The sequence below is a fragment of the Diadema antillarum genome, unplaced genomic scaffold (assembly GCF_040938485.1).
Source record: "Diadema antillarum isolate AM-2024a unplaced genomic scaffold, OU_Dant_1.0 seq00001421_RagTag, whole genome shotgun sequence".
In the NCBI taxonomy this organism is placed as follows: Eukaryota; Metazoa; Echinodermata; class Echinoidea; order Diadematoida; family Diadematidae; genus Diadema; species Diadema antillarum.
Genome location: NW_027272173.1, coordinates 325001 through 427500, shown reverse-complemented (window position 1 = coordinate 427500; position 102500 = coordinate 325001). Strand labels below are relative to the sequence as shown.

The window sequence follows — 102500 nt, the reverse complement described above, 5'->3', positions numbered from 1 at the left end:
GCACTCCGAACAAACGCCGAAAACACGTTAAGCCTGACCGCCGGATTAAACTTCCGATTTCATAGATTGGATATGTAGATTGGGAATTTTCGATGGTAAGGTTAAGTATCCTACCCCCCCCCCCCCTCCCGAATCATTTAGATCTGATGTTGGATTCGTAGTCATTTCACTATGTGCACCGAACACAGTCACGGGAAGTCGGACAGTATATAGACGAAAAGTTATGTATAATTTTAAAACTTGGAGCTTATTCTTTCAAATTATAAAAATAAGAATTCACTAGGCCTACATTTTGTGGGTTTTGAGCAGGGCGTCTTTTACATTTTATAATATAATATCGTATAATATAATATGATATAATATAATATAATATAATATAATATAATATAATATAACATAATATAATATAATATGATATAATATAACATAAAATAAAATAATATAGAATAAAATAATATAATATAATATAATATAATATAACATAATATAATATGATATAATATAATATAACATAATATAATATAATATAATATAATATAATATAATATCGTATAGATAATATATATATATATATATATATATATATATGTGTGTGTGTGTGTGTGTGTGTGTGTGTGTATGTTTACATAATGTGTATTTATTATTTATTCGATTGCCCAGACTTGTTACAAATCTTGAGCCTGGTGATTTCTTTGTTGTTTCTATTTTGCTGTCTTATTCTTGTTTAACGATGTTATAACTACAACACTAAGCAAAACAAGAGATCTTCGTCTGGCATTATGTTTTTGACCATGAGCCGACCCCTAAATTAAAGGGCATCACATTCATAGAATATGCGAAAGATGGAATAGCTCCATCATCGTCTGAATCCTTAAAGTTGAAGGGTTCACGCGAGGAGAAGCTATTACAACATGCATGCCTTGTACAGTCAGATACTGGTTTGTGATGTGGCTGGAACGCCATCACCTATCGTCAGGGTGAAGCCATGGAGATTCGACATTTTGAAAGGTATGCCTTCCGTTAAATAGTTGATGTATTTGCATATAAAATGTTAGATTATCATTGTTTGTGTCTTCCGCGTTCACTCTTCTCCTTTCCAGATCTACACGACTTGCGATTACCTGTGATACGTATGTGATTACAATCATTTTTATGTGCAATTGTGTGTTCATCATTTGTGGTCAGTTGCGCAGTGACGTCACATGACATCCATTTATTTGAAGTTGTTATAGTGCACGATCGTGCAACATAATATGTCCATAGTGCACTCTATTTCACTCCGATGCGCATGTCCCGTCATCCCATATTTTAGATTTATGTTTCAAATTAGCAATCGCCCATTGTAAAGCTCCCCTTGGTCCATTAAAGGGGTGGTATAGTTTTGGTTGAGACCTATAACTTCAGGTTTCTAACATTTTTGGTGAGAAGATAAGAAACTTTTTATGAAATGTGGATGAACAATTCATTCCAAGAGGAATTCAACGTTTATTTGATGAAAATTGATTTTGAAATGGCTGAGATATGCAAAACAGAGCGATTCTAATAAAAGGCAGGACCCACCCTTTATTACGAGCGCTTTGTTTTACTTTGTTTTTGGATGTCTCAGCCATTCCAAAACCGATTTTCATCAAATAAACTTTGAATTCCTCTTGAAATGGTATCGTCTGTACTATTTCATTGGTTTCTCAATATCTCGCAAAAAAAAATTAAAAGCTCAATTCTCATCTCCACCAACACTATATCAGCCCTTTAAGACATTTTTCGTACATATAATGTAGTATAGATCAGAATTTATGATAAGTGTATTGCACACGAGATCATCTTTTAAAAATAACAAGAAAAAAGAGATCATGCTCCATTTATAAAGCGAATCTCTTTCTTTCAATCAGGGCTCCTTGTTGACGAATGTATTCAAATTTCTCGTGTAGATTTTCAATTCAATCTAATAGTTTATTTCTATCATCAAAAAAGAAAAAGAGAACATGATTTAAAGCGGTAAAAGTTGTCGATTTGTTTTTCATTCGTCTGATAAGGACTTTTTTTGTCAAATACAATAAAGTGGATACTATGGCGTATTTTTCTGTTATGAAAAGTGATAATCCTTATCATTTTCAGTGACGATCCCCTCTCTAGTGTTACTTGGAAATCACTTTAGAACTTTTCCTCAAAGGCACACTCGAGAGAACATATCAACAAGTTTTAAAGTGGCTTTAGTTTGATCATCTTCACATCGACATTATTTTGTACTGAGAATGTTTTATCACTCTTATTATTTATCTGACTATGGTAGCAGCATCTATTACGACCCATTTCAAAACACTTTTTTTTGCCAAATTTCCCGATGACCCTTCTAAAACAACCGCGCTCTTCTACTCCAATCATGTCTTACGCCCCCTCCTCCCTCCCCACCCTATCTCTCTTCTTTTCCATCCCTTTCCTTCTACCTCACTCTATCCTTTGTTTACCGTGGTCCGGCATTGTCCGGTGAATCCGGCATTACACACTCCCGCACGATGCACACTACCAGCAGCCAAATCACGCGTTTATGATCTACATTTCAATTACAACAGTCGACCACACTCTAACCACAGAGCGAGCTGATTGAAAAAAAAAGGGAGAGCGAAGGACGAAGGATCGCGGAATCTCATATTCTTTCTATTTTATTCTTTTTTTCCTACAACGGTTTGGGGACTGATGTCCAATATTTGCAACTCAGCGGGACCAGATGGGGCTTTGGGCGGACATTCTCCCGCTCGCTCGCATCCCGCGATTCATACGGGTACATTAATTTTCGGAGAAAACGACAGACGACTTACGGGCGGGGAAAAAAAAAAGAACAATAAGGGAGGGAAAAACGAAACACTAAAAATGAAAAGGCGCACGCAGCGCATGTCTTTTGAAATGAAGTAGAAATGGACATCCCTGACAGAGGTGGAGAATCAGTTGTAAGCACAACTGTCAACAAAACAGTAATTATGTTTTTATTCTCGTAATTAAGCCCCCATGCCTACGAGAAATAACGACTTGGATATACATGGAGGTATTTCCCTTGGTATATCGCAGGAGTAGGCATGCGTATTTGTCTTTCTTTATCTTATCCAAGCCCGCCGAGCACTGGAGGCACTCAAGAGATATTTCATGCATTATAAACATTCAATGAACGAGACTGACTGTAGAGTGATATTGCAGCAGTGACATCCCTACGTCGGCCATTGTCCGTCTTCTGCACTCGGAGCTACAGGTGATGACGTCAGAATGGTGACAAACGCCTAGAACGCGCATGTACGGCGCACTGACGAATGGTTGTACAGGATAACTTTCTCCGAGGCGCCAGCGATTCAACAAGGGGATTATGAAAATGAATGTTGATCCTACATCTAAATATTTCACACACACACATACACACACACACACACACATACACACACAGGAGTAGGAGTTACATGTTTTTGTTTTTGTGTTGTTTTTTTCAAGTTTGAATATTCACCTGGTGAGAGGAAATGGTAATCCCACTTTTTTCTATGAGGTCCTAGTAGGACAGATCTAATATTGACGAAAAGAAAAAGTGAAAATAAAGGAAGGCATGAACAATGAAGGAAATACACAACTGATTTTAAAAAATATAAAATAAAAGAGAGAAAGAGAACCAGCAAGAATGAAGACGTTGTAGTTAAGTTTATCGGTAAGACGATGATGAGAAACAAACGTTCGTTTGTTAATGAATAGAAGAACGACACACACAAAGAAGGAACTGAAAGCGGAAAAAGAAAGAAAGAAAGAAGACACCGCAGTACAAGGTTTGTTGGTATAAAGTAATGATGATTTAAACGTTCCTCTGCGTTTTTTTCTTCTTACTGGAAAAGAGTGAGGTGAATGATTACCCCCCCCCCCCCCACATACACACACACACACACACACACACACACACTGATATACACACACACACACACACACACACACACACTGATATATACACACACACACTGACGCACAAAGGCTCATGATTCCTCAAGAAATAGAAACGTGAGACTTACTGATGACCTACCTTGGCTGGAGGAAAAACGGGGAAGTGGTTCAAAGTATGCAGTCTCGACGGGTGGTTTGACGACAGCATTCTCGCGCGCTAATTGTTGAAGAAGCGCGCCTGTCGCGTGGCACTCGACACATTTGAAACAAGGCGGGAAAAAAGAGGAGCATGAAGAAGAAAGCGCTTGCGAGGAAGAATCGTCTGCCCCATGCCTGTCGAGTGGCCGCGGGGTTATTTGCTCAGGGGGGAACTAAGAACCACGCTGCGAATAGTTGTTATCACTCTCTATTTCGAGCATGTTTTCACGTGCCTGGAGTGGAATACTTCGCAGTCAGATATTAGAGGGAACAATATTAAAGGTAGAGTTGGCCTTGAAATAAAGTTCCCGCAAACTTCTTTAGAGTTGCTGTTTCTAATGCTTTATTAGGCCTACCAACTCAAGGCGTCTATTGCATCATAAAACTGGTGCGCACGTACATTCATACATAAAAAGAATTGTGTTACTTTACATTGGAATCATATTATGGTCTCCATCATTGTATCGTAATAACATCAACATATTTAATCTTTGTGGTCCATATAAGCATATCCGGGTGTGTCTCAATCTACATGAATCGATATCTTGATAAAGAAAGAAAGAAACCTCTCTCTTTTTAAAATTATTTTTACAGACGAAATTTTCTTAGAAGTACTTCATGTCTGTCCTTACAATCCGGTAAAATCCACAGCTTCAAATTATTACAATTTCTGATTGTAATTTGTCATAGCTGATTGAGTTACATGAACGTTTCAATCACTTTTCTTTGCTTATTTTTAGAAATATTGCAATGGTCTGTCGAACACAAAATAAGATGAAATTGAATACGATCTAAATCGCCCTTATAATAAAAAAAAACCTCCACCTGTCAATTTGGGTTAATTTTGAAAATTCTTAATATTGAATGTCATTGTGCTCTCGTTCTGCATGTCACGGGGAAACTTTTGTTTTGTCTCATTCATTGACGGCAATTCATTGCTTACACCAACTTTAGGAAAAATTATCTAAATAATACCTCGTTTACATATATAAAATTATAAATATATATATATATATATATATATATATATTATTATTATTATTATTATTATTATTACTGTATCTTTCAACCAACATTTTTCGAACTCGTCGCTTATAGTGATGGTGTAACTTTAAAAATAATCACGCTGACCAGCCCTCCAGCCCGTTTTACCCTTCACTTATTTTTCGAACTAGTCTGCAATCCGTCATATTCCTGCTCCACGTGAAATCTCTTTTTTTTTTTTTTTTTTTTTTTTTTTTTTGCTCCTGCGCATCAGCATGAAGATTCTCGTTTTCCCAGCATCCCTCATTAAACTAGACGCCCACTGCGCTGCCAATTTGCGGAGTGCCATGTCCGACTGTGGACGTGTAAGTACTAGCAGACTCGGGGATGGCAAAAAATAAGAAATAAAAGGGAGAAAATGACGGTGGCAAGTAATTACACCGACAAGAAAAATCAAACATTCCAAAGAATGGAAAAGGAAGAGACAAAAACATTAGAAAGGATAAGGAAGGAAAATAATGAAGATAAAGCAAGAAGGAGTTAAAGTGATGCACTATCCCGATGTACTGGCTGCTGCGATGTTTATGGTCAGTGCACTGGCTCTTCAATGCTATTTTGGGTATTAAAACCAGGGCTGGTTGAAATTTCAAAAATAACGGGAGCAGCATCAAGTTTACGTTACATGCTATGAGAGATGACGTATTATCCAGGTAAGTAGATCATCAACAACAACGACAACAACAAATGACATCTCGTGTAATCACAACTGAATGTTTTTCAATCTATATTGTTGACCGTTAATGTGAGTATAATGCTCTGTGAGCTTGATTTTAATTAACAAAGAATGCACAACAAACACAGTCTGGAAATATCTTTCATAAATATGTATCATGTGCAGGGGCGGATCCAGGAATTCTGTAAAGGGGGGGGGTCGCAATTAATATTTCTGGTGCCACCTCCTGGTTTCATTTCATTTTTTTCACAAATAAAGGGGGTGTGCGCTGGTTGCGCCCCCCCCCCCCGATCCGCCACTGATGTGTGTGTGTCTATGTGAGTATCACTGTGTGCTTGTATCATGCTTGTAGACTGAAAATAACTTTAAAGAATGTCAGAGTAGAAATGTTGTGAGCAAAGATCCAGAATGCAAAGTACGAAAAAAAATCAAAGAATAATACAGAGATTGTGGAAGAGGAAGGCGAAATGGGAGAAGGAAGAGCAAAGCATGAGAAGTAGAAACAGAGAAAAATAAAGGAAGTAAGAAAAAACAGCAACAGAAAAAGAAAGCAGCCAGGGTCTGATGAGTCGGGGGAGAAACGTGAGTCAAAATTGCCCGAAAAGTCACCTGCCAGTATATCGCGGAACGAGACGCGGGGTGATTGCAGCTAGGTCGGACGAACTACATTTTTCCGTGTAGTGATGGCAGCTCGTGTGCAACATTAATCGCATCACGTGTAGTCCGATCCGGCGCGCCCGGAGCCCGCCGTAACCCAACACTTGGCGCTAAAAGTAAAACGCGCCGGGATGCGCATCCTAATTAAAATCGCGATATTGGATTAATTTGACCGCTGAAGTTCTAACGATTACGTATCGTCAGGGAGCGCGCGAGAAGACAGAGTTATCCGCCAGACAAGATAGGTCATTCCCGAGCGACAAACTGCCAACACCCGGGTAGCTTTATGATGCCGCTACACAAGCGCTTTGGATAAACTTATTTTCTGTCCACTTTTCTCCATCTTTCATGATTACATATCACTTACTTCGTTGATCGATAAGAGGGTGATAATCATGAATTATAAACACAATTAAAAAAACCACACAAATCAGTAAATACTTTCTGATCTCTGCTTGTGTGTGTGTGTGTTTTGCACAATGATACGTAGACGTTGTTCGCCATTATACTCTCATTGTTGTAAGTTGTGGTGTTCAATCAATTTCCCGTAACATTACACTTAGAATCCCAACATCATTTCTGTAGCCCTGCTGGACTCAATTGAAAACATTCGATACACCAATTCCCAGTGTATGCTGAATAGAAGGAGTGAGGCACTGAAAAAAGTAACAAACAAAATATAACAAAACGAAATAAAACAAAGAAAAAAAAGAATAGCAAAAGATACCGATACACAAGGTGTTCATACTTGGCGGGAGCATAAAGCATCAAAGCATTGCGTCGACAGAGAGCGCGTGGTAGATGACGTAAATTTGAACTTCATGACCATTTAAAAATTCAATTCAAAGATTATTACAAAAAAAGAACAATAATGATCATTATGACGACGTCAGTGTTGACGACTCTTTCTTGTCTTCCGAGTTTAATACATTGTATGTGCACTATCTCTATTTAGCGGCGGCGATGCACGCAATTCACACTTTCTACTCGACGAATGTTACTTTCGACAGTGCTGTTGTTGGGTCCAGGTTAGGCTCAAGAGTGCGTGAAGACATGAGAAAGCGTTTAACAAAAGTATGCTAAAGCAACGAAGTAAAAGCCTGTAGAAGCAAGGAGTAGAAGAGTTATATAAAGTGGTAATACGAGTTAACCGCGTGCTGTGTATAAAAGCAAGGAGTATAGAAGAGTGACAAAGCTCTACGAGTAAAGGCGTGCTAAAATGACGAAGTAAAGGAGTGTAAAAGAAAGGAGTAGAAGAGTGACAAATCGATACGAGTAAGCGCGTGCTAAATCGATGAAGTAAAAGAAGGTAAAAGCAAGGAGTATAGAAGAGTGACAAAACGATAAAAGTAAATGCGTGTTAAAACAACGAGTTAAAAGTGTTTAAAAGCAAGCAGTAGAGTGACAAAGCGGCACGAGTCAATGCGTGCTAAAATGGAGAAGTAAAAGACTGTAAAGCCAAGGATCGAGTAGAAGAGTGACAAAACGATACGAGTAAATGCGTGTTAAAGTGACGAAGTAAAGGGTTGTAAAAGCAATGAGTATAGAAGAGTGACAAAACGATAAAATCAAATGCGTGTTAAAACTAGTATAGAAGAGTGACAAAGCGATATGAGTAAACTGTGTGCTAAAGCGGCGATGTAAAATAGTGTAAGTAAAGGCGAGTAATTAAAAGCAAGGAGTATAGAAGAGTGATAACGCGCTATAAAGCAAGGAGTAGAAGAGTAACAACGCGCTATACGAGTAAACGCGCTTTAAAGCGACGAAGTAAAGGCGTATAAAAGCAAGGAGTAAAGGAGTGACAACGCTCTACGAGTAAACGGGTGTTAAAGAGACAAAATTAATGTGTGTAAAAGCAAGGAGTAGAAAAGCGACAAAGCGTTATGAGAAAGCCGGTCTTAAAGAGACGAAGTAAAAGCGTGTAAAAGCAAGGAGTATAGAAGAGTGAGGAGGCATTATAGTAAACGAATAAAGCTATGAAATGAATGTGTGTAAAAGCATGGAGTAGTAAAGCGACAAAGCGTTATGAGTAAGCGGGTGTTAAAGAGACGAAGTAAAAGCGTGTAAAAGCAAAGAGTATAGAAGAGTGAGGAGGCATTATAGTAAACGACTAAAGCTATGAAATGAATGTGTGTAAAAGCATGTAGTAGTAAAGCGACAAAGCGTTATGAGTAAGCGGTTGTTAAAAAGACGAAGTAAAAGCGTGTAAAAGCAAGGAGTATATAAGAGTGAGGAGGCATTATAGTAAACGACTAAAGCTATGAAATGAATGTGTGTAAAAGCATGGAGTAGTATTATGAGTAAGCGGGTGTTAAAGAAACGAAGTAAAAGCGTGTAAAAGCAAGGAGTATAGAAGAGTGAGGAGGCATTATAGTAAACGAATAAAGCTATGAAATGAATGTGTGCAAAAGCATGGAGTAGTAAGCGTTATGAGTAAGCGGGTGTTAAAGAGACGAAGTAAAAGTGTGTAAAAGCATGGAGTATGAGAGTGGAAAAGCGATGAGTAAACGCATGGTGAAGACATGAATAATAATCTTTAAAAAAACTGTGACAGACGAAATCAGCAAATTTCCCTTCTTATGACTAATCGGCATTCCTCGATCATGCACCATCTCCTACCCATCTAATACCCGAATGTCTTGGATACAAGGTCATAGTATGGATTCAAAGGTCATAATAGTCATGAAGGTCATAGCTGCGAGTGAAAGGTCAGCATCTCCCCTTCCGGTTGAACCCTTACAGCTTGGCACACAATGTATACACACACATGTATAAATATGTTTGTAAGGATGATAATGATTACACACACACACACACATGTATATATATGTGTGTTATGTATACATTATATATATATATATATATATGATTATGTTTACTATATCGTACGTGAGTATTAGTTTGTCTGCCATTTTATGTTATGATCTTCCATCATTTGCAGGAGATTGACAGGTGTGAATTGTCATATTTTTCAAAGAATTGAAGTAACAACATTACGGACCTTGTCACTCGACGTTCCAATGAATTTCATTTACCTCTGTTACGAACGATTTTTGCTAAGAACACACCTATTTATACTGGCCCAACTTATTGGAATTTTCTGAATAATGACATTAAAAATGCCCCCTCCATATATTTATTTAAAATGAGATTAAAGTCCTCTTTTTTGCAATTTTATGATCCCACAGAATTGAATTAGCCTATTGGCTTATTTCAATTCCTTCTCGAAGAACTTGGATTGCAAATAACTGTCACGTATTTTCTCGTCCCTGTTGTCCTGATACACTTACAGAGTAGATTTAACTTTAATTATGTTACTTCTGCATCTATTTCTCTATTATTTCCGTATATCCTTTTCACGCATCCTATTATTTTTTCGATATAACTCTGTCGAGGATCGCTGGATCTGTTTTGCCTTTCTGTCCGTTGTATTGTCTTCCTGTTGTGTTAGTCTTGTCTCATTCTGTCTTGTCTCTTAGTCTCCCTTTATTAGTATCGTCGTCCAAGTCTCGTTTAATGTTATTTCGCATGTGTATGTATGTCTGTTTGTTACTCTGTCTTCTTAGTGGGCTTCCAGACTTATTTTAGACTTTTTTCCTGACTTTTTTCCCAGACTTTTTCCCCCTTTTTGCATGAGTTCATTTTTCTATTTGACATTCTGTACCTGAGGGGCCCACATTCTACAAGCTTTGCCTTTTTAGTGGGTCCCTCCATTTTTCGATGTTTTGCGTATTGTTTTATCGTCGATCTTTATCACTTCAGTCAGTCAATTTTCATGACAACGTATTTGTTACCCCAAGGTTCCACAATTACATTTTTCTCAATTTACTTTGTTTTGATTATGCAACCTCATTCTTTGTTACCGAAGAAAGTGAAATGTTTATGTTCTTTTCGATTCGGCTGGCATGATGATGATACGGCCATTAATTTTAATAGGCAACACATCGATTACCCATATCAAGTCGACAACAACAACAACAACAACAACAACAACTAGAAAGCAACAGAGAAGACACACTGTGATGATACGGTGGTAAAACACAAACGATGAAAGTTCAAATGTTTATTACACACAGACACACACAGACACAGATCATACACAAAGTATTGCATCGGTTTACAAAACGTTACTTTTTCCTTCGCTGGGCGTGAATCTGTTTCTTGTATTTATTGTCGATGACTTTCCCATTCTGGGCCCTGACGTGTTATTGGCCATGTCCTTTCTCTGTTGTTGTTTTCCCCTTTTTCCTTCTTTCATTCTCCTTAATTTCTCCGACTATTATGATAATAGTTCGTGGCATCGTGGATCCGGCCTTGGGCAGGCGCGCTCTCGACGCCGGCTCAAAACTTCGTGGGTCTGTCGCCACGCGCTGGCCATTCCGCCCGGCATCCGCTCCGACACGCGCTGCGGTCGGCCCCGCGGTATCTCGGCCGACGGTGGGGCGAGTACATAGCCTTCTACCATGAGTCTCTTCTGTCGCTTCCCGATCCCGTGAAACTCCCCAGCCATATGGCGCAGCTTTGCTCTGGCAGATGATTGGATTTTTATCTCGGTTTTTTTTCCTCCCTTCTTGTCTTTTTTACCCTTGTTTTCCGCAGCTTCGCCATAAATTAGGAGGCCAGATGTAGTGGCCAGTGGGTGCATAATTCTTCCATACAATGATGGAGAAAGGAAAATATCTGTCGTGAAGCGACTGCGTGTAATGCGTCCGTATGTTTGTGTGCGCGAGCGTGTTCCCATAATATGAGAAATTGGAGAGAGGAGCAGACAGACGAGAACAATAATGTGGGCAAATACGTATTATGTATGTTCGTGTGTGTTTGCGTGTGTGTGTGTGTGTGTGTGTGTGTGCGTGTGTGTGTGTGCGAAAGAAAGATGAACGGACAGACACGTGGAGAGAGAGATCTGAGACACACACACTCGCGCACACACGCAGAATGAAGTCTGCTTCATGAGCAGAGAAGCGAAGGAAAGAAAAGTGACTCCACATAAAAAGCAAAAGTTCAAAAACGACTGACGGGCTTCGACGGGAGCGAAAGACAGTCGAGAAATTCAGACACGAGACTTATTCATTACAATTTCAACGTCCGTCATTCAACTTTTATACAGCACGCTATAAAAGCTGTCGCAGAAGTCATCGCTTGTGCAAACGAGGATTTGAGCGCATGTGAAAAGTCAACAGTATTCTCTTTTCTCTCCTTATTAAACCTTAAAAAGGAACCTTTATTTGGTGTGGTACCAGTAATAATCTCCACAATAGGTTTAGGAGCATGCCTACAATAGGTACACATGTTACCCTCGTCATTGTTCGGAATGAGTCCCTACGCGGGGGGACATGGGGGGCAAATGTTTGCCTACCGGTGGTAAAGCACTGGTTGCGCGTGTAAACTTGGCAGTGATTTGCAAACATGAAAAGAAAAGAACCAGAGATGATTTTTCGTCACCATAGCCAAACTGGGACCTGTTCCATTCTCGATGTGTCCCAAAGCATTCCACCCTGCCCAAATTTTGTCCCATTTAACCTATATTCGACGGAAACTTATCTTCGCTATGCAGTTCCGTGAAAATAACGCAGTGCACGAAGGACCATAACCAAGTGAATACTTGAGAAAAAATACTGAAGACACTGTTTTGGCTCGATAAATGGTTAAAATAACATGATTTGACGAGGTATGATTTTCATTTGAATCTGTTTCCATGCAATGGTTATTGACAGTAACAATAGATACACTGCAAAAACATCGGTGTTAGATTTAACACCATGGGTGCTAAATCTAACACTGATCAAGTGTCAATAGAGGACCACATCCACAGGTGTATAGAAAGTATGTTGTGATGATGTTAAAAAGTGTTCACCTGGCACTTCATGGCGTAAATTTGACATTGTAGCTGCGATGGTGATATTTTTGACACTGCGCTGGTGTTAATTCAGCAATGACACCGCATGGTGTTGAAATGATATTGATGGTGTTAATGTCAATGGTATAACATCCGTCCAGCTTCAACAGGAGATCACACCAATCGGTGTCACTGTGGTGTAAATGTGTTCACACCTTTTTTTTCAAAAATCAAGTACTTTATCGGAAAATTCTTGATCGTCTTGTTGACGTTCAAAATCAACAAGAAAAATAGTAACTAGGAAATTATTAAAAAAAGAAACAATTTTATACTTTGAAATGACACGCGGAGGTGCTAATCTAACACCGTAAATGAGCACCAGTTCGGTATTTCATATCTAACACCGCACTTTTTGTAGTGTATGATCAAGATGAAATATAGATAACTTAATCAGATACAACATCGCAGCTACATCATGTTGCTCGTCAAAATGTGCAGAGAATGCATCATAATACTCGTGAAAAAAAAAACCCCAACATGAATAATGATGGATGATACAGGAAGAGAAGGCGGGTGACGATACAGGGACCTCAACGTCACAATAACATGACTGTGACGTCACTCTCCTGTAGCCCGAGTATACAAGCAATTGCAACGTATAGTACCTGCAGTTACAATGCATGATATAGCAACAGGGCAACAAGTGACCTAATGCACGGATTTCAGTTGTTACCATAATATTATGGTGTATAGTAAATGGTTTCATCTGCTCAGAGAAAAGGGAAGAAAACATTTTCCTTGATGTCTTTCTATTGTTCTAAAAGGATGATCATCACCCTATATTAGAGGAAGGTTATGAAAGAAGAATCCTTGAAATACCTATAAGCAATTTGAAGGTAAAAACATGCATCTCAAAAGAATTATTTGAAAAACAATATCAAAATTCTATATAGGCCCAGTCACCTAACTATTGAGCCCTGCTACACGGTAAGTATGGGGACGAGATATTGGATAGGCGTTTGATGGGGGGGGGGGGGGGGGGAGGGAGTTGGGGAATGGGATGGCTTAAGACTACATCATACCAGAAGATGATATGATGATGATGGTATGTTGACAGTATGATGATAAAGCCCCAGATGAGTTTTTGTAGCAATTAGCTTTGGCGAAATACAGTATATCTTTAAAAGAATAATAACAATTCTCTCTCGTTAAAGGAAAAAGATTAATAAGTTCTTCTGTAACACATCAAACATTCATAACAATCAAGCCAGCAATATAAGCCAGCAATAAAATGCATAAGCTCCGTTCAATACTGCCGTTACGTATTCTTTTTTACAGAAAAAAAAAAACCAATTCGAATATGTTCAAACGCCAACCCTCTTGACCACACCGCTTCATTTTTTTTTTAAATTGAATACTCTCACCCTGTCTGACAGTGTCTCAGTCAAACTTGGTCTTTTTATGTATAAATATTCGAATGCAATTTTACCTGATATTTTTGATGGTTGTTTTACACTGAATCGTACATTACACAACATTGAAACTCAAAATAAGGATAATATTGTGTTGCCATTTTGTCGCTTGAGTATAAAAAAAAAAAATCTATTTTATATAAAGGTGCTAAGTTCTGGAATGATTTAGATTCAATTTTTAAGAATGTATCCACTCAAAGTGCTTTTAAGTCTAGACATAAAAGATATCTTTAAAATGCCTTTTAAATTGTGTCAGTCCATATTTGTTAGTTTTGTTCTGTCTGTTATTTTTATTTGTGTAATGTAGTAGCATATGCTTTTTATTTCATTTTATTTGTCTATGTAATCTGTAACTGTCATTAAGTACTCTGAATGTAACTCTGAATCTGCATTGCATGTATATTCTTATGTATCCATCTCTACAAAGGGGATCACTTGTCTCAAGCATTTGTTTTTCTTTGTGAACTCCCCGACACACTTTACACTGTATATACATGTATTTCTATTTTTATGATTATCAATAAAGTGAATTGAATTGAATTGAATTGAATTGAATTGAATTGAATATTATTATAAATATAGGAAAAAGTACTGTAGTATAAGCAAAGAAAACCAAACGAGACATTACCATGAGCCGGGCATTCTACAACATAAAGTCAATGACAGTATTGTATATATCCACACTTTGATAGATATATTTGAATGTGTTCTAAAAACAGACAAAGAGAGTGACCACGTGTCCGGCAGTGATTGTCCAATTGAAAAAGGAAGAGTGATAATTGAAACTAAAAATAACGGAGGAGGAGGTTTGTCCTTTATCATTGTTTACGACAGAACTCAGGTGGAATACAGTGAATCAGCAAGAGGAATTATAATATAGGAGGAATGGGTGGGGGGGGGGGGGTCTTTGCAATTTTCGCTATTTAGAAATAGAATAGAAAGAGGGTACCACCAGTTGTGTTGCGGGTCAAGGGTGTTTGACGCGTGACCATCAGGGGCATTGGCCGAAGCTACCCTTGGTCCAATCTCTGTCCATTTGGCGGACTTGCACTACCAGCTGCAGCAAAGTGACGAATGAAGCAGCTCTGTTTGGAGGCATATGCCAACTATATAGTTAAGGACTCTAACTATCCAACATTGAAGACAATCAGCTGCTCAGATCTATATCAATAAAATGAATGCAATAATTTCAAAAATTAGGGAAATTATAAAATGGTATATCAGAAATCATGAGTGCTAATTCATCTCAATTAATCAATTCAATTATTTCCAACTAACAAAATGTATACATATAATTCAAGGTATAAATTTGACATGTGATGTTGTCTAACAATTTTTGCCTAGTGATGATATCCGTGATATATAATTATGTTTATTGGAGCCATTATGACAATGTTGAGCTGTAATAGTGGAATGATTATGCAAAATCATAAATCAAATAAAATAAAATGAGAAGTGTTAAGACCAGGTGACCGTTCAATTTATTTCATTTCGTTTCATTTCAACTTTATTTTCATATTTCTCACTGAAAAATGCATCAAATACAGCAAAACAAAACCATACATGATATCCGGCTACGACGCTCAATTGAATATTGCAAACAAGTCATGTAGAACATGGTGGTCAATCAAATTTGAATATAAGTATTGATTCAGTGACTTTATCGTCATATAACAACTACAAACATACAAAAAAAATATGATTCAACTTTCAAATTACACAAAACTCAAATAGCAATATGATAACAAATGTTTGCCCGAAACTTATTAGCAAAACACAAATCTGCCAGACATTCTGGTCCGAAAATATTTGATAATCATGCCGACAATATAAAGACTTCTTCTGTCATTTACTCCTTTAAAGCTGCACTATATGAATATGCTCCCCACTCGTTAAATCAAAGCAATAGCAATATCATTTTAATCATTCAAGTGCATTCTGCACCCACACCTGCAACTGCACTGCACCCATTCAATTTCCTCCAAGAGAGTTGTGTCCCCGGATAGTCTTTTTATTAGGCCCCATGCATTTCAAGCTTTAATCGCTCACGATGCCGATCTTCTGCGGTCCCCTTCTCTCATTTACTAGAGAGATACAAAATCTTATTAACATGTTTTGTACAATTATGTTTATTCCACAATACTATTGGTTACGTTTATCTATATCATTTTAATCATTGCATTTGCTAATCATTGTGTCTTTGAAATTTGTGCTGAATTTCTATTTGAGTGAATGTAGAAATAAACCAAACCAAACCACCCCCCCCCCAAAAAAAAAAAGAAGGAATTAACTACAGTTTGACCACGAAGTAACCTTTTTGTACTTGCTCATTGCACATACACATATCTATACATTTCTAACATTAGTAAAATTTATAGTTATTATGTCAATATCGTGCATCTATGCTTTGTAGCCTATTATATTGTCATCATACTTATTTTGACATATAGGCTACAATAATTATGTACATTGTTTTTCCAAGCTTGAACATTTTTTTTTTGAAAAAGAAAATGAATAACTGAATTGAAAGGATGATATGCGTGCCACCTACTATGATCAAATTGATTGATTTTATTTTATTTTATTTTATTTTATTTCTGAATTTCTTTTCATACATAAATGAAATACAAAGTCAATTGAACGAACTAAGTTTAAGCACAGTATAATTTGAATCTGACAGTTAAAACAGATTAATGATTAATTCCACTATCCAACATTTTTTCAAACACAAAGCAAAATGAAAACAAGCAGGCATTATTTTATGCATATCATGCAAGCATAATTATGATCCCGTGTATCTGTTGTTCGAAAGACAATTTAAATAACTCTGTACAAACCCTTGGATGTAATAGAAATACAGGAAACCATTACCATAAGCAAACGCTTGATGAGGATAATGGCATCAGGAACAATTGTCTCATGTTACTTGGTTCATTTTGGCTCAGATTGGCTCATCTTATTGTCACTTGTAGGATGTACACAGGCGTAATATCAGAGCTATAGTAAAGATTTTACATTTCGACAAATGAGAAATAAGTGAAATTCAACTATAAAACCAAATACTATAATATCTGACAGCACAAGTTAGTGACGTCATAGCAGGACGACTTTCTGGATGTACCCAGTAAACATATTGCTAAATGAACTACTTACATAATCACGATAATCATGAGTAGTTATCACCTCGATGGTCAATTTTTGTTCAGTTTGCCACTAGTATGTCGAACACCTTTCACCGCGGCCGCATTAAGGCACTCAAGCTCTTATATTTATATTATTTTAAGTTTTTACATTCATATTATTCTAATCTTACAACGTACAGAGCATGCAACGGGCGCCTTCGAGTGACCTCGCCAAATGCTGTATCTCGTGCAAACAGGACGCCTAGTTATATCAAGGTTGAGATAGTTGCTCGTTACCTCCATTATTTACAAGACAGTATTAGAGTATACGTCATACATATCCAGCAACAGATACTAAGGGTTCCACTTCGGGTCACAACATGCTGTCCGTTTGGAAAGTCAGCGAGTCATGATTATCTTCTTTGTATTTCTTTAAATAGAAAAACTCCCGACTCAAAAATGTATATAGCGCCCTCTAAGTGTGAGAGATTACCGTTACATTAAGAGACGGAGAGAGAAAGGGAGTCAAAGGAATAGAGGTAGCTCCTACTTTGTTCTTGTTTTTATTTCTTCAGGGGTTGAACGCCCTCAAGATGGCAGTTTCAAAGAGGTTATTGATATTGCCACAAAGATCTAATCGTTGTCATCGAAAACGTGGTTTTGATACTGATTTGAAGCGGCTGTGAGATTTTGAAGGAATTGTAAATGCAAAATAATTCATTGAAAGGATTGGATCATCGAAATGATCACTAACATAAGAATGGAATATGGAATGTCGTTTTTTATCATCCTTCGAAGGTATCAATTTAGTATTTAGTTTCTATTTTGAATTACAATTTATTTGATGAATTGAGAAATTCCTGTTTTAAAATGCGGATGAAAATGTGACATGTGAAAATCAGACATTCTATGGCCGATTCATCAGTTACTGTTTGTTATTTCGAAGTTACGCACCCACTTTTCACTTTTGGATTAACGAACCTTCGGAATAACGAATCTTATTACATTTCCAAATTGACGAACCTCACCAGATTTATCATTATGAAAGATGTTTAATGAGTCAGACATGATTCAATTTATCTGATCTGAATATACAACTGTATTAGCTGTTTAGAGCTTGTGAGAGCTGGTTCTTTCGAAGCTTAGAATATAGTTATCTAAAGTGTTCAGACACAATTAAAAAGAAAATGTAAAATGCAAGTCCTCACACTTTACTTCCACATTTGTTTTGCTGAAATGAGATTGACATCGGAATATTAGGTACCATCAGTGGCATGGCTTAAAAATCGCCGTATACCTGTAGAACATTATAGAGATAGAACAAAACACTTATTCTCTGACGTCATCTAATTCCCCCATTTATTGAGATATCCAGGCCCACTAACTAGCCTTTGGAGAAGACTAGTTTTGCTTGTTGTTTTGTCCATGGACCTACAACGAGGTCCATGGTTTGTCTCATTGATTGATATTTCTTCAACATAACGTGTCATAAATAGATCAAAATTTCTTTCTGTAACATCACTTAAAATATCAATATACAGATTACAAATATACATGATTCGAAGAAGGGTAATATGTAAACTAATTCCATTAACAAACTATATCGTATTACCAAATTTGCAAATAATTACCTGAGAAATCATGCAGAACAACTACTGCCACGTGCATTGGCAAGCGCATTGGCAAAACTGTGATACAATAACAAGGGCCTCGGTAGATAGTCTTCTTAAAATACAGTGATTCAGGTTCAGCCCCTCACATTCTGAGAACCCCATCCTCGGATCGCTTGCAATTGAGGGCTACCGTCACCAAGGCCACTACGAATCGATTCAGAAACGTCTTCTTTTCCCCCCATTAGACAGTTATGCTTCAGAGGTTTTTCGTCGTCCAGTCGGAAAGAATTGGACGCACTAAACGTTAAATGTCCGTCGAATCGAAAAGGACTCGCACGTATAGACTTACGGCTAAAAGAATCTTACTGACAGAATGCGATCTCACACTATACATCACATCTTTGCGATGGATTGTAACATTGGTTTGTAACATAACTCGATGAATAAAGAAGAGCGGAAGACACTATTCTTTCTAACTCTCTTTCTCTCTCTTCCATCATCATCCCCCATCTCCTCCTCCCACCCTCTTGTTTTTCTCACTCGCCTCCTCTCGAAGGAGGAGTAGCACCAAATTGCAATGTTTGCACAAGAACGCCAGTCAGTCTGTGTTTGAACAAGTCCCATGAATGGAGCCGTGAGACCTGCTTTACGGCAGGACCTGGTCCTATCCCCACTTTGCATTATTGGGCAAAAAAGAAAGAAAAAAAAAAGAGAAGAAACATGTATTCCCTAATACACAATTATGATTTTAATAGATATTAACATATCTTCATCTGTATGAAAATATCTAGTTAGTTGTCCATCGTCATATCTACACAGGGTTATACACATATTTTGCTCTTTTTTTATCCACTATTACCAATTCTTCAACCACTGCAAACCCTTCGTTCTTTTCGCTTCACCTATAGTGTAGGTGTATTGTTCTCCTGTGTAATTTTCATCTCGTATATTTTTCAGCATTAATTCAAATATCGCGAAATTCAAAGTTCAGACACATGACGTGTGAAAACTGGAGGAGGGTGAGCCAGAGGTTTGTGCTTCGCCTAGGCAACCAACAGCTCTCAGTCCGAGCCTCGATGTGAAATGAGTGATGAACGTGGTTAAAGTGACAGTGTTACACAGAGCAACTTCAAACAAATAGAATAAACAGAATAAACAGAAATTCCAGCAAAATCAGAACATGAACAAAGCATAAAATATAACTTATGAATTCTTTAAGTGTCTCACGTTTTCATGACGAGTGAAATTGGTCCCAAAGCACATAATGAGAAATGAAATGAGATGAATCATGACTTCCTCACTGTGTTTTACAAAATAAAAATAGCAACCATATTATCATTACCATTATTACTATTGTTATCTTTATCATGACATTTATTATTATCATCATTTATTCGTGTGTTTATTTAATTATTCATTTGGCATTTCAACAAAAAAAATACAAACAGAAATTCACATTACATGACACAAAGATTGTGGTGATTCTAGGTGCATACCGCTGGTTGCGAGGGGAAGAAAAAGCAAACTTAATCACTTAATCACACAAAAACAATATGCACTTCAAACACAAATGATAATCCAAATGGAACTATAAGATTGATCTGTTTCAGGTCATAACTTTTCAACCAAAATGATGCATAAGATACGATTTAAATTCTCTATTCCAGCATAAAGGCACCTGTCATTCATCACAATCACCCTTTACTTCCCTAAATCCAAACATCCATCCCATCCCAACACATACGTTGCACCTCCCACCTTTCCCTAGCAACCATCCACGAATTTTACTATTTTGTTTTCATAATTTAACGATTTAACGATTGCCAGAATGACAACGGCTCATCCGCTTGCAGCATGTGGCTTATCCGACCCCCGAATCTGCATTAAAGAAGAATTTGCTATATCCATGAATATTTTTATTCTCTTTTGTATTTTCCTTTTTCTCTATGTTTCTGTCGTTTGCTGTACTCGTGCTCCTCATCTTAATCTTTACGCTCGATTTTAACTGGGACCTACACTCGACAAGCTTTCTTCTAAGTAGGTTCCATCATATTTCTTTAGCATTCATTTTCAGATTCCAACTTTCATAGATCGACCACTATGTTCTATAATTATGTTTGCAATATTCTATAATGTCTCCTAGCTGGATATTATGTATTATTTGATTTTGTTATATTTGATGTACTTTTTCATCGAGGAATATGAAAATAAATTGAATTGAAAATTGAAATTGATATTAAATCACTAAACAGTTATCCCGAATGTATTCATTTATACAACTAATACTATAAAAGAATTCATAGAAACAAAGAGTAAACAACAAAGATATCACATTTCAAACAACCTGTACAACAAAATTCATTCTTACTGTTCCCTCCCTATAAAATTCCTTTTACTTTTTAATCGTGTTTACTCTTCAAGTGAATATGTAAAAATCTAAATCTCAACAGTAAACACTATGTACATTGCTAAAATCAACTTCTTCTTAAAATATTCCACTTTTGATAAATATTTCTCCTAATTTCCCCTCGCCTCTCCTAATTTTCTTTCTTTCTTTCTTTTTTCCACATACTCCAATACAATTTCATTTATACTATCAAACAATGGCAATGCCTTGATTTCTAAACTTAAATGTTACATATTTTACAGTGTAATTAACAGTCAAACAAATATATCTCTCTAATCCATATCTTTAATTTCTGTTACATCATAACAACCCCCAAATACTAGAAGTTGTATTTTGGTGTAAATGACGCTGTGCAATAATTTGACTTGAAATTGTTAGTGTTTATTTAGGAGAGTTGTACATCTCCACGTTATGGATCTTATGTATATCTCTAATTTCTTCATCACTATAACTAAAATTGCTTTGACCGTATTTTATCGGCAAATTACAGGAGTTTTGCAGATCATTAACCAAAAATGCGTACACATTTTTGGAATGAATATCTCTTAGATCAACTTTTTTGTCTTGAAATCTTTAATTCCATGTCAAAAGTTGCCATATCCACATTGTAAAAATGTTCTCTTTTCAAAATCCTCTAATATTACATTAAAGAAATTTCTTAATCATTAATGAACTATACCGGTCATACCGAGGTTTACAAAATGTTCTACACAGACTTATCACGACGATTGCCCCCACCCTCTCCCAAGAAAGAAGTTCTACAAACAAAATCACTTTTTACAAATAAACTACTATGAAAAATCATTTTAATCATTCATACATATATTCCTGTTATAAGACAAAATCGGACTTATAAATTTCTCCTCTATATTTCTACTTTCTGCAATATCTTCCAATACTTACTTGCAGGATTTCCACATGAAATTGTGACATTTGTAATTTCAGTTTAGAACCTTCATTATCGCACAAAAAAAAAACCGACATACACACACACAAAGCATGAAAACAAAATACACGTACCAACTCTTCTAATAACTAATGCTCTATACAACTGATATCGCTATTTCTCACTCCACGCCTCTTCCTCCCATCCCCCCCCCCACCTCCGCCCACCGTCCACCCCTCCGCAGCCCTCACTCACCATACTTCATCCCACACCTCGCTTTCCCTCTTATCCTTCTTCTGCTACCGAAAAAGTTTGATATACCTGTAAGTTAAGCCCGGTTAATCTCTGTGGACTGTTCTCTTCAACTAATTAGCGATCACGCCAGTTAGCATTTAATCACATAATCACGCATTGTGTGGGGCAGAACCTGTAATCGATGTAAGTGAAAAGCAAATGAAGGTCTTCTATAATAACTGTGACCACTTCCCGTTCAATATTGGATTACGCTTATTAATCCGCTACCCAAGGATTAATGTACTTGAACATTCCTCGCCTGGTGACGTGGATATTGGTCGTTCATACAGATAGAAGGGGGGAATATACCTCTTTGATTAACCCTTTCTGTATCAATGGTTCAAATGTGTACAAATTTCACATACATCCCTACGGAAAGGAAATTAATGTGGTGCACAGAGGGTTAGAATATTATACAGCGTCTGTGTTTGTGAAGCTCAAATGCATCAAGGCGAAATCATTTTTGGACAGATTTTTACTCCTCAAATGTGAATGTACATGATGTACGTGCACCGTCCGTTTTCGTGCTCGCAGAATACAAAACGAGCAAATTATGTCGGGTTTTATTTCTATGATTTGTTTTTCTTACAATGAAAACTAAAAAGAAGAGAATAAATGAAGTTTATCCCAAGGGACAACATCCCTTGTCTGTGCAAGGGCAAGTTCCGTTGAGCTGTTTTGGGCTACTTTAAATTTCATTTGACACAAGTCGGGAAGACGCTTAGACACATATAAAGGATACTTCAAGTTTGTTGTGCCGTTTAGGTGCCATTCAGATAAGACCTTCACTGATCACGCAAATTAATCAATATTCTTTATTGTTTCATTTTTCTGAATATTTCAAGGATTTTTGTGTATATATCATTTCTGTAAATCATAACCTTTTCCTATGATTATGACTGGTTTCTCCTTAAACATTCCGTACACCTGCTGCTTTTTATGGCATGAAAACGAAAATTAGTTTTAGTGATTACAACATCAACTTAACCATAAAGCTTTGGTTAAGCTTATGAAAGGATAATCAGTGCAGTGAGGAGTAAGGGAAGGAAAGGTTCCGTCTCAGTGTGTATTATTTTGAAGATAAAGCAAAACACTTTCACGAAGTCTTAATTTCAGCAACGGAAAGGAGAAATTGAAACGAAATCGTCAAAAAAATTCCTGCAGGCTGCAAACGCGAATCAAAAGAAATTATCATCTTTTCTGACAAATAAGAATGATGCTTCGGTATTCAGGGTTTAGAAAAGAAATGTGATATTATTAACTGTTGGAAATAGACACGACCCAGCTTTGTATCATCCACCCGTCCATTTCGGTTTCAATATCTAAGATACAAGTATCTTTCGTATATATATGTTTGACAGATTGACGTGATCTGTCCTTTTGTGTGTGTGTGTGTGACCTCTGTTGTTGTCTATCCTCAATCTGACGCTCTTAAATCATTGATCTTAACGAAAGAAGGAAGGAGAATGAACAAGAAGTCAGAAGGAAAATAGGAGAAAAATAGTGAAGAAAAAAAGTCTGAGAAGAAGTATGATAAGGAGGAGGAGCAGAGGAGAAGAAGAGGAGGAAGAAGAACAAATTACAGTGAAAGAACAAGAATGAAAGAACACCAATAAGATGCGAGCGAAAGACAGAAGAGGGGGAACGAGAACAGGAAGAATATGACTGCAATGATGAAGACGATGATGATGATGACGATGATGATGACGAAGAGTGATCAAACGAATACGCAGCGATTCTTTCCATTCTAGAGGAATACTAGTAGATGGTTCCAACCCAAATCTGCCATGGCTTGGATCGATATCTAGTGGCCTAATTCCATCAAACGCGAACCCCTCGGTGGTCAATGGCTGTTTTGAATCTATAACAAAACTCCTAATTACACAAAAAGTGAGGGGGAGTGGTCTTTATAGAGAGGGAGCGTTATAATCGTCTTGAGGGTAATGAGTGTCTTTTCACGTCTTTGTCGCGCTGCCCCGCCTGCCAAATACCCTCAAATCCATACCCATTGTTGTCGTCCCCCAAAACTGGCCTACCTTTATCCCTGCTTTACCCCCCTTCTCTTGTTGGCCCTTGTTATTTAAACTGTACAGCGTTGATTACCGGCTCGCTCTGTAAACCAAGTTCATAGTCTTCTTTCAGCGTGCTTCATCAGGCGAGAAACGAGGGAACAAAGCTCGATAATAGACTTTCCCCCGCTTAGTAAGTCCAAATTGTAAGTGTTATTTTTCACGGAGGCGAGAGGAACTATTGAACGCAGGTTCCGCGGAAAATGTTTGGCGCTGCGTAAATAATACGGGGCGAGTTTTGGCGGATTAAGCGGTAGTAGTAGACCGCGCCAGTCCTGCTTTGTAAGCAAGGTTTTGTCAAGCTTTTCTTTAGTTGGGAAGGGGGGAGGGGAACACGGAGATGTAAGTCAAAGGTTGTTTTGGTATTTCAATGCTTCTATGCGCGAAACTGGAATGGAATGGATTGGCTACCGTGGAGCAAAGTTTTGCATTCCATAGGCCTCTTTCTTTCCTCATGAAACTGGAGGTTGATAACTACATGTATTATTCATTCTCTCTCTCTCTCTCTCCATTTATATGTATAGGCAAAATCCTTCTATGTATTTATGTATGAATGCACACACATATTGTATATGTGTGTGTTATCATATATTATCTGATTATATATACAATATGCATATCGACATACATATATAAACAATATTGATATGATAATTCAAAACTACAACTATACCACCAGGTCAGGATAATCACACTCTCGTATCATTTTACCGTTGTAAGGTATACTCTGAAAATTTGTGAATACGCATTTTCAATTTCGATTTCGATTTCAAATCCCCATAAAGTTTGCAAATAGTAGGGAAGGTTGTTTATTTTGATGAGGGACTTTTTTTTCAGTCAGTGGCGATGGTGAGAATTTAAACATTCATCTACTAAAAAATTAGAAAAAAGTTGAGACAGCTTGACGTACAAAGAACAGGCGTAGATTACGTTATATGTTGATGATGTAATAAAACAGCATTCGAGCATCTTCTCTTGCCTATATAGTTGACTCTAAAACAATGTGCTGTAAAACATATAAACTCCGGTCATGGAGCGTGTTGACAGTTACATTTTTATTTGAACTGCTTGATTTTGTAAATAGAGTACAGTGAGTATACGAAATACCCAATTGAGATATACATGTTAGCATTTTTTATATTATGGTAAATGAAACTAACTGTTTCAAGATTAACATAATGATTATAATTCCTTCTGTGAAACCAGTCATTTAAAGGAGCACCTAGAAATTGGCCAATCTAAAACTTTATATTTCATTTAGAATAACACGGAGAAACACACATAATGCACACACACACACACAAACTCATGCATATTTTGAACATCGATTTTACCTTTAAGATCAACCGCTGGAGCATTCTTTAGCTGACGATTGTGGGCGCTCTTTATACAACCCCCGCGTCAATCCCGAGCGTGCAGAGAGACCACTGATAAACTCTATACTCCTGACACCGCCCTAACGATCCGGTGCGTTGGCCATCGACGATATACATGCATTGAGTCACCCAACACGGAGAAGTTACACAGTGGAAATTAGGATAGTCTGTCATTTGGCTGACACAAGCGAATAGACAGCTTTCATCCACTCTCTCCCTCACTCTTCCTCTCTCTTTCTCAATCAAATCAGCCTTTTGCTGGATCAAGCCAAAAGTTAAGACAAAAATCATGTGTTCTTTGCCATTGTTTTCATTTTACTAATGTACTTAGATCTCTATATACTACCTAATACCTTGTATCAGCGCTAAAATGTACATAACACTATTTAATTCTAAAAACAGACATAGTTTTTAATTGTATGTCATTCATCTTATTTTTCTTACGACTATGACATGGAAAATAAATAGAGAGATAGTCGTCTTTTTTTTTTGCTGTCATTATGTGTTTAATGTATTGCTTATACTACTCAATTGTCAGTCAATTTCTTATAGCTATGATTTGATACTAAATTAAACACGTGTACCCTGTTCGAGTTGAAACCTTCTATTTCGAGATAACAGTCATGAATATTGGTTCATGGTGTCCATTTTGTGTTCCTCATTTTCAGCAAAATAAAAAAGCAAAGTCCTCCTCACTATTCTGTCTCAGAAGGAGATGTCATGCTATTATTAATTAATGATAAATTTCATATCTCTGTAACTATTCAAAAAGTTGGTATCGGGTAGATACATGAAGAGAGAGAGAGAGAGGGGAGAGAGGAGAACCACCCATATAGCTGGTATACGACTTTGAAAAGAAGACCGTGCAGTTCAAAAGCAATAAATCCAAAAGGAGAACGGCGTTTTGTCCCACTGAATGACGAAGGCTCATAAATTGGGGGATTTGATTTAACCAAAAAAGAAACAAGAAGAGTATACAATGCTGTCCAGCGCCTCGTATAACAAACGCGTCCTTGCGATATCTTTTATAGTACGGTCACAACTGGGAACCAACAACTAGACATGCTTCGCAGACTTGATTGAAATAGATGAGAAATTTAAGAATCAGATTGTGGATCACTCCGAAGACGACGCTTTCTCGTTAGAATGAGATTAGCGAGTAAGAGGCCAATTATGGGATCTTATAACGGGCCTACAATCACCCTTCAATAGGGTGTGATTGAGGGGTGTGAATTTGTTTTCTTTCAGAGATAGACTTATGGTTGGAGCGATGTGCCTGTGTCATACCGTTGAGAAGGAGACAGACTGGTAACCTTTTGGTCTCAAATTCTTACCCTAATCAATCAAAACTCGTAAACTACAAATAAACACAAACTTCTACATCTATATGGACCTGTTTTCTTCGTGATGTAATTACATTGTTCTCTTGCTTTTGGTTAGATTGTGCGTCTTGAATAAGGTGAACCGTCTGCTTTTCTATTCTTTCTCATTTTGTGCTCGATTATGAATAATCCGCTCAGCGAGCTCATCATTTGGAATTTAGTATTTTATTATCATGCGACTGTTTATAAAAGATGACAAGGTTGTAGCATTTTGAACAGGGCATATTTTCAAATAATTGAATTCTAAAAAGACCAACCTGGACAGCGTGAGGACCTCACTTTCGGATCTGCGAACAAGGTTTTTCTTCGAAAAATTTTCCATGAAAACGAGCTGTGTGGATTGGGTGCCTCTGGGCAGTGGATAACTTAAAAGCGAGATCCACGAACGACATACACATCAAGGGACGAAGAAGCTACCAACGAGAAGCCATCGCCTGGTCACGTGCCGGAGAAATCGTCCAATAAGGACGCGAAATCGCGCAGGGGTTTTTTCTTTCAGTGTCAGTTTGCCAGTCAATTTTCTTCCCCTTCTGCGCCGTAGGTGTGTGGGTGAGCTTTCACTGGGCGCGCGCGACGTACGAGAGATGTAGCATACTGCCAGTGAGTATAGACCGACCCCCCTCCTCGCTTCCATCCGCCTTCCAACAGCGCTCCGGATTGTCCAGCGCTGCTCTCTACATAGCGTCGTGGCCGTATTGATGCGGAATGTGTGTATATTGTCTGGCCCGATGAGCTTGTTGTGTATGTGTTTTGCGGCGGAAAAGCAAGAAAACGTCGAGGCCCGTGCTCGCCTGCTGTCACTTTCGAGGGGGCTGCTTGAGGGTTGAGTAGGCCGACAGATGCCGGTCGGGCAGGGTACACAAAACCACCTGAGTCTCGCGTTGGAGAAGCGGCAGTTATCTTGCTTGCCACACACTCCACTCTCACACCATCTCACTCCTCCTCCTTTGCACCACCACTCCTCATGAGTCTGTCGTCCCTCTGGATCTAACGAAACTGGTGGATACCATCTCCCGACTACCAGTAATTTGTGGGCTGGTATCAGAGTGGTACCACTTCACTTCACTTCACGGAAACCATCCCTCCACTCTTAAGGGAAAGGGGATAGAACAAGAGTCCATGTCGATCACTTCTTCCCGATGATTATCTCATCGTAACTTCTTCTCTATATCGAAGTTAGTCAAGTTGCTCACTGGACGACTGGACATCTAGCGGACCACTCCCTAGAGTTCTTGACTGGTAGGAGGAGACAGGGGTAATATTTTGCCCCCAGTCGGTGCTGGTATCTCGTCGCTCTGCCCCTCCCCCTCCGCTCTGTTTGGAATCAGGAGCCAAATCACGTTTTGTGTTCGTGGATCTAAGGAGATATTTATTTTTCATTCCAAGCCGCTAAGATGATGGAAGAAATCACCAAACGTAAGTTATATCACCCACTTTTGATGTCATACTCACACTTCATTCTGAACATAAATCTTTTAAATAGATATGAATCAGTACTGTATTTGTGATACCTTGACCACTATGTTGCACAATATTATTAAGCAATTACACCAGTCTCTTACTTATATGTTTAATGTTCATAGTGTACACTTACGTGAAATTGAGAAACTTTCATAAACTTATCGCTCCCTAAGTTTACAACAAATAACGTAATGAATAACGAAGCGCCTCATCATTTCAACAATTGTCTCAATTTTCAGAGTTATTTTAGTAAATCTTTTTTTTTTTGGAAAGAGGATTGACTTTTTGAGCGAGTATTTTTTGAAGGTAATGATACCTAATTTTCTTGCTTTACTGTTCGATACCTAAAGCCTTGTACCAGAAGTTTATAATATGGTTGATTGCTTTTCCTTCAAGACTTGTGACGAACAATGATAAAAAGAATACTAGAGCTTTGAATTACTGAGGTAGTAATCATTGTATAAGTTGTTGTGACTGTGTCAGTGACCTAGTCATTGTTAATGTTGGTGGTGAGCAGTCGGAAAAGAAAAACAATCTTTGAAGAAAAGCTGCCAGTATTCACATTTCTCACAAAAGAAATAACACTATTACGCAACTATTTGTAAACAGCATACAAACGATATTGTAAGTATTTTGTGTGACCACACAGCTAAATTGGTTTATCCTGTAAAGTGGAATACCATTACGAATATGCGTCATATATAATCATGGACATCGCGCTCATGTAGCATAAAAGACGTCCGTGAAAATTTACCATGTCTTAGCACTAAAAGCCTAGGTATATACCATAATATCGTGGCATGCGTCAAAAAGGTTTGTTAATTAACACACACGTCTACGTCTAAAATATCGCTGACAGTTACGTGTAAGCGGCGAGCCTCCCTGTGCGTCGGCTGCGGTGGGAGCATACAGGATCAGTACATCCTGCGGGTGGCGCCCGACCTCGAGTGGCACGCCGCCTGCCTAAAGTGCGCCGACTGTGGCACGTACCTGGACGAGACGTGTACGTGCTTCGTGCGGGACGGAAAGCCGTACTGTAAACGCGATTATCTCAGGTGAGTACTGCTGGTATTCTCGTCTCTACCCACTTGCCCTCCACGACAAGATATTGAGTTTCATTGAGAAATTCCCTTCCATTCCCTCACCCTTCCCCACTAAACAGATTAAAAACGATGTAGATCTAGAGTTATTTCATTTTAGAACATCGAGAGCACGCTTCATATAAAACAAGTGTTGTAATGCAAAAATCAGACAAACTTCGTTCTCGTTATGAAGTTTTTCAACGTTACTCCTTCCTCCGCATACGGCCTGTCCAGTCATTTACATTTGAATAGCAGACGTCCCCACCGATCTCAATGATTTTTGCGTCCATGCACTATCTGTGGTCACACTTGGGATGTATACCACTTGCACAGAAATGACTGAGATAATTACGTACTACTCAAATGACTACTGCATGTGTGTAATGTTGTGGAGTTTTGGTTACGATCCGAGAAACCGAGCCTTGGAAACACACTTCACAATCTCGCTAAAGTTGTACAGCAGATAATTGGTTATGAATGATGATTATATCCAATCGTTCCTTTTACATCCATAATGGATGATACATTTGGATCGTGATTAATCATTTTCTCATTGACCTTACGATGAGCGTTCAATTTAGACTCTTTCGCCTATCACTGCCTGAGATAACATAACTATAGAAAATATTATAATTTAGCCTTTTGGGCTACTATTTTGCTTTTTTTTTCGATAAACTATCAACAATCAATCTGTCTATCAATCAATCAAACAAACGATCAATCCGTCAACCGCAGTTAACATGTACTCTCAGTTGTCTGTTATAGAAGGGGTATTTGATTCCAAAATATCTTTTACATCAAACCTTAATCAAGCTTTCTGAGACACAATGAAAAGCTCGTCAAAACTAAAGGGGACGATAATACCTTACTCTACTCTATGCGAATTAAGTTTTAAACTTTGAAAGATATTAGGAACCAGCCTTGAAAAAAAAACCACGTCCAATCTTGAGTCCACTACCTCAAAATGCGATGGTTTTGGCCACCCTCTCCTCCACTATACCAAATAACTTCTACCAGTGCCTACTGAATAAAGTGTCTCATTCCGCAAAATTTGTCATCTATCTGCGTTGAGTTCTTCTAAGTATAAAGTATTCATGATAGTGACATGTCCGCTTGGATACCAAGGATGGTATTTTATTACTTCAGATATCAATATGAGATCTTATATCGATGAGGTAAAGTGGGTGAAATATTCTGATCTTATAGTTTTGATTTTGACTGTCATCTAGGGTTTAGCTGAGGAAGCAAGATCAGAAAGCAAACTTTATTGAATGTCAGCTGGCGAATTCGTTGCCAAGTGAGAGGTGAATAATCTTAGTAAGATTTTGATTTCTTTTTATTTCAGTTCTGATTACTTCCCCGATAACCGCCACCCATAGCAGACCGTTGTTCGATGATTCTTGTTACCATACATATATTTCTTTCTTTAATTATCAAGAGATTTGCTCGTGCAAAGAAATTACTCGACCAAACTATATACCTTTTCTTCTGTTGAAAAGAGTGACATGATTGAAGTCCTTGTGTGCTGAGAGGTTTCAACAAACATATATAGCATATCACTCAATTTGTAACCCGTACAACATCTGCTAATCGATTTATGTTCACGATGTGATTTTGTTTTCGCACGAGGAAATTAGCATTTTAATCTTGGTGCGAATAGCAGGTGATTAGGCACTCCATACACGAGACCTACTTCCATGTATTGGGGACTTTAGCGGCTACTATGGCAACAGTGTAGAAATCCTTGAAGCTGATTGGTTGTTGCCATGTGGACTGATCTTATTGCAAGTTACGGCTTTCATGCATCAGGCAAATTATAATGGAATAAATCATGAAATATTCAAAATTGTATTACTTCATTTTCATGTACTAAGCCGTCGCATTCGACATTAACGACCACAAATTCATAGAATTCATAATTACGGATAGTAGCGGAGGCTGGGAATGCTTAAAACAAAACAATCTTTTTAATTCACCATCTTCGCGTCTAAACGCGAGAGGTAGAGTCTATTACATCTATGGATAACGTTTCCTAAAGCCATCAAATTACATAAATGAACTACGTCGTTGGCATACACCATACAAAAATAATTTTCTTGACGAACTGTCCCGTTACAGATTATAGAGGGAAATCGCTCGTAAACGCAGGGTAATGATTGCGGGTTGTTTGTGTATCGATTACGACTATCTCCATATATAGTGTGGCACCTACTCAAGACGACTGGTGTAATTTCGAGAGGGCGAAATCACCTGACATTTACGTTGTTATTCCCCTGCTCCTTAAAATCATTTGATTTCGATTGAATTTAAATACATTTTAAGAGAGTGAATTCGTATAAATATTTTAACGTTTCGCGGTAATTTAAACATGACAATGTCATCTTGCATCACATAGGAATTAGAGCTAAACTCTGCATGACGTGGATTTTTACTTTTATCAGGTTATTCAATCTATCATCATTGCTTTCAGTTTATTATATATAGGAAGTAAATTTTTTTATTTGGACGACACTCTAAAGGGTTATGCAATAAAACACTGCCGGAAAGAAAAAGCTGTGTGTAGTCAAGACTTTTCTATCTACTGGAGAAACTATACGGATGATTATGCTTCATTATTAGCGAACGTTTTTAAATGCTAGGCTAACGAAAACACACAATGGCTAAGTATGTGGTGCAGGTATGTCCCTCAATACGTTCTCAAACATAGTTATCCCTCCCCACCCCTCCCCAGTCAGATAATTTGACGCTTCTTGTTTAGCATTGACATTGGGCAAGAAGGGGGAGGGGCTCCCATTATAGAACTAAATATGATAATTATACGCCCCGCGCATTGTCTCTACCCTTGACTCATACCCCTCCCTTTCTCTCGATCTCCCCCCCCCCCTCCCCCATCCCTCCCACCCAAATCTAGATATCTGTTGTTCCTCGTCCGACAGATTGCACCATTGATTTATCATCATAATACTGCACGACCAAATTAGGCGTGCTGGCAGGCCCAGCATTGCCGCTGTTCATTAGCCGCTATACGGCGGCCCACGAAGCGAACTCCTGTACGTTATGTATGGCGCTTTCGCATGCATATGACTAGAAGAGCACGTTATACGGGGCAGAGGATAAATTAAGAGGAGGAAAAAAACAGAAGGTGAAGGGAATAGAGGTAAAGAAAGAAGGGCTATACTGCACTGAAAATCGAACAGATGTGTACCGTCTACACCGCCAGTCGTGTAATAGCTCCGCCGCTATTCCCCGGGCTAAACGGGCGCGAGGCCCCTGTCACGTTGGACGGACAGTGACAGTTGGCAAAATACGACCATGGGTAGAAAGTGAAAACACGTCGGACGCTCAGGGGCTCGGCCCGAACTGCGGCGACCCGACTTGCGTGGAAGACAATATTGGATATCGCAGTTCATGGGGGGAATTATTCTTAAAAACAGTAAGATCGTCTGCTCTTGCTAAGTCTCACACTCCTCTTCTCTCTTCTGTCTTCTCTCCCCCCCCCCAATTTTTCTTTTACCCAGCACTATCTACAACAAACTATACAACATCCTACTGTGATTGAGTTTAGCATTCTCACTGCGCGTATCTCTCTCATTGCCGTATCTACCTTGATGAAACAGGTGTGCGTAATCGCGTGCTACGTCTGAAGGTGTATAGGGTGTTCCCTTTTGTGAGGCTCCGAATTTCCACTGAATTTCATCTTATAGACATAATTTAGTCGAATGATGGGTTATATCTAATTTTAGTTTGCATATCAAACTGGTGAAGAGATGACAGAATTTTAGAAGTGCCCCTTTCATTTTCGACTTGCATACATTTTTAAGTCGTCCTGGATGCCAACGACATAATCAATTATTGTTAGATTTCTCGATATATCTTTTGCAACAGTATTACGACCATGAGGACAAATTACAACGTCTAACGTGGATTATCACTGAAGCTAAAATCAGTTCTCTATATATGATTCTCCTATACATTGAACTCTATATAATACAGACGACAGACTTAAAGGTTATATGAGAAATTGTATCTCCCCGAAATTACATTTTTCTTAACCTCACCATAATCACTAGTTGTGACCAAGAATTAATTATCTACGTTGGGGGGGGGGGGAGTGTGGTTCGAGCCTTTGGATCATAACCATGATAAGGTCTGATGATTAACTCTTTAAATGCCAGAAAAATTGCTGCCCTATAGAATTCGTGAACAGCATAGGTTGCAAAATTGCAACCTTGGCAAGCTAAGATTTAATAGTTAGATCTATATACCCTCTTCGTAACCTTTGCAAAGTAATATAGGCCTATAAAATAGAGTGATTTCATTTGAAAGCAGTCAAAGATATTTCCTGTTCATCAGCAATGCAAACAGCATGTGACGCTGATTGACCAGTGAGAGAGAAGAAAGCATCAAAATATGTCAGAGTACCTGAAAGCATACACAATACTATGGTGGAAGACACCACGTTTTGAGGAGAGAGTGCTCCATTCCTGTTTATTCTCTCATAAACACTGCGCGTTCAGGTTGTGAATACGGTCACTCGAACACCTCCTTACCCTGTGATAAAGGGGCAGTTCTTTGCTTCGTCTCGGGGCGAGCTGTATTCGGTTTCTTTGGAGGCGATTCAAGTGGCTGCGCTTCGCTCCGATTTCTGTGGCCAGCAAGCTTCTCAAAGGGCTCACGACCGCTTTATATCACCCTGGCGTGCACTATTGTACGCCACTCTCCCTGTCTCCCTTTCTCTTCATTCAACCCCCCCCCCCTCTCTCTCTCCTTTCTCGCTCTTAATCACCACCCCCCCCCCCCCACCTGCAAGGCAATACACACATTGGCAAACACACACAAACACACACACACACACACACACACACTCTTCCATGTTCTTGCATATCATTCCACTGACTCAGAGCTGCGACTATGGCATTTTGGATGTACATCTTGAAGAATACCTGTATGTGAGTGTAGAAGGAAGGCCGTTCTCCCGCAATTTTGCGAGAGGTTACCACACAAAAGGAGGTTTGATTTGACTGGCTGCTTTTGTATACAATGAGCGGCCGATTCGGAAGCATCCCCGTACCTAACCATTATCACAGACAAGTCTCGCGCAGAAATTCGTCTGAGGAAATAACATCTTAGAGGATTTACGAAAAAAAAAATATCGACTCGCAAGGCAGATAATTGATACGTCAAGACCTATACCAAAAAGGCAAACTCTTCGTATCATTACAAATCTAGATACGATGTATCCTAAAGTTTTGGACCGCACAGTGTGAATATCCTTCGTTTTATGTATTCTGCAAGCTCAAGGTCAATAAACATACATCCACGGTGGTCATGTTGTTATCAATACATTACAGTGCAGGAATGCAACATAACACGGGATCGACCCTTTATAACTGTCATTCACATGACGCTGTTTTCTCATGAAAAATTCTTACCACAATCTGACCTCGCTGTGTAATGAAATTTACGTATTATTGAATCCCATGTGAAATTGAATACCGTTGCAAGAAATACCAAATAGAGACGATTTGCTGTGTATTTTAACAGAACACAGGGAATCTTCACCAATTCACCAAATAGCTCCAAGTTTTGTTGGTATGCTTTTTTTTCCCCCTTATTTCAGAAATTACGCAATTCCCGTGCAAAATCGCAATACCAAAGCAATCCGTTGTAAAGCTCACAATTCGTCCAAGCGCTGGCAGAAAATGAAATGACGGTTTGTTAATTTGATTATCGGGATTAAACATTGATGAATTTCCACCAACAGCGAAAAAGTCAAGGTGAAACAAATCGCAGGATCCTTGTTTGTACTTGAAAATTGATTTGGTGAAAGGGTAATTACATAATGAAATACACTCGCAAGAGATTTTTATGTGTGTGTGTCTGCCTACTGGGCAGGGCTTTGGTTTATGCGAAATTATCGGACAGAAAGCTGGGGGAACCAACGTCAGCAGAGATGAAGACCAAATACAGTGGAGATCAAACCAGTCAACTGATTGTGCAGTCCGTTTTTGGATATAAATATTCACAACTGCGCTCGGTTTACAATAACATCTGATTAAACAATGATTATTATTACGCGTTTCCCATTCTTTATCGTCTGTATCATAAAACGGTTTGAAAGAAAATCGGCATGATGAGTGTGATATCTGCGAAACATGTCGCCTGAGCTCTCCGAATGGCAAAAAAAAAATGAAGGAAAATATTACTCTCGTGCAATAACATTGTTATAACTTACGCCATTAATGACATTTAAATTTGTATTTTCGTTGACATTATCATTATTTAAAAACAAATACTGTCAATTTCGGTTGCAGACAAAAAAACAAAGCCAATCTTGCCTGTTTGGTTTTCATGTATTATGTTCACCAAGAGTATCAGTACATGGAACATTTTAGCACTCTCTGTTGCCATGGTTACACTCTGTATTTTTTCCCTCCTCCACATCTCACCTACTAATCATCCCATCTGCTCGTCTGCTTACGTGATGGATGTCTTCCATTCAATTCGTCTCCAATTCGTTCCCATTCACAGTGCGATGCTTCTCCTCTGTAAGATACAACAATGTTCATGGTCATGACGATGAAGAAAAAAAAAGAGGGGAGTGTCAAATCTTTAAAGCTTGTATAAAAGGAAACTTCGCTTGACATAACAGAGTAATCATTTGATAAAGTTTAACTGAATAAAAAGCATGGGAGGCTGAACTTGGATTTAAAATTAATATAACGTTCCTTGCATAACACAATTCCAACCACGAAATAAACTGATTAAAAAACGCCAGAATCGTAACGAGTGAAACAGATGAACTATAGAGCGTTGGACTTTGTCTTTAACAAATTTTGAACGAATCGTTCTAATGTTGGTCTAATACGCTATTAACTTAAGCCTATCCCCCTTCTCATTCTTCGTCACTTTCTTATTCCCAAGTTGTCATTTTGACATACCGCGGAAATACTGACTTGTCCCTTTAATTCTACAAAACCACAGTGAACAATGCCATTGAGAAGTTTGGAGCGGGTGATCACTTCTCTTGGTTCTCATGGCAACTACAAACTTTTCTTAAACGAATTTGAATGGTATCAAAGATGTATGATACTGGTCATTTGTGGATATCATTGTCTTTTTATTAGTTCATATAAAGCTTGAGTTATCAAATTGTAATATCAAACTCATCATCAACATTGTAAGCCCGATTTTCACAATTATGATATCACCACCATCATCACCATCACCATCATCACCACTGTCATCATCACCATCAATATCATCATCACCACCACCATCATCATCATCACCATCATCATCACCATCATCATCACCATCATCATCACCATCACCATCACCATTATCATTATCATCATCATCATCATCATCACCACAATCACCATCATCACCATGACTAACACCACCACCATCACCACTATCATCAATATCATTATCATCGTCACCATTATTGTTTTCACCACCATCATCATCATTACCATCGCCATCATCAGCATCAGCATCACGATCGCCATTTTGATAATCTCATCACAATAATTATCATTATCACGTCACCCAAGACGTTCCGCCACCCACCCCCAAAAAGAAGAAAACATAGGTCTCTGAATTCAATTTCCTTTGACTCAGCTTCGACGTCCTACACCTTGTCGTTATTTTATAGCTCTAATAACGAAGGTACAGAAACGCATTACATCAACATTTCAAATGTATTGCCAATTATACCAGAGTTACACACATTGGTCTTTCATCGTGCCGTTATGATATCATGCTCATTTAGCAAATGAAAGATATGATAATGAGAATTACTCCGTGCTTCCCAGCTCTTCTAAATTAAAGGGTCATACATTCTTTAAGTCTGTAATTATCTCTAGTATAGTAATTGTATTACAAGAAATGCCAACAGTGTTTCGGAAGAGTGGTCCTGTGCGGCTTAATGGACCCAACGTAACTCATTACCATTCCCTCACTGTAGCGATCGACAACAGAACAATAGTGTGCCAGTCTTGTTTGGTCGAAAATGTCTCTATTTGCTATTCAGGTGCGTCATTTTCATCTCTTTAGTACTCACGCTAACGCAGAAACATTGGAACTCAATAATATAATGAAAAATATGAAAGCGCGTGACCTTTTATCAAAATGTCAGAAATTGTGTGCATTGGGCGTGTGCTTCAACCAGTCCTACGAACACGTCGAATGCTATCAGTCACGTGCTCGTTAGAAAGATGACTATAATGCCATTCTCCTCTAGCTCAAATTGGTTGACCCCTGACCTCTGACGACAGAAGGTCGACCATTCTTTCTCACAAACTCCGGGTTTTGTTTTGATTTTTTTTTTTCTCGCAGAGATGTGAAAAGATTCTCCTCTGAATAGCGGAGCAAGCGAATGTAACGATCTGATCAAGACGTCTACGGTGAACCCTTCCCATTTCGATCGGGAAAAAGACATGAACTAGTGGGACACATCGCTGACCTAAAAAAGTGAAGCCCCAACACGGGCCGTCGCTATGTGCATAAATAGCTCGAGTATTTGTTTAGCCGAATTGGCGTGAAAGACGAGCGGGCCAGAGTCCCGAGAGCGAGGGATTTGAACCTCGCTGGATCCATTGATACACGGAGTCCTTTGCGTGCGGGGGATACTACGAGAGGAGTGAGTTCGTGACTGAAGCACGGGCTTGCGGTATTACCTGCGAAGTCTGCGATAAGTCACGCAGATTTCGAGCCACAAAAAGAGGGGGCGAAAAAGATAGAAAGCCCCTATGATTTGACAGAAAGTAGAAGAAGAGAAGAATAGGCATGAATGCCAATGTTGACCAGATTTTCCTCAGACCTTAGACAGGAGAACCAGGCGTGAAAACAATTCATTTGATTTCCCCTCTTTTCACTTTCTTTTTTCTCCCTCACATCGTCTTCCCCTTTCTTCGTTTCTCCTCGTTTTATCCCGCCGAGATGGATTGATTAGCCCTGGTGGAACACCTCGGGAGCACCCGACATCCCGTTTTACCCGCTAAATACACACGAACAAATCGTCGCCTGGCCAGGCCGCGAGAACGCGAGCAGACGACGGAAAATTAAACTCCGCGCGCACATATCATCTGTGCACACAAAGACTAAAGCGCAGTGAAAGAAAGAAATGCGATGATCTCATACAATGCTGATAGCAACACCTCCTCAATTTACCTCTTTCATTTCACCCTTTCCTCTCTTTTTTTTTCCAGTTCTTCTTCTTTTTTTTCTCCCCTCAATCTCATCCATCGGCTTGAGGGAGTCCCAGGCTTGGCCGAGAACATGGCTTACCCCCTCATTACCAAGGTGATAAGTGGATATCCGCTGGTTGATTTCAATGCACGTCAGTGTAATTACGCCCGATAGTACGCAATCGTCCGCGGAACTCATCTCGCACCTACCTGACAATGCGAAGACCGTACTAATTAACTCACCTATGTGTATTCACCCAAACCCTGTAGTCTCATATCCCCAGACTTTTATAAATGTTAGGTCCTAAGAATTCCCATTCTTTTGCTTAAAACTAAAAGTACGACAGTTGTCGATAGTAGTATGTATTATGATCTAGGTGGTATGATCTAAACAAGAAATAACCGAAGACAATAACAACAAAAGAGTGCACAGAGTGAAGATATTAATAAAAAAACCTTCCATTTTCATTTTGTAAGTGACGATATTCAAAGCTTTTAATAGCATGGTTTGTGTCATTGAACGAAAGCAAATTAGCTTTCTGGTAATTGAATAACGTATGACATTCGATATGTTGAGGGACGCTTCTATTGATGTTTCAACGAATCCGCAAATCGGCTTAGAACTACATTAACATTTCATGTCTGTGTCCTTTCTTCAATGAAGCTGGCACACCTGTGTGCACAAGAATGACATAAATTATAAGATGGGAGAGAAAGGCAAAATGAGATCATTTTTCATTCCCGCCATTGTAAAGATGTATATATCAACAGCCTGTCGTATATGAAACGCAGTGTCTGTATTTGTCTCTCTCTCTCTCTCTCTCTCTCTCTCTTTCAATACATTAAATATGAGATATTTCTATCATCTGTTTCAGTTTCTTCTGTTTCCCTTGGTTTGTTTGTTTGTTTGTTTGTTTGTTTGTTGTTTGTCATGTTAGAAAAGAAGGTTTGGTGTTTGCCATTCACGTACGTGAAAAGAAACTAGCTATGCGTAGTCATTCACCAAAAAAAAAAGATAGATCATCACCAATTAATTTGACGTCCTCTTCGTCTTCTGAAATAGTCAGACTAAAACTCTTTGAGTTTAGTCTGGAGGGCGAGGAAAAGGTCTCCGTCGGTGTGATTAAGAACTTTTAATTGATGGTGAAAATGATCACGCCTCAGATCACTTCAGTTCAGTTTACATCAATTTGCTCCACACGATTGCTTACAAAGCACAAACGCAGGCAAGAATAGTGTATTCGCCTGCCCAGCACCAAATTAATCAAGCCACTTTGTCATCTATATTTCGTACAGAATGGAATAGAATAAGAAATGACGATAAATAAAGAACACCCGCCGCCACATAGATAAAGGATTATATCTTGCAAAGATCTCTCTACATGTCTATCTCGAAATCTATCTCTCACTCTCATACATAATCTTACTCTCATATCTCTCCCTTTATATATATGCTAATAAATGTATCTATACACGTTATAATATGTATCAAATATATCTATTTATTTATTCATGTATTTATGTACTTATTTATTTATTCATGTATTTATTCATTTATTCATGTATTCATTTATTTATTTATTCATTTATTTATTCATGAAAGGTATTGTTTACCATCCGTAGGGAGCAGTGTATAAAAAAATGTTTGAGTTATCACATTTGATGCATATGTGTATAGGTCTGTTGCATCACAAAATGTCCTACATATGATAATTTTGCATTAAAGCCTAAAATACAAGGAGATATCACTGCTTTTCACAATAAACTCTAACTGCAGACGGTTTAGTCTCGAAACAATTTTATTATAACTATTGTTCACATTTTGTATATTTAGCAATACTTACCATTGATTAATATTATTAAAATTTTTGCATTGGATGGTTCTATCCCTAACTCTAATTTTAGAAGTATTTTGAAGCATTAAAGTTGGGTTTTTTGTTTCATTATTTTTGTTATTATTATCATTATCATTATTATTTATTCGACCAGGTAAAGAATATAGGATACAACCCATAAACATTACAAACAAGAAACAAAAACAAAAATGAACATTACAAAGGGATACACTGTGATACATGTTACACAAAATGCAAATGAAATAAATGGAGACAACATGAGGATCAGGGCACACAACAGTAAAGATATTTCCTATTGCCCGTAGGCCTGTAAGCCCACACATGTTGCCCCTAAGAAACATTTAACAATCATTCAAAACTAAAAAAAAAAATGATCTGCAAATAGTAAAAAATGCCTTTACAGATGGGAAATTAATCATGAGAATTATAAAACATTTGACACTCGATTTCAACAGGTTGTTTGGCACTAAATGTGCGAAGTGTGCGCAGGGCTTCACCAAGAACGACTTCGTGATGAGGGCGCGAAATAAGATCTACCATATAGACTGCTTTCGGTGCGTGGCTTGTAGCAGGCAGCTGATTCCCGGTGACGAGTTCGCGCTACGGGACGACGGGCTCTTCTGCAAGGCCGACCACGAAGTCATGGAGAGATCGCCGGAAAGGAACTCGGGTCCCAGTCAGAATGTCGCCCATCGGAATTACATAAATGGTGAGCAGAACTGTTTTTTATATTCTCTTTTCTCCTCTTAGATTCTTTCATCTTCTCTTCTCTCGTTCTTTTCATCTCCTCTCCTCTCTCTCTGTATACTTTGATATATAGACTATATAAATTGTAATATAATATATATAAAATATATCTCTCTAATATATACATATATTATATACTATATTTTCTCTCTTCTTTCTCTCTCCCATGTGAGAGATGTTTAGCTGTTTTTTATTTGTTTCACATCACTAACAGACTAAGCCAAAATTTAATTGCCCTTCTTTTCACAAGTGCCTGAGATGATATTGTAATAAGGTTTTTAATTGCCTCGTTTTGGATAATCGCAATGACGTTATCCAGAATGTTTCCAAATATTCCATAAGTTTCCTACGAGGAGTTTAGGCACCTTTCCTCCATCTCACGATGTAGAGTATCTTACATTGTTTAAGTGATAGCTAAAGAACATCGAACCAGTTTTGAAAGTAAACGTTATTCCGTAATTTTATATACAACTGATCTTTATTCAGTTCACGAGTCCGTAGGTTCTTCAAGAGTACTGTCGTTTTCCTTTAAGCAGCCGTACCTCTCCTGTGAAGGATTTTTTCCCCTTGAAATTTCATATTCAATTAATCAACCAAGAATACAAAAGTGATATTTCCGGTCCGTCCACGCGACGTGAGATAGAATTCGTTATACCACAGAATGAACGCAGATCAAATTTCATAATATCCCAGCTCTCGATATTATATTTCGATGTTTCAGCAAAATATCATCATCAACGGTTGAAACTGAGCACCGTGAAACGAATTGAATATAAATGGGTCTTTCGACAAACTCTCAAACGTGTGTATGTGTGTGTTCATGTGTGGGTGTGGTTGTGAGTGTGTGATTAGAATAACAGTAGTATAGAAGACAGCAAAGCCGCAGACACCGGCCCACCACTTACATTAATGTCAAATAATTCTCAGAATACATTGTTGAGTGGATATACAGAGATGTGCGGTACGCCAGCCCAACGTATGTTGGGGAAATGATGTCTATGAGTTTAATGAATACATCAACCTTGAAATGAAATTGGCGCGCTCATTTACATCAAACCGTCTTTAATCTCAAAAGCTCCGCGTGAAAGGGCTGATAGAGTTAGTGTATGGATGCTGTTCCAAAATATTTTTGGGCATTCATTCATTTCAGCACGTTGTCAGAATCCACATCGTTCAAGGACAAATTTACGGAGAAGAATCCTAGCTGAGCATTCCTCTTGACTTCCGTTTCATCATTTTGTCTTTTTCCTAGTACATTTTAAAGAAGGGAGGTTCCCAATTTGCGACAAAAATACATATATTGAGATGTAATGATGGACAATGTTGGAGCCAAACGAGGGGACGAAAACAAGCGCAAATATGGCGTTGTGTATTTGTTGCACTCACAAGTCATTCAAAGATAGATCCAAAAGTGTCGGAGCACCCTGCCCAAATTGACACCTACAGCGCATGCAGGAATCATCAATTTTCTGGTCAATTTGGGCGCCAAGGATGAAAACTCCTAATTTTAGCCAATCCAAACACAAACGTGGTATCGTTCGCCAGCTGACGATGCGTCATATATCTTTTTCCGTGGCTCGTCTCATCTCCCGTTGGAAATGACACTGAAATGATTATAATTGACATTCGCATTATTTTTTCCCCCTGTTATTTTCCTTGTATCACAAAATTCAGAGTCATTGTCAGCTTTGTGACACATTACATCTTCCAGTCATGTTACTTAGTCGCTTTTTGTTTGCTATCTTAAGTATGCTTGTCGAAAGAGTCTTGTGTTGGTTTAGAATGATATCACATCTTTTTCCTTTCCTGTTTTTTCTAGAAACCTTTATTTAATTCCTTTCGAATGATACAACGAATCAATCTTAAAGCCAATAGTTACAATTGCATATCCCACAATATAATTTCATTTCATTGCATTTTTTAACAATGTAATTTAACACAGCCAATTATTACAGTTGTATTTTGTACAGTATAAATTCATAACACGAATACAGCATTAAAGAAATAAAAATATAAAACATAAAGTTCACTTAGGATTAACAAATAAAAATAGGAACAAAACAGGAAACCCGTAATTACTTAACATAGACGCTCCCCCATCCCCATGAAACACAAACACACACACCCACACACACCCTTAACTAAACATTCTCCAGTCTCACCCATCATGCCCATAATGCAACACACACACACACACACACACGCAAACGCACAAACATACATACAATCACGTTTGATGTACTTACACAATATGTTTGTTTCTTTGTTTGTTTGTTTGTTTGTTTGTTTTTTGCCTTTACGCAGGGAATATCATCTTTTCGTTCCCTTCATTTCGATAAGCCATTTCTGGAGTAGAATGACTTTCACATTGATTGCCTCCACACCGAGTCTCCAGAAGAGTTTGGGCTAGATGCTTCAGATCATCACAATCAAGAGAGTTTTCTCTTCTTTTATTCAAAGATTGCCTCGCCTGACAAGACTAAGCTCTGTTTAATCCTTTGTGTGTTTTGACTGCGAATTGGCACAGAAAACTCAATAGTCTTGTACACACTGTCCAAAGTCACTGGCACATGAAAGCTTAAGAAGTGTAGCCTTCAACCGAATAGCATCAGATAACACTAGCAGCGAATGTTCGTAGATAATTTGCTCCGAACACCGCTCTGCATCACGCTTGTATCAGTCCCGCTCAATGCATGCACCTGTTTCATTATTTTGGTACCCTGCCCCGTCATGCAACTATTGCTTTATGTTTAGTGGCAAAAGGAAGCAAGTGACACAATATTTTTGTTTTCAATGAGTAAAATGTATTATTTTACATCAGATTAATGTCGGTGTAATGTTATGACGGCTGAATGTCGGCAACTTTTCGTATACTAGTAATAGTGTTTCTGCTTGACTTTTGGCCCCAAAGTACAACGTGCATATTCCAATCTTATATCAATAAGAACTCAGGGTTGGTTGATTTGTCACTTGCGAGCTTTTGCCAAAGCTAATCAGTATTCTGCTCTCGTACGGTGGTAAACTCTTTCGTTACGTTTATATCTGCGACAATTCGATGCACGTATAAACGGAGCAAATTCATTTCGCGTTCAATTTTACCCTGGCTAAAGGCCATTGACACGGACCTTTAAATTCATCATTGGTGAGAAGTCTCCGTGGAGAAAGAGAGAGATGTTATTATTACAAAGTCGAGATCGGACCCCCTGTGGGCATGTGTCGTTCTCCGCGATGAATCGCGGGAAGCGTCGAGGGAAGACGTCCTCGACGTCTTCGTGCAATGCAAACGAGGAGAAGAAGCGAATTAAGGCTCGCGTTGCGATCCGGCGAAATCAGTCACGGCGTGGCGGACGATTATGCGCTCCGGGCGGGTTTAGTCGGGAATGCGGCGAGGGCGGACGCTCGCTCCGCTGTCCCGGGTCCTCGATGCAGCATCGGAATAGGATAAGTGAATGGGGGAAGTCTATCTATTCCCATTCTCAATTCTTGATTAAACGTACCGCTTCTCATGACTCGGGCTAGGGAAAAGGGGAGGATATATACGGAAGGGGGTTGTTTCTCAAAGCGGACTCCCGAGTGTGGACGTGCTGGGTGAGACGGAAGTCGATTCCCTTCGGGGTTAAGGGGCAAAACCGAAGAATTGAAGAGGCGTGTAATAAGGAGCATCAACTGGGACATGTGCTCGGGCTATTTAGAGCGAATGAGAATCGTGCGTGGGAAGGATCCTTGTGAATATCTTCTAATTATCGTGGAATAGAACTGGCATGTAGTATATGATGTGCAGTACGGTAGATGGATGAATACAGGGTTATCTTTGATTGGATGTGGCTGCACAAAAGGATCCAATGCACTCTAAATGAATAGATAAGTAAATGAAAAAACAGTGAATACTGATTATTCCTATGTATTGACGAAATGTGGAAGAATAGACACATAAAGTGATAGTACAAACAAACGAACAAACACGCAAGCAAATAAAGCAATAAAAGAAATCCAAACACAAAATAAAACCGATGAATTTCTCTGTTTGGAGAGGTTGTACAATTTAAATTGAGACTAGCGGCTTTGAAATCATAACTCCAAAAGTGCTTCTTTTTTAATTATAAGTTTCTTTAAAGATACCCACAGCTTATCTGGACCTACTAGTTTCTGGTTTCATGCAACAAGAAAAAAAAATGAATAGATACAAAATTTTCGTAGTCGACAGGTCGCTTAGCACCATGCCCCGTGACTGTCCTATGCCGAAGTTCTGGGCCAGGAACTACCCATAGCGCCAAGCTGCAATGCAGTATACGCACACGTACAAACAGATTCGCAAGAAAGTGTAATAAAGGAGCGAGATAGAGGGGAAAAGAATGAGAAAGAGAGAAGGAAACTAAACTAGTGAAGAAAATAATAAATATATACAGCACAATGTTCAAAAGAATCTGTATTTTGTTTATTGCGTTCATTGCATCAGCGTATACAAGAACGACAAGAAATAAGAAGGAGGACATAGAGCAACAAAAGGAAAGCTGGCAAAAAGAGAAACGCGACTGATCCTATACATACAAATTCAAATAACTCCTGAATTCAAGTGGACCATCCTAATCGTATTAGCTGTGTGTATTCTGAATGGGAATAACAATTCTACAACTCTTGTACAGTGATGCCCCGCGGGAAGAGAGTTTCAGTTACTAGTATCGCAGCGTTCATTGATTTTTTTTTCATCTTTGCGGATACCATATCGCTTACGTCCTTCGGAAACATAATGATGATTACAGAATTGGTGGTAGCATTTTTGTTCAGACAAATGATTTAAAAAAAGCCCACATGTGTATATGGTTTCATAACAGAAACAGCACGCTACAAGTATAGTGTTACAGCTTATGCAGCTTACCTCAAAATCATTCAGTGGGTATTTACATATTAGTTCCGTTTGGAGTCAATGTCCTTAGACATCAAGATTAGTCATTCGTTATTCCCAATAGACTAGATATCAGGTTGAAACGTGTTGATGTATAGCCCATTACATCCGACGCAACTCCCATTTTGCAAAGCCAGTTAAGCGTATGAGGACGTTATACGTCGGACCAAAAGATGCCAACAGCTTGTCGGTGAACATTTCGTATGTAACCTTTTATAGCCATATTTGACAGTAGCAAAATGTAAACAAGTTTAAAAACTTACCAACACAATACTTAATATCGATTGATCTGTGACATAGCCAAAGTAAGGATTACCAACTATAACTAGCCGCAATGACAGTTGGAGGAGAGATGAGAGACGAGAATCGTCTCATCACCTGCCTGGTTTGGGCAATGCATGGTCTTCTGAGGAAGAATCCCATGATAACACGTCAACCGAAAATGAGCCCCTATAAATCCGCTCTACACCATATCTAGCAATGGAAGTCCTATCAGCTATTTTTTTTTTTTTTTTTGTTACCGTAAAAGTAGAAACTGACTTGGTCCTTTGCAATTAACTCCTTTATGGAAAAAGCATACAGTTGTGACTTCATTCAACAAATCTTGTATTGAATTGATGCTTACAAGCCAAGAGAAATGTATGCTTCTGTCACAAGCTGGTACTCAGTTTAGATCGTTACTGTGCTCATTGTGCCAATGTGCTTTGTCCATCACCGCTTGCTTTTTTTTTTCAGATTCAAATTATTTGAAAGATAGAACAAAAATAACAAACATAAACACTCATGCACACACCAAAACACACGTGCGAACGCATGCTCATATGCACACACACAAAGTCACACACAAATACAATATGCAGAGAAAAAGATACCGTTTCCCATCCACCGTTCCCTCTGGTACGGGTGCGTCGCGTCTCAGCGCTAGGAACTTGGGATATTATGCAAATAGGCGACGATGCGTGCAGGGTGGCGGAAAAACCACCCAATTACGGCTGAAGTGCCCGCTAATCGCCGCTTTTTGATGAGTCGATGAGCGGGGCGATGAGGCGAGAGATGGGTACACCGTGCTGCATTTCGGAGGGAATATCAAGACGACGAATTTCACGCCAAGATTATCGCGTCCATTTGTACCTGCCACCTCAAATCTACCACCATCCTCCCGATGTGCAGCGGAGCGCTCGACATCAATTTTCGTGATGAAAAGAAAAGTAAAGTAGCTTTGAGTTTAGAACTTAAAACCTGTGGATTTTTTTCTTTCATTATTGAATAGTCGTTTGGACAATGTCCTCCACATCGACAATGTAACAATCATTGAGGAAATTGAGAAATGATGGAGGCAGTCCCTCGACTGACAAGATATCAACATAATATAGACGGAGCAAGCTCTATACGGGTTGTGTATGTATAATTGTCTTTTATAAAGATCCACAGTCATGACAGATGCGTTAAGAACAATTCTAATCTACCCCCGATGTATATAGCCGTCACAATACGTCACGAGCTGTGCGCTAGAAAGCGGACAGACAGCCACAAGACCGCCACGGTATGCCCACGATTCCATCATGGCGGCTTGCCCGTGTGCCCATCATGACGCAGCGTTACCTGCACCGATAATCTGACAGCAGCAGACAGTATTAGGTTTATCTATACAGAGCAGTATATAGAGATGTAACTTTTTAACTCTTGTCTTTTCAACGCCCTTGGCTTATACGGGTTAAATATACACACCGCTACTGCTCCCACCTCCTTAACACCAATGATGATTAATATCTATATGATCACTGCACAATCACCAGAAGGAACCAAACTTTTCCTAAGCACTATAGGTTCAAGACACACACGACACAACTTGTTACTATCTTTATACCGACACTCCTAAAAACACCACAAACAAAACTGGTAACACACCGACACCACTACCATTACAATAAGACCAATCCATCAGTCCCATCGTCACCATCATCATCGTCAGGTCTTCCAAACTTACTGTTGCCATGGTTTCTCGCTACTCTTTCCACCTTGTCACCTGCCAAGTCTTAAACATCGATGTTGCCGCTTATGTCCCCTTCTCTGGTTCTACTTTGTTCTTGCTTATAAATCAAGGAAAACGCCGTGTAAAATGCTAATTATTGCAAATGCAAAAAGCTATAAACTTAGATGAAGTTTAGTTAATAGAGCGAGCCAAAACCAGATTTAGTGATCTTTATCACAAACAATGCGCAAAACTTCGACTGAATGTCCTCGATGGAACCAGACGTCAGTCAAGTGTCAGTAAAGGAGAAAAGACATTAAACCTAAAATGCAGCTGAGAGTTGAAGGTTTTGACATTATAATCCTGTTTCTATGAATACCAAAAGACATATCATTGCATTTCATTTCATTTATTTCATTTTATTTATTTTCATTTTCAACATAGAATATAAGTATACAAAACATATCATGCAGTAACATATCATCCCCCGGCAGTGCCGGGGGGGGGGGGGGGGGCAATATCCTCCTGTTCACCCCATCTTCCTTTTATTACAGAGCAGAAAGATGTTGAATAGTTATGTCCTTGGTAGTATCATGTATAGTAATAAACGTTATGAGATAGTTGGAAACTCTTCCCCGGGAACTCTTCCCTCTTCTTCCTTTCTCCGTCTCTCTTTATCTTCTCTCATCCATTCCTCAGCCGTGCCCCAAACCCAAACCACGTCTCCTTCTTGGACATTCCTCGTCCTTATCACTCCGTGGATGCCTCTTAGCGGACAAGCCTAATGTAAATACACGTGTAAGATGCCCTCTTTAATGTCTCGCTCCGTCCTCTCATCACACGCCCGACTTGGGCCCGTAAACGGAAGGGGGTTCTGCCCGCGCGCGTCCCTTCACTTTAATAGTACGCACATAGACAACCCGATTGCATCTAACGTAAACAGCACAAAAGTCCTCGAGAATCCAACTCCCCACAGTGGAGCTGATTCGTTTACATGAATGTATACGTCTCAATCATAAATTTACCCGCCAAAATAATGTAGGCTGGTCGCGTGCTCTCGAGTCTTCGCCGATATCTTGCTTAATACTCGTCTGTTTCTGTTTGTTTGTCTTTCTGTCTGTTTCTTCCCCTCTCTCTTCCTCTTTCTATCTCTCTCTTTCACAATTATTTTGAAATAAAGTGCGGGACGAGCAGCCGGCTCGTCAGACGATGTGATCAGTATTCTGTGCGTTTCTCATGAATTTTGGATTTGCCGATCTTTCTAATTAAGAGAACTACAGAGAAAGTATTTCATTATGAGTGCTCTTCTCCCCCTGCCCCCTCCCCCTTCTGTATTTTCAACCTGTATTTTTGTACTATATTTGCTTCAGCATGTTACGTGACAAGGGTCTGTGCTTTCTCCTTTCGGTGTCTTCAGCTCAACTCGCAACCATCCAATTATGATTTGAGTCATTTCATTTCGTGTTCCTCCTGTTCATGTTAATCCCTCCCTTCTCCTATCCATCTTTCCTTTATAGTTTCTTCTTCTCTCCATCTCTTCCACTGTCTCCCTCTCAACTTTTTTATTTCTCCCGAGGAGGGGGAGGGGGCGAGGGGAGAGGAAGATGGGTATGCAGGGAGGCGTGAAATCATTTTTCAGCTTGAAATTTTCCAATTAATTCTGCTGGCGCGATCCGTGAAACCTGGTGCTTATAGGGTCATTAATGATTCATGCGCTCGTCTGAGAGAGATTGGGGTGTTTCTCCAGGCACAGACCCACTGCCGCTCCACCACCACGGCTGAAGGCACTACCAGTCCATCAAAGGCCCGGTCCCTTTCGCCCAACACTACTACCACCACCACCAACACCACTACCACTGCCGCTGACTTCTGACTATCCATACGTTGTTGGTCGTTTTACGGAGTAGCTTTACACCCTGCCGTATAGGCAATGGATTCGTGCCTTTCGATATCAGTACATATCGCTTGGTATCTGAAATCTAATCAATTCGACTTTTTTTGAAAGGAAAAGATAGCCAACAAAAAGAAGAACAACTAAACAAACAAAAAATCTTCTCTATGATCCTGCTCTTGTTACCTGCAGGGCACAATGGACTGCATAGAGAGGATAGTTTTGCATTGGAGGAAATAGTCACTTGATCGCGATGGATGAGGACATTGTAACGAAATAAGATAAATCTTGATTATCTAATTGACATTGTCAAATTTAAAAAAAAACACTTGAAGAATGAAATTTAAGCGGACTTGGGTAAAACGTTAGGACAAGCACTATCGCATGAACATCGACATGTCCTAAGTTAGACATTCACACATTTCAAAACTTCTTTTTCATCACATGAGTGTGATGTCACTTGCGAAATGCCTTTCATCCATCAAAGTTACCACCATCGTATGCCTAGATTTTAGCTTTTTATGCGAGGAAACATCTTTTTAAGGTATAGTTTAGGAAATTGGATTTATGCGATGCATAATAAGGTTGCATGACCCAGTCAAGTGGTCTTCCTCAAGCAGATACACACAACTGGACCCCGTGAAAGATCAACGAGTGCAGGTGAATATGGGTCATCTAGCGTCGTGTCGGATGGAAAATGACAACAAACAAACCAGCAAACAAACACACAAACTGAAAATATGTGTATCATTGCACATATTGTATGTGTATTGTGATAAATCTGTATGAGATGCTGGTTAATTCGGTCAGTTATCATTACGAGATGAAAGTCAAGAGTAAAGCAAACACAAACACGCACACAAACAGGCAGATGGATAAGCTAATAAACAAACAAACATCCATTGCATCGAAAAACAAGCCATACGGAAATATTAGCGATTTTTTTTTTTTTTGCATTCGAATACTACTACAGTGTAATACAGTAGTATTGTACAATGTATATAGATCTTTTGGACACTGAGCGCGCGTGCGAGGGGAATACATTATTAGCATCTCACATCGAGCTGCTCACCTCCCCCCATGCTGTTGTGTGTATAAATATGATATGGCGTGCGCGAAGAAGCGGAACGGCCACTACACAAGATGATACTCTTGATAATACAAGTCATCTTCGCGCTCTGCTTGCCACGCGGAAAAGAGACAACTGAGCCCTGTGGAGGTGTACCCCGCGTGAAGGTTCTGAGGAGGAGCGTGTGAGAGTGTAGGCTGCCGCATGGTCGGCGGTGCCAAGCTCATCTCAATTTGCGTGTGAAAGTACTTTTTTCCCAACCGTGCGCATGCGATGCGTGCCAGTGCTAAGTACTTTGATGAGCGTGGTGTAAAGGGGGATACCTGTTGATCGTGACTGGTGCTAGCATGTCGAGCAAGGCGCCATGCGAAGCGTGGCGGCTTTGGTAATAATAAATGGCGCCACTTGGCGGTAGCTATATAACATCTCACCCTGTGGTGACTCCTTGCCGTGCAAAACAAACGAGGTTTGAAGCAAAGAGTATTCCTTGTCAATTTATTATGTATATATAATTGAGGGAAAGCTTACACACACACACACACACACAACGCACACACACACACACAAACACACACACATATATACAAAGTATGTGTTTTTACACACAAACAGTGTAACACTAGTATTATAACATGTACAAAGCCCCCTTTTTTCGTCACCAGTTACAAAGAGCTGTAACACAACTATTATACATGTGCATATGATATTATACATAATGTTCTATTTTCATATACATGTATATATGTACACATATATAGGATATTATACAATAATTATGTATCCATATTCAAAAGTATCCCATCACGTATAGATTTAGTAATAAACGACACATTAAACTGAATTCAACGTTACAAAAACGCACTAGAGTTCACTCTCCTTACATGATTATATAACGGCAAAGAGGAGAGAAGATAGAAGCAAAAAACAAACAAACCAAGAGACAGACAAACAAACAAACAAATGCATGGAAATGGCGAAGAGAACAAAGAAAAGGATTGAGGAGAATATAGTCAAAAGGAAAGGGAACAGCGGCTGGAAATAGTAATGGGCTTTAAGTAGATACATATATGAAATACATACATACATACATACAAATATATATATATATATATATATATATATATATATATATATACATATATATATATATATATATATATATATATATATATATATACATATATATATATATATATATATATATATATATATATATATTCATCTTTCTCGTTTTGTAAGAACGGAAGCCCCGCCGTTTTCTTGATAAATAGGAATATCAGACCACTCTTTCGTCTGCCCTGGTTACAGGCACAATGGTGATGGGAGAAAAGAGTCGGTTTCTTCAGCTCTATACCGAGCTATCTGTTATACATCGTTGCTGTTTCGAAAGGACTTGCACGAAAAATCTACGAGCAGTGTGGAGCTTAAACTCGTCGCGCTGACTTTACTTTGCTTGGTATATGTTGAATCTTTTAATAGCATCATTACAGATGCTGGCGCCAGAAAATAGATAATATTAAAAATGCAGTCTTGTTACAATAAGAGATATAACGGCTAAAATAATGAGACTGTGCACCAATGAAATGAAATAGAGAATAGAATAGAATGGATATAGAATAGATATTTTCGCGTCCACTCGTTTGATGTTGACAAAAATGGTGGCCATACTGAAAACAATGGTGAAAATTAAAATGTAATGAGAACAATGACGGTCATAATAATGATAGCAATAACAACAACAATAAATTGAATATTTGGTTATCATTCTTGTTATTCTTGCCATTATTTTCATTTCTAAGTTACGTCATCAATCTTATTATTATTATCATTGTACTGTCAATAATAGTATTGTTGGCATCACATTCATCATTATCATTACAGTTATCATTATTATGGTAGTAGTAGCAATAGCAGTACTGCAAAAATAATTGTAACTTAATATGGTGCTTTACATAACTTTTGTCCCTCTTTCTCCCTCTATCCCTAATTTTTGCAACATCAGCTGCCCCTCATTTTTCCTTGTATCTCCTTATCACAGTCTCAATCCTTCACGTCATGTTATGCAATCTTTATCAGACAAAATATAATACGGAGCATCAACAAAAAAAATGAAATGAAATGAAACAAAATGAAAACTGATAAGGATACATTTTACTACATTTCTTCATCGTTATAAGATATAACGTGTCTGAACCCAAGGGGATAGCTATCTTGCATAGTGTAAAGAACGTCGATCATTCTGAAATGGCAGAGATAGGGGATCACTCTAAGAGGAAGCAGTAAAAAATGGTCTTTGAATCATACTCAATACAGCGATATGTATGTGTGTGATGAGAGAGAGAGAGAGAGAGATAGATTAGAACGAGATAGGTCACACACACACACATACACACACACACACAATATACATACCTCGCGGTAGTGAACGAAAATCACGTGACTCCGAGCAAGAGGTCGAAAGAACTATTGCTGAATAAACACAAGCTTCGTCTTCATCAGAGCCAGTTGATAAGGGAAAGGAAAGAGTATAGATGAAGACAGCTTGATGGAGGTATAGATTAGATAAGAGGTGGCCTAGCCATCCATTTCTAGAACCCCACATCCTGCCCCCCCCCCACCATCCTCTTTTCTCCTGATCCTCCCAACAATTCAATGGTATAATCAAAACTAGATCAGCCCTCCTCCTCGTTAGATTTTTCGACTGCTCCCATCCCCCTTCCCCCTGCTTTTTTCGTCTTTTTTCAAAACAGCGTATTATAATGCAAAATGCATACGTTGTATTCAATATTGGGTGGGGGAATGATAAGGTTGTAATGCTGTTTTCATTGACGACAAAGTCGGATCCAATTTTGAGTTAATTTGGATGAGAAATTGGATTATGGCAGACAGAGTTGCGGGAATTAGTCTATTGAGATAGGTCAAAGGGTGTCCCCGTACTGGCATCGACGCATCTCTGGAAAAAAAAAAAGGAAAAAGAAAAAAGCGGTCGTTGTCGACCTCGCGGTGTGCAGCGCAAGTTTCCGTTCTCTGATGGCTCTCCATCAGCTCACAGGGAACGATAGAAATACATGCGACTGTAAGCATAAGCACCGTCTTAGAAATGAAATTGAAAAAAAGGAGAAAGAGAGGAGAGAGATATATTTGCCTCTTTGACCGAGGGAGGGAAACCAATCTTAAAGCTGGCAAAATGTACACTGACTGGAATATACACATTGTGAATATCATCTGTAATATTTTTCCTTTCGCATTCACGCTCAAACTCTCAAACCCAATAATACGCGTACACACACACACACACACACACACACACACAATCATATACAAGCACATGTGTATATCAGAGTAGATGCATTTTTAAGTATCTTATTAAAGGGATCATATAGTTTTGGTTGAGACTTAATTTCAGGTTTCTTTTTGGTGAGATAATGAGAAACCTCTTGTGCAATATTTGAAAGAGCATGTAATTCCACAAGGATTTCAAGGTTTATTTGATGAAAATTGGTTTTGAAATGGCTGAGATATCCAAAACAGAGCGCTTCTAGTAAAGTGTGGGACCCACACTTTATTACAATCGCTTTGTTTTACTTTGTTTTTGGATGTTTCAGTCATTCCAAACCCGATATCAATCAAATAAACTTTGAATTCCTCCTAAAATGGTATGCACTGTACTATTTCATAAGTGCTTTTTTGGTATCTTGCAAAAAGTTAAAAGCCCAATTCTCATCTCCACCAATACTGTACCATCCCTTTAAAGCATCATATCAAAATACCCAGAACCGCAGAGAGAGAGAGAGAGAGAGAGAGGGAGGGAGGGAGACAGAGGAAAAGGAAAGTGCAATTTTTGACATTTTACCTGGATGCGTATCATTATTTTACTGTCGAGTTTAGAACAATTGCTTCTATGGTTTCAGGACAACTACTCAAATTGCTTCTTGAACAGACCAGCGCTCATAAGAAATTTCTGTTTCAAATGATTGGGTTGTGTTTCCCGCTTCTCATATAAAAAGGATGTCGGGGGGGGGGGAGGGGGAGGGGGCGAATATCCAAGCATTCTTGTGAAAAGGAGACCAAGAACCCTCCGTCTAATGAACATTTATTGAAACTTGATTGATACGAGGAGCGAAACTGACAGCAAAACGTAATTTTGTACACAAGAATTGGCACAAACTGCATAAAATACGTTAGTAGACCGGCGCCTCTCTTGGTCTTTTTTTTTCTCTCTCTCTCGCTGCCATTCTAAGTCTCTGTTCTCTCTTGGTCCTTTTTTTTTTTCGGGGATGGTGTTTCTGAAGGAAGTGCCTTAAATTACCTGTTTCTGTCAACAAGGATTTGATGAAAGTTTGATGTAATTCATTCCTGGCGCGTCTCAACCTATAGGAGTCAAAGGAAAGCAATATTATCAAACTGGGTATGGGGGTTGCGTTTAATCAGAACATTGTTGGCAGACACACAGGTTATTCACACAGCTAAATTACTTGATTTCCTCAAACACTGCAAGTCGGTACGTCAACAATGAGCCTGATTCTCAGGCAAAAGAGGATTCATATCTTGTGTGACATTCACTGTTTAGCTGCAAACACATCAAAGCATAACTCACATGAAAAGTTGAAATGTTCGTTGCAATCATTCGTATTGTGACTGCACAGCTGACCTAACTATGTTTAGATGCACTAAACGCTTGTCTTGTAGAGATCCATTGTTTTTGTCTTTGTTTTTATTGTTGTTGATGTTTTTCTGTATAATGTATTAAGGAAGTGTAATAACGATACATAACCACCGACATATATTTCTTTAATTTGTTGTTTGTTTGTTTTACACAGCAACTCGCGCCGAACCCATGCCTAACCGAACTTCGTCCGTGCGTTCGCACGTTCACAAGCAAGAAAAGCCGACGCGCGTACGTACAGTGCTGAATGAGAAGCAACTGCACACACTACGGACATGCTACGCGGCCAATCCGCGCCCGGACGCGCTCATGAAGGAACAGCTGGTGGAAATGACGTCACTGAGCCCGCGAGTGATTCGAGTGTGGTTCCAGAACAAGCGATGCAAAGACAAGAAGAAGAGTGTGCTAATGAAGCAAATGGCCGAGCAGCAGGCATCGAAGGTGAGTTGAGAAGTCCTCAGTCCCACTCATCTGATTACATGTTGTTGATATAAAACTGGCTGATTATGTTTCTTCGTACTATAGATCACAGCAGTGAAATCCACCTTGATGTTCTTGTGTAACTGTTTATTGTTTGGGTTGTGTGTGTGTGTGTGTGTGTGTGTGTGTGTTTTGTGTGTGTTTACAGCAGTCCCGTATATTTCTCCGACTGAGATCTTTAAAATACGGTATAATAATGTACCCATATTTGTTGGTATGACGGAAAAAACAACAAGGACAACCCAAGAATGACAAGGGATTACAACCTGCAGGCCTACTATGATACAAATCCAGGACGATTTTTCCCTCGTTTTCTGATGCACTTTCATGAAATGTATCTTTAAATCTCGCAGTAAATGAGTCATTCTTTCATTAATCTGTGAATTCATAGAGTTGAAGTCATCGCTACATTGTACGCCCATAAATGTCACATATTGATGACTAAATATCGTCAAATGTGAATAGTTACCCTGCCATCATGCCATGAAATACGTGCCCAAACTTCGCGCTCAAGCCTTCGTCAGCGCGTATAATATTGTTTTATTATTCTCAGTGATGATGGGATGAGACATTTTTTACACTTTGGCTACAATCGGGAATAACCCGGTTGTCGAATGTTTGAATGAAAGGGGGGGGGGGGGGAGAAGAAAACCTCACGCGGATTAAGAAACAGGATTATTGAGTGAACAGGAGTAAAGGTAAGGAGTAAAAAAGTGAAAGGAAATAGTAAAACTATTCTTTATTACTTCCTCACCACGGCGCAAAATTCCTTGCTCAAACCGATTACGAATGATAGTTATTCGATGTGCATTTAAAAAGTGTATATATGTTTATATATAATATATATGTATATAAATATTCAAGATTCAAGATTCCAAATTATATATGTATATATATATATATAATATACTATATAGATATTATATTATATTATATATATATATATATATATATATATATATATATATATATATATACATATATATATATATTATAATGTACTTATGTATGTATGCATGTATATCTAAATTTGTATGCTTTGACACCCACGCTTATAAACTAGCGATCTATCTGCAGGGTGGCCGTTTGAAATGAGAGCAAACATTTGTGTTCGATGACGAGAAGAAAATCATTCTTCTCGGAATCTCCCGCTCTCTCAACTCGCCCGCCTAATGAGCAAACGATGAGTCCGCTTAATATCACATTCCCTTCGCGTTTATGATATGATGACAAAAGTGACAGCGCACCAAATTTGTCCGTAAAAAATACACACACAACACACAACACATACAGAGAAACACAAATTCAGCCCCGATCTGCAACCGGGCGTTATTGGCATCTAGTGAGGCAATAAATCAGCGGAATATCAGTCATTTGCCGTGACAAGTGAAAATGCCTTATTAAAAGATTGATGAGGGTGTAGTTTGATCAGGAAATATGCAGCGGGAATTAATTTTGGCAGCTCTTCCGTCCAAACAGCGGGCTCTGCGAGATTGTCACTTTATCGTTTACCGCGTCGGTTAGTTTCATGCTCATTACCCGCATATACTTTGATACCGTGTCACTCCAATTCCACGGCTCGATATCGACGATTTGATCGATAGCTAATCTAGTCACATCTCACTTTTGAAGATGGCAATATTCATTATTGTTTGATTAGCAATTAAAAGACGAACACCTTTACGAGTGGAGGAAATGGACACGCGATATCTATTGTGGAGATTTGGAAAATTGAGGAAAACACTCCTTTAAAGAGAAAGGTATTAACTTCCCGCCAAAATTATTGTGGCGTCATCAGATAGCAGACGACAAATTTGATTTGACGCCAGCAAATATCACAAAGGACAAGATTGGCTCTCGTTCAATTAAATGTGAGTCTGTTTGTCTGCCTTGACCTCACATCGTCAGCAGATTTTTCTAATTTCTTAGTGTGATATTGGCAGTGGATTGGGGAAATTTTGGAGACTCTTGATCCTAAGATGTAGCAATGTGAATTGATATCCAGTTTTATGGATTTACAAGAAGGTAGCCAGGGATACGTGTATCATGAAGATATGATTTGAAGAAGTGATAAAGAGAACAATCTTTATTGACTGCCACTACTCCATTACAGTTTAATGAAAACAGTTCATTAATATACATGTCATCGAAGCAATCTAGACACAAATTTGTTCAGACATTTCATCTTACCAACCCACAACCTTAATGAATGCGTTAAAACTCGCACGAAATCTTTTGATTACGGAAATATGTAAGACCAATAGATATCGTGTTTTTCTTCCTTTCTTGCTTCTTTTGTATAAATTGCCACCAGCCCAAACTACGTCATACATATTTATACTGTCATCCTTCATTAATCCATCATTACACATGAGTACAAAACTGACTGGTCCCAACATTTTCTGAAACTTTTCATCGACTGATCTTAATATTTGAAGTAGACATGGTGTGACTTTCAAATGCCGTTCTGAGCTATAATGCGCGGTGAATGATGTTGTCTGGACCCCTGTAATCTCGTACTGGTATACTGGGTCGGGAGCGCAATAAACATATTATGCAAAATATGACTTACACACGCTTGCATGCTCGCCCAGCGGTTGTTCTAATCATGGTGAAAAATCAAAGCTGATGTCCATCGATATACCGATGGCTTCCCCACACGGTCAGAAAACACGTCATCCTTGTTTGTTGCGCTAATTCCATCGATTCATTTTTTTTTTCGTTTTTGCATACGTAATTCTACGCAAAGATCGCGCGGCGCGAACAAAAGCCGAGCGGTAGATGCTCGTTAAAGGTCTACCAAATGCAGCGGGAAGCGTGAGTATTTCGAGAAATCAATTGGTCTTTGGTTTGAACACTGCTCCGCCTATCCGCACTGTTCGATCTCAATGCTCTATATAAAAAGGCAGGAAGAGATTATATTTGGTGAGATGAATGCCAACAAAACGTTTCCTAAATACATCATTCTATTCAAGACATGATAGGATAGATTGTCAAACTGAGTGTAATATTCATCTATTACGTATAACGTGTACACGTAAGTTCCAATAAGGCTGCGAGTTTATTTTCGGGAACTTCTCTACAGCAGGATAATTGATTTTCGCTCCTACAATTTGCGTTTAATGACATCACCTTCATCAATAAATAAGACAGATGAATACCTGCTTTTCACTCTCATTTGAAATAATAGACTAAAAATTCCAAGTTACCTATAGTACGTTTTCTGAGATTTGATACTCTTATCGGTAGGTTTTGACATCATACAACCTGCTCCATTGAACATTCGTGTCATTACATAGTCACCCGCCTCCACATTCAAATTATAAAGAGCATGACACCGATTTCAAGTATAAAAAACCAACGATACTACTAAAATACCAATTTGAAATGCCTGAAACTTGATCAACAGAGGCGTCATTGAATGTAAAATGATAAACGAAGTGGTAACAGATCCATTTTTGATGAACTGACTGAAAGAAGAAGAGAGAAATAGAGAAGTGAAATTTCTAGGAATCCGTCTTTAACACCATCCATCTCCGAGAGGGTCTTACTGTAGTTAGAATGCTCCCTATCTTTCGGGAATGAATCAATTTTCGCCCCGAGCATTTCAGCATTGAATATTATTGACGATAAGTGTTGATGAAGCAACATTGATTTCCCTCCCTGGCTTTGTCGGCATCATCAGTATTCCATCTTTGCCACGAAGAGTGTGATCCACACGGCGCGAACAATCTGGACTTGTATTGAGCAGTCTCATTAGCGGTAGGCAATAATTAGTCCCGGTCTTCTTTTTCTTCTTTTTTTTTTCATCCTCCGGCCGCTTTCTCTTCCTTGGGTGTAATTAAGACAGACACTAACAAGGCCGACCAGGTAGTTGGACATTCAAGCAAATTTAGCGTATCTGGTTAGGCATGACAACACGGAGATGACAGAGTTGGGGGGGGGGGATAATTGGCACGATCGACGTAAACATCTTATCTGATCTTAACAGTAATGTATGTATATTGTATACGCATGTATAAGATAATTACATACGTACATGTAAACATATGCATACAATATACACATACATACCTATTACATACAACATACAAACGCACATGCATAGGCCTACATACCTACATGCAAATCTCGGTCGCTACAAAAATTATATCACCACACATAAATGCATATTAAAAAGTATTAGGCCTATACTTTAACGACAATTTTTGATGTAATGAAAACTTCACTAATTCAAATCCAATAAAGAACTTTCGATTCTTGATTCAGCCGTACTTAACACGTGACTAACTCGATGAAGTTCGAAGTAATTTGCATTTTGATACAGATAATCAAGTAATTCCAAGGTACAGCAAATTGCGCATTCTTTATGGACCTCGGATGTGAACCCAAGCAGAAAGAAATTGATTTTTGTGTCTTTTACTGCCACATCTCTTTCTCTATCACCTTTCAAAGTAGTTCACGTCAACTAGAAAAAGAGTAAATCTATAATTGGAACGGTGGTGCTACATATGCCAATTCCTTGCGCATTGTGCTGCGCTTCATATTTCATGATGGAAATGGTTACCAAAGTCAAATGTCCACTTCTAATTGTAGGTGGAAATCAGTGAGTCAGGAACATAGCTGAAGACAGACCGAGAGAGAGAAGGGGAGATGGAGAGATGTAGAATGAGAGAAAGAAAGACCGCGAGGAAGAGCGAGAAGACAAAGAAGGGGAAGAAGGGGAAGAAGGGAGAGGAAGAAAGGGAGAGCGGGAAGATAAGTGAAAAAGCGGTGATGAAAACACCCCACCACCTCGGGAAACGTTTAGTGACATTATGCGCTTCACTAGTAATTCCCTCAGCTCCGCGAAGGGCGAGAAAAACATGGCCGCCGAGACGGGGCGCATCATCGCTGGTAGAGGTTGCTCTTGAGCCCTCTAACCATCCATACATCCAGAGGTGACTCCAGCGTATACTCGCCCCTGTTGTCTCTTTTCAATCTTCCCGCATATCGACTGCCTGGGTCCATCGGCGATATCTTAGCTCCTTCTTAAAGGCGCACCCAATATCGTGACGGAGTGAGAGACATTGACAAAGAGGAGCGTTAAGTTTCTTTTGAAACTTATAAGGCGACGAAGAAAAGCACTGTACACATAGAGTTGGAAATATTTAGATATGAAGCATACATCACAAAAAAATAAAATGTTTACATAAAAACCTTTGACACATTTCGAGCGTAAGTAACGGGTTGTATGCATTTACGTTGGTTACCTTTGAATAATTACTGCACCATTGCATTCGTTGCACTTAGGTTTTGTGTGCTGTGTGTGTGTCATTTCAGATGTAATGTCGGCAATAATGGAAGATGTTATCCCCGTTGGAGGGAACGTCAAATATGAGGAAAGAAAAGTTTTTAAAAAAGTGCCAATGGCATTTGACCGCTGGTCGTTGATTTGTACTTTTCAATAGTGTGACTCAGTCAGAACGTGATCATCTCAAACACAGCTTAATTTCCTTGCATGAAATTCACGAGGTATCGGGAATCACACAATTAGCGAAGGGACATGGAAAAGGAGACCAAATATAGCGTGTGATCGAAACGAGTGAAATCCCTAACAGCTGGGCTGGATTGAAAATACGATGGGAAGAGTGACTTGGCGAAATGGCATCCACGCTTGGAAAAGTGGTGGAAAGGGGCGTAATTTCACCAGAATCTGTGCTCATTTGCTATCTTCTCTTACGGAGCTGCTCATCTCGGTCAAACGGGACTCGAGGGTGTCTCCCCCCTCCCCCCCCCCCTCACTCACATCATGCGATTTTCTTCTTGGAGACAATAAACGAAACAAAAAAGACAAAAGGTGGGATAGAGAAGAAGATGTTGGGGTGAAATCAACCGTGTTTGCCCTCACCACGCCTGACTAGAGTAAAAGCACTGACAGTCTTGTTTCGATGCATGCCCCTCGTTCCTTTCTCCTCCCCCCCCCCCCTCCTCCTCCTCCTCCTCCTCTTCCTCCTCCTCATCCTCCACCCTATCTCCCTCCTGGCAGCTATTTGTGTTTGCATGTGACCAGGTCACTTCCACTCTTCGAATCTATATCGTTATCTACATTCATATCTGTATTAAATCTCCATGGCTGTATGACTATTATGTCTATAGTTCAATGAAAGTACACAATACATTGTGAGTACGTACAATGTATGTAGATTCAATACATGTATTTATGGAAAAAATGTACAAATTCTGTTTATATGTTTATCTTCGTTATACGTTATTTCGGTCGCTCTCATTTGACACCTAATCTTAACGGAGCATAACATGTTGGTTTCCTCACCAGCAAACATGATATCGCATAAAAGAGATAAACTGTAAATACGATACAAAGTTTTGATGCATAATTCCTGTGTGAATGCGTGTGTCTTCGTGTATCTGGTCCTGAGACGATCTCGCTTTCTGCAAAATAAAACAATTATTGAATTCTGAATTTAACCATGTTAGATAATACCAGTCTCTCCGACTCTCATTCACAGCATTGTATCTTCAAGTGATGAAAAAGAACTTGGGTCAACTTTAAGGTCATATCTCTGGGTTTTGATGGAAGGTCAAGTCAAAGAAAACGAAACTGAAATACATTGATTGAAATCGTACATGGAGATATAAAGTGCGCTCTAGGAATACCACGATATACAGACTGATGGATGAATGTGAAATGGCAAGGGAGAAATACAGAAAAAACAAGGACAAAAGAGAGAGCGATAGAGACAAAGAATGACACAATGAGAGAGAGAGAGAGAAATAGAGTTATGGGAAGAGAACTATGTCCACAAGAAAAATATGAGAGAGAAATAGAGGGATAGAAAATATATAGACATGATATGAAATATAAAAACAAAAAGATTGAGAGAGAAATAAAAATATAGATTGAGTTAGAGAGAGAAATATATATTGACACATAAGAAAGTAAGAACATTTTTGAAAGAAAGATAGGAAAAGACACCGTAAAAGATATAGGTAGACACTTATATACAATGACATCGGGAGAATGACAGGAGAGAAAAAAGAGGATGATAATGTAATAGAGAAACAGAAAGGAACAAACACAGTAAAGTATTAATAAACATGAGGAGTGTGGAGAAATATATCGACCAAGATAATACGAAAGGCAGAAAAAAATAAAGACATTATTATATATAATGAAATGTAAGAAGGGTGAGAGAGAGGAAAATGGAAGGAGATAGAACTAGAGATAGTAAAGGAGGTATAGAATGAGAGATAAAGCGAGTGAGAGTTGAAACGGAGGAAATTTTCTAGCGCTCGCTTCGTGCGATGCATCGCGTCAACGACTAGCACTCCCCTGACGATATCATTCGGCCATTACACGCGCTGTGCAGACTGGCGCAGAGCGAAACATGTGTACCACTCACGATAAAGCCGGTACATCTATCTTCCTAACGTTCTGCATCCAGGCAACCCAGCATTACGCATTAACTTAAAGGTAGCATCAACCTGTGGAAAGTGATTTCGATTCCCACCTTACCTTGTGCGATGTGGGTATAGATGTGTGTTGCTTTCCATTCATCGTAACCATGCTAACATAAATTCACGTTTATATCAATACGAATATTCAACAGCCATTCCCCTTTGATCAAAACTGCAGACGGAAAATGTTGATGTGGCTTTTTATTGGAATAAGACACGAAAGACTTAATATGAAGCACCTAATTCCATTACAGTGGTATTACATGCCTTCATATCTCCTTTACATTATATTCGCATTCAGCATTACATCAACGTAAGAAAGGTCATCACAAACGCAGCATCCTTTCTGTGAAATGCCAGACTAGAGTTGAGCAACGTAAATAATTATGTTAAATTTAATCTTTAGCAATGATCGTCTTACTAGAAATTGTGAAAACACCCCCATTCTAAGGCATCACCGGTCAAAATTCTCTTCTGCTACACACTGCGTTATTGAGAGATGCAAAAATATCAAGTCAAACGCTATACCCTGTAGTCCTGTATACAGTTCTTACGAAATGTATCGCCCACGAGTCAATGCATTGTTAGGCAGAAGATACCAAGTCTTTGTATAAATACATAAACATTCATGTCAATGTGTTCGCAATACTGCCAAAGCCAATATATCAAATGAATCAATGAATACTTTTTTAATTAAAAAAAGGCTGACATTTGTTGACAATGACGACGGAATAATAAAAAAGACATAAACAGTCTCGAGTAAAGAAAGAAAAAGCGATATTTGACCTATCGAGCTGCCACGACAATATGACTCAACTCTTCGACCAAGGAATGATAACAATGATTACTGGTATATTTTTTTTTTCAGCATTGATGTCCATTGATGCCAATTGCTCTTTATGTCAATAATCACACATAATTTTCCTGAAATTATTCGTAAGTACAGTGTATGCCATAACATCTTCGTCACGATGGCAAAATACATCCATTGTACGCATGTTACATTATAATGTATCGACACAGCCAAAAAATGATACTCAGATAATGAGACCAACGCCCCCTCCCCTCTACAACAAACAAACAAACAAACAAACAAACAAACAAACACACACACACACACACACACACACACACACACATTCACACGCATTTGTTTTATTCCTCACTGATAGTATGGATTGTATACTACACAACTTTGATTTTTTTTCATCTCTATATACTAGTGGTTGTGCTAATCTGCATCATATCATGTCATACAACTGATTTTCTTTACAATTGGACGCATATGATTATGACTATTGAAGATATAAGAAAACTCGCAATTTTTAAAGAGAACAAACTGGAGAAGAAAAATGTTAAAAGAGACAGAGACTTGGAGATATTTTGCTGCATTTTTTGTCTTCCATATTTCCGCTGCTGAGAAACCCTATCTCCATCTCGCTGTACAAAGCGATGCTGCAGTCCGCGGCTTTCATCGCGACGTAATAGAATTTCGAGAAATCATCTCAGATCAAAACATGATCGCCAGTCGACAGAGATCAGACAGAAAAAAGAGTGAGTAGTCTCCAAGAACAGACGTTTGGTCTTACTGACTCCAAACATTGTTATCTAACGCACCTATGTTGATGCACATGCGATCCGCAATCAAGTGTCATGTGAAGTGACATTTTCAGTATTTTCTTTGTGTTAATTATTGAATGTTTTTACGTGCGTGCGAATGCGTTGCGAAACAGTGAAAGTGTGTACGGCAACGCGTAAAATGGAAAGGCCGGTGAGATTGTAAGTATAGACAATTCACCCCAAGACTTTCGTCGATCCCAGCCGAAAAATGAGTCCAGGTTTTGGATTACGACAAAATGGAGAGTTAAGCGAGGGGCCTATTTACAATCGGATGGGATAAGCGGTCGCATTCTGAATTGAGATTACGACAATTACATTGTGACATTTCATGCTTTCCATGCGAGTTCACGTTCGGTTCACGTACGTGGCCACGGGGGACGGAATTCTGTTTGACTTCTATTCTCGTTGTGCTGCTTCTGTTCTATACGCGTGCGTCGGGGACTCCCGTGAATAATACTCGGAGATGACCTAGGCCGAAATAGATACAGCGGCATGTACACATAGAGCGTTTTGATATAATCATTACACAACAGAAGTATACTCAATATATGGTATCGTTTTGTCCAGCAAAATGAAAACAATCACAAATTTCTAGTAAATATACTTATCATTCGCAATTAAACGGTCTGTTCAAGAAAAAAAAGAGGAAAATATCAAGGTACGCCTGAAAATGAAAATTCACAAAGGTCTAATTTGTGTGTTTCTTATCATTGTTTTTAATATCTTTATGTTCGCTTCTTGTACATTGGAATGAAATGGGACACATTTCTGGGCTTGTGTCCTATGCATATTATTGTTTCGACAAGATTGATGAAAACAGATAATTCTTGACAATTATGCTTCTCTCTCTTTCCAAATTATTTTTACAAACGTCTGTGCTACTGTATATAAGCAGGAATGAGCCCTAACAATTTTATCATTTCTCTCTAGTCAGTTATTGCAAGGATGCAACTGTATTATTAATATTATTTTTGCCGTTTATCAAAGAAAAATAAATGAGAGAAAACTAACGACATCACTTGTGTGTGTGTGTGCGTGTGTGTGTGTGTGTTTAGAAGAGTGATTCAGCAGCACAAGTGAGAAGAATGTAGCTGCTTATTTTTTTTTTCATACTGTATAGTTTCACCGAGAAAATGAGCCTGATATTGAATGAAATTCAAATAAAGAATATAGTAAGTGTATGTGTGTGTGTGTATGTGTGTGTGTGTGTGTGTGTTTTACCTTCATTGTGTGTGGGGGTTCTCGCAGCATGGAGAAAAATAATTGCAGATGATAACAGATAATAATCCCTTTAAATCATATTTTAATACTCAACACACAAAATGGAAAATGATAAACAACTTTTTTTGTGGGTCTTTTTGTGTTATGTTTTTGTTTTTATTCTAAGTTCTAGGATACCGCGAAAGATTGTGGTTGTAAATTGGCGACAATGAGTATGCGAACATCTTGATTTTCGTCAACTTTTCCCCTTTGTCCTGCTTTCTATCGCGTCAATTGACCCCGCAACGCTACACTCAATATCTGGCGTCATCCAAATCGAGGCGTATCCTCGCGCAACATTACCCTCCGCGTCAGAGCGGACGATAAGTATACCAAAGAGAGAGAGCAAAAAATCTCATTACTGGCTAGAACAACAAGTTTTTAACACCTCCGTGACACTCATCTGCTTCCACCTTCCCACCTCCGACCCATCATCCCATTCACAAAAAGCAGGAGAAGATGGAAATGGGTGAAACCAATCTGCGACCAATACCCCAACAACATGCCAGAGTCCTCTTTTTTGGCGCTTTTCTCTTCATCACACAATCTTCGGTTACGCCATGCGATCGCGATGAAAAGCGTTTGGCGGGAAATGAAACTCTTGCACACATACACACACACACACACACACACACGCACACACAAAGCCTTCTCCGCGGACACTCGCCCTCCCTTCACAAGCCACTCCCCAGCTGTATGTATACCGTGTTCGTCGGGTTGAGTGTGCGGCAGGGTTCATCGTATTGCCCCACGCTCAAAACCTCATTTACTCAATTGGAGTTTTCTTATAAACATGATCGGACTTGAAGTTGAATTACCGTCTTAATGGTGAAACGCAAGTCGTCGGATCGTGTCGTCTGGTCGAGAAATTCTCGTCGGGCGTGAGAAAATGCAATCTCGTGGAGGACAGTGAAAAGTAGGATTTCCTGAACCTCGGTTAACTGTCTGAGATGATTCACTTTATATCCATTTACAAAGTAGTGAAAGCTGAAAACGGATTGTAGAGCAGACGAGGACAAGGCAAAGCAGCTCATTTGGAGCTTCGATAACAATTTTAATACTATTGTGAACTATAAAAAAAAGACAATTGAGTAATTACATGAAAGAAAGAAGGGGTGTTAATGTCACGCTTATGTTGTTGTTGTTGTTTTTTAGAAAGAAAGAAGAGAGAGAAAAATGGGGCCCTATACAAATAATTTGCCCAACACGCTTATGTCTAGACAAAATTAATGCTCCTGTAGCTGAAGATAATGAGATACACGCTACCAAACTCATGTGTTCAATAATATTTTGATCGTTGCCCGACTGGTGAGGAATTTTGAGTTGCATAAAAACTTGCCTGAAATACGTAATAACTCCTGGCGACATGGAAACATTAACACAGGTAGGCCCTATTACACTCTCTTGCAACGTCTACAATAGTGTCACTGCTGTTTGTCCATCGCACTGTTTGTCATGATCAACTGGTCATCGGCTGGTCAAAGAAGATAAATTTATCCAAGATGGACGGAGGTGAACTTCAAATTCGTGTTACTTCAAACAATTCAGTTGAATAAGGAGTGGAAGGGAAACGAGCAATTTAGAGAAAGTTATAGCCTCGTTTATGCAGTTCATTTATCATGATCCTGTTTTCTTAAGAATATCATCTTATGTACCCAATAGTAATCTGATTTTCGTGCTTTCTTTTGCAAGTTAAAATATTTTTTTTTTAATCATTAATTTCAGGCATATCTATTCACAGTGGCCTGATCGTTTAATTTAGTATGACACGTTTTCGTATTCTAAAAACCACATTTTACGAAAATCCCTATTCAAGGAAAACCTGGAGACCGGTATCGGTGACAAACAAAAAAATTGCTGATGGCGTTTGAGAATTTATCACCATGTTACATATCAAAATGTGTCAAACATTGTTCCCGCCACACATCACAGAGTGACATACGTGACTACGTCCTTCCGGCTACCCAGCTCCCAACCATATTAACTCTCGGTGTCTCCTCCAGGAATCCCTACCCTTGTTACGAGGTGACTCACGGTTGGGCAGAGGTGTACGTATTCGGCTCATTGTTTATAACATCAAAACATTACATCCGAGCCGTTCTGCGGTGATTTTAGACTGTTAAGCGCGTGTCATCTCACCCCACCCCACACTACCTCACCTTCGCTCCATATGGTGTCTGTTTTCTACTCATTCACCTCCACTCTTACTCCTCATAATTTTCCCCTCTTCTTACCCGTATGAAATCGTATAGATCTCTGCCGTCGCTTTCCGCTGTACGCATTGTCATGTCGTTACGATGGCCTGCTATCTCTCGTGCGGCTATTTTCCTCTTTCTAAAACGCTTTTTTTTTTTCGTCTCTTCGTTCTGGGTTTTTTTTTCCACCGTCTTCCTGGAGTTGACGACGCCAAGATTTGCCCGGGTAAGCGAGTGTTTATATTGCAGTCGCCCGTGAGGCCGGGATGGCCTCGTAAATCAAGGTCGGCTAAAAGCAACCGCGGTTCACCCTCTCTCGTACCGCCATGAAAACGTAGAAACAAAAAAGCAAAGCCACTTTCATATAGTTGTCTCTTTTTGGGGGTTGGAAACATGGTTTCGTTTTAGTTCTATGATGTTACTGATTGATATACAGAGGGGTTTAATAGTAATCACATAGATTTTTATCTTTAGTCGATTCTCCTCGCATAGGGATCTTTGTGAGCTGCGATCTACAGTTTTTGTTTGTTTGTTTTTTTGTCTGCCCTCAGGTTAGCTTTCATGTATTTGAACATTAAACATGCAAGCTATGATGAAACCTATCAAACCTATTTGGCAAACAAGCCGTTTGTTCAAAATCTGGCTCCACCCAATGACAAAGAATGCGACGTTGGCCAGTTTGGATGTATTTATGCATATATGTCTGTGTGGGTGTGTATAATATTGTTATATGTATAATGTATAATAAGTATATAGATATACATTGTAGATTATAATGTATACGTATAAAAATTATATACAGTATGTAAATATATGTATGTATATGCTTGTATACGTATCTGTATGTTATCATGTATAATGTAATGTGCTACATGTGTGTGCGTGTGTCTGTGTGTGTGTGTGTGTGTGTGTGTGTGTGCATGTATTTTTTTTTATTCATGTTCCATATTCCACATTTCATACAAATTATATATTCCATTTGATTTTGAAAAAGAAATGTTTTTAACACAATGGTCAGTTTGAACCAAAATTGCACAAATGGATAAGGACGTATAATTGGCGTGTAATATGAGGAACCCACTAAAAAGCAAAGCTTGTAGGATGTGGGTTCCAAAAATGTAACAGGCTTTTAGTACAGTATATCAATTTCAAAAGTGACGTAACATGCAAAAATACAAGATATCGAGAATATTATAAAGTTTACGGAATGCACAAAGTATAGTATTATGTTTTTGACTAAACCTATGGTTTAAATGCTATAAAAGTAGCAAGTTAATCAAACTACTGAAGTCATCCGAGCGAGGCATCATTTGAGTATTTAAGGAAGCGTTGAATAGAAATCAATCCCTGGCATGTTTTTCATGCACGTTACGTGAGAATGAGATAATACTGTGAAATGATTGTTGTGTAATGTGATTGTGAATGACTAAAAGTGAGCGATGTGATTTGGGTCATTAGATTTTTATGTTTTACCCGGGGCAGCGATCAATACACGTGCAATTATTACAACTTGAACGAACGAGTCGGGAACGAAACCGAGGAGAGCACTTAAAATTTACCGATGCCCAATGAGAAAATGAAACAACGGAAAGCATGTACTACTGGAAATTCTCTCACAATACTAGTAAATATATACACTTGTATATGTATATGTATGTGTATATGTATATGCATATGCATATGTTTATGTTTATGTATATGTAATATGTATATGTATATGTATATGTATATGTATATGCATATGCATATGCTTATGTTTATGTATATGTATATGTATATGTATGTATATGTATATGTATATGTATATGTATAATATATGTATATCATACAGTACCCTGCGTTCTTATGAATAACGAGTGGTGTTATCATGTATATATACAACGCTGAATCTATAGTGGTTAATGAATACGCGTGCCTGTAATATATATTGTGTGGGAGATTGTGTGCTTGTATATCAATCCACTTTTTATTCCTTTAACTCATTTATGTATTCTTTATGTTTTCATCCACATATTCGTCTTTTATTTAGTCCCTATTCTCTCTGCAACCGTATGTTTCACTATTGTTAACATTCTCTGCCGTTTCATAATCAATCGCTGATCCCTTCTCACTAATTCTCACCCTTTCTACTTTCTATCAAAAGTGGCTGTAAAAGTATAACAAGGCATTCACTGCCCAAAGAAAATCATGCATCAAAATTTGGAAGGAATTTTCATTATCAGAAAGAGTAGTACTGGCGAGTTGTGTTGTCAGTTAAGACAGATTTTCTACGGGTATTTTATCTTGCGTAATTGCTACACGCTCACTAGGTCAATATCTCACTAAGATAAGGAAAGACAGGGCTCATATCTTGTGTACGCGAGTTTTGAAGTTGCCACAACTCTCATGGTCATTGCTTTCAGTGAGATTTGTGTACCAGTATCTTTGAGTGGCACTGGAGATGTGCAGCCTGACATTAAGTGCGTCTTCTGTGGTTGGATGATGTGAGATTGAAACTTTCTCCCTGCTCTGCAAGTTATCATAACAGCGCATAATTGGACCACGTGATATAAGGCTCTCTTTCGTACACAGTCGTGGCGGCCCTGTCAAAACAGAGCGAGATTACGTATCACACATAGGTTCATGGACGACCGTCGTATGGATGTATCGGGGAAAAGCTGAGAGAGGGGGGAAATACACAGCGTGAAAGAGAAAAGGGGGATGGCGGGTAGGGAGGGAATAGAGGGGAAAACAGGAGAAAAAGATGGAAAGTAAAGGAGGTGGCATTCACCATTTGCTGTATCGATGACAGTGCCGATTTGTATGAAAGGGAATTCCTGGGTATAGCGCCTCAACGTGCCTATTGAGCAGGGGACAGGTATACAAGTAGCCTTGGCAGGCCCGCTGGGAGGGAGCTGCGGGAGGGAGGGGGAGATAACTCGAAACGCAGCGAGTGCGCCATTTAAAGTGTTTCAGTATGGGAGGTCGATGGCGTAAGGAGATGAAATGGTGAGCGATAGAAACATATTCTATGCAGACGACAGAAGATTTTTTTTAATAATTAGCATGGTGAAAGTTGACTTTACAAACAGACAGGGTCTCATTGATGGACAGACAGACGGATAGACAGACAGACAGATAGACAGACAGAGTCGGAAAGGAATGAGCATGATGGTGACGAGTGGATGCAAACTGTCACCTGTGCCGAAACACAGCCACATTTATAAATAATAAATGATGATGATGGTGATGATAATGAGAATATAAAGAAAAAACCCGTGCAGATTATAAGGCATGGACCAATTAGATACATGTGTACATGTTTCTTTGTGGGTTTTCTCCTATTTTTGGATCTTATCGAGGTTAAAGCTGCACATAAGAAAGATCTAAAGGTCACTGGGGGAGTCTTCAGATATTCATTTCACCTGTCATCTACACAGCTCGCTGTTTTCATGGAATATATAGCCATCTATGGAAATCTTCCAGCTCTATCGTCTGCTAGTAAATGCCCATGCATTCACGTCGATCCCGTGTGACGAATGGGTCTTTGTTTGTGCTGCGTTGTGGGTAATCCCAAGCATTGCTGCCCGGTGGCGCCCTCATGCGACAGCGGCAAGGATGTGTGCGTGCGTGCATCGTGTGTGTGTTGTGTGTGTGTGTGGATTATTTTTTTTTTCTCTATGGTGCTTCGCAGCGGAAATACAAATGGCTTTCTAATAGCGCCCAAACGCTCGAAGCCGGCGAGAAGAGAATTGTAGAAGGTGAATATCGAAAATGTGAAGGAGGTGAAAAGCGAGACGCGAAGGGGACAAAGAAATTAAAGAGTGAGAGAGAAAGTCGAAGACGAGGGTAGAACGAGGGGATGGGGAGAAAAGGACGTGTGTGTTTTAGTCCCACTGTGTAATCAGCCTCGACAAACATTTGCGTAAGCTTGGGGAAGCCAAGATTAGCAATGTGTGTACATGCAAGCAGGGAGCTTCTGGATGCCTTGTTCACGGTGTTTCAAGAAAATGACTTTTGGGGCACATCTAGTTAATGAGAATAATGAGAATAAGTCCAAATAAACACTTTAATGAGAATAATGTCTGCAAAATGTATCATGAATTGCGATAAGAATTACCGAACAATGCTGAAGAGGACGAAAGAAAATACGATAATAATCCGTCAAGGAATGGACATACATTAAGTAGCTCCTACGAAAAGAGCACGATCATTACTTCGTTACCAGTCATATCATAATGACATTTATTCAATAGAAATGTAGTATCAAATTTCAAGCCGTCTGTATTTCAGATTAGCAAAACAACCACTTACAGTGGAACCATCTTCAAATTGCTGAAACCGTTCATGCCCTTTATTCATTGTAATGCCTTAAATACGCCTATACGTAATTTCTAACATTTTGCGATATCACTCCTTTTTTGCAGGTACTATCCCCTTTCAGGATCGTTTGACGAATTCAGAATCTATATAAGTGTTAGAATTGATTGTTCGAAATCACAGCCTTAGATTTCTTGGATATCCTGTAAACGGGGCGTTCGGTTATATCTCCAATTCTGTGGCAACTGAATCAAGCCGCGAGTTTACTCAGCCTTTCGTTGGTCGAACAATTCGCGCGCAGTGTGGTGAAAAAGATATGCCGACGATTTCATTTTGATCACCAAATTCAGCCTATTCAGCCAGGTCCCCCCCCCCCCCGACTTGCATCAATCCACGGTTTATTAAATAAATGGAATCCTTGCGTTACTCCACTCACTCTCTGGTTCTTCAATGACAGCATTATGATTGAAACAAACGGTTCTTTCGATGCTCATACCAGGGGTGGGGGCTGTGGAATTGGGTAGGTGTTAATATCCACTGAGGACGCGCCACACCTGAGTATTGGGCATAGGCTTGGCGCCAACTTGCGCATTACCTTAAAATCCCCTCGATGTCTGACAGTTCTACCAGTGTGCACGTTGATAGGGAAGTGTGATTGAGACCATGTTGTGGTTTTCACATCTCGTATTTTCGCTGCAACAATGGCCTCACCACACACGTGCTTAGTTCAAATGCACTTTTTGATATTTAACAATGACCATCTAGGCAACATTTCTGCGACGATCGTCCACGTTCCTGCGCTGCGCAGTTACGCGCTGACCCTACACTCCAAACAGACGACATTGACGCGGGGCAACACAGTTCTCTCCCGCGATCAACGACGTCTGGAATAGCACGGTATCATAACAATTACTGTGACAAACTCCCCTCTGTCTCCCTTAGATTGCAGAGATATGTTGAGGCTAAGGTTGACAGCCACACAGCCTGTTCTTCTTTCGCTTTTTTGTCATGTGTTGAGATGCCACATCAAAAGCGCGTATATGCATGTATGAGTACATGAGCAGAGGCGGATAAGTGATAACAACGTTCTTTTTAAGTCCTAAATAAGCGTCTTCAGTGGTAAATGCAATGGAGATTTTTTCCCCTCTCGTCGAATTGATGGGTGAAGTAAGCTGTGCACATTCGACATGTCGACTGGAGAAGTTGATAAGCGTTACACAACAAATATAGGGGACGATAATCAAGAGAAAAGATGATGTTGGCGCAGAGGTGACCTGCTGATACCGTAGGGCAAAGATGGGTAGGACGAACAGATACCGGAGCAGACGACATTATGCCTTTCGTGTTTCTTCATCTACTGTACCTTATCCAAGCTACGCATAATCGATTGGCTACCTTCCCCGCTTAGCTGTCATTCTTCTTTCATCGTGTTCATGGGTCATTACAGACGACAATGTAGAATTTTAGAAGTCTTCTCCTTTTTCTTTTTCAATACCTTTCATTACGACGATTCATCCTCCTTAGACGGGCCTCATGCTCCCTGTCGATATTACATTGAGCGTGGACGCTTGCCAAGGACAGATAGGCCCATTCGAAAGAAGGTAGACGAAGGTTTAGTCCGTTTGTTGGATAATGCTAACTTTATTCTTGTTTCGCATGAATCATACGCGTTCATTGTATATAAGTCTAGCGACTGGGTATCCTTTCGTAGCTTTTCACGACGCTGCCGAGAAGTGATGTGATTGTTATTCGTCACTTAGGCCTATTACCTCTATGCGAACGATGTTTTGGTTTTTTTTAAGCAGGAGAGAATAAACAAACAACAACTGTCAAAAAATGAGCTTCTTAGAAATTTGTTCGTCGGTGAGACAAGTTCCGAGGTAGAGAAAATAACGTACTCTCTATGAAGGATTGGACAGGGTAATTAATAGGACACGTTATCCGCAGAGACAATGAGCTTTAAATCGCAAGATATGAAAATTGATTGACGCAGCTCAGAAAAGAACTGGAATTGACGTAACGGCAAATCTGCGTGGTCGCTCTGAGTTAGAAAGTATGCGGCTCTAACCACCTCACGGACAAATTAATGACCAATTTCCAACATCCTTCAAATATTCAATGGATTTCCCGCTCATCCTATTATGTAACGGCCGTCAATTTATGTACTTTGATCCACACGACCGTATGTGACATACGGTTCAGGTGTTGGACAGGAACCAATTCAATCGATACGGCCCGGTGGAATGCTTTGTTACATGCGTCCACCTCGGATGTTTTTACCGAGACTTAAAAAGAAAAATATCGGCCAGAGAGAATGACCATAGCGGACAGGGCATAAGGAATGGGAAGGAGACAGATAGAAAGAGAAAGACAGAAAGAAATGGAGAGAGAGGGAGAGATAAGAAGAAAAGTTGGGGGAGGAGAGATGAATGGAGTTTAGAGGAGAAATATTAGGTGAATGATAGTGACGCGCACGTCGCTGCCCTATTAGCGAAGCCATCTTGATGGCGAAGCGGTATCTTTCCCGCCTCTCACCAGCCGAGCAGCACACTACACTCAGACACTTGAAAACGTACACCGTAGAATGCCCCTGAGCCTACATGTGTATTCGTCTTTGTCTTTAGCAACGAGAGGAGTTAGAGGGACAGAGAGGAGAGAGAGGGAAAAAAGCCATCAATTCCATCGTGATCGAAGTACCCCGAACAAACCAACGGTGATCGGGTTTCGCCGCCGCTGTTTTTACATATTTACGTGTTTTACTTCGACTCTCAGAGAGAAGATGCCCCGAGTTTAGGAAAATATTTGAGCAAGATGAGCCGCGAAAGCAATTCTAAAAGTTTTTTAATATCGCCGGGTGGTGTGGGTTGTCAGGCAGGCAGGGTCGAGAGAAAATGAGAAAGCCTATTCGATACTGCATTGCCTGTAGTGGAAAATGCGAAGAGCAGTAGTGAAGAAATCGTGCCTACTGTCAGCCGGTCGCCCAGCTCTGCATATCGCATGTGTCCACAGATCCGTAAGTGCATCTTGGAGCTAAACGTGACACACACATGCTAATAAACATCTTCACTTTTGAAGCCAAAGGCAGTAAAAGAGGCGGATGAAAAGATAACAAAGAATAAAAATTTATCATTGAAGATCTGGGTGTATTCTAGATTTAGGAACCAGCGTGGAGTTTGGAGGGTGTACAAGAGAGCACGATTTGCATAACACGGAATGAGCGACCACGCGCCAGGCGGATTGATGTCCTTAAACGAATTTTCTTTTCGTCCCCGACACACAGCCGCTTTCACGCTCTGCAGAAAACGATCGAAACGCACGCACCCATCCGCGTACAAAAGATATGGAAATTGGCAACCAACCTAATTTGTGTAATTGGATCCGCATTTAAGCGGAGACAAAACTAATCGGAGACATTCGGGAACCGTGCATTTAATCTACGGTGCAGCTCGCCGCATGACCGAAAACACAGGCCAAATTCGACGGCATTGTGACATGTCGAATTACGACACGAGAGTCGACTTCGGATGAAAAAAAGGACTACAAAACAAGTTCGCCATCATTTTTTCCGCATGCTCATTTACATTTGCAAAACTTGAAGGCGAGGACTATTCCCAAGGTACAGGCCTTTGTCAAGTTTCTATGGGCAGCCATCTATGGAGTTTGAGACGAAAGCGTGGCAATGAAGATGACGAGCAAGGGAAAAAGAAAAAAAAAAGATAAAATGCTTTCTACTCTTAAACACACAACACGCCGTCCCGTAATAAGGCGCCGTATCGCCTCTGAAGGCGCGACAGTGAGGCTGTGCTGTCCGTATCCGTCCGTCAAGCAGATGAGTTTTGAAAGGACGTAACGTACAGTAATCTAAAATTGTATATAGACCTGATGTTTCCTTCCTCGTGCTACTCCTCTAAAATACTTAAAGGGAGATAGATACTAAAAGATAAACTCTCGCACTATGAAGATGCCGCTTAAAACTCTCAATACTCCTAGAACGCCATTTTTGTTTTAATTCTCAGACCTTGCATCCGGGTTTATAAGACAAATGGTTGGGGTTGGATTTCTCTCGACAGAATTGGAAAATAAGGAAAGTAAGAAAGAAAGGATGGGCCCAGAATTGTAGAGCGTATTTCGATTGTTGTGTATTGAGTCAATAAACGCTGTCACGAACCCAGATGTAAAATACACAGACATGTACCCATGCACAGATTACTTTGAAAGTAATAATTCCACTAAACTGGGTTTGAGTCTTTACCTGAATGGCAGGTGGGATACGTTTTGATATTTCGTCAAAATTTTAAAATGCTGGTATGTTAGTAAATGTGTGTGTTTGGCAGTGCCCGTTTTGTCAAATGTGTTTGATTGTGTGCGTATGTTTGTATACTTGTGTGTGTGTGTGCGTGTGTGTGTGTGTGTGTGTGTGTGTGTGTACGTATATATATATATATATATATATATATATATATATATATATATATATACTTGTATGTTTATGTTTTGCTTGCCTGTGTATAGAAAAAATTATGATTGTGTGCGTATGTTTGCATGTGGGTTTTTGTGTGTGTATGGTGTTTGTCCTCGTTTGGTATCGAGAGAGTGTCTCTCATCTGTATCGTTCTCACAGATACCACCTCCATATGTCACGGCCGTCATCTCTCCATCATCGGGATGCCATCCTCTTTGGTCTGAAGAGTCAGGGAAAAGTAGGAGGAGGTACCAATAATAGGAGGTGTAACACATGGGAATGAGTCCAGGGGAGACAAGCTTCGCACGACCTATCCATCTCAATCGGGCATCCTTCGGCTTTTATTTTCATCAGCATCCGTCTGTCTCCTCCTCTCATTAGACCGCTGTCTCATTCTCATCATCTTAATTCCTCGAGCACTCCCCTTTACTCTGCTTGATTTGTGTTCTCCTTCGTTATTCCGGCTTCCATAATAATGCGACGTTGAATCAACGATGTAATCAACCTTGGCCCTCGCTTTCCCTATTTTCTTCATCTTACCCGTCATACCCCTCCCCTCCTCCCTTCTCTTCCCCTCCTACAACCTCCGAGGTATTCTCTCATACGTTCACCTTCCTCGCTCTCCAGTCCCCCCCCCCCTCCCTCTTAACCTTAACCCCATTTGTGTACGCGGCGGCGAGCAGAAAGAGTGGAGATAAAGGATGGGTCAGCGGACGGAACGTCACTGTCACTCAAAGTCGCGATTGTGTATGTTTGATCGATCCCAAGAAATCTTACACAGGCCAATTTTCGGAATAATTACATGTTGCACGATCAATCACAGAGCAGGGAAGGTCTGGGAGGCGGCGGATTGCTTTGTGCGTCTGTTCTCTTCTCCTTTTGAGTCCCGCTTTCTTCGCGTATATTCCTCTTAAGAAATCTTTCTTTTTTTTTTCTCTGTCTTCCTCTCTTTCTCTCTTTCTCTTCTTTTCTTTTTTTAATTTATCTTCCGTCTATCCTTCTTTCAGACACGTTGTATGTGTGTATGTGTGTCCTTTTGTATTTGTGTGGGTGTATGTGTGTGTTAGTAAAGATGGTTAAAGTCCACCTTCATATACATAAGGATTGAGAGAATGCAGCAATATTAGTAGAACACATCAGTGAAAGTTTGAGGAAAATCGGACAATCCGTTCAAAAGTTATGAATTTTTGAAGTAGGCCTATCTGCGCAGTCACTGCTGGATGACAAGACTACTACAGTGTATGATGTCACATGCGTACAACAATATAACGAAAATAAAAAGAGAAGTTCACAAAACTTTACTTTTTGAATAAAGTGCACATTTCTTTGACTTGTTACTGACGTATACTTAGGGTAATATTATTCCCCCTGCCTTCTGAAAGAGAGAAGTTGAGTGTTCTTTCGTTATGCGAGAAAAATGGAAATATGTTGTATTTTTTTAATCTTTCTTTATATCGTTGTACTCATGTGACATCACAAGCCATAGTAGTCTTCTAATCCAGTCGTGACTGAGCAGAAACTTCAAAAATTCATAACTTTTGAACGGATTGTCCGATTTTCCTCAAACTCTCACTGATGTGTTCTACTAATACTGCTGCATTCACTAAACCCCTTGTCTATGAAGGTGAACTTGTCCTTTAATTATGACCAAGTTCGCAGTCTGCAGACAAGACCTGAAAGTGTTATCAATTATTGGATGTTTTCGTGCAAAACATCAAGTACATATTTCCAAAGTAACACAGCTTGTTAGGTCGAAATTCATCGCTCGTCTTGACATCTTTCTTGGGATTTATACCAAAAAAAAGAAAAACTTTTTCTGGAAGGAGTCTCTGAATGATCACACGAAGGTGTTGTGCCTGTCACTCCATACATAGATCTTGAGTTGAAGGTTTGGGGCAATCTGACTCACCTTGTTGTTGTTGATGTTGTTTGTGTTTTGAGAAGTCTACATCTCTTCTTTTCCCCCCTTTTTGTGTGTCTTGCCCAGTACCGGGTCACTCCTATGCGATGGCAGCGGCAAAGTTGAACTATTCTTTCCCAAACGCCTGAAGAATTATATCTTTGGAATATTCGCGCCGATTTTTGTGTTCAATGTTTATTTACCCCCAGTCGTCTCCTGGGAACTGGGAACAGCAAAGAACTCCATCTCTTGTTCCACTTTCTCAACTCTGTTGCTCTCCCTTTCTTCCACTTTCATTACAAAATGCCCCCCCCCCTCTCTCTCTCTCTCTCTCTCTCTTCCTCTTCCTCTGTCTCTCTCTGTCTCTCTGCGTCTTTTGCGGACTCTGATCTTATTTCATTCTGTTGGTATTTTTGCTTTCGGCAGTTACCACACAACCTTCTTGTCAAACCGTTTGAATAATCATGTGTCGTCTAGTCGAGCGAAGTCCCCCGGTACATCTTTGTAATTTGTTGACTTCTTATAGCTTAAACTATACTCCACTTAAACACACGCACATGCACACACAGGGACACAAAGCCTCACACTTACAATGGATGCAAACTAAGTGATGACGATTACGATTAACAGTACACAGTACAGGTAGGCTACATTATATTGGATTGCATTCTGCGAAAGTTCATATTCCTCGTCTACGTTCTATATTCTAGTTATTTCCACTTTGAAAGTTCGTATCATTTTCTGTCTCTTAATTATGCAATATGTAAAACACTTCGTAATTATAAAGTTTAATTTGAGAAATGTGGGATATTGAAACGTTGACTCTCATACAATTACGAATTTTACCGCTTGCATTTTACTTGCATAGAAGAAGACTTGAAATAGAAAGAAATTAGAGAGCCGATTTTTTTCTAAGTCCAGATTGCGTTCCAAATCAGCATTACGAGATTTGTGAAAATCTAGCTTGTGTGCTTCCACGGTTGCCTTTAAACTTGTGTACAGCGTCATTCTCCAGGAGGTCGTGATTTGGGGTGATGTACAATTTGCCTTAATGCGTCGCTTTCGTTTCTGTTTTTCCTCGTCACCCCCACCCCACCCCTCCGTCCCCAACATCTTTGGTTCCTTTTAGGCGAGTGAGGTCAGGGGAGAGCAAGCCGCCGAACTTGCCCGAGGGGCTTGCTTACACTCGCCCTGTAGCCTTTGCTTACTTGCCCTTGGTGACAGCTTACCTGAGAGATGTGTCTTTAGACAAGCCGACGACATGAACAATTCTCTCTTTTTTTAACTCTTTTTTCCTCGTGCCCTCCGCTTTCTTTCTCCCATTTCAACCATGTCAAACATTTTTAACTCTCGACATGCGATCGTCTGTGAAATTTCGGGTTTTATAAATAATTGTTAACGTTGACAAATTATTCGCTAATTAATACTGGACACACAAGCACAGGCACACACAAACACACACACACACATACACGCATACACACACAGACCGACCCCATAGTAGTGACTTGGACAGCAAATCAGCGTTATCGAGAGAGGGCGGTCGTTGATATATGATTTTAAAAAATGCTGCAATGTAAGAACAGAAGGATGAAGTTTATGCATTAGCATTGTGTCCGTTCTCTAATGTCAGTGATTTCAAGTTCATGACACACTGCAATACCACCAAGAGACCTGTTTACCTCATTAATATATCAAACAACAAGCAATAAAAGGAAATTGAGACAGTATACTAGTAACCAAACTACACGTTTTACCAAGGAGATTAGATCATCCACCTCTGAGCTATCCGTTCAAACTAAGTCTCGTAGAAGCATCATTTTGGATTAACGTCCTTCATGCTCTACCGCGAGGTTTTCGAATAGATAATTTTCTGTCCGTTTTATGGACTAACACCATTGGGTACTGTGTAGATTATGTTAGGTATACTTACCTCAGGAGTTTGAGGTCAAGGGCATACATGAAAATTGATTTTCAACAGAAATTGAGTTTTCTCCAATCTCAAATAATTTCGGTCATCCGTAAAACTGAAGACATGCCATTCGATAACTATAACGTAACATAACTTTAGATTTTAGAGGAAAATGTGATGTCTGGGAGCTCCTATAAAATGAAAGGCAATGACTGGCACTTTTGTGGAAACACGCAGAACGGATCTAACGTCTAATGAAATCAAGCTCTTGACATGAAGTCGTATGTCTGTGTATGTGAGTCTGGAGAATGTGGTGCAGCAGGGGCTGTAAAGACGGGGAGGGGGGGGGGGGGGGGGGGGGGGGGGAGAAGGGGGTGTTGGGGATGAGTGGCCAAGAGAAGGAGCGTTCGGCGTACTCCTTCCCCACTGCCAAGCCGCGGCTGCCAATAGTGGGGGATGCCCACCTCATACACTGCGGGTCAACAGCCGAGTTCGTTCCGTGTCGTCAACGCCAGCTCCGACGCGCTAATCTCCGCCGCAGAAATCGTGTTACCCTTTCGTCACAAAAGAAAACATGCCCATGAAATTGCCGTCGGCCGTGCAAGAAGAACTATCCCTACATTTTTTCCTCTCCCTTTCTCTATTCCTCCCTCATTCTCTATGTCTCCCTCTCTTTCCGTCTTCCCCCTTTCATTCCCCTCCTTTCTTCAAGAAAAAAAAACTCTTGACAACATTAATCATCGTGCTTAGATAAATATTTCCAAGCCCCCTAGCTAGAGCTTAACGGATTATTGTTGAAAAACAACGGGGGAAAATATCCCATGTTTTCTCAAATCACCTTCGCATTTTGGAGTAGGGTTATTTTTCACACTTTTTAGTCTTCCTTTGTTGTTGTTGTTGTTGTTGTTGTTCTGTTTCTCTCATTTTCCAGTGTTCAGACTTGACTATGAGCCAGGGGTTAGTGGTGGAGGATAATAATATGAAGACATTGTCATGCAAGGAGCATTTTTACTATGTTTTCATAGTATAACAAAGAATGAAGTGGGCATACATCCTTCATGCTTCACAATGCATGTAGCAATATTCAGCAACCCGGTTTCAGACCACGCACCTTGTATGACGACGGGGTCAATGCAGTTAGTTTGTAAAACGCGATCACAATGTAACTGCCACAATCGTGACAGCAATCAGATTCAATACTGTTGCGGCGTCGAAAAAGCAGGGCCCTGCAAGATACCTGCCGACCATAGACATGTGAACACTAAGGGCAAAGCTTAGTGGGCAATCAGGCAGAAGATTTGCGTACACCGTAAGTTCTTTCTGCACCATAACAGGGTCACGAGAGAGGTGTGTTGGCGGACTGCTATCTGCGCCCAACTGGCGCACCGCGAAAGCACATCTCACGACGGCGTCCGTTTGTCAAGGTAGCGCCAGCGAGTGTGTGTCTGTCAAGTCTGTGTGTATGTACATGTGTGTGTTGACTTCACGTCTGTTCTTCCCAAATTGCCCAACCAACACATTCACCGTGTGCCTCTGGGCATCTTCCAGCGACAACATGTGAGTATCCCCTGAAAGGAATGAAAAACACAACAACAAAAACAATAGGGAAAGAAGAACCGGGAGCTCGCCTCCCTTGTATGTTATTTCATCTCGTCACCTCTCGGTAACCCCCTGTCTCCGTGAAACGCACATTTGTCATATTATTACGCGTCATCTTAGTCCGCAAAACAGTACCGTCAGTAATAGGGAGAACGAGTATAGGTATATGACTAATGCAGCATACCTTGTAGCGATACTGCAGCTTATAAATTAGACGGGTATTCCACCATGTTTACCGCAAGCTATTTGGTTTAAATGTTCTTGTACAGATTGAGATACCCATCTACTGTTCTCCGTAATCATCACTGAGACAAAATTAGTTCAGTGCGTCTTTCCCGTTGCCGAAATGCAAAACTCTTCTGGAATATGAAAGCCCCTCTTGTGTTTTCCCTCGCATTCCCCCCCCCCCCCCGACCCCATCAAAGAAAAAAAGAAGGACGCTTTGCTCCGCAAATTTGATGCATTTTCGTATCTCTCCTCTATCCTCGTTTTACTATGTTTACCGTCCTAGTTGCATTTGAAGGCACAATGCGACTCAAAACTCATTCATGTCCATCTGGCCCGCATAACAATTTTCCAATGGGTTGTTCTTTTCTTCCCCGTCGTACAAGAGCATCAGAAGATGGCGGGTGTAAAATGTTTATCAGGGTGTACCATGGAGCTATTGTAGCTCCATGGGTGTACATTGTATCCACCATGGGCAGTCATGGCGACGCGATGAAGAAGTCAGTCAATGCGACAAAGTCTTCGGAATTACCCGCCATACGTCGTCAAAACAAGACGAGTGAAAGCGATATGGATGACGGGTTTTAATACCCTTTCTTCCAATTACAAAACGCAGCCGGAGGAAGGAGGGAGATGGGGAGGGGGGGGGGGGAGGGGGAGACGGGGGATATTCTGCCTTCTTAAGATGAACCTATTAAAGATCAGAGATCAAAGATTAGATATAAAAGTGAATTATATCACGTTTTATAATCCAAGATACTCTAAATCTCTTACAGAGAGAAAGAAAGTGCATAAATAGAAGACGAAGATTATCTTAATAAGATGACCTTAATCACCCTTGTCTTTGTACTGTAAACTAAATAAAACATTTTAAAAATTACATTTTAACACGTGGTTTCCACTGTCGTCCAGTAATTTGTAATTAAACATTCTGTAAGTGACAATGCATACATTGTATTACTGAGCCAATGATTAAAAAAAAACAGTTCGAGAAAGACACTTAAATCTGGTAGTGTGTGAATTATAGTTGTTTTGTAACCCTTTAATTTCCCCGATCCTTATCAAGATAAACAACTGCGTATATCCTCATCCACTTTTTTTTCCCATGGCATGTTGTGTCCTCTCAGTTACATGTATGTATGAACTGTCCGCTCTGGCGTATTGGCTTTGCTCGGTACAAAAGGATGGGATGGAAAAGAAAAAAAATGCGGGAAAATAGGATTAAATTATGGTACGCCATCGTACGCATGCTCAGATTAAGGGCGACAGCGACGCCTGTTAGCATCTATTCGACTGTTGTAATTTGATTGTTGTATCTGGCTAATTTGACCCATCTCTCCCTCCTTCCTTCATTCTCTCACTCTCTCCCTCTCTCTCTCTCTCTCTCTCTCTCTCTCTCTCTCCCTCTCTCTTTCTCTCGGTCTTCTCCATTTATCTGACAGTAGTTTGTCTTAAAGGAGCCATTAACGTCTTCGGCTCGAGAATATAAATGTATAAATGTGACCGTAATGTTACGCGGTGGTATTATGTTATATTCATATGATTATGATTATTATATGTTAGTCAGAAATGCGAATCTATGTAAGTTTACAAAATGATACCTTATGAGTGATTCTTTCGTCTTGTCAAAATTGTTGTTTCAGTCAAAGTTAAAATGTTGATTAACTTTGATTAGACCCATACAGTCGTGTTCGTATACTGGGGATTTCTTTTTGTTTTGGGTTGTTCTTATTTCATCTTTTTTCTTTCTTTCGGGGTATAGCATTCTGAAAGAATAACGTTTCAAGCCTGTGATGATTCGAAATATGCAATAGTATGAGACACATGCGTTTCCAAAAATACCTGGTATATAAAATGGAATTAACTTGATGTGAGTTGGGTTTTCATAGCGATGCAGTATGCGGCGCCATAATGTAACGTACTTCACCGAATGATGACGTAGTGGAAGCCTTTATGTTGGGCTCTACTGAGATATCACGGTACACTGTTCACATTAAGATAATCGCCAGTTAGAATCGAAATGATATGCAAGAAATGTATCATGCTCAATGACAGCAAATTAGCAAGTGTGGCCAATTGAAAATGACTATGACAATTGAAGTCTGTTGAAAGTGACTATGTGCTACCAATCGTACTTTATTGGGATGTCATCCGCAAAGAAGCAACATACCTTTTACGAATTAGTGAAATGATTGCACGTTTGCACAGTTGCATTTTTTCTCTACAATTCACGACACTTTCGAGTCCCGAATTAGAACTGGGTCTCGATGATCGTAGATAATATTTTTGCCTCCACTGGCCATCACTCCTCAGTCTCCTTATGTAACATAATCATACTGTATTCCATACTGATATTTAATTTCTGCATCCTTTTCTTTTTCGATATTTTTGACCCGCTCAGGACCCGAATCGTCGAGTCCCGAATTTCAACGGAGTCCCGATGGTAGCCTCGAGTCCCGTCCGTCACGACTCACAGATGCCACAGGGTAGTCAGGTGGAGGTGCAGAGTTACCAGCAGCCTCCCTGGAAGGCACTCAGTGACTTCGCCCTGCAGAGTGATATCGAACAGCCTCCATTCCAACAGCTGGTGAGAATCATACAAACAAAAACCAAAAGAAAAAAAAAACATAAATTAATGTTATTTTGTGGTTAATTGGTTAGCTGGTTAGTCAGTCAGTTAGTTGAATTAGTTGAGTGGCTGGATCAGTCGATTGGTTGAGATGGGTCGCTTGCTCGCTTTCTTGGTGACTTGATTATCGTTGTACTCGATAATGATGATGGTGATGATAATGATGATGATGATAGTGATGATGAGGATTATTGTGATGGTGATGGCTATGATGATGATGATGATGATGATGATGGTGATGATAGTGATTATGATGATGGTAATATTGTCGTTGTTGATGCAGTTGTTTACCTTAATAGTGATGACGTTATTGTTGATGTTATGGTGGTAGTGGTCTTTGTTCATGTGACAACAGCGATGTTGACATGGTTGATGTCACCACTTGTATCATTGATGATGACAATGACAACAACAATCATAAAACATGTTGGTTGTTAAGATATTGCTTAGTGTGTTCATCCCACTTTGATTCTGTATTTGTCGCTCTTTTCATCTACTGGACAAATCTAGGAAAAATGTAAACTTTAAATCCGGAATTTTGTTTCGGTGTTGTTTGTTTTAGTGTATTAGAAACTGAAAAATCAAAACATTGAGGGAACGGCACGGTGAGAACTTGTCGGATGAGAAGGACTCTGATTAGATGATGTCCCCTGAATAAAAATTTTCTCCACATTTTGTATCATTCACTTCGCCAATCGTGAACGCAGCAGATACTAGATATGTCATCTAGGTGACTAAAGATGAGACATGCTCAAATCTTTTCAACAATATTATATGAAGACTTGTCTCGTCTTTTATAAGAATTCTTTTTTTGGGGGAGGGGGGGGGGGTAGGGGGAGATATGAGTCATGCTCACCCTGTGTTTCACTTGCTCCTCTTTCTCATTGCAAGGAATATACCGACTATATGTATATATCTTTAATCAGTTCAGTCACCTTTCAAAGCACAGCCATTGCATGAAGATAATAACGTCATGATTAACGAGTATTGACTAGAATTGCCCGATTTCATAATTTTGGAAACACAGAAATCGTAAATGCCTAACCAACCATCTGAGGGGACGCCGCGAAATTATATTGATGCAACTCCCAACATCTTCCCCTCTTGTTCGCGATACTCACAGAGTCCTGACACCACTATCACATGACACGCACGTCCCGATATCTGACCCATAGCTTCCACATCCTGCTGACGCTGTAAATAATGATATAAAAACAAATGTGAAAGGTAATGGTACCTACACTTTTCGAAGAACGAATGTTAATAAAAAGTTTAAATTCTTTATTTCAAAGAATACACCTTTCTGATATCAACCTTAGGTAGAGTTACTAATTTCTAGGGAGGTATTAGGAGCACTTCTGTCTCTGCGCTTAAGCCCAAGAGAGAAAGCGAGAGAAACAGACTCCTAAGGAAATAAACGGCCCTATAGAGAGGGGGGGGGGGGAGGGAGAGAGAGAGAGAGAGAGAGAGAGTAGGAAATACACAGGGAGAGATGGAGGGAGAAGGAGAGGAGAGAAAAGCAGAGTGAAAAATACGTGGAGGATTTAAGCACGAAACAACTTAGGTGAAAATATCGGTGTGAAAAATTGCTTGCATCATTTCCAGCGCGCAAACAGCGGTGACTTTGACGAGTCCATTTGTCGTCATGGCAACCGGCGCCGAACGCCAACGCCGATGAACTCACATCGCGGTACAGGCGATTCAGCGACACACATACATGCACACTTGTTCTCCCTTCTTTCACCTTAAATGCACAGCGTGTGCATACGTCTTCCGCGTTTAAAAGTGGCAACATGCAAGTTTCGTCCTCCCAATAATTGATGGCATTTCGTCGATAAAGATAATGTGACGCATGCCTCTTCACTTCAGTTATTTTCGCCCTTGTCAGGAGATGGGAGGGTAAAATGGCCACTGTTTGCGCTTAACGGGTGACCTCGAAGACCTTACGTATTTCCGAATATTTCACAGAATGTGCTTGCGAATACGTTTAATGCGTATTTTTGCATCGTAAAACAAAACAAACAACAGTTTCTTTTCTTTTTAAAGCGGAAGGCCAAAACGAGCATTACTTTACATTACACATGATATTTCGGCATGACGAAATACCACTCTAAGTGGTTCTTTATGGTCTTCTCACTAAGGGTTTTAGACTTATTCGTCTTCTTCTTTTACATCTCTTACGTAGTTAGCGTAAAATGATGCGCGTCAGAAGCTTTGGCGATCGATTTCCGCGATCAAGCCTGCATCCCTCCAACCTCACCCAGCATCACACTAGCCGTTTCGATAGCAACCGCTCTAAATGGAAGAGCGATTACGCCTGTCTACAAGATGCTCCTTTCTCAAAACGAAATATATAAATTATACTTCTCCTTGAAAATTTGCCTAATGCACAGCACCCCAGCATGGGTAGGAAAAAAAAAGAGTGGAGTCACTTGTGGTAACAGGAAATATTCTAAGTGGAAGGATTTACAGAAATAAAAAGGACATCGAATCCAGAGATGGATGGACCGGTGCGTAAGTGCTTAGGTTGAAGCAGGTTCATCGATTGTTGTTCGTGTTGTTTCTATGTCACCATCTATTTCGGGTCCATACAAGACTTACCTCTGTCTGGTGTCGGCTGCTTCGGCCATCCGTCAAGAGAATATGGCGCTTCCTTTCCGCCTCCTTTCTCTGCATGACGGAGCCAATATTAAGTTTTATAAATCTCACGACTTGGTCTGCATACGAAGAGCATCCTGATTCTACCTCACTGTTTCCCTCTTCCTTCCTCTCCCTCTCCTCATCACTCTCTTTTTCCCTCTCCTTCTTTCTCTTTATATATCTCTCTGAGAGTCCTCATCTATTCTTTAATCTCTCCCTCTCCCCTGCCACCTCTCTCCCTCTCTCTCTCTCTCTCTCTCTCCCTCCCTCTCTCTCCCTCTCTCCTTCTCTTTCTCATTCTCTCTCTTACGGCGCGTATCTATTTCTCTTCGGTGTATCTCCTATGTCCAATATTAATTTATTCATATATTTAGCAGTTTTAACGAACTAGCTCCTCTTTTATGTGAAATTTTCACATATGATTTTAAGGCCAAAGTAGAATATATCTTTGTGTGTGTGGTTGCGTGTGTGTACAATTGAGCAAAATCTATGAAAGATTTTACTAGACATTTTATCCTGGAGTTGTATAAATGTTTTTTTTTTTTATATAGGCCTATATTCCTTTATATAACTGCAATATGAGTTACATGTTAACACATTCAAGTGAAGTATGGTTTCACATGCTAATATAATCAAAATAATTCATAATGCATATCATAATATGTACTGTTACGTTAGTATTGTTAAGTTGGTTTGACTTTAGATGACTTATTATTGTTGTCAGTGTTAAAGTTAGAGATTATGGCAGTAAACGCTGTAAATTGATGTTGATTTCGTCTGAACTGTATTTGCACGTTTTATCTTGTATCCAGAATGGATTGTTTATTGCTGTGCGATTTGAGAGTGAAAATAATGAAGGTCTTTCTGCTAAGAATTAAAAGGACTATTCTAAACAAATAAAAGCAAGTAAGGCCTATTGTATGGCATGTTACTGTATAATTGTCGGTTGGTGCACGTCTGCCTTTTAAGTCCTTTTTCTGGAATGTCTTTTTGAAAAGAACGCGCGAAGTAAAACCTAGTAGTCTATAGACTCACCCATATCCTATTTCTATCTATCTATCTATCTATCTATCTATCTATCTATACATCTATCTATGTATCTATCTATTTATCTATCTATATATCTATCTATCTATTTATCTCTCTACATATATATATATCTATATCTATCTATCTATCTATCTATCTATATATTTATCTATCTATATATCTATCTATCTATCTATCTATCTATCTATCTATCTATGTATCTCTTTCATCTATCTATCTATCTATGTATCTGTATATCTCTCTTCTCTACTCTTCTCTTGCCATTCCTTTGTCATTTTTAAAAAATTATTTTTCTTCGCACACCATAAAAGTGTATCAGATGCTGTGACGTGTATCAATGCACGGGTTTAAGTGGTAGTAAAATCGTGAGTTGTGTTGCAGTTCCATGGTAAAATCAGGGAGGTGAGATGCACCTCCCCAGTAAAATGAAGGTGGTCGTCGGCCTGTCCATACTGGGTCGAAGCAGAGCCTGCGTGCTCGTTCGGGCCACTGCATACATGGGCTCATTAGATTATCCGCCTGGTTATGACTTTCGTTTGTGATAACGGCTAGTTTGACGGAGGACAGGTACATTATTTCGCTTGTCACTGTCCTTGCCTGCTCGGACATGGGAAAGAGGTCAGAATATAACGTTCATGGTTGACCAGGAAGAAGATTGCATCCCGTGGATGTTGATCTCCTAGTATAAACAAGCCTCCTAATTACCCGTATGTTTTACTGTATCGGGCTTCTTCATGTAACAAATCAGTTTTTCCCCCGTCTTTCATCCCATAAAACCCCCCTGACAGAGTTTATCACTCCGACGGTGGGCCAGCCAACTACATTCCCCGGGAATCGGTCAATAATTCATCCGGTCGCCGTGGCTTAGCTCTCTTCCACACGCAGGGGGGTTTTGACGAGCACGAGGATTCTATATAGCTCTACGAACCGACAATGACACTGCTAGCCAAAAATTATGGTTTGCCTGCGTGATATTTGACGGTGGCCGTTGTTTCGGAGGGACACTAGAAAGAGGAGGAGGAAAAAGAGGGAACAAAAGAGAAAAGAAAACTCTCCCACCGTTGCCTCGTGCCCTGTGTATCTTTCCCGGGATATTTGTTTTTTGGCACGGCGAGCGGAGAAAATATTCGAGCTGATGTAATTTATATGTTTACTGGCCGCGAACTTGTGGCTGACTCAAAGCGCCGTGTTTATCTTCGACAATGTTAATTTGTAACTCTTTGAAGGATGTTTCGACTCGAGTGGAGAGGGCAAATTTAGACACAAAACACACACACACACACACACACACACAAGCTTAAATAAGATATCCTGGTGGGGAATAACCCACATAAATACTCCTCTCTAACTCGCCTAGATATTCGCCTGTTGTGACAAACAAAGAGGAGAAAATGGTGTGTGTTTAGCAGAATTCGTGCTGCCCCAGATAAAACAGCCCCTCGAAAAACGTAAATTTATGTTACAGAGCGACGGCCATCCAGATCAACCCAGAAAACTAAGGAACAAATACATTCATACAGAGAGAAAGAGAGATGGAGAGAGAGAGCTGAAACCATGACTACACTGCAACGCTATCCAAACAAAAGTCAAACATCGCAGCCCAGTAAGAGAATTCACATCCAGTTTTACCGCGGTCAGCCTGTTATTGTAAATCTCATGTGGCCGATATAATGAAAAGACAATTCGGCTTACTGAGTATACCTGGCTTGACCCAGGAACGAAGATACACGGCCCCTACGTGTCGAAAGCTGTTTCTATCAGCGTCTAATTGACATAGAAACTGCCGAGAGCCGATGGCTTCACACTGACCGTCACCATTAGATGTGAAGTGCACCCGTTAATACAAAAGAAAATAGAATTCACTTCTTCGAAAAATGGACTGAGTGTATTGTCCAATTTCCACCTTTTTCTCCGTTGATAATGGATGTGTGTGTTTGTGTTTGTGTGTGTGTGTGTGTGCTTGTCCGTCGTGTTCAACCACTTGTTGTTTTCCCGCCATTCATGCGTATCTTTTCCTCCGCAACAAGCGATGATTACAACAAAAATAAGATTTGCCACAAAAAAAGTGTTTCCTTAGACGTATACGTTCATGTAAAGAAAGTCAGCATCATCAACAAAACCTAGGCGAAATGGGACGCAATTCTTTTTTTTTAATACAAAATATTTGATGGTTAAGATGATGCATGATGATGATGATGATGATAACAATGATAATGACAGTAATCATCGGCAGCAGCACCACCATAATCTTAATATACACTAATCAAAAGGAGAAAGGGTGTGGCAAAAGTTGACAGACCAAGCTATACATTAAAAGTCTTATTCAAAGCCAAGCTGAATTCTTTCGAAGATTATCGAATAAGGCTAGTACATGTACTACTTTATGGAGGCGTGTGGAGGCGTATAAAGGGCAATGCACCCACGTTCCATACATAGAACTTCACACGTGGGGCTATGGGATGTTCACTCGCAGAAACGCTAGTCCGTGTTTCCACGTCCCCTTCCCGTAACGCTCTACGCTGACAGACGCCTATCAGTGGAGCGAGAGCCGTTCTTCCTCTTTCAAACGCACCATCACAAAGTCACGTGGGCTTTAAAAAAAAACAGATTCAAGAGCCTCTCTCTCGAGATTCACATGAGAAAAGTAAAAACCACTCTATTGGACCCCTTCTCGTCTGCTTAGCTGCGCATGCGCTGTCCGTCTCTAGAGACGCGGCCATTTTGGATCCGCAGCGGAAAAGAGATGTGTCCTCGGCCGCCCGCGAATGGCGTAAAGGTGACAAAGATTATGTCGTCATTATCACAACACACAAGCGAATCAGCAATTGGTTATTTCCACTGATATGAAATCCAAGCCCGTCGCGTCTTTCCGCACCCGCAACGGATACGCGTTTATTACTAGATTGGAAAGGCCCTTGAGGAGGGTAATGCATGGGGGGGGGGGGGGGGAGGCGGCACTCAAACTTGATAGGTTAAGGATCTGACTGAAAATTTTGGGCGCTGTTGGCCAAAAGAGTCTCATTTCATATTTACGCTGTTGTACGTCGAGAGTGCTAATAGAAGTATATAAATAATATAGCAGGAAAGTTCAGTTTAGTTTTGTTCAATTCAACAACAACAACAACAAAAAAACGTAAAGGATCAACGACAATTTAACTATAATCCGACGAAATCAGTGATGACTAGATTTACTCCAGACACATTATGGACACGAACGGCGCATGAAAAATAAGGTATTATGCGTATATCGTCACCATTTTGTATGAACTTTATAACACTCAATAGGCCTACTTATTGTTGAATAATGATTATTCAGAGTGCTTGTAATAAGCATATATATATTCATGTTTTAATTTCATCATCTGTATCGAACCTGGAAAATACATTTATTACTACCACGACCGTATTTATATCGAACATTCCTACATTATAATTATATTATCATTATTGTAATTCTAAATCTAAACGATTGATATAGATATAATTATAATGTTATATATGGGCCTATTTAGTTAGATGAATAAATAGATAATTGGGGGAGAGACAGACAGACAGACAGACAGACAGGCAGACAGAGATAGAGATTTTCATGTTTCACAGTGGACGCATGGCTAGCGTCTAATAACAGATCATTTTAGCGCTATTAACAGAAAGGAATAATGCAATATTTCGAATTAAACCCTTTGAACGGTACGGTATCGAAACCTGTGACCACGCTTGATAAGTGCATATGAGAAAGACAGACCCTAGCTTCTTGTCAAGAGCATTGTCATTATATCTTATCCACTTTATGATTGCAGTCATTTTGACTACCCAAAGCGATGTCGAGTATCAGCTGAAACAGGCGAAAGGAGAACAAGGCTCTCACTTTTGAGCCGAAAAACGTGTGAATGATATGTTTTGTTCCTTGTGATTTTGAAGAATGTCAGCGGAAACGGCTCAATTTGGGGAAGCGAAATTCGTGTCACGCTTGCGAGTAAGCAAAAAGAAACAGAAAACAGAAAACAGACAAAAACGCTAAAAACCAGACTATAGATTCACTCTAAACACGAGCCGCGAGAAACCGGACGAAAAACGACTTTTCCAGTTTCTTTGTGTTCTGTCTTTCAATGATATTTACACGTACGATCCCATGAAATAAGAAAATAACTGTACGTTGTAGTCTTACTTTTCCACGATAGTCAACAAATTTCACAATATTTCTGTGACGCACGCTTTGTCAACTCCTTGTCGCGCGAGAAAGAAGTATTCTTCAAGTTTGATAAAAAGGCTTTTAAGACCAATTTCGACCTTCAAGGGTTTGACGATAGGTGCGTGTTTTTTTTTTTTTGTGCGTGTGTTTTTTTTTTCATATTATGTATTTCCCCGGCAAACTTTGTTTTTTTTTTCTTCACGATTTTCTCTCTTTTTTTGGCATTTTGCTTTTCGGACTGTTTTCTTGCCCATTTTGTGCTTCCCTTCGAGGAAAAAACAAAACAAAAATCGCCATCATTCTGTGGAATCACTACTCCTGATCTTTTTTCCCTACTCTATACGCTTGATGAAAGGAAAACTAGAAATAATCCTGTGACAATTTTAGTTGTTTTTACTTATTTTGTTTGCTCTTGCTTTTGTTTTCTGTTGTTCGTTTTGCTTTGTTTTCTTGCCTTTTCTTTGTATGAGTGTGTGTGTGTGTGTGTGTGTGTGTGTGTGAAAAATTACCCGGAAGATCTCCCTTTGTTGATCGATATGGATCAGGGATTTCATACAAGAGGATTTCTACACTGGTAATCCAGGATTCGAGCTTCATCGGGGAAGAAAAACAATTTCTTTAGCTTTTCAAAGTCGCATCTTTTCTACAATCCCTCCTCTCGTGTGAGTGCCCTCCGAGCAAATAGTTACGTCTAGTTTATCCTGGCGTATAACATGTTTACGCGCGCAGCATCAAAGTCTCTACGCCGAAATTGATTTTCTCTCATGTTATTTTGGATGGGATTTATCATCGTGTTTATTTTTTGTTTAGTGTTATGTCAGTTTTCTCGTGCGAATCGGCGCGCTGTCAGTTTGTGATCGCCCGGCTTCTATCAAATAATTTTCAGTCAATTCTCGCGCAATGGCTTCTCCTTCTTTGTCAGTGGGTATCAGTCGACTTAGAGCTTATCTAAATGCAAATTTCAGCGCGGCTGTCACTCAAAATAAATGGTTTCCATTGGAGACGGGATGAAAAGAAAATTAGAGATCAAAAACAGGCATAATGATAAAGGATGTTAAGGAAAGAAAAATTGCAAAAATGCAACAATAAAAAAAAATTACCATGGGTATTTTTCTCGCTTAAAAAAATAATAAAATGAGAAACAATTATTTGAAGACACTTTATCTTTATGTACGATTGATCTGCGTCCGCACGTTTCTTACGCATGCTTGATTAGATGGTGAAGGGGGTGGGGCAGGCACTTATGGAAAGGAAGAAGATCGAACTCACTGTGTACACAGAATACAATGAGCAAGTGATTCACCGTGTGTTTGGTATGAAGCACCGGTTGTATAATAAATCAGATCCTAAAATTGATACTAACTATATAATTTGTGGGGTTCAATGCGTAACACATCATCTAACCTTCTCCTATTCTTTTTTATTATTTTTCTTTTCTCTTGGAGAACGGTCCGGGAAGACTGGTGATCAATTCAGGGGAAAAGAGCGGGAGAGAAAGGACCCTGAAAAGAAGAAGAGAATGTCTGTGTTTGCTTAGGTTATCGATGCAAATATTTATTGTACTTTACGATCAGGTTTTGCGCCATAAATCATCTGGTTGCGGATCCTCGAGCAGTGTAAACAGTTTTGACAAAGTAACCCTTGGCGGTGCGGCGCTGTTCGGAGTCGCCGCGCCGTTTTACCGGGACTCCCCTCGCCATGTCACTGACAATTTAACGTATGACTGATAGACGCGGGACTCGGAAGGCACGAATGTTGCTGTTAAGTTCAATTGATACAATGATACGCCGTTGAAACAGTGGCCAATGCAAAAGAGAGGTTTGCCCCCTCTTCCATTTGTGCAGTCCTTGTGAGTTAAACTCCTAACATTATCATTTCACAAAGCGGGTTTTCCCCCGCGGTATATGACTCCCGTGTAAATGATCTGTAAGATCATGAAGATGGCAGATGATGTTGCAATGAAGCACTCTGTCGCCGATCAAGAAGGTCCAGGGTTCGAATTCCAAGCCAATCTAAAGAAAAGGAAATGATGAATATTATTGTTTACTGCTCTTTATGCGCGGCAGTAAACCTGAACTGCCGTTCCCATACATACGCAGTGATCCGGCAGTTTGACGAACGGGTACACTGCCCATAAATGTTCAATGGTGACATGATACATGCACATAAACTCTTAACGTATCATTTATGCTTCAGAAGCTCAGAAAATGGCTGTGTTACACTTTTATGGATAACAAGATTACTTTGAAACGCTTGATGTGGGTTTTCGTGGGGCTTTTTTTAACGCACCCCACCACTACCACCAAATTCATTCAGTTTGCTTGCATTCTGAAATTTGACTGTTAACCACTTTGTACATCATGGATCACAGTAGGCCATAATATTATGAAGTTTTAATCATTAAGAACAAATGAAAACAAGAGCCCATGCAGTCTGTTATTGTTGGTAATACTACACACGCTATTAGAGGCAGGGTGAGAGTTGTCGCTTCTTAGTTGTCATCGTCTTATTGTAACCATGATAACTCATTTAATAATAGCCGAGAAGGTTGTAACTGTGTGGGCTCTTGGTCAAAATATGATGAGTTTGTTGATGATGCCAATGCCCCCTTACCTTATGAAGACCAGCCGTTTGGATCACTGTGAGGCCAGTCTATAAGGGGTAATCTACCGATATATGAACATTTCGTCTTTTCGTCAATATGCGTTATCCCAGTAAAACACTGGCCAGACATCGGATTATCAGCGTTAATCCCAGTCCAGCCAAAGTTGTCCAGAAAGATTGCCCAACGAATTGACGAGCATCAAACATTAGTGAAAGTTCTCCTCGTCTTATCACATCTCCCTCTTTCTCCCTCTTTGTACCTTTTTCTCTCTTCTTGCTGTTTTTCATCATCATCTTCTTCTTCTTCTTCCTCTTCTTCTCCTCCTTCTTCTTCGGCTACTGCTTCTTTGTACTTGTATTTTTCTTTTCGAGGCTAATTTGACGAAATGGGGTAGAAATGTTGATGCGGGAAGTGCTTATAGAAGTGGTGTCCGTTTGAGACGTCTCTTTCCCCGATGTTGTCTTTTCGAGAGAGATGGGGGAAGGAAGAGAGAGAGAGAGGGAAATATTAAGGGATTGCAAAGAGAGAGAAAGAGAGAAGGCGAAAAGAAGATAGGGAGAGAAAGAGAGAGAGAGAAAGCGCATTTACCTAATGGTGGGGTGTGATACCCTCATGTTTTTGCTTCAACCGCGACAAAGAAAAATAAAGGATGAAAAACCGATTCGGAAGAAGAGAAAATGCGGCGTGTTATCTATCATCAGCCCATCCCTCTGTTAACACTTTATCCACAGCGGCGCTCCACCGTGGATCGCTTGAAAGGAGCTGCTTTACAATGTTCTCCAGCTTTTTCTTTTATCTCCCTTTTTTTTGGGGGGGGGGAGGGGAAGGGGGAGGGTGTCCACTCTCCAAATGTATTTCCACCAACGTTTGGCTATGCCCATAGGCTTATTCAGTGAAAGAGATGTGATGTCTATAAGAAAAAGAAAAAGCGCGCCAGAATGAGTAAGAGATGATGACAATCTACAGCCAGTCGTCTGACCACTTTTGAAAATGCGTCAAATCCTGAGGGGCCGACGGAGGGGAAAGAGAGGGAAACGGACAAGTTTCGCGAAGTGTAAATTTTGAGTTTGATTCACTGTACGAATGAGATGTTACTTGCATTCCAGTGCACACTAATTTGTCCAGAAAAAGTGTACTTACATAGCTTTCGCTTCGTGCTCGTCATAATAATCTGGACTGGTTGTATTCTTTAGAATAGATAATAATGTAAGAACAACGTGTACGTGACACCACGACTACAGCAATGTAATCATTTTGTGCGTTTGTACTTTCGGGTACATGATGTTTTATTTATCAAAGCTTTTCAGTGGTTAGTAAGAGTCAAGCACTGGAATGTGTTGAATTCAAAGTAATAAAAGCACTTTAATATTAGGGATAAGTTGAAAGGTCTAGACGTTGCTGTCTTATGTCTAAGGCTCTACTGCCTTCTATTGCTTTCAATTTCGTTATCCTATTCGGAAGTATCATGAGGATATCAATTTGAAAGGCTACCTTAAGGTATACTTATACACAGACACAGACACAATGACTGACAGACAGACACACAAACACACACACACACTCACATGCAAGTGTAGGCATAATGCAGTAGTCGGAGAAGCTCATGGAAACATGATCTGTTGAAGGTTTAGTAAACAAATGCCCCTCAGAAACAAACTGGCGTGAAAGTAGACTGTTCACTATACGAGACCACGTTTAACTTGATGCTGAGGAGATTCGAGCTGGCGTTGGTGAAAGATGGTGTGTCGTAGTGACGCGGATGGCATGTTCGCGGTTTACTTCGCAGGTGTTTATCCAGCGGTATCCCCCGTAAGCGCCCCGCATCCCTTGCGGCGCAATGGCGTGAGATCGCCCAGTCCCACACTGGCAGTGGTATGAGGGAGCAATGGACAAAATCAATTTATAATACTCATCAAGATTAAGTGCGGGGATCGCCCATTTGCGAGTTCGTCATTCACTGCCGATCCATCAAAGGGCGACACGAGGGATTGTGGATATGGAAGGACCAACCGCCCCTGTTTTATCGCCTCATGTCCTACCACTGTACCGTGCGCGCGACAAGTAACTGTTCTGCCGGGCCTCTATGTGGCACTTCAGCTGAAGATGGTAACACCGTGTTTAGCTTGGCGTCTTAAGCACAGAATCCATCATGGTTTAGTCAGTCTAAATCCATGCAGTCAATCGCGTAGAGCAAGGCACGACAAAGTGTTAATGACAAAGTTCCCACTGAAATAGTCACTCAGCTATCCCGCAGTCCCCGTGAACTGTGCATTTAACTAAAGGCAGTGGCTATACTGTACACATCGCTTCCCAGACTCTGAGAGAGAAGTTGAAGATGAAGGAGGAAATAACATCATGTATTATTGGGGTGCTTTCAGTCGATTACAATGATAATATTTGCGATGCCTTGCCTGTACATTACACCACCATCTCTTACGATGAGTGTCATATCTTGTGATGCTTACAAAATAGATTATTCTTTCTGGATACCATAAACCTTTGCCTACTCGTGGTGATGGTATTATCAAAATTGAATGGAAAAGTGTAAACATTATTCATACTTCGTTTGAAGTAAGGTTACACGTACTCGAGAGCAGGTGAATTTCAACATAATGGGAACTCTTCTAACTTTCACCATGCGATAGCGATGAATGCGTGTGAAAACAGACATCCAAAAAAATCTGTCAGGGTCGTGTCAAACAGGGCTGTGATCTCAGGCTACAGTTTGTTTATTTTTCACTCGGCAAAGATGTCGCCACGACAGTTACTTTTTATCATCATTATCATTATTGTTATTATTGAAGGGTAAATTTCAAGGTTTGCCTCCGTCTTCGTTTTCCTCTCTATATCTACGTCTTTATGTTTCCTCTTTATCTAAATTTTTTGTTGCCTTGAGTCGGCGGACGTGAGAAGTTCTCTCGCAAATACCTTCCGGACCGGAGCTTCCGATCGGTCGGAGTCGAGAAGATAGAATGTCGCAACGAAAACCCATTTGCACGCCATTAGAAAGGAGGGCCTTCTTGGTTGCCATAACTTTCTTTAGGGAGATAATAATATGGCGCGTTTCATTTTCTTGTTTTCCTGCGCGATATCGCTCACTATTTAGTTCCTGTCGGTATAATGGCGACGCCAAAATCTGCCCTTGCGACCAAAAACAAACATGTGCATGAATGTAAATAGAGGCTACGCTCAGATGGAGAGTGTGATATGAGTCAATGGTGGTATGCATTGTATTGTACGCTGAATGTGTCTTGTGTGTTATTATGTTTGGTGGTGGATGTGTGTATGTGCAATGTATTCTGCAAGTGGCGATGTGGGTTTTTTTTCTGTGTAAATGTGTGTGTGTTTTGATTGCAATAGATAGAGATTATCTCTATGAGATGCTTCTTTTTTGTGGAGGACATTCTAAGAATAAAAGATTCTACAAATCTATTTGATCTGGCATAATACAATGTCTACGCTTATCTTGTTTCACTGAAAAGTAATTTATCTGTATTTCGTTAAAATATATATGAAAATAGCTATTTCTGATGATAAATGATAACCCACCGGAGCCTGACACTTCAATTATGTCATCGTCATCTATTTCATCCATTCATATATCAATCTGTCTTCATGCTTACAAATCTGCTCTAAAGCTCTTTATTCATAACACATTACTGACAGATGTCCTACGTTTCGCTCAGTTGCCTTGATGTCACGCTAGATAATAAAATTCCATGTCCTCCGTCCTGAATTATTCATCGTCATTTATCTCTCGATCTCTGCTTCATCCTTGTTGTCGCAAAATCCAGGTCAACTTCTCCGAGCAGAGCCTAGGCCAGACCGCAGTCGGTAAAGACATTCCACCCCGGGACGATGCCGCACCTGGGTCCGGCATGAGTCTGCCTCCGACGCCCGACTCGTCCGACCGGATGCACACCACGCACCTGGACCTAGAACCGCTTAGTGCCAGCGAATAAGGGATGCGCGACCACTCACTTCGTGCACGAGGATCAACAAGCAAGGAATTGTACAGCGAGACGAGATATTCATAAAGCGCTTTCTTCGTGGATTTACTAGTGTACTATCATTGTGTATACAATGTATGATCGTAGGAGAGAGATAAGCGAGCCTCTGCGGCATGATCAACTTGCTTTCTTATGACAAGTAAAGGATTGGAATAAAAGGAAAAGAGAAAATATTCGCCTCACTTTTTTACGATTTGGAACTTCATCGAAACTCTATCAGTTGTGCACTTTGTTGTGAATTCGTGGAACTTGGTGTCTTGTATTTATCTCATCGTGGACTCTTTTATTTCTGTAAGATAGGCGGTGTGTTTTGGAGGGAACAGTGGACATATCTTGCTAGCTCGGCAACAGTTGGACCTTTCTGTCCAACGGTATGGAATACAACCACAGGATGCAATGTTTGCTTATTGAGTTGCCACATTTAGGGCGGGGAAACACTTGCCTAGCAATAACGCAGGAGTATAAGGACTTCCTTTACGAACTCACATAAACAATGTGGTGGGGGTATTTGTTCTCATCAGGACAATTAACATTATGAAAAAAAAAAGTAAAACGCTTTCGTTTGCGTCCTCTCATGTGACCGTGGATACGGACACACGTTTTCTCTTTACAACGAAGCTGGACTTTTGCGTATCGAGCATGCGTCGTCACCGGGGGGAGCCATCGTCTGCTAGGAGCTGTACGCGTACGGACGCGAGAGGCGCCCTCCAGAGACAAACCACCAGACAAAAGATGTTCAGCTGACGCAGACCGACTTTCCCTGTTTGTGGAAAGAAAGGAGGGGGGGGGGGGGGGCAATCGTGTGATTCACCCAGTCCCGGATCCTCTCCCGATTTTTCTCTTTTCAACCTGCACATGTCCAAGCCCAAAATAAGCCACGAACTGGCCAAGATTTCTCGAATTACAGACATAAGGAGAAACTCATCAACGGCAGTTTTTTTTTCCTCCTCGCTTTCATAAGACATGATATCCATATCAGGGTGATTACGACTGCTGTAATCCAAGAAAGCTCTGCTACGGCATACTAACTCGAATTTGTCATTGTTCTCTACATGCATGTGTGGGCAATTGCTGTGAAAACGAGTAATGTAACGAGAACGCTCGCTCCGATATCTCTTGGCCACTTTTTTTTTTTCCATTTAACTGTTCTGTGTACAATCATGATTCGTGTGATACAGTTACCGTTCTGCGTTTGTGTTCTCTGTAGAAAGCATCACCACGTAATTATTTTCTTTCCATGTCGCGGTGGTTTATTAGTAATCCTGTTCGAGTCTGTCTTAACCACGGCACGGTGCAATAATGCAATGGACGGCCATTAACTACTACAGTATCTAGACGAATATTGGCAATGTTATAATTGAAGAACCACCACGCACATTGCGCACACTCATACTCAGCGCGCACACACTCACACTCACACACACACACATACAGACACTCACCCCACAGATTTTAGAGCGTATTTAGGCGTCCGATCGTGGACTTACGCCCTTTTTACTGTGAACAAGACTTGTTGCGTTGATTAGGCTATAACAAAGACATTGAGCTATTACTGTACATGAGGATTGTATTCAACCGTGATTCAGAGTCGGTGTATATCAACCTAATAGCCGATAAAATATCGCGCCTCATAACATTGCCCGGGGACAGATAAACGTTATTCACCTGATAATGATTCAGTTGCATTTGATTCAATTCAAATCAATTCAAATCAACGTTTACTTCATTTTAAACAGAACAACTTATAAAACGAACATGAGACATGACATTTTTATGCCCAGCACAATGTAAAGAAGTAAGATCAATTTTCACACAATTTTTGTCGATTTCCTGAAATAAGAAAGAATAAGAAATCCATGAATGAGCTATCAAAGTCCATACGAATTTTTCTTGAAGAGAATTTGCGAGCTCCTCCTTGTTTATTTGTAATTGCCGCCATGTTCCCATCAGGTGTAGATTATACACTATGTAGCGTGTAAATGTCTGTAACGTCTCCGCGCAAAAACCATCAAACACTGTTATTCTTTCTCTATATATATTTTTTTCTCTGTCTCTCGCAGCATAAACCAGAACTTTAAGTGCTGCGCACAAAATCTGCGCAGATATTCAAATTACGAGCACATGTTGAGTCCATTATGCATTGTGTGAAACTCTCCTCACTCCCCTCCCCTTCCCGCGGTATCCC

At 39.7% G+C, this 102500-nt stretch overlaps 1 protein-coding gene across 1 annotated transcript; it reads left to right on the top strand.

The window, feature by feature from the left end:
* The first annotated feature begins 28270 nt into the window (after positions 1-28270).
* Positions 28271-100267, top strand: LOC139709259 (insulin gene enhancer protein ISL-1-like). The gene is made up of 6 exons (XM_071621210.1): positions 28271-28354; positions 29259-29454; positions 40987-41240; positions 55934-56220; positions 85591-85776; positions 100100-100267. The coding sequence occupies exons 1-6, from the start codon at positions 28333-28335 to the stop codon at positions 100265-100267; spliced, it is 1113 nt and encodes a 370-aa protein (XP_071477311.1). The 5' UTR covers positions 28271-28332.
* The last annotated feature ends 2233 nt before the right edge of the window (positions 100268-102500 follow it).

Bases quoted from the DNA above. Each gene is read 5' to 3' on its own strand.
- LOC139709259 (XM_071621210.1), top strand. From the start codon at position 28,333: ATGATGGAAGAAATCACCAAAC. The intron at 29,455-40,986 runs GTGAGTACTGCT...CGATTTCAACAG, and splicing joins TGTAAACGCGATTATCTCAG to GTTGTTTGGCACTAAATGTG. The intron at 41,241-55,933 runs GTGAGCAGAACT...TGTTTTACACAG, and splicing joins CCATCGGAATTACATAAATG to CAACTCGCGCCGAACCCATG.